The 141,926-nt window shown below is 37.9% G+C and overlaps 2 protein-coding genes and 1 pseudogene across 7 annotated transcripts in view; 1 reads left to right on the forward strand and 2 right to left on the reverse strand.

Moving 5' to 3' along the window:
• Positions 1-18,917: 18,917 nt before the first annotated feature.
• MOCOS (molybdenum cofactor sulfurase) lies at positions 18,918-111,481 on the reverse strand. Its single transcript, XM_044664991.1, has 15 exons — positions 111,316-111,481; positions 93,921-94,010; positions 92,181-92,247; positions 86,564-87,205; positions 82,826-82,902; positions 82,478-82,677; positions 79,248-79,364; positions 77,572-78,027; positions 76,945-77,107; positions 66,613-66,694; positions 61,963-62,087; positions 51,999-52,104; positions 47,702-47,840; positions 37,604-37,708; positions 18,918-19,446 (listed from the first exon to the last, which is right to left on the reverse strand). The coding sequence occupies exons 1-15, from the start codon at positions 111,479-111,481 to the stop codon at positions 19,321-19,323; spliced, it is 2,661 nt and encodes an 886-aa protein (XP_044520926.1). The 3' UTR covers positions 18,918-19,320.
• On the forward strand, positions 90,534-91,155 carry LOC123237835 (annotated as a pseudogene).
• A 22,108-nt stretch (positions 111,482-133,589) lies between the features above and the next one.
• ELP2 (elongator acetyltransferase complex subunit 2) overlaps positions 133,590-141,926 on the reverse strand; it is a 70,142-nt gene continuing 61,805 nt past the window's right edge. For all 6 annotated transcript variants that reach the window (XM_044657851.1, XM_044657852.1, XM_044657848.1 and 3 more), the window contains 3 exons: positions 135,158-135,300; positions 134,312-134,425; positions 133,590-133,939 (listed from right to left, as the gene is read on the reverse strand). In XM_044657851.1, coding sequence (XP_044513786.1) covers positions 133,780-133,939; positions 134,312-134,425; positions 135,158-135,300 — 417 coding nt within the window. In that variant the 3' untranslated portion in view covers positions 133,590-133,779. The remainder of the gene's footprint in view (positions 133,940-134,311; positions 134,426-135,157; positions 135,301-141,926) is intronic.

Raw genomic sequence — 141,926 nt, forward strand, 5'->3', positions numbered from 1 at the left:
GGAAGAGGAGGGAAAATCAATTTCACAGAATATTTGGCAAGAATGCCAATTAAACCATATCATGCTGAGAGCATTGAAGAATAAAAATGGAAAGGACAACACATAGGTGAAAAATGAAAAAGATCTGTTGAGAGAACTATAACAAGTCATTTTCCTTTTTATGTTCAATTTTATTTTATTTTCAGCACTAAATTACCTCCCTTCCTCCACTCCTCTATAACCACTGAGAAGGCAAGAAATCCAATAGACATTTTATATATATAATTATATGCTTATAATTATATATATATATATTATATATATATATAAAGTCGGGCAAAACATATTTTTGAATTATACCATGTGCTGAAAAACAAATATAAGGAAACGAAAGAAAAAATATGCTTCCCTGTACTCCAGTCCAAGCAAATTATCTTCTATACCACATTTGGACTATAACATCACAAACATCAATATACTACATGAGGAATCAGGAAAGACATTTTTAAAAAAGGATTAAAAGAGCAGCTATATTAGCATGAATATACAAAGAGGAGGTAAAAGGAAAAAATATAAAACACTTGGAAAAAGTTCTAAACATTATTGATGCCCTGCCCCCAGTTAATTAAGGAACTTTTGTATCTACTTTTCTATTTCTATAATCTTATGAGAAGTAAGATGATTTCAGAAAAAGCTAAAAAGATCTGCATGAAACCGATGCGGAGTGAAATAAGCAGAACCAAGAGAACACTATACATAGTAACAGCAATAGTGTATGATGATCAGTTGTGAAAACTTGGCTACTCTCAGCAATGCTGACAATCCTAAAAGACTTATGATGGAGGATGTTATCCACCCCCAGAGAAAGAACTATTGGAGTCAAATGGAAGTAGATAAAAAATATATTATTTTTCAAATTAGTATATTTATAATAATAAAAATTAAATTTTAAAAAGAATGACCAGATCCAGAGAAAGAGCTAATAAACAGAAATAAGTAAGACATAATTTTATATATACATATATCTTTTTTTTTTAATTTTAAACCCTTAACTTCTGTGTATTGACTTATAGGTGGAAGAATGGTAAGGGTAGGCAAGTGGGTCAAGTGACTTGCCCAGGGTCACACAGCTGGGAAGTGTCTGAGGCTGGATTTGAACCTAGGACCTCCTGTCTCTAGGCCTGGCTCTCAATCCACTGAGCTACCCAGCTGCTCCCTATACATATATCTTTTTGTCAAATGATGCCTTCTTTAATGGGGAAGGGAAGGAGGGAGGGATTTAACTGAGTATTTTAATGTAACAAACTAATTAATTAATTTTTAAAAATTTTTAAAAGAACAAAATCTGAGCTATTACCTGCCACCCACCAACATGGCAAATTAAATAAAAATAATGAAATTCAACTGATTGGTTTATGGAAAAAATACCTAAAAAATTTTATGTGCAACCCGACTATATGCAATTAGAGTTACAAAAACAAATCTTTTCATCCAATAATTCCATTGTTAGGAATATACTCTGAAAGCACTATCAAAAACAAAAAAAGAACTATTAGTTCAAAGTTTTCCATTGGAGATATATACTTGCAAAAAATTAATATATAAGTTTAGATAAACAATATTAGGGAAAAGGTTAAATAAATTGTGATACAGTGACATATGCATTAACTAGGAGTATTTTAAGTGAAAAGTGAATGAGAATTAGTAGATAACCAAAGAATCTTGGTGGATTAGAGGAAGGTTTAAATTGTTTATATTTTAAATGCTGAAATCAGTATTATTAGTTGTTAACAATCTCCATAAAGTCTTACACATGCTGTGGAAGTGACCCTTCTTTCTCAAATGCATCACAAATAAACAACTACTTGATCACATGGGTCAATGAGGATATGATAGGGGATGTAGACTCTAAACCAGGGTTTGGCAACATATGGCTCTCGAGCCACATCTGGCTCTTTTGAGGGCCAGATATGGCTCTTTCTGCAGGAGCCATAAAGTCAATTTTTTTTCAGACACTGTTACAGGAGCACGCACTGTGAGCACTGTACGGCTCTCACAAAATTACATTTTAAAAAATGTGGCGTTTATGGATCTCACAGCTAAAAAGGTTGCCGACCCCTGCTCTAAACGATCACCCTAGTACAAATATCAATAATATGGAAATAGGTCTTGATCATTGACACACATAAAACCCAGTGGAGTTGCTCATTGGCTATGAGAGGAGGATGGGAGGAGGGGAGAGAAAGAACATGAAACATGTAACCATGGAAAAATGTTCTCAATTAATCAATTTTAATAATAAAAAAGAAAATTATCAAATGCATCACAAATAAAGCAAATCCTACTAGTCAGCAGGCTCCCTCTGGGTAAGGTATTTTTTTTTGCTTTGTTAACTCACAAAATAAATTCAGCAACAACTTGACTTACTTGCCACCTTGGTATTGTTCCATTTGCAGGCACTATGTAGGGGAATTCAGTCATCTACTGTCACTGCATGATCATCCAGCCTTTGGGCAATCAGCTCTCTAACAATATCTAAGTGTCCACAATATGAAGCTCTATGGAGAGGTATGTATTCATCTTCATCTCTGGGGTTTTCTTGAATGCCCTTTTCAGAAAGCAGCCAATTTTTTTGGCAGCCCAAAGAAGTAATTGTTTGGTTCCTTTTTCATTTTTTTGTTCTTGCATCTGATACCACTATTCAGTTTCTTCTATGTTCTCAAAAAAATGTGTTCCTTTCTACCCAGACCTCCTCTATTTATATTTGGTGCAATCTGATTGTTTTTTCCACTTTTCTTGTTCATGCAATACTGTTCGTAATTTTTTGTCATAATTTTATTTTATGAATTCATGTTCTCAAATGGTGTTTTCTATGCCATCATATCTATACCCTTGGCAATTGAGTTGTATACCTTTAAAATGGTCTTCTTTTTCTCAACCTATTCTCTCCATTATAAGTGTAATGGGGCTCTGGCACATACCCAGACTACCTAAAATGTTGTCATCCTCTTGGAGGTCTCTAAGGGACTACTTCCAAGCAATAGAACTGGAGGATACATGGACATTCTATACTCATCTATCATGTTGCTGGGAGGAATCTCTTTCCCTTAGCTGCATAGCCAAAACTGTCAGTATCTTCAGAAGGCTTGAGTTAACAACAGCTTTGACTTTTGTAGCATTTACATCTGAGGATAGGAATGATTCCTTAGTTCACATCATGTGATAAAGTCGGGTGGGGGGGGTGTACCTGTAGTTCTTGTCCCTCCCCCAACAGCCATATTGTCCCTTCTCCTCCCAGGAATGGACTTTGGTCTCTGGACTTGTCATTTGTTCTTTTTTGTTCTAGGTGCAAATCCCAATCTTGTCCTCTAAACACAGGGAACCAGAAGTCCACAAATCTAGGCCAAGTGTTGTGGCCAACTCAGGAGCAAAAAACTGAAGAAAAATGGATGCCTGAACTCCAACCAGATTTATATCTGAACCTGCCAGGAATAATCCTATGTAGTGGGAAGTATGCTACCAAAATGTTAGGGGAAATATTTATTTATTTGCTGCATCTTTGAAATAAATATTCCTTTATAAAAGCTAATCTCATATTAAGTGATTAAATGGAATTGGGGTTCTAGTCACTGAATTTCAAGTGAGGAAATGGAGCTGGTAGAGACTTGACCCAGTTGCAAAAAAAAAAAAAAAAAAAAAAAAAGCAAAACTCCCAGACCCCTCAGGATCTACAAAAAGTACAGGGGTTGAAAGTAACTACCTAGGCTCTTGGAAAGTGAGACCAGAACAACCATGTTAAATAAGTTAAATGATAACATTTAAATATGAAGGTGAATATTATTTCCCTAATAATTAAGTTTGAATTGTCACAAATCCATCTGTCTAAGTGTTTCATGGTTTTCAGAGGAGGCCCTTAAGCTTAGTCTTGTCCTTTCTTCCGAGAGCCCTCCTTTCTCACTACCAATGACTAGTCAGTCCCCCATACACTATAGCAGGCTGGAGAGCTCTCCCTTCCTGCTTACTCTAGCTTCTGCCTTTTATAGTGAAAGTATGTGATGACAATCTGCCTCAACTGTTTTCAATTAGGATCCCCATAAGCTTTGTCTAAATAAATGATTCAGCATGATTCAGCAATCTAACTTTTTTAAGGGGGCTAATTTGAACCAAGACTGATATATTTAAAAAGACTAAATAATTTAATTAAGAAATAAATATCAGTAAAAGCAGAGAGGGGAGTGGCTATTGGGGGTAGATTTTTGGTCTCTTTGTGTGTTCTTGATATTGTTCTTTTTGGGGGGAGGGGAGGATACACTACTCATCTAGGATTCCAGGTATATTTACACTTCATGTTCTTTCCTTTCATCCTCTCCTCTCCAATCTTCCCCTTTGAAACTGTGTCTCTATGTTGCCCAGTCACACACCAGCCTGATCCCAATACTGTTCAACACAGAATCTTTAACCTGTTCTGTTTTTCTGGCCTGGCTGGTTTGCCCCTCTTTAGGTAACATGGAGGAGACCTCCTCTCCTGGAGGTTCACCATATTGGTGCTGAACACACAAAAAGCTTTAAACTCTATTCTACCTCAGAATTCCTGAACTCAAGCAATCCATCAATCTCAGCCTTCTGAGCAATAGACTGGAAGGGTGCACCACCACATCTAGCTGACTTTATCTTTCTTAAATGATTCAGATTACCCATATTGAGTCCAAGATGGAAAGTAAGGGTTTATTTTTTTTTAATGGGGGCGGGAGGCAACTGGGTAGCTCAGTGGATTGAGAGCCAGGCCTAGAGACTGGATGTCCTAGATTCAAATCTGGCCTCAGACTGATATATTTAAAAAGACTAAATAATTTAATTAAGAAATAAATATCAGTAAAACATAAGCAGAGTGACCTGGGCAAGTCAGTTGACCCCCCATTGCCTAACCCTTACCACTTTTATGCCTTGGAGCCAATGCCCAGTATTGATTCCGAGATGGAAGATAAGGGTTTAAAAAAATTCAAATTTATCCCTCCTCTACTTTGAACATTTTGAGTACATTTGAACAGAATAGAAACTAGGTGGAAGCAATCTTTGGTTTGGGTTTGGGGGGGTTGAAGGTGCTTCTTGTTTTTTTGGTTTTTACCCTTACAAAATGTCCTTGGACATTGCATCAGAAAGCAAAGCTTTATAAATAAATTATTTTTTCCATGGGAGTAAGTAACTTCCAGATATGACCAACAATATGCCATAAGAACAAATATAATAATTAGAAACATCTATAAGCATTTAAAGAGCAACATTGTACTGGAAGTCATAGAATTTTAGAGCTGGAAAGAATCTTAGAGATATATCCCAAATTTTCCCAAAGGAATATGACCACAGAGGATTTTTGTCCTTTTGATATATTAGAATGTGTCTGTAGCAACAGATGGCAGCTCTCAACTTACATGTGAGCCTTACAAAACAAGCTATACCAGATTCAAGACACTTTTGGGTCCAAAACCATTTTTAAGAAATATTTTACGAGCCCCCACCAACATATTTCCTTTTAGTGGCAAGCCTTAGGATATAATTAATTTAAAGCAAAGGCATTTAATGATATAAAGTAGTAAGAAAAGTAGCAATTAAATTTTTACCTCTTGAGTGTGGGACATACTCTCCCACAAAAATACACATAACAAGTGGGAAAAGTGAACATACCTGAGGATCACTGTGGAGGAAAAAACAAGCGGAGTATATTTGTGCCAAGGGAACCTGTATAAAGGACAACTTATACCTCTGACATTTTACTTCTTCACTGTCTTCTGGTATTATCATTGAATTTCTCTCACTGGACCTGAACCTTTCTGGTCTAGAATGACACATATTCTTTCTGGGACTTTGCTCCATGCTGATCTTGAATAGCAGCTGCCAAAAGGTGCTCTGCTGGTCTTGTGATCACTGTCAGGTATGACTCCACTGAGTATGAGTATGAGAGTTCCTCTCAACTTCTAGCTTCTAATTTCAGCTGGCTTCCTGACATGGGATGTATTGTGTGCAGATGCAAAGCATGGAATCCCTGCAAAGGTACAGGGAGAGCCTCACCCAGAATTCCAGGGGAACCCCCTGGAGAACTTTGGGTGAGGGGCAGTTGAGAAGGGTTGAAGACAGTTAATTGGTGGGATTGGATGTGAGCAGATACTCCGCTTATTTCTCCTGACTTGGGGTTTCTCCTGAGAAACCATTATAGCATAAGCTAGTGATTTCTACTCACAGGATTAGCCTATTTGTCATTACTATTCTTCATTAATATAATTATATAATTACTTAGCAATTAGAGAGTAAAATATTTATCAATAGCAAGAGAGCCAGTTTTAGTTAAGTGCTTCATCCCTCCAGATGCTACCTCTTTTCTGCCTCACTCCCCCGACCAAAAAAATATCAGTAATGGGCTACACACAAACCAAAAATTCAACCTCAACACCCCCTTCCTCCCAAACCACCTATTTATATTTTCTTGTGTTAAAAGAATGGGCTCTACCATATCTCTTTTAGCTAAAAAAAAGGAAACTTAAGGTACAGCTCTTTTGGAAAAGCAAGGATCTCACAATCTAGACATGAGAAAAAGAAAAATTTTTTAAAGATAGTTATGTTTTTCCCTACATTTATATTGAACCCAGATACCAAGGGTACTCCAAATGATAGGAAATTGTTTACATCTATGGGAATAAGAAACTTGGAAAACCTGGAAAAGGCTGAGAAATACCCATCAGCAATCATGGAAAATATAATTGAATAGGAACTATAGTTTAGCATGCCCCTGCTACACATATGTGCAGATCCCAACTTCTTACGAATCTTCCCCTTTCGGAAGCAAAATAAAACATGCTTAGCATATGCCAGTTTGTAGCTAAAGAATGTAAATAACCCTTGCAACAGAGGACAATATAAGACAAAAAGAACCAGGATACAATTCTAGGATTTCTCTCATCTTTGGTTCCATGTTCTCACCCAGAAGATATAGGAAACATGCTATATGACATCATACTATTATGATCCATATTTGGGTCACCAAAGTTTACAAAAAAATAAGAATAATAACTTTTCATGTGCCTGGCTGGTCTATGGAGAAGCATTGTCTTTTATCCCAAGCTAAAGTGGAAAGGCGTGATTGAAAATAATAAAAAGGAAGACCCAATACCTTCAAGCTTCTATCAATGAATTAATTTTGAGAAATTGAAACTGAGAAGAAATTAAGGAATTGAAATCCCCACCATTCCATTCTTGATTTATATGAGTCAAGGTGGGCCAGGAATTTCTTAGATCAGAAGATGGAAGATGAGAGCATAGGACTTCCCACTGTCTCTCAATTCATGCCTAGAGATCTGGGATGGGAGTTTCTTAGTCATTCTTCTCTGCCCTGGCTCCATGTAGGACTTGGGTCAGGTTGGGTGCCTAATATAAATAAACATTCCATCTAGCCCTTTATCCATTTGTTGATAAGAACATTGACTAATAGCAAAGGGAAACCAAAGATCCCTGGAACACTCCATCAGACACTTCATGATAATTATTAATAATGAAGAAACTTCACATTTAAGCCACTTAATAAATTTCTGCTGAGTTCTAGTCCATGTCCTACCAGCAACATGGTATAGCAAAAACAAACAACAAAACAGAAAATATTAGACTTATACAGAAGGAGATACTTCTATTTTAATTCCCACACTGCTGGGAACTGCAATCTAAAATATTTAATCTTTCCAAATGTGTCTGTAAATTGCATATAATCATGCTTACATGATTGATTCCATAGGATTACTTTGTAAATCTTAAAATATATACAGCATATTAGGGAGTAATGGTAATAACTAGCACTATAAACTCAAACGGTATAAAATAAATTAATCACTGTCACCTACAAACCTATCCCTTCTCCCAGGTTTTTACCTATGTGTCTGACATACATTTAGTAAGCATATCAGGTAGCCTTTTGCCTATTCATTGATAAGAATATTGAATAGCAGCAGAGATGAAGCACACATGCCTGGAGGACTCCACTAGAGACTTCCCTCCATGCTGACATTGATGCATTAACAAAGACGCTTTGTGTTGAGAGTACCACCATCGTGATAGCCATTCGGATTTTTAAATTACAGAATTGTCTTTTATTTTATAATGTCCTTCATTCCCTATATCCAGCCATTTTGAAAGTCCTAGAAATTTCACTCCAGCAACATTTCTCCTAGGTATCCCCCTACCTCCAGTCACACAATCCTTAACCTAGTTCAAAGCCTCTTGCGCAAACTATTTTGATAATTTCTTCATTATCTCCCTGCTTCCAAGATTCCGACTCTCCAGTTTATCCTTCTCGAAGCTACCAGAATAATTTTCCTAATACACAGATCTGTTCATGTCGCATCCCTGCTCAAAAAGTGTCAAAGTGCTTATTATTGTTCAGAGGCTACAACAGGAACTCTTTAGTCCCTCTGCCAACTACATCCAACCCAACTATCTAGCTTCATTCCAATGAGCCCATTCTATGTTCCAACCAAACTACTGATTTTGTTCTGCACTCTCTCACCTCAGGGTTTGCACAGGACATCCTCCACACCTGGAACTCACATCTTCCTCATCCCTGACTAAGAAATCTTTCTCTCTCTTCTTTCAAGGCTCAACTCAGTTGCCATCACCTCCATTGAAGTCTTTCCAATCTACCTTCACCTCTAGTTGAAAATGTTCTATTTGTTGGTCACAGCTGGTCATCTCAACTATGTTGGCTTCAAAATTACTGAGGGGGTGCTGAGGAGCTGGTGGTACAGGCCTTGAAGGCCAGGGTCTGGGCTCTGGTAGCCACCTGCACCATGGTGACCATGAGCAGGCTTGGAGAGAGGGACTATAATGGCTGCAAAGAATGATTTAGAAGATCTATTCAATATTTTATTCTCCAAAGGCAACTCCAGAGACTAAGGAGGAGCCTGACCCGGTCTCTTCCATCACTGACAAATGAATAGTGGACTGTATCTATGGACAGAACATCATTTGGTTCTGGATTCACAAAGGCAAGACACAGCATTGCCCTAACTGTGGAACCCATTACAAATTGGTACCTCACCAGTTGAGTCGTTGAGCCACTGAGCCCCTGGATTACTTTGTTTGAGATGTGTTGTAATGTTTTCTTCCCTTCAATAAAAGATTAGCCATGGTTCTTGCTCTCCCATTAAAGATGGGAAGGGAAAGAGGAAGGGAAGGAAAGGGAAGAGAAGGAAGGAATAACTCATATTAATATCAAATTGGGAAGACTGGAGTTCAAATACGGCCTTAGTCACTTATTATGGCCATAAGTCCATGTAACCTGGGCAAGTCACTTTAACCTCTGTTTGCTTCCATTTCCATATCTGTAAATATGGGAATAATAATATTATCCATTGCTTCTGTTATTGTTGTGAGGTTCAAATGAGATAATAACATAAAGTGCTTAGCAGAGTCCCTAGCATATTAGTAAACATTCTCTAAATGTTAAATTATTATTCTTGTTGTTGTTGTTATGGAGCTTGAAGTCTGCCAAAACCTCCCATTTCTTTCACACAGCTATTAAGCAATGGTATGTTCCTCACATTGTTCTTGTGAAGTTAAAAAAATTTTTAACTCAAATTTAGGACTTGATGCTAATCTCTTTTAAATTTCCTTCTATTGGATTCAGTCCATTCTTTTAATGTGTTGAGATCTTTTTGGATGCTGATTCCATCACCCAAAATATTAGCTATCCACTCTCTGAGTTTCATGTCATCTACAAACAGGATAACATGCCATCTGTAACCTGTGGGCTCAACTGAGGCTCTAAGTTTTCATGGGCCATGTTCAATTTTTTAAATTTCTCATTAATCATCTCTTTTGGCTTGTGCAACAGCCTATGGTAAATAACTCATGGCTCAGAACAGAAATTCTAAGTTTACACAAAGGGGGTTCAATCTTTGGTGCTTTGTACTCGTCATCTTTTTTGGCTCATGCTCTGACCCAAGGTTTCCCCTAGGAACATCAGAATTTGGTTCATTTTGCCTCCACCCAAGTTCTTCCACGACTCAAGGAACACTAAAATTTGGCTCATGTCTAGGTCCCTAGAGAAAAGAAAAAATATTGTCATAGAATACATAGAATAGAGGCCATTTCATCCAACAAAAACAATGCAAGGACTTACATAAAATTCCATAAAACAGTCAATCCTGCTTCCTTTCCCAATGAGCCTTACTTCTACCAGGGCCTTACATAGTTCTGTAGACTTATAACACTGCCTTTGGGTTGACTCTTTCCTGAACCAAATAAAATGTTTTTAGGGTTTTTAGAGAGTTATAAACCTCCCTCATGTTGAAACTTACCTACCTTCCACTGGTGCCCCGATAGCCCTATTCACTATCTAATGATCAATCTAATAGATCAATTGATCAGGCATACTACCAACTACTGTCTTGTAAGGAGAAATCACTTTGGGTTGCAAAAAAGTCTAGAAATCCCCTTCCTCCAGTGAGTTGCACCTCCTCCAAGAGACCTTTACAATACTACAAATTTATTGTATTATCCCCGGGTTAACTTTCCCTTCCCAGGAAAAATGTTCTTTGAATTGTTAGATAGTCAAGCAATTCCTATCCCCAAGAGCATCATTATTCACATAACTCACAAAACAAGGATAATGCAAGGTCTATGTTTACAATGCTATTTTCTTTCTTATTCTCTCTCTCTCTCTCTCTCTCTCTCTCTCTCTCTCATCCTTTCTGTCTCTGACTCTGACTCTCTGTCTCTGTCTTTGTCTCTGTCTCTGTCTCTGTGTTTCTGTCTCTCTGGCTGGCTGTCTTTCTCTATCTGCCTGTCTCCTTTCCTGATCCTCATCAAGTTATACCAGAAGGCAAAAAATGAAACGACAAAGGAAATACAAGAAAATACAAGGCAAAATCAGGAAGACCTTACACTCTGTATGTGTGTGTTTTCTTTCATCTAATTAATCAATAAACAAACATTTCTTAAGAATCTTCTATGTACCAGGTGGGTAGCTAGATGGAGCAGTAGATAGAGCTCCATGAGTTCAAATCCAGCCTCAGATATTTAGTAGGTCTGTGAGCTTGGGCAAGTCATTTAATCCTGTTTGTTTTAGTTTCCTCATCTGTAAACTGAAAACTGGAAATGGAAATGGCAAGCTACTCCAGGATTTTTGCCAAGAAAATCCCAAAAGGGATCATGAAGAGTTGACGCAACTGAAAAAATTTAACCAACAACATGTACCTTCACCAAATTAGGCTAGGTTTTGGGAATACAAAGACAAAAATAAGATAGTCTCTTCCCTCAAGGAACATGCAATCTATTGGAAGGTACATAAATAATCATGTATTTTAAAAACACAAGATAAATTTATAGAAAGCTAAGAGAATGCATTTTTAAAAATAATTTATATCAATTTTGACTCTCACAAGCATTAAGTACCTACTATATGTGCTATATGCTAGGGAAATACAAAATTAAGTGCGACTTAAAGCTTTCTCTTGTGGAGCTTATAACCTATTAGGTCCCTAGAGAAAAGTTATATCTCTTTGCCTTCTGGGTCCAAGGAATAATTCTGAGAAAATATGGTGCCTTCTAATAGTATCATCTTTTTTAAAAAAACCTTACCATATGTCTTAGTAACAAATCTAAGACAGAAAGGCAATGGCTAGGCAAATGGAGTTAAGCAACTTGCCCAGGGTCAAATAGTTAGGAAGTGCTGAATCCAAATTTTAACCCAGGTACTCCTGATTCCAGGCCTGGATCTCTATCCACTGAGCCACCTAACTGCCCTTACTATTATTCGTAAGCCCCCATCTAATGTATTTGCCTCAATATCAGTCACCAGTTAATGTCCTCCCAATATCATCCAGCTGCTGCTTACTGCCTCAGTATCATTCTGATCAGTTTCCATCTCTTTAATATGGCTGATAAATAAAAGCAGATTTTATAAAAGAATATATACTGAAAAGATATAGCAAAGACCAAAGTAAATTTAGGAAAACTTTTATGAACTGATAAAGCATGAAGTGAGGAAAATTAAGAAAAATTGAGAACAATAAAAATATCTTTGAAAGACTTAAGAATTTGGGTCAACATAATGACCAACCATGATTCCAGAGGACTGAAGTTGAAGTATACTAACCACTTACAGAGAGAAGGGATGTTAGCCATGATGCCTACCAAATGTAGTCAATGGAAAAACTTGCTTCACCTGAATTCTGCTTTCTTTTTTTTCCAGTGGAGGATGAGAGATAGGGAATAGGGATTTGTTGTTCTTCAGTCATTTTTCATTTGTGGCTGACTTTTTGTAATCCCATTTGGGGGTTTTCATGGCAAAGATACTGGAGTGGTTTGCTCTTTCCTTTTTGAGCTCATTTTATGGATGAGCAAACTGAGGCAAACAGCATTAAATGACTTGCCCAGCTACTAAGTTACACAGTTACTAAGTATATTAGGCCAGATTTGAACTCAGGAAGATGAGTCTTCCTGAATTCAAGTTTGGCATTCTATCCACTGACCACCTAGCTGCCCCAGAGATAGGGATAGAATAGAGGAAATAAGGAAAAAAGATCATGAAAGCATCATTTTTTAAATGCACAAAACATAAGGAAGGCCAGAAAGAACCATAAACGAGTAGGATATTTTTTATAATTATATAGTGAATTTGTTATATATTTAAAAGAAAAGTAAGCCAAGCCACACAGACAGAAATCCTCTTCCTCTGTCATTTGTGCATCCTGAAATGCCCATTTTGTTTGTTGTTTGTAAAGTTCAGAATAAAAAAGTTAACCTAAATTGTAAAAATGTCTGAAACCAAAAACCCACTTTCTTTTAAGAATACCTTACTCTCTGGGGAGAATAGGCTCAAACTCAAAGAGCACAAGGATACAAAATACTGAGTGTGTTTGTAGGCATCAGGAAAGGAACTAAGTTGATTGAGATTGAATTTTAGAATGAGAGAGATAACTGAGGAAGCAATCTGCTGGAGAAGACAGGAAGTCTGGGTCAAGAGATTGGCCTTTTCATCAGAGACTGAAAGTAAAAATAGTATGGGGCAGTAGAAGGGAGAGGGGAGTGTGATAGCAAGTATTTAAGTTGACTTGCTCTGCCTGAGACCAGAGGAAATAATTAGCTGTGAATGAGAAATGCAAAAAAGCACATTTGGGGGCAGCTGGGTAGCTCAGTGGAGTGAGAGTCAGGCCTAGAGACAGGAGGTCCTAGGTTCAAACCCGGCCTCAGCCACTTCCCAGCTTGTGTGACCCTGGGCAGGTCACTTGACCCCCATTGCCCACCCTTACCACTCTTCCACCTATGAGACAATACACCGAAAGTACAAGGGTTTAAAAAAAAATTAAAAAAAAAAAAAAGCACATTTGGATTTGACGTCAGAAAAAAAAAAAACTTCCAAATAATCATAGCACTCAAAAACTGGACTTGGCTTACTTGGAAGGCAGTGGGTTACCTCTTGTTAAAAGTCTTAAAGCAAAAAGCCCCTTATCGATGTTGTACTGAGGATTTTTTTTTTCAGATGTAGCCATGGAACTTTTTAAGTGCTTTCCAGCTCTGATTGTGTAATCTGTGACACACCTTAGGGCTAATGGCTGCTGCACATCTTTCCTTGTTCTGAATTATAGGAATGAATTGCTTCCTTAACTCAGCAATGGACCACTGGCCATGGTTCTGTCCCTCTTTCATCAAGATAGATCTCTAAGATCATTTGTTTTTATAATCTACAAAGAAAAATTGTTTGCATAATCTATCAATGAAAACTATGTGTTTATACTGATATTTTTTAATTGTCTGTCCTTGCTGCCATAACCTTGTCAACAGCTGGGCTAGGTCTTTTTTTTTTTTAAAACCCTTACCTTCGATCTTAAAGTCAATACTGTGTATTGGCTCCAAGGCAGAAGAGTGGTAAGGGTAAGCAATGGGGGTCAAGTGACTTGCCCAGGGTCACACACCTGGGAAGTGTCTAAGGCCAGATTTGAACCTAGGACCTCCCGTCTCAGGCCTGGCTCTCAATCCACTGAGCTACCCAGCTGCCCCCGGGCCAGGTCTTAACATTAAAGACTTGAATGGCAAGAGTGAGCTCATCACATATAAAAAATGATTCTCCATGTCTTAAAATGTTGGTTATTCAGATGACGCTGGATTTAATTTGTACCAATCAGAATTTGCCTAGGCTTTGAAATTGTAAACTTCTCCCTAGGAAATCTTATTAACAAAAATATTAACTGAATGGTAAATTGGAAAGAATTATAACTTCAGTCTTCTAATTCAGGTATGGTAAGAGACTTCCAAGTCAAAAGACCTAAATTTGAATCATATCTCCAATACTTATTGGCAGCTTGACTGTGAGTAAGGCTTAATTTTTCTGTATCTCAGTTTCCTCATCTGTAAAATTGGAGTGATAATGTTTACACTGCCTACTCTATGGCATTTCTATGAGAAAACCACTTTGCAGGCTATAGAGATTACAATTATGTGCTGTTATTATTATTTTGAATCTGTTTTATAAAACAGACCAAGATGAGAAACATTCATCTTAAATCCTCTTGAAAAGAACAATGAAAAGGCATCTGGGTAGCTCAGTAGATTGAGAGCCAGGCCTAGAGATGGGAGGTCCTAGGTTCAAATCTGGCCTCAGATACTTCCTAGCTATGTGATCCTGGGCAAGTCACTTGACCCCCATTGCCTACCCTTACCACTCTTCTGTCTTGGAGCCAATACACAGTATTCATTCTAAGATGGAACATATGGGTTTAAAAAAAAAAAGAAAAGAACAATGAAAACATAAGCCTGCTTTATAGGCAAAAAGGATATTTTCGGGGAAACAGTGTCTTCATAATGCAACATTACACCAAACTAAGCTTTTAGGGAGTAAGATAAGAAAAAAGTGACTATTGAAATATCTGTAACAGATATGAGGAAAAGTACAAATTTTCCATCCTTAATGTATAAAACTGCTGACCCACTTTTTATAAGATAAGTCATTATCAGTTGGTCTCCCTTGTATCAACTAAAGGAATACATTTGTAAGAAAGCTGCTCAAGGAAAAGCATGTATTATATAACTAAGAAACCATTTTCCTTTGGTTGTAGTATAAGCAGTGGCCACACCCTGGTAAAACTGTCTTTGCACAATTCTGCCTCATTTAAACTCATGTAGAAATCAAGACATCACCTTAATGATGTCACTGTTCCTCTTTGAAACAAAGGAGAACAATGAATGGGGTAATGATTAAATCAATGGCTTTGGCCTCAATGGGCAAAGCCAACTAGCTAATGCAGGTATACCCATATTAATTGCACTAAAATCAATCAACAAGGATGTTATTAAGTTCTTAGTCTATGCCAGGCACTGTGTTAAACAATGAGGATACTTTTTAAAAGGTAGAAACAATCCCTACCTTCAAGGAACTTCTATTGTAAAGGGGAGAGACTATATATATATATATATATAAATATATATATATATATATATATGTAGATATATGTATATATTTATCAACTAGTTAATTTCTCAGGTTGATGACAGCTGTGATGGCATAATTTCCTTGTGATTTTGTGTTGTTGTTGATGGCTGAAGATGAATGTGATGGATTTTACACTTGGGCATCAAATGCCCTGAAATACGTTATGCCAGAGAGTTGCTTCCACTCTGGTTTCCTCCTTCCTTCCATCTTCCTTGTCTTTTCCCTCTTTATGTTTTTCCTTTTTCAATCAATTCATTCTCCCACCCAAAACTGGATATNCAACAAGGATGTTATTAAGTTCTTAGTCTATGCCAGGCACTGTGTTAAACAATGAGGATACTTTTTAAAAGGTAGAAACAATCCCTACCTTCAAGGAACTTCTATTGTAAAGGGGAGAGACTATATATATATATATATATAAATATATATATATATATATGTAGATATATGTAGGTAGATAGATACAAGATGCACAAAAAGGCTGAAGAAAATCTTAAAGGAGAATGATTTATATTGACAAGATTTTGTCTGTTGAATATATAATTGCAATTTGTAAAAGGCAATCAAGTGATTCTGGTTATGAAGGGTCTTTAAAACCAAAAAAGTAGAGGAGTTTGCCCTTGGCATGACAGCTGAGAGCCATTAGTTCTTGAGCAAGGGAGTAACATACTGAAAATAGTCTTTGGAATATCTATCTAGCACGTATTAGATGGTTTTTTAAAATAAATTTATTGATTGGTTTAGAATATTTTTCCATAGCTACATGATTCATGTTCTCTCCCTACCCTCTTCCGACCCCACTTCTGGAGCTGACAAGTAATTCCACTGGGTTATACAAGTATTATTGCTCAATACCTATTTCCATATTATTCATATTTGCAATAGAGTGATCTTTAAAAACCAAAACCCCCAATCATATACCCTTAGAACCAACCATGTGATAAGTCATATGTTTTTCTTTTGCATTTCTACTCCCACAGTTCTTTCTCTGGATGTGGATAGTGTTCTTTCTCCCAAGTCCCTCGGGATTATCCTGGAGCATTGCATTGGTATTAGTAGCAAAATCTATTACATTTGATCATTCCACAATGTTTCACTTGCTGTGTACAATGTTCTCCTGGTTCTGCTCATTTCATTCTGCCTCAGTTCATGGAGGTCTTTCCAGTTCATATAAAAAACCTCCAATTCATCATTCCTTACAGCACAATAGTATCCCATCACCATCATATACTATAATTTGTTCAGTCATTCCCCAATCAAGGGACACCCCCTCATTTTGGATGGGTTTTTTAAGCAGTTAGGTAGCATAGTGGATAGAACACTGGGCTTAGAACACTGGGCTTGGAATCAGGAAGATTCATCTTCCTGAGTTCAAACCTAGCCTCAGATACTTACTTGCTGAATGATTCCAGGCAAGTTATTTAACCCTGTTTCCTCCATTCTTAACCTGTTAAAAATGACCTCGAGAAGGAAATGGCAATCTTCTCCAATATTTTTGCCAAGAAAACCCCAAAATGAGGTCATAAAGAGTTGGACACAATTGAAACAACTCAATAACAATAAAAATGATGGTTTAGAAATGGGAAAGTCTAGAGTGTATAAGTTTTGTTCATCTCTGGTCAATATAAGTCAAAGAAGAAGTTGCCTTGGGCTATTTCCTTTAAGAAGTCAGAACTAAGGTTAATGAGAAGGAATTATAAAAAGACATTCCAACTCACCATAAGAATTTTCTAACAATTAATCCTAACCATGGAATAAGCTTCTCTCCTTGCAAAATATGAACATTTAAACATAGATTATCTGGCCATTTGCCAGAAATAGCATAGAAGGGATTACTAAACTGGAGGAGGTTTTTGGACCAGATGACTATCCACAGTTCCCTTCCATTCCAATATTCTATGAATAACTCTTTAATCAGTAGATTCAGTCTGTATGTCAATGTACAGGAGATTAAAATGGTTATTCTTCCTTTTGGCAGGATCTACAGCCCTCTGTGAAACTGCAACAGGTGCATAGCCATAAAAAGGAATGTAACTTAGGTTTGGAATATGATTTTAAAAAAAGCCACGGAAACTAATTTTTAAGTCCTTCCTTAGCTGGGTGGTTCAGTGAATTGAGAGTCAAACCTAGAGATGGGAGGTCCTGGGTGAAAATTTGGCCTCAGACACTTTCTAGCTATGGGACCCTGGACCCACTTAACCCCCATTGCCTTAGCACAGTGATGGTGAACCTATGCCAAAGATGGCACACAGAGCATTCTCTGTGGACACATAAACTGCCCCCCATATTTACTAGAAAGGCAGAGGGACTCAGGCAAAGCTGCTCCCCTCCCCCTCTCCACCGTGCCTACAGACATTCCTTACTTCACCCGCCCCTCTTCCTAGCAACCCAATGGAAGCTCACAGGGGCTAAGGAGAGAAGCTCATAGGTGGCATAGATGGAGGGGAAAGGAGAGCTCAGGCCACTCCCCTCCCCCTCTTCACCTGTGCTGAGGACATTTTTCACTTTATCCATCCCTCTGCCCAGTAGCCCAATGGGAGCACTTCCTTCCCTCCTCTGTCTAGGGCAAGGAGTAGCCAGGGAGTGAGATGGGGATGGGGAGCAGGCATGGCACTTTGTCTCTAAAAGGTTCGCCATCATTGCCCTAGCTCTCATCACTCTTCTGCCTTGGAATCAATACACAATATTGATTCTGAGGTAGAAGGTAAAGATTTTTTTAAGTCCTTCTTTGATTTGTTTATTGGCTCCATTGGAAGACTATACAAAAAAAATTCTGAGTTAGACTTCTCTGATTGTTGCTGTGAAGTTAAAAATTTAGCTAATGATCATTCCCTGGTATATTGGACATACTTCTGCCTGCAATGGAAAAATTGATGCAATCTTCCCATTCTCTAAGTCTAGTGTGAGAAGGGAATTTGTATTTTTATTTGATCAATCAGAGATTTAGACTTCCCTTCCATTTGTTTTGAATTTGGGTCAATCAGCAACCAGGGAATTTATCCCACAGGCACTGCCCTCCAGGGTGGTGCCAGGCTAATTGAGGAATTGTGATTTGTTCTTGGGGAATGATGTAAGAGAGCTAGTGGGTATAGTAAGGATTTATAAGATTAGACCCAGCAGGAAGCTGAGGGAAGGTTGTATTTTCTGAGGCTGAGTTTTGGAGAAACTGAGTTGTTAGACTCTGGATTACTAGGCTAGGAAAGTTTTCACCTCCTTTCTATAGTTCTCTCTTATTTTCTTTTTCTTATTAATAAATCTAGCTATTAATAGTCTTGTGACTTAAGGGTTAATTACAATATTTTGGCGACCACCCATTCTAACCATTACACTAGGTAAACACTTAGCACTCTCCTTGATAGCAAGGAGACAGTGGTAAGGAAGGAACCCCAAAATTCTTTATAATACACAAAAATAGTACAATGTGCAAAAATAGTATTATATCAACAAAAATGTAAATTAAAATTTCCCAAGTACTTTAATAAACTTCTGCTTATTTCAAAATATTATATGATGAAATACATATTTGTATTCAAACAAGTAACTTTTGAATAACCTCAAATTACATGAGATATTTATTCTAATTCTTTTCTCCATCTCATTTCCCTCCTCTACAAGTATAAATCTATTCTGGATATCATTGGGGTATCATTCAGGAGAAGAAAGGGGAGAAATATCCTCTCTAGCTCCCAATCTTTGAAGAATCAGGCTAGTCCATTTTCTTAAGAACATTTTTGAAATAACTAAGTTGACAGGATGCTTTTGGGGGCAATTTGTAACTTATAATAAGGATTATAGAGTCAGCTGGGAAAAAAGATTTGATTTGTTCCTAAAATGTTTCACTGAATGTTAGCATCCTTAAGTCCATTCCTTCCTCAAGAACTTTGTAAAGAGTAGTTTTCTGTATCTTTCAACACAGGAAGCAACTGTGATCCCACTGAGATGAAACATGATGAAGACAAGTCTGAAGGCTCATGCATCAGGTATATCCCAAAGTTAACCTGGAAAACAAACAAACAAAAAAGACAGACTTATTTTAATGCTATTATTAACAACAATAATAAACTTCAAAGAAAGTAAAGTTGAATCTTTAATAACATATGCTCAAATTTTTCTATAACTCTTTCTGGTGCAAAGTAGAATTTAATGTAAAGAAAAAAAAGATTCACTTCCTCATTGCCAGAAGGACTTCATTATGTGATGCCCCTCCCTAACAGCCATCTAGAATCATAGAACCACAGAAACTAAAAGGACTTTACAGCTCACTTAGTCTAGCCCATATCTGAATAGGAATCCCCCTATAGACCTCTGGGAAGAGAAGCCCAATTTGTAGCTCTTACTTTGCTCTTAAAGTAGACCTCTTTGAACATCACTATTGGTTCTCCCTCTTTTGATGCCCACCCAAGCACACTCCATTCTGTCTTGCCTGGCCTTAGAATCAAAGACTTAGAGCTTATATAATCCAATTCCCTCATTTTATAGTAAAAGAAACTGAGGCTAGTAGTAGTAAATGGCAGAGACAGGATTTGAGACCAGGTCTTCTCTGTTCACCTCCAAAACCTTCTTCTGAACCACAGTTTCTTTGCAACCTTTAAACCAACTCTGGTACTCCCCTAGACCTCTTACCTATGTGGTTCCATTTGAATAAGACCTATCCTTCCAGGGCCATATTCCAGCCAAGAGTTCCATTTCACAAAATTTCAATAATTACTTTAAGGACAAATTTGATTTTTTTAAATTGGGATCCATAGGATGCCTTGTATTAGCTACATATTATATATTTATATATAAATATCGAAGGCCATAAGTTTTAGTGTTGCTTCTTGTCTTTGGATACTATCTCTTGTGAATTACTAGCCCTCTCGTCAGCCATTATTCTTCTCATGTTTTACCTTTTACTTTCCCTGGTATCAGGCTTAATAAATCTAAATGTACTTATTTTCTCCCTTCAATTTTTTCCCTTTCAATTTTATAGAACTCTTTTTTTTAAACCTTTACCTTCCATCTTAGAACCAATACTGTGAATGGGTTCCAAGGCAGAAGAGTGGCAAGGGCTAGGTAACAGGGGTTAAGTGACTTGCCCAGGGTCACACAGTTAGGAAGTGGTCTGAGGCCAGATTTGAGCCCAGGATCCCCACCTCTGGGCCTGGCTCTCAATCCACTGGAGCCACCTAGCCTCCCCTAATTTATAGAATACTTGATTGGCTATATCATTCCTCTTCTTTATCTGATATATTCTTTTTGCTTCTGTATACCTAACCTCATCTCCTGGTCCTCTCACATCTATCATAATTCATTTTCTTTCTTTCTCATCTAAGAAGTTTTTCCTGTTTGAATTGCTATACCATGTCTAGAAATGAAAACCATTCTGTGGAGAGCAAAATACTCTAAGTCCCTAGGGAATTGTGTATGTATGTTGCACTCTGACTTTTTGTGGGAGAGGAGGAAATGATAGACTTAAATAAAATGAGAAAAAATCCAGTCAGAATTTTCCATAAATTATAAGAATGGATCACCAAAAAATAAAGGATTACTAATGGAAACTTAGAGGGAATAACTTTTAAAAATGTATGTATTAAAATGGATTTAAACTTAAGTAGTGATGTGAGCAATAAGATGGAGGACCAGGCATTTTCTCTGATCCTCATGACCTCTCAAAGCTCTCCAAAACAGAAATCATAGGCCAAAGTTTGCAGTAACCATAACCCTATAGCCAGTGCTGCAAAACTCTGAATTGGTGGTACCAGGCCACAGAACTAAAAAAGAGAGAAACAGACAGACAGAGACAGAGAGAAACAGAGAGAATGAGAGACAGAGACAGAGAGACTGTGCAGCACCCCACCATACCAAGACTGAAAGAAAGAGCACAATATCCAGCAGGGGGCCAGTTCTGACTATTCAAAAGACACTTGCAGCCAAAGCCTAGGATGGTGAACTATTTACTGCCCAGCATGGGAGGGCCAAGATGCCTTAAGATCCAGCCCCAAGGAAACCACAGTCATAGGGAAGGGAATCAGAAAGAGAGCAACTGGGAAAATAAGGGGGTACAGGGACTGAAATTACCAAAAATTTCTGGAAGAAAACTCAAAGGCCTTGAACATAAACAGATAAATCAATAGAAAAAAAAATAGTAACAACAAAAGAAAATATGGCCTCCAGATGTAGTAAACAAGTTCAAGAATCTATGAATAAATATAAGTAGTTACCAAGAGAGTTTAATTAATTGCATTGATTTTCAAGATTGTTTTAATGTATCACTTCATTAAATAACAATTATGTTGTATTTTATTACTTTCAAAAACTCTTTTAGATAATATGTTGAAAGAATTTGTAACAATCACTTCTATAATGGGATCTCTCTTTCCCACAAAGTTACAAGGCCAAGTAATTTTACATTAGGAAGAAAAGGTAACTCATCTACTGTCTACATATAGACAGACATATACAAGTGTGTGTATGTATAATATGTGTGTGAAATTGTGATGGGAAGATAAATCAAAGATGACTCCAAAATGTCAAAGCCGGATGATTAGAATGAGGCCATTGACAAAAGAAGGAGCTGGTTTGGGGGAAAGTTATTGAATTTTCCCAAATTACTTTCCTAATTGCCTCCAAATTTTCTTTACTGTTATTAACAGGATTCTTTGACTTGTCAGCAGCATTAAAAACATTCTCTTATTCGTGCATCACTAGCCCTGTGGATCAAATTAACTTTACTGTCAGCTTCACCTCATTCTTCTTGTACCTATATATTTTATATTTATGTTCTTGTATCTTGAATATATATGATATCCTAATTTCCCTCCCCAGGTAGTAATGGTTCCCCCAAACCAAAACTCCCCTATAATAACATTACAAATGTGTTGTATTTACTTATTCCTGTTTTTTCCAATGATTGAGTTCTTCAGGACAAGAATTAATTTTTCAGTCTTTAGACCCACACAGCTAGCACAGTACCTGGTACACAGCAGATGTTTAATAAATGCTTGTTAATTAATTGAAATTTGTCTTAGCTAGGTAGATACTTTACTGGATAATATGCTGGTCCAAAATCTGGCTTGGGAACTTTCTGACTAATGCTTGAGCAAGTCACTTTACCTCTGTCTACATCAGTTTCTTCATTTGTAAAATGAGGATAAAAGTACCCCCCTTACAGATTGTTGTGAGAATTAAATAAGATAATATGTGTAAAGCTCTCTGCAAACCTTAAAGTGCTATATAAATGTAATCTATCATTTTTATATGGTTAAACCTTTTTGCAAAATATAAGCCACCATATAAATGTGAACTATTGTTATTTTTACATCAAGAATCTGAGCTAGTTTGTTTTGAAGAGGACTTACTCCAGAGCCATAATTTTTTTTTTATCACCATCATCATAAGAACATTTTTCTGCAAGAATAACACCAGGCTACAGTTTCCTGAGAATCCTCCTTAATATTGGATATTTAATAGAATTTTAAGAACAAATAGCATTAAATATTGATACTTAATGTTTATAAAGGAGTTGAGAAGATGGATCAAATTTCTCATGAAATCTCTTCTCTCTCTTTTCTTTTCGAGGTAAACACCACTTTATTACTTTTTTTATTTTTATTGTCATGGAAAGCACACTTCCATATTGGTCATTGTTGTAAGAGCAAACTCATACATAATCAAAACCCCAAAATAAAACCATAAATACCCTGATATGAAAGATGACTCCAACAGTTCTTTTTCTGGAAACTCTATTCTCTAATAACATTTTGTAGTCTGAAATAATATCCTTGTCCACAGATAGAGGTAATACTAGTAGACAGGAAGATGGCAATAATATTCCCAGATACCAATCTTCAAGTCTTCTCTGTGATTTTTTAGTGTGTAATGACATTTGCAATGCAATATGAAAAGCAAAATGATTGACAGTTAACTGTTTAGAACTTGGAATGAGCCGAGTTTGGCAGAGTCTAGCAGGAGTAAATTCAGTTGATGGGTGAGTATAAAAGGAGGATTTGAACTGAAACAGAGATCTCAGTTTTGAGAGAGGGATTGGTGGGAGGTCTCGGTTGGGCTTGGGTGGGCCAAAGGTCAACTTGAGATACCAGCAAGAAGCACTGGTCACTTCCATAGTCTCAAATCCTGTGTTATCCTATACTGAACATACTGATTCTAATTCACTCATCGAGAAGAAGCATCATCATTTACCATCAACTAACCTGAGTCAGGTTGAAGCAGTCTGGCTCTGCCAGGATGGTAACTGGCAAACTAACCATTGACAACTGACAAGCCTGAATATCCTGATTACCTTCAATTCATATATCATTTTTGTCATCAATAGCTTAGGCCAAGGATCTTTTATACCCCTCTTCTCCATCATTTCCCTGCTTCCCTCCCCAAGCCTGTTATTATTAAATCTTCATATTCACCTAAAGTGAAGGTCATCTTTACCTTAGAAATTAGTGAATATATCCTTGGGTATTTGAGGAAAGAGGAGATTTATTTCAACTATAGAAAGGTTTGAATTGTAATCAACCAGTGTTATCCATATTGAGCCGGGATAGACAGTTAGAAGTAGCTGTGTATTCTTAACCAAAGATTTTTCACTTGACTATCTAACCTGGGACACTGTTATACTGAAGTTGGGTGCAACAGATTCACTACAAATATTACTGTGGAGTCCTTTGTGTTTCACTACCACAACTTGTGTGTTACACTCAGGAATCTTCCACACTCCCTCAGCTTCAGCCCTCATAACACCAGGATACATATAACAAGTGTTGTAATGGTTTTGCAATCCTAAGGAAATCCTAACATTTAAAATATTCTTTTGTTAAAGGTAAAGATATAATTTATATTAGGTACATTCTACAAATAGTACATAAATTTAGATTATTACCGTTTCCAGTAACTAAAGATTTATTTTATAAGTCTAAAATATTAACAAACTCAAGATCAATCAGCTTTTATTTAGCTCAAACATTGCATCATTATGCACCTATGTTAAAACAGAACTTTGCAAGTATCAAATTAGGGAACCAAATCCCAAAGTTCAACTAAGTCTTCAGGGAGATGGGAAGAAATAACATGTCTAAAGCTCAAGTTTTAGAAGAGTAGAAGGAAGTCATTAAGGCAGATACTACAAAAGGCAACTAGGAGGCTACAGAGGCACAACTAGAGATGGAAGAAGCTGGGTTCAAATGTGGCCTCAGACACTTCCTAGCTGTGTGACCCTAGGCAAGTCACTTAATCTCACTTGCCTAGCCCTTACCACTCTTCTGCCTTAGAACTGATACTTAGTATTTATTCTAAGGCAGAAGGAAAGGATTGGTTATTTTTTGTTTGTTTTTTTAAGATGGCTATTATAGATTTTTGGTGGTAGGGTCCAATATTAGGATAAACATTAATGACCCGAAAACAGCAAAGACAAGGGGATGACAGTAACATCACTTGGGAGGAACAGTCTTACAGAAGCAACTTGCTCCTGATTAATATAGGGAGAGGGGAATGAGCAGCCTTGGAAAATAAAGAGTCCCTTCTCATCTAAAATCTTCAAAGAAAGATTTATAGTTGCTTGTCAGGCATGTTGTAGATTTAAAAAATCTTTATCACTGTCATTTCATTTCTTCCATTACCTCATTTCCCCTAAATCTATTATTTGTCCTCATCACAACCTCTAGTCTTTCTACCCCTCCTTTTCTGTGATGCCTGTTCTGGCTTCACTTTTCTTCCTTGATACCTTTGATGGCATAGTTAACCAGCTCAACTAATACACTGATTTCTATCCCTCAATCACTTTCCACTTTGACCTTCTGCTTTTCCCACCAGGCTTATCTTCAATCCTTGGGTCATTTCAGCCATCTGCTTTCCTTGGCCTTCTTCCGGGCTGCTAAATGCCACTGACTAAAGGAAATCTCACAACCATTCTGACTAGTTCTACTACAAATGTATGCTCTCTTATGAAAAGTTGCTACATTTACAATCTTGGGACCCATATCTGACTATTGGAGACATCTGACTATCTTACTTACGCTGGAGATAAGTGATAGAAGGAAGCAACCCACATGTAAAAAAAATCATAGCAGCATTATTTGTGATAAAAAGCTTGAAACCTTGAAAGCAGGACCATTTTTTCCTCATTGTATCCTAATTTCCTAACACAGTGTCTACAATATAATAAGTACTTAATAATGCTTGTTGATTAATATGCAAAATGATAGGAATGGTTAAACAACTTGTGGATTAGGAATATAATTGTATCTGACAATGCTGGAAATATTGACAAAAATAATTCAGAAAGCATGGGGAAACGTATAAAGTGATAGATTCACAATAACAACAAAAGAATAACAAGCAGTTACTCCATTTCTCCAAAAGATCTATAACCTCATTGATGTAGATATTCCTTCCAATGGAGTGGAGTGCAATTTGTACATGCCTGCCAATTATATATGACTTTCATCCAGGTCTTCCAATCAGTTTTCACTGGGACCCCACTAGATCTGCTGAGAGTGGCAGCACTTTCTCTATGTTCTTTTGGCAATGCTGAATACCAACAGTCTTCACAAGGGTACCAACAGTGCTCACAGATTCATTGTTTTTAGCTCTCACTATGTGACCAGCAAATATTTCTTTTCACTACTTTGAGAGTATCCTTCTCCTCACTTCTCTTGTGTAATTCCTTTTTTGTAATGTGTTGACATCTGTTCATGCTCACTGAGCACCTTTCCACTTGTTATTTTTGTTCAGTCTTATCTGACTCTTTGTGACCCTACTTGGAGTTTTCCTGGCAAAGAAAACAAAGGAACAAAGATACTTGAGTGGTTTGCCATTTCCTTCTCCAGCTCATCTTGGAGATGGGGAAACTGAGGCAAATAGGGTAAAGTGACTCACTCAGGTTCATATATCTAGTGGCTTGGGCCAAATTTGAACTCAGGAAGATGAGTGTTCCTGACTCCAGAACAGGCACTACTTCTCCACTGCCTTTGGGCAATTCTCAATTTCACTTCCTTAGAGTCTAAGGTTTCTTATTACTTGTCATCCATTACTACCAGAAGAATGATAGTATTGAAATATGGGCTTTTCCAAAAAGAACCAGAGATCAATCAGCAAGAAGGTTTTGAAAGCTACTTGTTGAACTTAATATATGGTTAAAAAGAAAAGCAAGCTGTAGACAATATGGATCTTCTGTATTATGCATAATCCTTTTTTCTGTTTTTTTTATGGAAATAGCTATTTTTCTTTTCTTTGTTAAATTCACACTAAACTTTTCCCTCTCTGTGTCATTGTTTTCAACAAGTCACCTAATCAGAAAAGAGCCTTTGAGGTGGCATTTTGTTCTAAAAAATCAAAGTTGGTTTTTATAGTTAATACACTATAATATAGCAGGATTTTGCACTCTCCATACCTTTCAATTAACTAATTGTAAAGATGGGGTGGAAATTATGTGGAATATCACCTGCAAAAGCTTTTTCTCTTTTGTTCTAATCCTAACATCAAGATTTTCCTGAGCACGTGCATAATTTAAGCATGGGAAGTGGGGCAGATAGAAGGTAGTGGTATAGATTTTTTGTTTCATTGGTGTAAGATACTCCCAGTGCAGCTCAGCAACACCTGTGTCACTTCTCTTCTTGGGCAGTTATCTAGGGTTCCAAGAGGCGAAGTCCTACGAGTCCAAAAATTGTCCTAGGCACCACTTGAACCTAGGTTTTCCCAAATCCAAGGCTATCCTATCCAATACCATTATGACACTTCTCATGAAAATTTTGCACAAATGAGAAAGCAGGCATCCACATAATAATAGAATGGGGGACAGCTAGGTGGCACCATGGTGCATAGAGTGCTGGACTTGGAGTCAGGAAGACTCATTTTCCTGAGTTTGAAATTGGTCTAATATCCTTGCTAGCTATGTGACCCTGAGTAAGTCATTTAACCCTTTTTGCCTCAGTTTCCTCATCTGTCAAATGAGCTGGTGAAACAAATCATTCCAGCATCTTTGCCAAGAAAACCCTAAATGAGGTCACAAAGAGTCAGGCAACTGAAAATGACCGAACACACAAAACAAATTCAACAATACGAATAAAGAGAACAGGAAAAGACAACAAAAAGCAAATCAGAAAAAACATAAACATTATTAGTCCTCACTATCAGAGTTAAAGTACACACCCTTCTTTTTCTGCCAATAGCTGGTAAACTACAAAAGTGGAACATAATGTCTTATCAACCTCAATCACACTTCTAGAAGATTTTGTTTTGCTGTTTTCAGGGAACGTACTTTGTGGGGATCAGATACATTGAGAATTATCTGTTGTGTCTGATAACTGAAAGTTCATGTTATCTAATCTCAACTGAGCCTTCATGATAGAGGAATCCTTTTATTCTTCCTCAATTGGCTCATTATCATGCTCTGTATAGTAGTTGCTCCTAATCTTCCCCTGCCTTTCTCCACAAGCCCCCTACATCATTGCCTACTCCAACATTTCAGATCTTGCTTCTTGCATTACTGAGAAAATGAAGATCATTGTTCATGAGTTCTTTCTTTTGCCCTATTCTTCACCTCAAGTCTCTATATATTTCTTCAACTGGAAATACAAGTAAGAAAAAGAAAGATAGTCCCTATCCTCAAGGAGTTTACAGTTTAATAGGAAAAGATAACAGGTAAAAGGAAGCAGAAAAATTGGAGTAGGGAGACAGGGAGGAGACATCATACCCACCATGGGGGTATGATGATGGTGGAATTGAATCCACAGAATTAAGTTATTGGGAAATGGTTGGGTTCTGAGCCTGCTAAATGGTAGCTTTGGGAAGAGATTTTTATTCTGTACTCCAGTCCTCCAATCAGAGGGGCAGAAGTTACTGAGAGTACTGATGAGGTGTGAGTACTAAAGTTGTTGCCATCTCCAGCTTTTGGTATAAGAACTCACTATTTAACAAAAACTGCTGGGAAAATTGGAAAACAATATGGCAGAAATTAGGTTTAGATCAATATCTTATACCCTATATCAGTGATGGTGAACCTTTTAGAGACTGTGTGCCATGCCCCATCCCTTGCCTCCCCAGACCATGTGCTGTGCCCTGCCCTCCCCAAACTGAGTGCCACATGTGCCCCACCCCCCTTACCCCACACAGGGGAGGAAGAAAGTGATCCCAATGGGCTGCTGGGCAGAGGGGTGGTTGATAGGGGAAAATGTCATCAGGCACAGTGGATAGAGGGAAGGGAGCAGCTCTGCCTGAGTCCCTCTGCTTTTCTGGTAACAAATTCTGGAGGGTGACAGCACTCCATGCCCACAGAGAGTGCTCTGCATGTCCTCTTTTGCATGCTGCCAGAGGTTCACCATCACAGCCCTATACCAAGATAAGTTCAAAATGAGTATATGACTTAAACAGAAAGAGTGACATTAGGAGCAAATTAGGTGAAACTAGAATCGTTTACCTGTCAGATTTATGGAGAAGAGAAGAATTTAAGACCAAACAAGAAATAAAGAACATAACAAGATATAAAAGGAATAATTTTGATTAAAAATTAAAAAGGTTTTGTACAAACAAAACCAATGCAACCAAGATTAGAAGGGAAGCAATAAACTAGGGAGAAATTATTATAACAAATTTCTCTGATAAAGACTTAATTTCTCAAATATATAAAGAACTAAGTCAAATTTATAAGAAACCAAGCCATTCTCCAATTGACAAAAGGGCAAGAGATATGAATAGGCAGTTTTTAGAGGAAGAAATCAGAGCTGTCAATAATCATGAAAAACTGTTCTAAATCCCTCCAGAATAGAGAAATGCAAATCAAAACAACTCTGAGGCACCACCTAACAGATTAGTCAATATGACAGTAAAGGAAAATAATAAACATTGGGATATGGCAAAATTGGGACACTAATGCATTGCTGGTGGAGTTGTAAATTGATCCAACCATTCTTTTTTTAATATAAAGTTTATTTTTTATTGATTAAGAAAATTTTTCATGGTTACATGATTCATATTCTTTCCCTCCCCTCCTCCCACCCCCCTCCCATAGCCAATGCACAATTCCACTGGGTTTTACATGTGTTACTTATCTAGACCTATTTCCATATTATTGATATTTGCACTAGGGTGATCATTTAGAGACTACATTCCCAATCATATCCCCATCAAACCATGTGATCAAGCAGCTATTTTTCTTGTGTGTTTCTGCATAGTTCTTCCTCTGAATGTGGATAGCGTTCTTTCTCATGATTCCCTCAGAAATGTCCTGGATCAGGAGAACATTGTACACAGAGACTGATACTTTGTGGTACAATTGAACATAATGGGCTTCTCTACTAGCAGCAATGCAAGGATCCAGAGCAAGACTGAGGGACTTATGAGAAAGAAAACTAGCCACATTCAGAGGAAGAACTGTGGGAATAGAAACACAGAAGAAAAACAACTGCTTGAACACATGGGCTGATGGGGATATTATTGGGGATATAGATACTAAATGATAACTCCAGTCCAACTATCAATAATATGGAATTAGGTTTTGATCAATGATACATGTAAAAACCAGTGTAATTGTGCATTAGCTAAGGAGGGTTAAGGGGGCTTGTGGGAGAGGGAAAGAACATGAAATATGTAACTATGGGAAAATATTCAAAATAAATTTTTTTTTTAAAAATCCTGGATCAAGGGGCAGCTGGGTAGCTCAGTGGAGTGAGAGTCAGGCCTAGAGAAAGGAGGTCCTAGGTTCAAACCCGGCCTCAGCCACTTCCCAGCTGTGTGACCCTGGGCAAGTCACTTGACCCCCATTGCCCACCCTTACCAATCTTCCACCTATGAGACAATATACCGAAGTACAAGGGTTTAAAAAAAAAAATCCTGGATCATTGCATTGCTGCTAATAGAGAAGTCTATTACATTCTATTGTGCCACAATGTATCCGTCTCTGTGTATAAGGTTCTCCTGGTTCTGCATCAATTCCTGGAGGTTGTTCCAGTTCACATGGAATTCCTTCAGTTAATTATTCCTTTTAGCACAATAGTATTCCATCACCAACAGATAACACAGTTTGTTTAGCCATTCCCCAATCGAAGGGCATCCTCTTATTTCCATTTTTTTGCCACCACAAAGAGTGTGGGAGTAGAAATGCAGATGAAAAATATGATTTATCATTTGTTTATTTGGGTATTATTTGGAGTTTTGGTCTCATAAGATTACTCTCTTACAAAAATGAATAATATGGAAATAGGTTTTGAGTGACAATACAAGTGTAAACCAATGGAATCGCTTGTTAAATCCAGGAGGGGAGAGGGAAGAGGACAGGGAGAAAGCATTAATCGTATAACCTTGGAAAACCTTTGTGTAAATTTGTCACTGGAATAAAATAAAGAAAAAATACATATAAATAATAATTTGTTACAAGAAATAAATGGAATTATTGTGTTATTTCTCCTAAATGTCTATCTGTCTACTATACAGACTGACTATAAGCTTGCTTCCAGGAATTTGTTACAAGAAAAGTTCACCACAGCAAGTGCAAAACCAGAATACTTCTTCCTGAAAGGAATGGTTTCTTGTGTTATTTTGATAGATTTATGATTTTGCTAGTCCCTCCACCACTACAGATCAATGACTCATCTCATTTTGTCCAGTCCTTGCTCTGGTCTTATCAAAAATTCTTCACAAAGGATCCACCCACTGAATGAAGAAATAACTGTTAGTTTTTAAGAATTTGATTTTTCTCAAACGTAACTATGTAAATAAGATTTCAACATTTCAGATCATAGAGTCTGGTTTGGTTACAAAAGTAATTATTTTCCCTCTCTCAGCAGCTACTTTATTTGAATTTCAAGGGCATTTTATTCTTCATCAAGTCACTACAATAAATAAATAAAATTGACATTTTAGTACTAGTAGGCTACAAACTAGGCAGCTTTTCTGTGTTGTGCTTTTAATATCAACAGGTAAATTACTTCCTCTCTGTTTCTATGTTATCATCATGGATGGGAAGAAAAGGGATGAGGCAGGGAGAGGAAGGGAGAAGGAGGGGGACAGGGGAGAAAGAGAGGGAGAGAAAGAGAGAGAAAAAGAAAAAGATAAGGAGACAGAGAGAGACAGAGAGACAGAGACAGAGAGAGACAGGGAGACAGAGGGAGAAATATAAGCACTCTTTGAGTGAAGGTTCCAATACAAATTAGGAAAGTAATGGCATCCCACTTGTACTCACATGCTTACAGAATAGAGCCCTCATTTAACAGTCTATTTCTTATTATGAGAGATGGTGACTTTTTTCTTCCAATATCACAATGTGTTGTGCTTAATGCAGCTTCCACAGAAAGTATATCCTTTTTGAAATGCCTTTAATTAAAGCACATTTTGCAGAATATTCTTCATAGAGTTGCTTAGAAAAGATTAGCAGGAATAAAAGATCAGAATGGGTAGAAATAAATATATCATATTCTCTGAGATCTCTTTCTCTCTCTTAGTTTCTTCTTATAGTACTAGGGGAAGTCTTTTCTGAAACCTAATTGGGGTTATCTTGACTCAAATTCACATCTAGCCATCTGTGGAGCGAATAAACCACATTTGAGGTCCCTACCTGATTCCCACTGATGGTTCTCACTCATCACCCTCCTCCCAGTCCTTTGTTCCCTGACTTCTAGTGGCAATAGCCTGGGAAATGAAAGTTAGCTATTTCTATTTCCAAAGAAAAGATTGGAGACCCTTATCTGAGAAAGTATAAGCCTCAAGATAACTTGTTATATGCACATGTATGTTTATGATTATGCGACTATGTACACAATTTATGGTTATAGCAAATATTTAGGTTTTATAGATAGGTTTGGATAGGTTAAAATGAAATCCTGATTTTCACCCAGAAAAGGAAGTAGATATTGCTAAATTTGGCTTATGTCATTCATTTGGCATCTAATCATATATGGACTTATATAGTTAATTACATTTCTATGTATGTATATCTTTAAGGGCTGCCATGATACATTCCAAACATTACAAATATATGTGATAGAAGTTCACAGCTTCCAAAATAATCCTTTTTCTCATTCCTCTGAGTATAATAAAATGTTATTGTTTGCTAATTATTAAGTTCATAATAAAAGGATTTTACAAAAAAAGAATGGTTAAAGAAAAATGGGGCAAAAAAATGCCTTCAGAGAGATATATGACCAGAGAGGAATGGTAAGGAGGGAAAAGAGAGAAGCTGAGTGAGTCCCATAGTAAGAGAGAGGGATTGCTCCAGCAGTGCCATACATCTAAAAAAAGCCTGCCCCTATCTCCCCTCAGCATGGTTAGTGAATGACTATGGAAGACAGAAGAGAAGCACCACAAGATAGACAGACGGGCAAGGATAGGCTGTGATCTGAACCAATCAGCAGATCCATAGATATAGGTCCATAGAATCAATCAATCAATAATCATTTACTTGTGCTTACATTACAAACACTTACCATGCACTGTGCTAAACACTAGAGAAACAAAGACAAAGGTGAAACAATATTTGCCCTCAAGGAGCTTACATTCTAATGTAGAAGGTAATAGTATGTAGATAAGTTATATGTAATATGTACAAAGAAGATTTCGGGTAGTTTGGTGAGATGGGGCATAAGAAGCAACAGGGATCTGGGAAAGTCTCTATGTAGAAAGTGGTACTTTGTCTGAATCTTACAGGAAATAAGGGACTCTAAAAGGGAGAATTAAGGAAGGAATGCATTCTAAGTATGTAGGATAGAAAGTGGAGTTTAGTGTCTGTAAAACATCAAGTTCCACAGGAATGGGCGCACTAAGGTATATTTCATATACTCAATAAGACTATAAACTTCTTGAGTACAGGGCCATCTATTTCTTGCTCCAACTTTTATCCCTCTAAATACCTAACCCAATACTGTAGCATCTTTACACATGGAGGATATTTGTTGAATGGAGGGATCACACATGTGGAAAAGCTGACTGGCCTTGACATCACAAACTGATGTTAAGCACAATCACTGAGCTCTAGTTTGGATGTTTGTTAGTCATATGAGGAGAGACAACTCACCTTGATGAGTTCAATTTGTTTATTTGTCAATTGAAATATTAATACCTACATTATTATCTGACAGTATTGTTATAAAGAAAGAACTTTGGAAACCAGAGAATACTTTATAAATGTGAGTTACTGTTATCAACTAAAAAAAATTTAGCCAAAGACCTCATTTCCAAAGTAATTCCCATCAATACAGATGTTTTACATTTTTAAAATCTTACCCCACACTGATCTCTCCTTTACTTTGCATTCCTCACTGTGGATAAGTCCCACATTTACCAGCATAATTTCTCTTCCCCCCCACAGGGGATATCTTTTTTCAGGTGGAATAAAGGAGAATCTCTTTTCCTTTCATCAAAAGTATTAATTTAAACCTGCCAGCTCTATGTTCACTTGCTTAAAAAAAGAAGTTGCATCCTGTGAAGATGTGAACTGGAACAGGGTAAGAAAGGAGCATTTCCCAATGGGTAGCCAATATGAGCACTTTGACTTAAGTAGCAGCAGATGGAAAGTGAAGTCAGTAGACAGTAAGAAGTTGGCAGATGCTTATCTTTCTTTTCCTTCCATTCTTTTCTTTTCCATTCATTCATATATTCCACAGACATTTACTGAGTGCCCACCAGATACATAAGTATACTGCCAGAGATACAAAAATGAAGATGACAAAACCCCTGCAATCAAGATGCTTGCAACTTCTGGCCTCAGACATTTCTTCCATGTGTGACCTGGGCAGGGGGAGGAGGTGAATAAAGAAAGGAGAAGAAAATGAGGAAGAAGAGAAGGAGGAGGTTGAGAAGGAAGAAGAGGGGAGGAGGAGGAGAAGGAGAAAGAGGAAAAGGAGGACAAAGGAGGAGGAGGACAAAGAGATGGAAGAGGAGGATGAGGAAGAAGAGGAGGAGGAGGAGGAAAAGGAGAAGGTGACAACCTAGTATGGAAAATAATGCATGTTCACAAATAAGCATGAGATAATTAGACGAGAAATAGAAAGTGACATGAGAGTTCAAGGATAGCTTTGTGGAGGAAGTGTCCTAGAAGGCTGGACAGGATTTCAGGAGGAGAGATATTACAGGGAAGGAATGACACTAGTAAAGATGCACAAGTAGGAAGGCTCAGAACATAGGAAATAATGAGTCATTGTGAGTGAAGAGACTGGCATGAGATGGTTAGAAAGGCCAATTAGAGACAGAATATGGTGAGCCTTGAATATCATGCTAAAGATTTTGGAATCATATTCAATTGCTGGATTTGATCAGAGTTCTTTGAAACCGATGGGATCATTTTGTGAAAGCACAGGTCATATGTACTCAAAGTTTTACAAATAGGTAACAAATGGTCAGAAGTTTGTCTGATAGTCATTTGGGGAGAAAGAACTTGTCTTCCAAGAGAAAGGCATGACCAAAATTTAGACACAGCTCAGATACATGATTCTTTTTATTCTTAAAGGAAGTCAAAGATGAAGTTTTGAAAACTTGTAAGATCAAACAAAATAAGGCCACTTTAAATGCAATAAAAAAAATCAGAGGGGCAGCTAAGTAGCTCAGTAACCAGAGAGCCAGGTTTGGAGATGAAGGGTCCTGAGTTCAAATGTGACCTCAGACACTTCCTAACTGAGTGGCCCAGGGCAAGTCACTTAACCCCAATAGCCTAGCCCTTACCATTCTTCTGCCTTAGAACTGATGCTTATTATCAACTCTCAGAGAAAAAATAAGGATCTTAAAAAAATCATAGATTGCTGTCTTTTCCCTTGGTTAGTGATAACCACCTTCTAGGTTCAGGACTTGTTGAGGATATAGAAATGATCTCTTTAAACAAAATTATATTTCTCCTGTCCTCAGTTTAGTTTCCAAAATAATTTTCTTTCATCTACTATGCTTTTCAGGCCTTCTCATTTATGAATCATATTCCTCGAACTAAGCATTTCCATAATGTCTAGAGTCATTTAGAACTAACTAGCTGCATGACTTTACACAAGTCATTGACTAACAGAGGCCAGAGATTTTCCACCTATAAAATGAAGAGGCTGGACTAGATGATAACTGCTATTTGTAGAACACTAAAATGCATGAATCATTTTCCTCACAACAACCCTAAGGGGGTTGTTGGTATATTATCTCCATTTTACATATGAAACCAAAGATCCAAGAGAGTCTAAATGGCTTGCCCATTGTCCCACAACTTCTGTCAGACCTGGGTCTTCAGACTCTAAATCCAATCCTCTTTCCATAGTACAACACTGATTAAATTATTTCTAAGGTGTTTCCCATCCCTAAAATTCTTTGACTCTGACAAACCTCAGTCCACATTGTTTATTCCCTTGCTCTTTGCTCTCTGTACTTATATCTACACCATACTTACTAGCAAAAATTCCCCTTTTTCTCACGTGATATTTTTGCCATAAAATAAGAGTAGGGAAAAACAAATGGAGAAAAAGGTGAGCACTAAGGCCATAGTCTCCCTCCATCCTCATTTTTTTTTTTATCCTGGGACTCCATTCTAGGAGCATAGGGCCACAACCAGTAGGCAATGGGTCACACTGTCACTCAGGGTCACCCAGCTGGGAAGTGTCTGAGCCCGGATTTGAACCTAGGACCTTTTGTCTCTAGGCCTGGCTCTCAATCCACTGAGCTAGCCCAGCTGCCCCTACTTAAAATTGCAGTTTCTTTAGCAGATGTAGTTTTTACAGGGTGGGGTTGCTAGCCCCACGCCCAACCCTCCTCCTTTTTCATCCCCTAGGGACCGTCCTTGGCCCAGGAGTGGTAAGGCTCAATCCACTGATCCACCCAGCTGCCCCTCTGCCTCCATCCTCATTAAGATGTGAGAATCCCACTCTCATTTACCATGTCATTTAAAAAATTATTCTGAGCCCTGGGAGACTATGTCTCCCAGGACTCTCTGCTACAACTTCCTCTGACACCTCCCACTTCCTTTGTAAGAGGTGTCAGAGAAAGTATAAAAGAGAGAGTTTTGGTGCCTTTTTGGGGCTCTCTACCCTGGATCCTGCAGAGTGATCTCTCTTGGCTCTCTCTACCCTGGAGGCTGTCTCAAACCGGAAGCTCTCTCGAGAAATGCCTACTGGAGGAGACCCTCTGTCCCTACCTAACCTTTCCCTTTCCTAATCTAGATGAAACCTAGCTATTCTATAAACCCTAAGTTGTTTTCTAATCTTTTATTTGAGCCCCAAGGGCTCTGGTCAATTTCCCCCTGCCCCTACCTTCCTTTCCCTTCCTCTACCTTCCTCTCTCCTTTCTCGCATCCATCCTTCCTCCTACCTTCCTTCCTTTTCACCCTCACATTACTAAAGTAGCTAAATAAAATATAAATAAATAGCAATTGGCAATAATGTTAATGAAAATGTAGCTCTCTCCTAACTTTTCTTTTTCAGAAATTCCCCATTGCTAAGCATAGAGGGCTACTTTAATCTAGGCTCCATAGATTTAATTATCTTTAATTTTGATCTTGATAAATACCAACAAACATGAATAATTCCATAAACAAATGAGAAAAAGGAAGACTATAGGAAAACACAAATCTCAATTATGTACCTCTTGTTTTTTAAGTACATAATTAATTTAACATGTGAGTTCCAAAGCTAACTTGCTCATCTATATCTCCTTCTGAATTTCCTTCCATTCTCCTCTGTGAGTTTTAAAAATGCTTTATGCAAACTCCTACACTGGCATGGCTGCTTCTTTAACTTATATCTGCCAGTCCAGGAGTCACTGAGAATAGTCTCTGTTAGCAGTCAGGCTGATGTTCAAATAATAAGAACGTGGTAGAGGAAAATTATGTGTGAAAAACACTTGGAAAATGTATATGTGGACAGCTAGGTGGTTCAGTAGATTGAGAGCCAAGGCTAGAGACAGGAGGTCCTGGGTTCAAATATGGCTTCAAACACTTCCTAGCTATGTGACCCTGGGAAAGTCCAATCATCTAGCCCTTGTCCTTCTGTCTTAGAGTTGTTAGTAGGACAAAAAGTAAAGATATAGATATGTATATATGTATGTGTATATATATATATATTTATATGGATATGTACAAATGTATATGTGTATATATGTATATATGTGTATATATGTATATATGTGTGTATATGTGTGTATGTATGTATATATATATGTGTGTGTGTATATATATATATATATATAATACACAGTATATATTGCATTTCCACTTACCTTCCTCTCTCGAGAAGCAGAAAGTGTTTGGAAAACATCTTGGTTTCTTTGTCCAGTTTTTTGGTCAATGCAAATCATTTGGCACCTGTGACATGGTCCCAATACCTGAAAAAGCAGCAAAGACAAGAGGTAGAAGGAAAGACCTTCATGTAGTACAGGACTGCAATAAAACAGGTCTGTGACTCTTGCAATGGATAATTTTCTTCATAGAGGTAGCTGTTGTGGACCAAGCGAGTCTAAATGGCTTGCCCATTGTCCCACAGCTTCTGTCAGACATGGGTCTTCAGACTCTAAATCCAATCCTCTTTCCATAGTACAACACTGATTAAATTATTTCTAAGGTATTTGCCATCTCTAACCTGTATACATTGCTAACTTTAAACCTTCCCATAACAATAAATAGCCAGAAAGTATCATCACTAAAAGGACACCAAGTCTCAGGCCCTCCATACTCACAATACACCATGTACCTATGAATCATCCATGGCTTATAGCAAATGATATATTTATTACTTATGTTTCTGGCACACAGTAGGCATTTAACAATTGCTTGTTCTTTTCTCCTATTATCAATTAAGGTGTTTATGGCCTCACAATTGTGTGTGTATTAAACATTTCTTGCAAAGAAGAAAAGAGAGAGGACTTTGAACGGCAAGTACTTCTCTTGGAACAATAGGGGAGATAAGGAAATATGAGCAGAGCCATAACTAGAAATTGTTGTACCTGAGGCAGCAGTCAGGAAAAGTGTCTACAGCTAAGGGAATGGAGGGGATGGGGAGGGAACAGAGGAGATCCCTGGACAGGAGACAAGGAACTGAGTCCTGCAGATAATGTGGTAGCTTACAACCCAACCTAATGAGCATTTGCTATATGTATGGCCCTCTGGTAGGCAGTGGGGCATAGAAACAAAGTGAAAATGAAGTCCTCTACTCAAGGGGCAGGGGTTGGAAAGGGGGAAAATACCCTATGTCAACTATACCCAAAGGGCTATAAAACTGTGCATACCCTTTGATCCGGTAATGTTACTACTGGGTCTGTATCTCAAAGAGATAATAAAAAAGGAGAAAGGACCTACTTCTATGAAAGTATTCATAGCTGCTCTTTTTGTGGTGGCAAAGAATTGGAAATTTGAGGGGATGTTCATCAATTGGGGAATGGCTGAAGAAGTCGTGTTACATGTTGGTAATGGAATATTACTATGCTAAAAATTACTATGCTAAAAGAAATGATAAGCAGGATAATTTCAAAAATAGCTAGAAAGATCTGCAGGAATAGATGCAGAGCAAAATAAGCAGAACCTGGAGTACAGTAACAGCAATATTGGATGATGATTATCTGTGAAAACTTGGCTGCTCTCAGAAAACTTGGCTGCTCTTGGACAATCCCAAAAGGCTTATGACTGGGAATACTATCCACCTCCAGAGAAAGGACTATTGGAATCATCTTTCACATCAGTGTATTTATGGTTTTATTTTGGAGTTTGGGTTATGTATGAGTTTTTACTTACAACAGTGACCAATATAGAGTGTTTTGCATGACAATAAAAATGAAATTTTTAAAGACAATACCACATATCAATAGATAAATATATATGTGATCATTTGAGCAGGGAAAGAACATGGTGTTGTTTTAAGGGAATCAGGAAGGCTTCCTGTTGGAGGTAACACAAAAGTTAAGAAGAGTTTCAAGAAGCTGCTTCTAAGAAGCAAAGATGAGGAAGTCAATCCCCCTTCAATCATGGAGGGTAGCTTGTGCAAAGTCACAAAGATAGGAGAAGGAATGTCAAGACCATTAAATAGAATATAGGTCAAATTGGCTGGACTAAAGAGTTTGTGAAAGAAATAATATGCAATAGTCTAGAACAGTGATGGGCAAACTTTTCAAAGAGGGGGCCAAAGGAAAGGAAATGCTCATCTGTCATTCTGTTTCTAAAGCAACTCTTTCGAAGTTTCATTGTATTGTATCCTATTCATTGTATTCTTCAGATTAGGAATAATGTTGTGTTGGGGGATAGAACATTTCAGGGGGCTGCATCTGGCCCACAGGCCATAGTTTGACCATCACTTGTCTAGAAAGATAGGCTGGAGCCAGATAATCAAGGGCTGAGATGCCCAGCTGGGGATTTTCTATTTTGCCCTCAGAGCAACAAGGAGTTATTGAAGCTTCTTGTGGCAGGTCAACTTGCCCTTTAGGAAGATCATTTTTGGTAGCTTATATGGAGGCAGGATTTGAAAGGAAAGAGCCAAAGTCAAGAGTCTCAATTAAGTAACTATTACAATAGTCCAGATGAGAAGTGATGAATAGCTGAACAAGGGTTATCTATATAGTGAAAAGAGAGTGGGGGCAGTAGAATAAACAAGACTTGGTAACTCACTGGTTAGGGATATGGGGTGAGAAGGGAAGAATCAAGGATGATGCTGAGGTCACAAACCTTGGTGACTGGTAGAATAGTGCTATCCTTCATAGAAACAAGGAGTTTTATTCACAACATGGGCTTTTTACATGTCAAATTTGAAGTGCCTATAATATATTCAAGAAATAATCGGAAATAAGGGGCTGGCACCTGGGAAATAAATTAGTGATGGATAGCTAGATCTTAGAGGCCTATGCAAAGAAATAACCATTGAGTTCATAGAAACTAATGAAGTCACCAAATTAGAGACAAAGGAAAAGAAAAACTTGGCCCCTGCTCAGCAGAAGCATTACAACAGGAGACTCAACATATATATAGAAATATTATAGATAGGAGGTAGCTAGGTAGCTCAGTGGATTGTGAGCCAGGACCAGATACAGGAGGTCCTAGGTTCAAACCTGGCCTCAGACACTTCCTAGCTGTGTGACCCTGGGCAAGTCACTTAACTTCCATTGCCTATCCCTTACCTATCCATACACAGTATTGATTCTAAGCCAGAAAGTAAGAGTTAAAAAAAAAGAAATATATAGATATATATGTAGGTATCTATGTATGTGTATACATATATGTATATGTATGTACTAGGATATTCAAGATACAGAAGAAATGAGATATGGCTTTAGAGGATAAGACACTAAGAAACTGAAAGACCAGAAAAGGATTCTTGCATATAGCAGTGCTTGAACTGAGTCTTAAAAGAAGTCAGGAATCTATCTTGTCCCTAGTTCAAAGGTTTAAGAATTGGAGACTACCCACCCTCCCCAGTCCCATCCCTCCATCCTAGCCTTGGCTTGGATGTAGATAGAGAGGAGGGGAGGGAGAGAGAGAGAGGGAGGGAGGGAGGGAGAGAGAGAGAGAGAGAGAGAGGGAGAGAGAGAGAGAGAGATGTTGTTTCCCCCTAATTATAAAATATAAGCTTCTTTTTAAAAAAAATTCCCAAATTACACGTAGGCACAATTTTCATAATCATTTTCTGACATTTTGTGATCCATGTTCTCTCCCTCCCTCATCCCTGAAAAATATAAACTTCTTAAGGGCACATATTATTTTACTTTTCCCTTATCCCCTCAGTGCTTAGAACATAATGGGTACTTAATAAATTTTTATTACATTAAGTTGAATTGAAGCCTTGACCTGAGGGAAGAGGAAATACCTGCCTCCGACTTTCCCACACATCCTAGTGGAAGGGTAAGATAGAGTTTGCATGAAGAGCCCCAAGTATTGGTGATCTTACCCCTTCCAAATAACCCTCCCATTATGAACCCTTAGTTACACACTCCCACACATATGGCATCAATTTGGCACCCTTTAAATTTGTCTGTGCTTGGACAAAGTCCTGATCATCCCATCCTGGTTATATTTATGAAGAAGATTCCTAAACATGCCCTAGAATGGAATTTCATCTTTGGAGAGTGGTAAATATGATGACGGATGGCAGTAGAGTTGGGAGGGAAGTGAGGTATAGCTTTAAGCAACTGCCTTTAGAAAATAGTACATCACTCCAGAGATGAGATGTGATGCACATATTGTACATATGAAAGATATAAAGGCTAAACACCAGCTTGCTTTCTCCTCAGTCACTCATTCATAGAGTAAAATAAATCACTGGTATCTGATACTATAAATTAAGCCTGGTCACATGCTGCCATCTTGGGATAAAAACTATTCTGATCATCACCCAAATCTCCCAGGTGAGAGGTGTTTCTAAATGAAAATAGAAAGACCCTAGCTGTGTGACCCTGAGCAAATCATTTAACCCCCACTGCCTAGCCCGGACCACTCTTCTGCCTTGGAACCAACACACAGCATTGATTCTAAGACAGAAGGTGAGGGCTTAAAAGAAAAAGAAAAATACTATACAGGCTCATCCTGTTGGGCTATTACAAGTGGACAACAAACTGGAATGCTAGAAAAAGTCTTCACTCATAAAAGTGAAGAAAACAACAGAACCAAAGCTATAGTGCAGGGGTCGGCAACATATGGCTCTCGAGCCATATCTGGCTCTTTTGAGGACCAGATATGGCTCTTTCTGCAGGAGCCATAAAGTCAATTTTTTTTCAGGCGCTGTTACAGGAGCAGCACTGTGAGCACTGTACGGCTCTCAAGAAATTACATTTTAAAAAATGTGGCGTTTATGGCTCTCACGGCCAAAAAGGTTGCCAACCCCTGCTATAGTGCCTGACATCTCCTGATCTGGAGAAAGCTGTGAATGGACCTTCCTGACTGAGGTTGTCTCTAGGGTAAAATCACCCTGAGGCAACAACTTATCAAGAGAACATTTGCCTTGCCTCAACTGTGTTATTCTAAGCATAAAGGATTTTCCAGATGTCATCAACCCCACAAAAACAAAAACAAAAAATAAGCTGAAGCAAATAGCACTGCAGAACAACTCTGCCCCAGGACCCATCACTCCCTCTCCATCTCCTGGTCTTTCTAATGAAATCATAAATAGTAGGTCCCAGACACAAAAAGAATAATGAAATGCCTCTGCTAGTTCGTAGACTAAGAATTATTATTATCATCATCATCATTATCAATAGCATTTTTAGTGTTTGTCTGTGACACTTGACAGTGATTTACACAGAGAATATGTTCAATAAATACTGGATGATTAGTCTTTTAGTTGGTCTATCTGCCTCCAACGTCTCTCCATTCCAAGTCATCCTTTACAAACTGCTAAAGTCCAAGGATAACTATGTGACAGTCCTTAATAAAGTCTAGTGGCTCCCTATTGCCCCTAGGATCAAATGTAAACCCTTCTATTTCACTTTCTCAAGTCCTAGACAGCTTGTACCCAACTGACCTTTGCTACCTATACATTATAATAATATATTATAAATTACTGTATATATGTGTATATGCATGTGGCCCACACATAGTTATATAACATTTTTCTCTTTCCCTCATTCTATGGTATCACTTTCTTTCTGTCCCTCGCTTCTGGCATATCTCTCATCTCCCATGCCTGAAATTTCCTTCCTCTTCAACACCACCTCTTAGAATCCCTCATTTCTCACATACCACCTTCTACATATAACTAAACCTTATATCTTTGGTTTTTTATTTTATTTTTTATATCTTTAGTTAATAGTGCCTTCCTCTCAAAATTACCTTGTATTTTTAAAATCTATTTACATTTATATATCTTGTCTCCTTTTACAAAGTAAGTTCCTTGAGAATAGGTAGTTTAATTTTTTTTAACTCTTACCTTCTGTCTTAGAATCAATAATAAGTATTAGTTCCAAGGCAGAAGAGCAGAGAGGACTGGCAATGGAGGTTAAGTGACTTGCCTTGGGTTATGCAACTAGAAAGTGTTTAAGGTCTAGGACCTCCCATATCTAGGCTTGGCTTTCTATCCACTGAACCTAGTACTGTTTCATTTTTGTCTTTACATCTCCAATACTTAACACATAGTAAGTACTTTAAAATGCTTCTTGATGGAATGGATATTAATTGATTATTAATCATTAACAATTAATGATCATTAATTTTTAATTATTAACTCAAGTTCCATCCTGGACATATGTGCTGGGCCAAATTCTTTGATTTCCATCATGTTCATCCTAATTAAATCCAAATCCTAAAAAGAAGGTGCTAAGGTGCTGCCGTTACACTTTAACCACAGCCACAATCAGAGGGTGCCTACTATCACAGTATGATTCATTATTTTCTTATGCATACCTCAAGGCCTTCTGCCAACCACATGCAGAAGGAAAATAAAATTGGCCAAAGGGCCCTAGGAGAAAATTCACTTTTGCTTTTTGATTGCTCATTATATCTGGTTCTTCTCATCATCCTGAATGCCAGTGCCATTCTTCCCTTGAATATCAAGGTTGGCATATCCTTTCGGCATTTCTGTTTTTGTCCTCCTGGTTCCAACATGGTTGATTGATTTCTGGCAATTGAAAACTTTGATTACTTCACTTTTATCTTGACCTCTGTTTCTAGACTTCAAGCTAGCCCTTTTTCATGGGTTCCATAATTCACCAGGTACTACCTTAACCTTCTCTTGCCTTTGATCCCTAGCAGCAGTGGGAACCTTAACCATCTCTCTTAGAGGTACAAGGCCTGAATCTCTGCTCAATCATTTCTTAGGAAAAACACTATTACCATTTCTCAGAGAACTTTAATCAATATGAGACAATTAATAAAAGGAGGATGCTAAAAGACCACACACACTCCCACCCACCGCTAAAATCTCAAGGAAACAGTTAATGTCCTTGTCAAGTGGAGAAATGTGACCACGAAGGACAACAGGAAATCAGATAGCAAGCTCTTTTGCAAAACATTGCAGATGAGAGGGATGGGAAAATTAGGAATTGTTTCACCTCAGGAAAAAAAAAACAGTGGAGGAGTTGAAGAGAAAACAAGTTCTAAACCATAAGTAGATAAAAATTCCCCAGCTGAAGCAAAGCGTTGGCATAGTATCAAGGTCTTTGCTGCTGGTCTTCTGAATTCATTGCCCAGATTCTTTGCTTAGCTTCTGACTCTTCTTGCTCAGAATGTTGGCTTAGGTTCTGAGTGCTCATAACCAAGCTGTTGCTTTGGCTTCCAGATTAGATTGTCTGTTTTGACCTTTAAGAACTGTGTGATCCTTTGATCCTGCCCTAATTCTTACCTACTGCTCGGCACTGACCTTTGATACTTGTACATTTTCTCATTTCTGATAATCTCTTTGGCTCCTAACCCAAGATGCTGGTCACCAGTTTCCTGGTCCTTCTCTGAAGTAAGCCCATTCTCAGGCCTACACCCTCTCTACTAACCCTAATATTAGCTTAAATTCACTGATCCTGGCTCCTTAGCCTGAGCCTATGACTCATTGCCTCCCATATTCCTAACAATGATACAATCTCAATGTAAAACTTATAACCAGACAATTGGGAATATGGAGACTTAGTACAAGTGGCAAGATAAGGTTCTCACAGCAAATTTTGGAGTCATTCTCAAGAGGTAACAGCTAAAATTGTGAGTCTGAATGGGTTTCTGAAGGAAAGTAGACAAATACACACAAAAAAAGGACTAAGGCAGAATTTTGGATGAAATCCCAGTTTGGGGCATAGGAAGAATGGAAACCATCAGAAGAGATGGTAAAGATTTGATCAAAAAGGAAGGAGGAGAGCCAGAAATTGGGGAGAAATTAGGGGGTTGGGGAGAATGAATAAAGAAGAGGCAAAAGGCTTATGAGATTAAAAATTAAATAGTAAGGAGATATCTGGGTGGCTCAGTAGATTGAGAGCTAGGCCTAGAGGCAGGAGGTCCTGGGTTCAAATCTGATCTCAGACACTTCCTAATTATATGACCCTGGACAAGTAACTTAACTCCCATTGCCTAGCCCTTACCATTCTCCACCTTGGAACCAATAAATACATAGTATTGATTCTAAGACAAGAGGAAAGGGTTTAGAAAAAAATTAACTAGCAACTAGCACATAGTAAGCACTAAATAAATGCTTTTTTATTTATTTTTATAATTTAATTATTATTTATTTATTAATCTAATGTTAATTATTTAGGTAGCTAGAGAATCGAAATTGGAATCATTAACTATCTATCCTTTTAATATATCCTTTCAATTACTGACCACTTTCAGGAGAACTTTTTCCATCAAGAAATGGAAGATGGAAGATGCTCTTTGTTCTCCCTTAGTTGTCAAACCATTCTCCTTACTTCCCCTACTTCTCCTACAACCCTTATTTCTCCATGACTGTCTTGAAGCCCAAAGCAACATAAAAATGTAAAGTGAAGAATGGTTGGAATTGGTAAGAACTCCATCCAAAATTCTGACTCCAACCCTCAAGTGCTGATTGCTGTGCTGGCAATGAAAGAGAACTTACTGGTAACTAACTAGTCTTTGGTTTCAGGTCATTGACAAAGATTTGATGACTTGCAATTCTGGGAATTTTCCAGGACAGAAGACTATCTCATACTTTAGAATATAGGTATCTCTTCCACATCACAGGGAATTAGGGACATGGTCCACCTATGATCTAGAAAATCTGCATGAATATTTTGTCCCTCCCTTGATAACAGAGAAATATGAATTGTTTCTTTTTCTTTTATGATGTTTATAGAAACTTATTGTGATATTTAGATTAAGTATTTAGTCATAGGCTATATAGTTTCTAAACTTTTTTCTGTGTCATCCACTGGCCTTCACATGACATCAGAGGCTTCTGCAAAACTTCCTCCAAATCCCCACTTAATTTCCTATGCCAACCCACAATACATCAAAACTACAGGAAAAGGAAAAAAAGAAAAAGAAACCGCGATGGGGAAAGTCATGATGGGGAAGGGATACCTGTACTTCTATTTTTATCACTGTTCTAGTGAATAGTTTCGCAAACATTTTATTGAGGTAAGAGGTAGAATGTAACAGACTTGTGCATTGCCTGGTTAAGGAAATCCTTGGTGAGGAAACTCCTTCTGCCAATGCAGACTGGCATTTGCTCTACAGTATAGTCTTGGAAATTTCCCTGTGGCATAGAGATAGTTAAGTGACTTTTTTAAGGTCACACAGTATGTGGCAGAGGTTGGCACTCTATTCACGATGCCAGGCTGCCTCTCTCTGCAAGATTATTTCTTTTAAAAATAATGTTCTATATTTAGGAGTTTGCTGTTCACTTGTTCAGTCATGTCCAACTCTTTACAACCCTAGGGACCATAGAGTCCCAGTACTGTCCATAATGTTTTTCTTGGCAAAGATAATGGAATGCTTTGCCATTTCCTTCTCCAGTGAATTGAGAGCGAGATTAAGTGACCTACACAACTAGTAAAGTGTCTGAGGCCAGATTTGACGTCAAGTCTTTCTAATGCCAGTTCCAGACCCATTACACTATACACTGAGCCACGTAACTGACACATGTTAAGGACAGAGACAGGTAATTAAAATTTTGTGAGGACCAATTACTCTATTCCAACTTGAATCCTCAAAATTGACCAATCTTAGAGAGATGTTGATAAACTGGGAAGGAATTTCAACCAACCAGACTTCTCAGAATCTCTGAATCCTCACAGTTGGTCAATAGTCACTTCAATCAATCAAGCCCAATCAATCAAAACTCACTTCAATCAATCAAGCCCAAAATATACCTAAATGGAAGGAATCTCTTACATGACAGGTAACAATGAGTCATCTAAATCTTTGCCTAAAGACTTCTAACTTCCCATCATTAGGAAGTTTTTTGTTTACTTGTTTGTTTTCTGACATTAAGCATAAATTTGCATCCACAGCATTCATTTATTCATTGCTCCTGGTTTTTGCCTTCAAGAGCCAAGCAGAAAAAGTCTAATCTCTTTTCCATAAAAGAGCCCTTCAAATACCTGAAGAAATCAAGTCATCCAAACACTAAACTTCCTATCATATGTCAACAGCATTTAAGCTAGCAAGACTAGAGATCTACTATGTAGGGTTAAAAGAAGCATGGTAACGATTTCACTGGATACCATCCCCTTAATTTGACTGGAAATGTTGATAAGAGAAAAGTGGCATAGGATCCTTACACTTAAGGAAACTTTGTAAGGGTTAAGGGAAGTTAAGTAGGTTTCCCAAGGTCACACAGGGAGTAAACATCAGAGGCAAAATTTGAACACAGGTCCTCTGAGGTCAGTGTTCTTTCCATAGTACTAAGTAAGGCTTCACTTATGTGGAAACCTCTGGGTAAGACTAATAGAACTTTTTCTACTTACCAGAAAATTCAAGGTGCCAATGGAAATCTCCTCCCATTTCTCTTCTTCAAAAGCTTGGGTTCCATTGATAACTATGTTGGCACGGAAACGTTCGATTAACTCTTTCATTGGCAATAACTCTTTTGTTCCATTTTCATCACTGTCAACACACTCCCCCCAAAAAAATGGGAGTAATGCATTAATTGTACTGTAAGACCACTATTTGTCTGGCTAGATAACTACTAATATTCATGTATCTACCTTGCTTATACTTGGGGGCATAGTAGTTAGGAAAGGAATGTTTATAAGACTTCATTGCCAAGATTTTGGGAAAGAGCCATTAATCTATAAGTGAAAGAAGCTGACCCATCTGCACAGTATGCATTCCTGGAAGAAAGCAAAGAAGTTGAAAAGTTTGGATAGTTCTTAAATTACTGGTTCCTAAAGCCATGAAAGGCTTGGTAAACTTGGGAGAAAGATCATCTACACTTAACAAATAGCTGTTGATTAATTGACATGAGCTGAAAACTGAAAAGAACTAATCTCGAAACAGAAAATAGAAGAAAGCTTTTAAATAATAATACCAAACCCCAGTTATCGAAGTATAACCAAATCACGCTAGAACCATTTACCTTATAAAGCACACAAAATGTCACCAGAATGACACAAATGACACAAAAATGTCACCAGAAGTCACAATTTGGATCTCAGTGACTTTGTATATTATCCTGTAGAAAAACATCAGAAATCAACAGCACGACAAAAATCTTGGAAGACTATAGAATGAAGTTGTGAGTCTGCAACTGTGTCTCATGAAGATAGGATGAATTCTCAGCAGCGTACAGTGAAAAACAGTGAACTGCATGTCGGGAGACCTTGGCCCTTCCTGGTCCCACCACCCAATAGTTGTCAAGAGTGGGTATCAGTAGTGCTTCTTCATCTCTGGAAACATTTAATTCTTTCCTCTCTCAAGTAGGGAGAGTGGCATCTTTTTCCTCACTGGATGGCCCTATACTGTGGGGAAATATCACCATCTAGTGGTCTATTAGGACACAGCTATAACAAGCTTCTAAAGCCAGAGATCAGAAGACCAACTCTACAAGGTAGGTTGGTTACCTTATAAGTTTCACAGAGTGATGATGGCCTCATCAAAAGATGTGAAAATGTAGGGCAGCTTTAAAAAGTTCCAAGGGACTATAGTTACAGGATGTTATTGTAACCTAAGCTGCCTTTCACCAACCCAAAGGAGAAGTATGAGAGGGAAGGGGTGGAGGTAAATCATCTCTAAAGTCAGCTCAGAACCCTCTGCAGCACCCCTTGGAGGCTGAAGACTTCACTATTCATCTGCCGCTTGCTGCTATTTCTATAGTTAATGATCTCCTCCTGGACCTCTCCCTATCACTGTGTTAATTAGTTGAGCAAGCCTTACCTTCCATTCACCTCCATCTCCACTCAAGTCCTACTCTATCTCCTCCTCCTCATTCCATTATACCCTCCAAAATTCCTTAATTCTGATTCTTCTTCTCTTGTGTTTCCTAGTCCTTACTGAATCTTATCTCCCCCATGACACTCCATCCATGGCTCTTCTCTTGAACCTTCCTCTCTGGCAGCTTCTCTCACACCCTGTTCCACCAACTCTCCTAGAAGGAGAGTCAGAATACTCTTTGCTCCCCAATGAAGCTTCTCCTCTCTCCCTTTGCCTCCATTACTCAGCAGCCTCCCCTCCTCTGAAGTTCAATCACAATCTTCTACCCAATCGAAATCATGATGGCTACTATTCACTGGTCCTCAGGTCATTCACCCTGCTTTTTCAAGGAGTTCAGCACCTTTCTCACATTCTTCCTCTTTCCCAATCCTGCTCTTACTCTAGGGAATTTCAACATTCACACTGATGATCCTATCCCCTTTACCTATCCTCCCAGTTCTTTAACCTCTCATGACCTCCTTCAATTCAATTTAACTAGACAGAGAAGGTCACATAGAGGATCTTTGCATTGTTCACAAATTTTCCACTTCTCTGATTAAAAATTAACATTAAACTATTATTCCATCTCTCCCTCTCCCTCACTCCTTCATCCTCATTAAGACTTTCATTCCCCCTCTCCCATTCAGGGTTTTTAAAAAAGACATTATCCCTATTCTGAATTCACTTTTTTCACTTTCCAACTTATAGTTGGCCATTTCAACTCAAGGCACCTAGGTGGCTCCGTGGATAGAGTACTCAGCCTGGAGTCAGGAAGAGATGAATTCAAATCCAGCCTCAGGCATTTACTAGAGTTTGAGCAAGTCACTTAACCTCTGTTTGCCTTAATCCACTGAAGGAGGCAAATTATTCCAGTATCTCTACTAAGAAAACCTCAAGTAGGGCCACAAACAGTCAGACACAACTGAAGCCACTGAACAACAACAAAAATAATATCTTCAGCAGCTCTATCACACAACAAGTTTAAAATGCCTTTACAATATGAACAAACTTAACAAAATAAGAACTGTAAATTATTAACATTCTTGTCAAGAAATGCTTCAAATCCCTAACCATAAAAGAAATGCAAACCCAAAAATTTTGTCTTGGACCCAGCAAATTAGCAAAATGACAACAAATGGGAATAGTGAATACTGAGGTGATGTAGAAAGATGGATATATGAATGCATTATAGACGGAGCTATGAATCAGTACAAGCCAAACTAGAAAGAAACATGGACTAAAAGAAAGTGACTAAAATGTCCATAACTCTCTGATTCAAAGATTCCACAGTTAAGAATAAACCCAAAAGAGGTCAATGACAAGTTATCAAAATATTTGTTTATCTCTGCTACAATATATTTAGAGTAATGCTTTATAGCTGCATTCCAGTCTATCTTTTAAAGTCTAATGCAAAAATCATCTAAACATAGGATCATGGGTCAGCAGCTGAAAGTGAGCTTAGAAATCAGCCAGTCCATTTTACAGTTGAGAAAACCAAGACTCAGTGAAAGGACATGACTCATTCTAGGATGAAACAGGTAGTTAAGATTTAGAACCAAAATCGAAACCCTAGTCCTCTGGGTTCCAAATCCCTAAAGGCTTTCCTGATCTCCTCTTCATTCATGATTACCTCAGATCTTACATACATTTTGCTTTACACCTGGAGAATCAACTTGCAATTTAACACTGTGTATTCTATTTGTGTCTAATCCTCTCAAAATACTCTAAGTTCTTCTGGAAAAGGAACTGTATCTTATCTAACCTTTAAATCTCTCCTACCTCAAGAATCTAACACAGTGTTTTCTATTTTGTACATACTTAAAAATGCTTGTTGGATTGAACTAGATTTGGTTTCTTATTCCTCATTGGCCTTTAATTCCTACACTTGATCTGGCCCTTGCCTCTACTGTTGGAAAAAGCTACGGATTTATCTGAAACACCTATGCCCCATCCTAGGACTATGCATAGATATGAATGTTCCTTCACAGAGCTAGTTTCGAGTATGGCCATGAAATTATGTTTGGTCTCTCACCTCATGAGCCCAGTCTAAGTGATCTCCAGGGCACAGATCTTGGAAGAAGGGAACCTGCTAAGAACCTCATAGCACAAGCAAGGAAATGCCACCCATGTGCCATCCCTGTGCAATAGCCCAAAGTCTCCAGGAACTTTGTCTCAGCTGTTAGTACTTACATTCATGAAATTGGGGCAAGCCTGAAGCCAGAGACCCCAACACATCTGAAGGAACATGTTATACCTGAAAAAGCTCCAAGGGCCTATATTTCAACATGGATGTTCTCCACCTCCATGTGTGATCGAGCACCAACTAATCTCCCAAACTTCATCTAAATTTGGCTTCTGAGGTGCACGTTTTATGAGATGTGAGGGATATCTTTCATTTCTCTGATGTAGACACTGATTTACCACAAAAGTCACCTACTTCAAGAAGATCTACTACTATGTGTTTGGGAAAACAATAAACTTTCAAGCTGCTAATTCACTAGCACAGTGTACATAATAGGCATTTAATAAATATTTGTCGAATATAATGAGTACCAATAAGGGTGAGCCACATTTTGAAAGAAACAAGAGGATCACTCCAGAAAGCAGCAGAAGCTGCTAATAAACAGTTGTCTAAGGGGAAACTAGTTGGCTCAGTGGATAGAGAATCAGTTCTGGAGATGGAAGATCCTGGGTTCAAATTTGACCCCAGAAATGTCCTAGCTATATGATTCTAGGCAAGTCACTTAACCTCCATTACGTAGCCCTTCCCACTCTTCTGTCTTTGAACCAACACAAAGAATTGATTCTAAGGGTAAGAGGAAGAGAGAGAGAGAGAGAGAGAGAATTTTTTACCTTTCATTTAACAGCTGATGAAGCTCCAGAATACTAGCTCTATTTATCAGGAGATACTGTGCTTCATTTACCAGAGAAAGGGAGGTTGTTGTGACATGAGATGGATCTAAAAAGAAAAAAAATCAGCATTTTTACATTACAGTTAAAAGCAACAATATGCTTTTTTTTTATTAAAAAACCCTTACCTTCTATCTTAGAATCAATAACCATATATTGGTTCTAAGACAGAGGAATGGTAAGGACTAGGCAATGGGGGTTAAATGACTTGGCCAGGGTCACTCAGCAAGGAAGTGTCTGAGATCAAATTTGAACCCAGGACCTCACTAGGCCTGGCTCTTCATCCACTGAGCCACTCAGCTGCCCCCTATGCTAAGGCTTGCTTAGCAAAATCTAATCATTCCTACAAGGTCTACTTAAAATCAGTTTTTTTTGCAGATGAATCCCATTTTCCATTATTTTACATTCCAAAGAGAGAGATACATTCATCTAGGAAAAATTGGGAGGCTTGGTCATAAAGATCCTATGAAAATTCTCCTGAAATGAATCAGATATATATCTCAAACCACTGAAGGGCAAAACAATTATGAAGGTAAGAAGGTAAAATAATATGATTTTGTCATTAAAAGAATGTCTAAAATATTAACAATTCCTACAATACTACTCAGAAATTTTCCCAAAAAAATTTTTTTGAAGAGGAAAATAAATCAAAGAACCAGAAACTCCAGCCATCTCTACCCTGTGCCTCACATGATATTCTCACCACAGGAATAACTCTACCTCTAGCTACAGAGATTTGGGCTGGTCTTAGACCAACTTAACCTGCAACTCTCCAACCATGGTGATTGTTCCCCCTCCACCCCTTTTCCAATCACCTGAATTTGCTGATCTCTTTCCACATACCTTTTCCAAATGTAAGGATGGGATTTGTACAAAGGGGATGGGACAAAAGGAGCCAGAAAAAGCAGGTGCTGACAGTTGCTGACAGTTGAGACCAGAGGGAATGCTGGGAAAGGGGACTTGGAAGAGGAAAAAAGGAGAGGTCTTTGGGCAGAGGACTGGGAGGAGAGAAGAGGAGGACATCCCAGCTCAGATCCAGTCCTGAAGGCTTCCTGAGGATCTTCCCTGATCAAAGGCATTCCATCGCATCTCACCCATTAAGACTTCAATAATAAAGTCAGCGAAATTTTTGGACTCCATTTTGGGAGCAATCTCTTAGTCTCCTTCTCCCATTACCCAACCTTGCTTGAGAGACCCCTTTCAGTCAAAACTTACAATTATAGAGAAGGATAGAAACAGAAGGAGAAGGGGCGGAGGAAGAAGCTTAGGAGTGAGAACCCCAAAGGTTCCCACCCAAGTGACAGACCCCATAGAAATAGAGAACAGGGCGCCCCAAAATCCCTCTGCCCCTCACCCCTTTCCCCAATCCTTGAATTGTGAATAATAAAAGCCATTCATCAGTCAGATAGCATTCCAGAGTGCCTGAGAGACAACAAGGGAGAGGGGAACCACAGCTTGGTCTGGCTGCCTCCATCTTGAAGTCAGACCACCCGCTGTGAAATTAACTGATGGGGGGAAGTTTGTGTGAACCCCATCCTTATTCAGAATCAGATTGGGGTACCACATACCTTATCTTATAGGGAAGCCTCGCCCCCAACTCCTGTGGTGTGGCACGACCATCCAGGTCACCCAGTTTAAGGGTGACACCCCCTTAAAGTCTCCCAGTGTATATTTGGCCCCAGGGGAGAACTGGAAGAGAAACTCACCACATAGACACACTCTCTCTCTTTCTTTCTCTCTCTCTCTCTTTCTTTCTCTCTCTCTCTCTCTCTACTCCCTCCCCCTTAGATCAAACATTGGTTAAAGGCTCTCTTTATTATTACACAAGTCATACTTATTTGTGTAACCCCTTGTAAAACTTAGACTTAGTCTGAATATCATTTATGGAGCTCCCAAAAGGAAGATGCAGTATCTCTAAATATGCTTTGCAATGGAGGGTCATGCCTAAGTGTTTTTGGTATAAGTGAGTTTCTGGCTAATAATAACAATTCGCATTTAACATAGCACTTGGAAATTTACAAAATGCTTTCCTCCATATATGTCTTTATCCCCATTTTTTCAGATGAAGAAATTAAGGCTCAGAGACAATAAATAACTCTTTCCACAGGTAGTAAGCCTCAGAGGCCAGGATTCAAATCCAAAGGGCTTGACTGGAGTTAGTTTGTGAACAGACAACAATCACCTGTAGATATAGTAAACTCTAATGAGATTATTTCTGTTTGCAGAGAAGTCTGGTGCAGAGCCTCAGGCTTCAGTAAGAGCTCTTGACTCATCAGACTGACTTTATTACAACCAGAGCTTGGCAACACACTGGATGTTAGCTGGTTGCCATGGTTCCACTTGGGATACTATTAGAAAGCTGGACAGACCAGTTGGGAGCAGACAGTGGTAAGATGGTAGCTATGAAACAGTGCCACATGACTCCTGTATTCAGTAAGTTCAGGGCATGCTAAAGTGAACTGTATTTTTATGTATTCCTTAAAATCATTTGTATATTCAATCAAATTTCAGTTAGGAAAAAGCACGTTTGTATAAAACAATAATGGGCTGTTAGGTGGGGTAGTAGATAGCATGCTGGCCCTGAAGTCAGGAGGACCTAAAGTCAAATCCAGTCTCAGACATTTAGCTGTGTGATCCTGAACAAGCCACTTAAAATTGTTTGCCTCATTTTCCTTATCTATAAAGTGAGCTAAAGAAGGAAATGGAAAACCATTCTAGTATCTTTGCCAAGAAAACTCCAAATAGGGTCATGAAGAGACCCTCTCACTTCATCTATTTGTATTTCCAGCATACATAATGGTTGGGACATAGTAATTGTCTAATAAATGTTTTTAAAGGGGCAGTGGATAGAGAGCCAAGACTGGAGATGGGAGGTCCCAGGTTCAAATCTGGCCTTAGACACTTGCTGTGTATACCTGGGCAAGACATCTGACTCCAATTGTCATGCCCTAACTGCTCTTCTTCCTTCAAACTGACACTTCATATCAATATTAAGAGAAAAGGAAAAGGGTTTTTAAAGATAAATAAAACAAAATGCTTTTTAATTCTTCCATTTATAATTATTCAAGGTATATGCCTCATGTTTTTAAAAAATGGCAGTTTTCCACAACTGTTTTTCTTAACATCAAGGGAGAGTTTTTTATTATTTGAAGAGGAGGGAGAGAAATAAGAAGGGGAAATGTTTCAGGAAATACAAAACAAATGGTGATGATACCTTAAGAAAAAATGAAGGCTGAAGACAAAAAGAACTGGCTAAGTAGAAGTTAGATTAGCAGGTTCTTAAGAGCTGGTTTCAGCACAAATCAAAAGACAAAAATAAAGATTTCATAAGAAATTTGATCCTTTTGTCTTGCAGGGTTTCATGATAATCAATTTCCAAAAAGAAAACAACTATAAAAATAATTGCAAGCTTATGTAATGGTATCTTTTGGAGAGTATGAAAAAGTAGAGAAATTCTAAGAACCTGATAATACCATCAAATTATGCAACCCAACCTATATACACACAGTGAAATGACTCTTTGATTTCAATGCAAAGGTGGAAATAAAGGAAGGATAGGAAAGATATGCTGGAAAACATAGGCTCAAAGATCTAGAATTAGAGCAGATCTCAGAGGCTATTTCCCTTCCCTCATTTAAGGAACCTAGTCCCAGAAAAGTTAAAAGACTTTACTTGGGTCTCACAAGAAGTATCAGAATCAGGATATAATTCTAGGCTCTCTGTCTCCAGAACCAAGAATCTTCAAGGAAATTAATGGTTACCAATGTGGGAATAATGTCTGGATTATTATTTATCAATATTAACAATTAAATTATGTTATTCTAATTATTAATTATTAATGTGCTCGGTGTACAGTCAGAACATCAACTTGTAGGAGCAAAGGTCAACATCACATTAGATGATTAAATAAAAATCAAAGGATAGGGTATAAGCAACTATAAGCCTAACTTAATTGATCGAGCTGCTAATGCTAAAAGATTAGAAATAAAAGATCAACACAGACTATCATTTCCTAAGAAAGTTTAATCAGCATAAATTGTCACAATCTAAAGACCAGAAAAGTGTAGAATCACTCTGCCTGTAATCCATATTAGTTGTACAACCCTGTGCAAGTCACTTAGCCACTCTGTGCCTCAGTTTCTTCATTAGTAAAATGAGAGATCTGGCTTCAATGGTGTTTCTAAGATCCAATCCATCTCTAAGTCTATCATGCTATGATCCTTGCTTAGATAGCTATGCCAACAGTGGTTGCTGGTTTAAAATGTAAAACTTAATTAAATATTAAAGAAGAGGATAGCAAAAGGATATGAGATATAAATAAACAATAAAACAATAAACAGCAAGAAGCAAGAGGGAGGGGGAATAGATTTATAGAAAGCCAGTGTTTATAGATAAAATGGGAAAGGTAATGGAAAAAACTGGAAAATTTATGCTAAGATTTCTCTAGCAAATTCTTTTATCAATGACTATCCATAGCCCTAGTATGATACATGAAGAAGAAGCAGAAATGACAGTGAAGGTGGGGAAAGGTAGAAATAGCATGCAACAAATCAAGTATACACAGAGGAGATGCATGCTGGAAATAACACAATTTTAGGGGGATTTTTAGGGATTGAAATTCAAGATACACATATTTGAATTTATATATATGTATAAATATATATATATCATATATATATATATATACATAAACCCTTACCTTCCATCTTAGAATTGATACTGTTATATTACAGTATTAGTTCCAAGGCAGAAAAGTGGTAAGGGCTAGGAAATGGGGGTTAAGTGACTTAGCCAGTATCACACAACTAGGAAATAATTCAAGATATATTAAAGAAGAATATTAAAGTGTTGGGGGAAAGCATGGATTTTATTAATACTCTCCAAAAAAGTAACAGAAAGTATCAATAACTGACTCATATTTCTACTTTCTAATCTCTCCACAATCTTCATGAGACATCTTCATTTATATAAAAGGTATCCTTAATGGACAACATAAAGAGGAAAGAAGCAAATTTTTACAAATGCTACTCTATAGAGCATCACATCTTTATAGTCAGTCACATAATTGATGAAAGCTGTAGACAATAAAAAAAATGCTACTAGACATTGTTTAGTAACTATTTTTAAAAAGCATTCAGTTCTGTGGAATAAAATGCTGCTTCACTTTGCAAGTTCTCAACCAAAAAGGTGTCCTCATAAGCATATGTAAAAATCATATAAGATTCCTTGATGTCACAACAAGCTTGTTTGATTTTTTAAAAACTCACCCACATGCTTATTAATACCAAGTAAATCAAAAAATAAGGAAACATGGTTTCCACAGGTGTTTTCCCCTTGTCAAGGACTTCTAGTGCAAAGAGCAAATTGGAAGATGAAGTCCCTCCTGATATTCCCACCTGTGGATAGCATCTTACTAGTTCCATCTAGTCCCAGACCATTACAGAACCTCCTATATGAGATCTATAATCACACAAAAGAATGTGGCTCAATTATACACATGATGGGGAAGGGGAAAGAGTAAAGATTATAGATTAAAATGAAAATTAACTATATTCTCCATTGTGATATGTAACTAAATGGAGGTCTATTTATAAAACTGGTCTAACAGTACATGTATCTTGGGACAGTGGATAAATTAATGAGGCACCAACTTGAATATGAGGAGAAAGGCCTGATTTATCAATGGAAAATTCTCACCATGCTTCTAACAACACAAAGACAACCTAGCCTGCTTTCCTTTTGCTGCTCAGTTCTGGGTCCAATTTATTGTCCATCCTCAGTGTGTCTCCACAATATGTATCTAATGAATCGTCTCCATAAATTGTCCTCACCACTGCAAATAAGCGTCTGGACAACAGGCATTCTTCATCAAGTGAGATAATAATTCTAAATAAACACAGTGCCTGGCACATAGCGAGTGTGCTAAAAATATTAGTTATTGTTAATTCATTTTCTTTTCCTGTGTAGATAGTTATACCAACTTCTTTAAAATGATTAGGCATATATTTTAAAAGGATTTGCACTGTTCTGGGGCTTTCTACAATCAATACATCATCTGCAACCACGAACATATGGAGGATCTCACCATCTAGAGGAAATCTCTTCTAAACTTAGGCTCTGCACTAGCTTTCTTCCACAACAGTAGCAAATGCCTTTGAATTTAAGGAGCTTATGTTTCCTTGCCTTATATCAATAGTCAGATGACCGAACAAAATTATCTGTTACTTCTGTCAGAGAATCATTTATGATGTTGACATAGGCATGAGAGAGTTGTTGTTGGACAAGAGTCTTTAAGGTAGCATTTGGCTTTACAAAATCAGAGCCTTTTTTTTACAGTCAACCAACAAAAAAAAAAAACGAGACGTCTTTTGGTCTTTACATCTTTCAGTCAATTGTGAGATGGTAGAGATGTGATCTACTATGGAATATCACTCTCAAAAGCTTGACTACAAGACCTCAAACAATATATGTGTGTAAATTATTCTCATTAACATTTTATGTAAATGGGAAAACAAACTATGAACTAGAAGTGATTAGTGTTGTTTCAGTTGTTTCCTGGGGGACTGTAAAGAGCTGAGATCTTTTTATATGTTTTTAGTATCTTCCCTTCCTTCAGATACTCCAATGATCTCTTAATTATGTTGTCTCTAGAACTACTTCTGCATAAACTTAGTCTAGCTGCTTTTCCCAAATTTGTTTTCCTCAGGGACATTTCCATTTCCTTCACAAATATGTCCAGAACTGTGATGTTGAAGTGGCTCTACCAAACTTAGTAGTAAGAATTTTGAAGAAAAATGTTTGCAGTTCTTTTCCATTTTTCATATTGATTGTCCTCCTTCCTTTTTCATTCTTAAATCCCTTCAGTTTAACTTAGCTTATTTAGGTCTAGTGCCAAGTCTTCTTTAAACTTGTTTTTCATTTTGCCATTTCTTACTGTTTTATGAGGTGATTCTGCTCATAATTTTCTACTATATTTCTCCATAAAATTTAAAATGAGTATATTTTAAAATGGGGTTGCCCTTGGCTCTTCTGTCTACGTCCTTCAAGAAGAGAAAATATTTACTGGCAAATATGCTTCTTATGATTTTCATTTCTTTTTATGGCAATTTATTTATATCAGTTAATCTACTGTATAAAATTGCTATCATCCATGTCAATGTCCTTTCCTATAACTATTTTCTACTTTAGTCATCAAGGATTTATTTCAATGTGTCATTTGGAGTTGTTTCAATTGCATGTTATATCTTTTTTCTCATTTTCTTTCTTTTGCTAGTTCTATATGTTATATTTGCCCTAAAAAGTTGATTGTTTCACCATACCAATTACTACCACAACAGTACCAAGTCATTTCCTATATGTTAAAACACTCTCAATTTCATTTTTTGTGCATGTGATGTTATTTAATGCTTGCTGTATCTAGGACTTCTCAATTCTTTTCTTTGAAAAAATTTTAGTAATTTACAGGCAAAAATCTGAGTGGTCTACAAACCTGGGTGCCCTCATGATCTTAATTACCAATATATTATATATATGTATATATGTGTGTATTTACATATACATATTTTTTAAACCCTTACCTTCCGTCTTGGAGTCAATACTGTGTATTGGCTCCAAGGCAGAAGAGTGGTAAGAGCTAGGCAATGAGGGTTAAGTGACTTGCCCAGGGTCACACAGTTAGGAAGTGGCTGAAGTCAGATTTGAACCTAGGACCTCCTGTCTCTAGGCCTGGCTCTCAATCCACTGAGCCATCCAGCTGCCCCCTCCAATATATTTTTGACATCTTTGAATGAGTTACTATCAGAACCAATGTTAATGCAATTTTGGAGAGTCTTTGATTGATCTTTGTAAAATCTGTCTATCTCAGCAATAGATGTTGGTATATAAACTGTAATTATTTTCAAGATGATCTTTTTGAAAATAATTACCGAGTCCTATAAGTTATTATAAACAAAGTCCTCCATGAAATGATGTTCCTTTTTTCTCTTTGAGCCCATTATAAAAACCAAATTTTTTATACTTTTTATAAAAATAAATATTAAGAAAGCATAATGTTTGACATTCTTAGTGACCTGAATGAATGATAAATTAGCTAGCATTCTGGTTGATAGATTAGATTGGGGTTTATAGTAACATTTGGTTACTATAAATCAATTCACCAGGGTCTGATCACTCCATTGAATATTGATACTTACTTCAATATTTAAAGGAGCAATAATTTTAATGGTTGTAGCTTGCTTTCTACTAATTAAGATTGAAGCACTTATATGTCTTAGAAGATGATCTTCATGAATCACGTGGTTCGATAGGGACATGATTAGGGTTTTGATGTTAAAAGGTCACTCTTCTGCAGGTATTAATAACATGGAAATAGATTTTGAACAATGATACACGTATAACCCAGTGAAACTGCTTGTTGGATGGAGGGGAGGAAAGAGTGGGGGGGGGGGATCATGACTCATTTAACCATGGAAAATATTCTAAATAAAAAAGAGGTGGGGGAATCACAACAGCTAAAAAAGTAAATATATCTATTGGTTGGTGCCATATTTCTCTTGATGAATGTCTTTGAACATAATTATAGGCTAGTGTTCAAATGAGAAACAACATAGACCATCACTAAGGCCAGCATTCCTCATCTTTTAAGTCTTTAAGAACTCCCCATACCCCAACTTGCTCAGAGCTATGTTGGCTGTCTTTGTTCATACCGTGCAAATGATTATCACATACATGACAATATTCTTAAAGAACACATGATATTTGGACCTTAATTATTTCCCTACCACCACGGCCACCTATCTGAGCCTTCTCTGCTTTGAGACATCTCAATCGATGAATAAATAACATGTGATGGGCACATGGATGAAGATGGCAGAAGGCTCTGGTAAAAACTGAGAATCCCAACATAAACATAGGCATGCCCAACCAATGGATTCCAATTCATCCTATAATCTACCAGAAGAAGAAAGAGATGTTTTCTTGACTAATTTGCATTCATCTCTCTTAACAAACCAGCTGCAACTTTCATCATGGCTTCATTTTGTAGAATAAAATAAATTTTTTGAGTATTTAAAAAATATCTGGAAGAACATCAGCTTGATGAATAATGAAAAAAAGAACCAAGGTTACTTCCACCTTTCCATGAAGCAAAGGAGGCTCACTTTCAGGTAAGCTCATTGAACAAGGTTTAATGCCTCATATTTGAATGATAGTTTTTATTTTTAAAGAGGTTTCCCCTACACTTCCACTTAAAGATGAAGATTAAGCAATTTGGGAATAGCTAAGTGTCTCCTAGAATAGAGAGCCAGGCCTAAACACAGGAGGTCCTGTATTCAAATCTGGCCTCAGGTACTTGCTAGGTATGTGACCCTGGTCACATCACTTAACCCCAATTGCCTAGCCCCCTTATACCTCTTTTCTATCTTGGAACCAATAGTTAGTATTGACTCTGAAATAGAAGCTAAAGATTTTAGGGGGGGCGAAGATTACGCAATTTGCCATGGGACAGAGCCAAGAGCAGAGCCCATATCTTCTGATGGGAACCTGGGTTTGATAACTTATTAGGTGAACAAGAAAACTGCTGAATTACATTTTTTAAAACTTCTTTATGTAAGCTGTCCTTAAACTTAGAACAAAGGGGTTAAAGTCAACCCTTGAAGTCTTCTTAAGTAGCCTATCTACAATACACAGTCACTAACCAATAAATAAATCATCTTGCCTGACATAGGGTCAGCAATTTCCCCTTTCTAATATGAAAGATGGCACTGACTCAATTTTATGCATAAAAATGAGTCTTCCCATAAATTAACTTCACATGGAATTCTGATGTGCACAAAGACCAACATGGAATAGTTTCACACTAGATAAGCCTAGACTTTAATTTTCCAAAGGCCAGGCTAAATTGCTTTACCTTTTGTATGTTTCTTATTTGCCCTTCTTTTGAAATTTGAACTCTGTTTGATCAAACGACAATGACGACCAAAAAATTTTGACAACCAGTCTGAAATTTTTTCCCCACAATCATACGTATTTACCCTGGAAAGAAAAGATAGAGATACCGTTAGTCTTTCTTTAGGCAATAACATATAACTGCTCTCATTTTTTTTTTTAATTTTCAAATCCAAGGACAACAAAATCTTGGTTAAGCAACATTCAGGTTAAGTGGAAGCTCTAAATAACACTCAAAGGCACATGGGGATGTGGGGTGGGAATTAAAGTTTTTAAAGGCAGACAGAATTGAAAATTTTGATATGTCACTTAAAAGCTGCTGCTTGCTTGAACCCTTCAGGGGAGAATAAAGCTTTAGAAATCATTTTGAAAGGCATTATATATGTAATTATAGCCATCAAGAACCACAAAGCTCAGAATTTCACACTTTTTAAGAATTACACCCTTGCTATTTGAAAAAGCCCTAAGGTCATAGTTTTGACTTGTTCCTTGATCCTGTATATTTTTTTTTGAGGAGGAGGAGAGGGAGAGAGGAACAGACAGATGCAAGTCTGAAAAATAAGTAAAGGCTGCCAGGTTTTGTTATATAATGTCTTTAAAAATGTGATTTGGGAGGGACAAACACAGGTGTTATTAAAATCCTCTTTACTCATTTTTCTACTAAGAAAAAAAACACCTTACATCTTCCTCTGGAAAGGTAAGATAAATATGAAATCTTATTATGTAGCTTTCCTCTTCTTGTGAGCTTTTAGGAGATTGCCTATAAAGGCTATTTTTTTTTAATTTTTAACTTATTTATTTTTAAGTATTTTTCCCTGGTTCCATGATTCATTTTTTCCCTCTCTTTTTCCCTCCCCCCTCCTGGAGCTAACAAGCAATTCCCACTGGGTTATACATGTACTATCACTCAATACCTACTTCCATATTATTCATTTTTGTGATAGAGTAATCTTACGAAGGCTATTTTTGACAAGTAATTGTGTCACAAATACAAGCTAACACCCAACTAACTGGAACTTTTTATGCAGAATGTCTTATTCCTCTCCCATCCATGTGGTTATCCAAGGTGTTATTAAACAACTTCTGAAAACACTTAGTCCAATAATTTCTTTGTGCAGTGCCCAGAATTGCCACTGTTAGAACATAGATACATAAAATAATGAAAAAATATTTTCACGTTAATTGTATTCCAATGCTTCAATGGTTCTGTGAGCTACTCCTAATGGTACAGATTTCCATCCATACATCTGTTTCCTGCCCTTCTGCTAGGATACCACAAAGGATGGGCTCAGCATGATGGAGACATTTCTCTAGGTCTGTCAACATTCCATAAGTAATAGGGTTATACTTGGGCTGCCTGTCTATCATCGTCTCCTCTTCCAATCATACATTTCCTACAAGATACTTTTAATGCTATTTCCAGCTCACAAGTAATCTTCAGTAATATGGTTCAGCCTACTTATATCCATTGTCCAGCTTTCAAGTGTCCTTGGATTGCCCATGATTTTGATTCCCTAGAGATTTTAATATACATGATTTGCAGCCATTTGGCATCATTGGGAGAATGCTGGCATTAAAAAATGGCTTACTGAGTCATAGCTTGTGGCAAAGAAGTACACAGATCAATTTCCCTAATGCAATCTAGTCTGAATTCTTCCAGTCCCTTAGCCATCTGCAGTATTTGTCTAAGACATATAAATATAGAGAGATACATACAAATATGCATACAATGGATTATCTAAATGGATTGCCCATCCAACTAGATATGGTAGTCATTTATTTATATATTATCATGTAAATAATAAAGTATATTCAAGAATTATACAGAGTAGATAGAAAGTAATCTTGGAAGGCAAAGTACAATAAGCTTCCATAGAACACAGGAGCTGGGTCGGAAATTAAGATATGGAAATGAAAAGGGAGAGCATTCCAAGCATGAGGGACAGCCAGCGCAAAGTTATAGAGGAAGGAGATGAAATATCATGTTTGAGGAACTAGTAGATCAATGTAGGAAGATCATAGAAAGTATGGAGGGAACAAAGTATAAAACTAGAGGACAGGTTATAAAGAGCTCTAAGTGCCCAACAAAGAGCTTTACATTTCATCCTGGAGGTAATACATAGCACCTAGAGTTTACTGAGCAAGGAATTACATTGACAAATCTAGGCTTTGTAGCTAAGCAGAGATTGGAGACAGGAGAGACTTGAGGTAAAGAGACCATTTAAAAGGCTAATGCAGTAATCTAGTCAAGAGGTAAGGTGGCTCATTGGGTTGAGATATAGGTCTAGAAATGGGAGGTCTTAGAAATCTAGTCTCAGACACTTCCTAGCTGTGTGACCCTAGGCAAGTCACTTACCTTCCATTGCCTAGCCCTTACTGCTCTTCTGCCTTGGAATTGTCTATCCTTGCCACTCTTCTGCTTTGGAACCAATACACAGTATTGATTACAAGATGGAAGGTAAGGGTTTTTAAAATTTTTTAAAAAGAGGTGATGAGAGTCTGAACTAGAGAGTGGTGGCTATGTAAATAGAAAGAAGGAGTTAGAAATGAAAAATGTTGTAAAGGTAGAAACAAGATTTGGCCATGCGATGGATATGCAGGTCAAGGAAGAGCCAGGAGTGAAGGAGGGCAGGGACTCTGCAAACTTGAGGATTTGGGAAGATGGCACTATTCTCTCCAAAAGCAGAAATGTTCAGGTGATGGGGGATGTTTGGAGAAAAGACAAGTTCTGTTTCAGATATGTGGAGTTTGAGATGTCTATGGGGCAATTTGTTGAAAAAGCTTATAATGACTAAAGACTGGAGCTCAAGAGAGTAACTAACCAGGAAAAAAAGGACTTTCTTGCACCTGTTTGTATTTTCCTTTGTGACCCAATCTCACTTTAATAGTAGTAGGTGTCCAAAGAAAGAGGAAAAGGATATATATGTGCAAAAATAATTATAACAGCTCTTTTTTAGTGACAAAGAATCAGAAAGTGAGAGAGACAATTATGGACCATCAATTATGGAATGGCAGAACAAATCCTAGCATATGAAATACTTTTGTTCCATAACAATGATGAAAGAGATGGTATCAAAGAAAAATGGGAAGACTTGCATGAGTTGAAGTAGAGTAAAGTGAGTAGAATTAGAAAAATAATTTGTATAATAACAACAATATTTAGGGGAGGGAAAGAACATGAATCATGTAGCCATGATTCTAAATTAATTAATTAAATGAAATTTTCAGATAAAAACAATATTATAAAAACTAACAACTTTGGAAGATTTTGGAAAAAACAATATTATAAAAACTAACAACTTTGGAAGATTTTGGAACTCTAATCAATACAATGACCAACCAGAATTCCAGAAAACTCATGATAAAATATGCTACCCACCTTCTGACAGAGAGGTAATGAGCTTTAGGGAGCAGATTGAGACTTTTTTTTAATATGGGCTATTGTGTGACTATAGCATGTTTATAACAGGGTATGTTTTTCTTGCTTTCTCAGTAGAGGGGCAGGGGTTAGAGATGTGGGAAAACAAAAATTCAAATCTTTATGAAAATAAGATAAAAATGAATTTTAAGAAATGCTTGTAGATCTCATTGAGTTGATGTTAGTCTAGAATTTGTTAAAAATAGATATGATGTTAGCCAGCATAGCACAGTGGAGAAAACCTTGAATTTAGAGTCAGTGGACCCAGATTTGAATCTTCCTTTAGCCAGTTATTATCATCTGTGGTATCTTAGGGCAAATCATTTCCCATCTCTAAGCTTCAGTTTCCTGATCTATAAAATAAGAGAGTTGATCCAGATTATCTGTACGGTCCCTTCTAAATCTAAATTTATGGCAATAACAAGGTATTATTTGAGGAGGGAGTTAGAAGTTCTTTCAAGCTCTAAAAATATGATTCTATGATCCATCAAAAAGAATATCAGGAAGGCTTCATTATATACAAGAATCTCTCTTTGATTTAGACTCTACAGAGGACTTTATGATGATGTCTTTGGGGCTGTGGAGGGCAACATAGTTCCCTGTTTTATTCCTCTTTTGATGCTGATGATCAAAAGATTGCTGGACAAAGTAACCTCTGTAGTTGAATCTATCAAAGAACCTTGTACAATTATAACATATACATAGACGATAGTTTGTTAGAGAGGAATCCTTAAAGCTACATTCTGCTCTACTGAATAAAATTTTTTTTGTAATCCACAAATAATAAATACCTTTTAGTAAATTTTGTATCTGTGAAGATATGGTCTGCTCAAGAACATAATTTGTAAAAGCATATCTATCCCTTCCTCATATTCTCATAAAGGTTCATAATCTTTAGAGCATCATCATAAACATTACACAGAAATAAGAGAGTTCGCATATGTCCAATGTTGTTGATGTCATTTCCTTAAGGGGTTTTGCTAGCAGCTGATTTTTTTCCCCAAACATTTAGTGTCATTTCCTCTTTGACATATCTTGAAGATCAGAATTAAGTTCATTGTATATCCTTCTTTCCTAGAAATTTACTTTGTGCTTTTCCCTCTATGTGGTAAAACACGTTTTGCCCCAAAACTACTACATGCTTATAATACACTATGAAATCAAAATTAGAGATTTGCATATTAAAATTCTTACCTATCTGCACAGACTTTGCTCTGACAAATCTGATACTCTTTTTCATTATTTTCATCTAGAGGCACATCTATAGGTTCCATCCCTACATGAATAAAAATTAAAGATAGTTATAATACCCCAAAAATATAACTGAGCAATTGCAAAATTCTGTAGTTGAAATGAAAGTTGCTTGTATCAAGTACATTTCTGGACTTCGTTGATATTTTTTACATAAAGAGATTTTTGTTCATCATTTATTCAACAAAGCTTTTGACACCACAGGCTGCAGATGTAGACACCCATCCTGGGTTCAGATTCACAACTGCTGTTGTCATAAATGAGTACTCATCCTCAGTTTCCTTATCTACAAAATGGGGATAACAATGTTTAAATACCCTACTTTAAAGAGATATTGTTAAGAAAGTTTGTGAACCTCAATGAATTTATGGAGATAGGGCCTAAAACTGTGATTTCATTAGCGTAACAGACTCCTAGATGAGGAAATAACTTCTATCAATGTTGATCAGTACATTCTTTGAAACTTAGATCCTATAGTACTAAGAAATTAAATGATTTATCCAAAGTCATACAAACAGGATGTTGTTTTGGACTTAAACACAAGTCTTCCTGGCTTTGAGATTGGTTCTCTACCCATTACACCATGCTGCCTCTTCAACACATTATTTATATTTATACATATATTATATATACATACACATATGAATCATTATTATTCTCAGTGGATAAGCTCTCCATATTGCTATTAATAAGAAGCTTCACATTACAATAGTAAGTACATTAAAAAAGAGAAGGAGGTGGGAGGGAGAGAATTTGCAACTGAAAATGAAATTCCTTTTCTAAAAGAGGATGCTAGTTTTGAAGTCAGAGGACTTTGGTTTAAATCTTAGCCCTACCACTTATGACCTAAGCAAAATACTTTGCTTTTTGTCTCAGTTTTCTTATCTGATAAAATGAGAAGATTAGAGTGCTGACCTCAGTGGTCCTTCTCAAGTCTAAATCTGTGATCCTGTGACCCTTCTAACACCAAGCTTGAAACTCACCAAGCAACGACATCTGTTTTATTCCTCTGAGAGCCACATGCTTCTTAAGAGGCAAAACTATCAGTCAGTAGAAATAGTAGAATTAAGTAGTTCTTGAGAAAAGTTGTAGGCTTTACCTCCTTCTTTAAAAAAGGAAATTCTATGAGTAGAGATTCCAGGAAATATCACCAAACATAAATCCCACTCTTGCTTGGTTCAGGTGGCCAGAAGGATAACTCTGTCCTTCGTGTTGCATACATGAAGGGAAACATAATTCCTGATTGACTGAGAGAATGATGAATGTGATGTTGTGTGCCTATGAAAGGGACAGACTGTTGGGGAGGGGAGAATTGGGGAGACGGGCAGGGAGTAAAGTAGAAGAAAGAAAGAAAAAGAAGAGAGGAGAGAGAAGATGGAAGAAGAAGAGAAAGAGAGTAGAAAAAATAGAAAAAGGGAGACAATCAAGGCAGAGAAGAAAGGGAGAAAAGAGGAAAATGAGTACAGGATGGATGAAAGGAAGGAAAAGAATGTACTTTGGCTTTTTCCTTTTTTTCTTCAAAGATATTTTATTTTCCCAATTACATGTAATAACAATTTTCAACATGTTTTCTGAAATTATAAAATCCGAATTGTCTCCTTCCCTCCCTTCTCTCCCCCTTCTTAGAGATGACAAGCAATTTGATCTGGGTTATACATGTATTTTCTTGCAAAACATACTTCCCTATTAGTCATTTTTATAAGAGAATAATCATATAAAACCAAAACCTCAAAATAAAACCATAGATAAACTGTGAAAAAGCATGTGCTTTGATCTGCATCTGATTCCCAACAGTTCTTTCTCTAGAAGTAGATAGCATTCTTTGTCATAAGATCTGAAGAATTGTCCTGGATCATTGTATTGTTGAGAGTACCTAAGTCTTTCTCAGTTCACCATCCTACAATATTGAGCTTACTACGTACAATATTCCCCCAGTTTTGCTTATTTTGCTCTGCATCAATTCATGTAAATCTTTCCAGAAAAGCATGTACTTTGAATGGCAGACGAGAGCCTTAAGGCTACAGATGGATAGGGAAGACAACCCCCATTATGTCCTGGGATTTCTGGTACCTATAACCTGTAATAACCTTAGAAAATAGACTCCCTTTAGTGAAACTATTTCCTTTTCCTTGTTTGAGCTGAGATTTTATCTCACTCTGGCATATTCTAATCTGTAGAACTCCAATTTCTATTTGTTGTTTTGCTTGGATAAATAGCTTTACTTGCTCTTTACTATTCACAATGGTCTTTTGTGTAACCAGTGTTTGGTGGAAAAGCTAATGAGTATAAGCTAATGGCTACTCTCCCCTTGAGAGATGAGGAAAATGACTTTCACTCTGAACCCAGACTTGTCTCATACTATTGATTCATACTGAGTTAGCAGTTCATTAGACTACGCCCCGGCCCAAAGAGTTTTAAAGCAATGCCACACACATCACTCCCTCCTCACCCCCTGAGGTCTTTTTTTTAAACAACTTCTTATCTTACAGTGCCTTCTACATCTCATACTTGAAAATCAATATTTTTAACCCAAGTCAACTTCACATTTATTCCTTTTCAATGCTGTCTTACTAAAATAAGCCCCATTTTCAAAGTTGACACAATTTTGTTAGATGCCAATTGTGTCATCTATTGTGTTAACTATCCCTCCATCTAAAAATCTGTTAAGCATGACAAATCAGTGATAAAGATGTTACATAGCCCAGAGTCAACCATGGATCACTGAGACCCTTCAAAGGAAATCCCAACTGCTTTATGCTTCAGTATTAATTTCTCCAAGAGACTTACAGGTCACAAAGACCAGCAAGATGGCAGATGAAACATTGTCTTCAAAACTTTTAACTCTCAAAAACCTTCCCAAAAAAGAGGAATAATATACCATATGTAGAACAATTACAGTTGAATCCACAGATCAAAGAGAATCCCTAAAAGGTAAAATCCTTATGAATTAATACCAGAGAAAAATAATCCTTCAAATGCTCACTCAGTTCCCCTTGCCCAGAAGATATTATGCACCCAGCAAAAGAAAAAAAGCAAACTCAGTACCTGAAGCCCATCTTGAGATGTTTCCAGATGCAGAGACCTTACTGGCACACTCCTTACCTTCTCCTCCCATACAATATAACAAGCAGCAGTCACTGGTTATACCCAGTTGTTTGAGGAGCAGGAGAGAGGAGCCAAAAGCATGCTGCCTTCTGACTGGACCCAGACTTAGTTTAGAAACTCCCTAAAGCTACAGAGACTACACAAAACATACTACCTGCTTTCTTCCCACCCTGTAGAAAGTGGCAGAAAAGGATAAAATCCAAAAAAGAGCCAAAGGAGGAATTGGGATACAGAGAGAGGAACGAGTTTGTGTTGTTGTACTGGGCCTGAAGGAAAGGGGACTGAAACACAGCCAGACCAATCCTGTCTCCCTAGAGCTGTGCTGGCGAACCTATTGACATGTGTGCTGGAGGGGGTTGCTCCCCTCCCCCCCTCCACATTCACCTGAGGACATTCCTCACTTTACCTGCCCCTCTGCCCAGTAGCCCAATAGGAGTGCTTCCTCCTTCCCCTGCCTCGGGTAAGGTGGGGAGGGCTCACATGCAGCATGAGGGTTGCAGTTTGGGCACTCAGTCTCTAAAAGGTTTGCCATCACTACAGTGTGAAATCTATACCCCAAAACAGGTTCATCAGGTTCAGCTGCTGTAGTACAGAGAGAGGGAGACAACTGAAACTTTCTCCCAAGATTCTAAACTCCTAACTGACATCAGAACTCAGCCAAAGCCTGCAAAACTGCTATGTCCCCCTCTCTCTGTACTACACTGCTCATCTGCCTTTAGTATCCACCTGTCACCCTGCTCTCACCTATGGCTTCAAGAAGCTGTAGCATGGGGGACAGCTAGGTGGCTCAGTGAATTGAGAGCCAGGCCCAGAGACGGGAGGTCCTGAGTTCAAATCTGGCCTCAGACACTGCCTAGCTGTGTGGCCCTGGGCAAGTCAGTTAACCCCCATTACCTAGTCCTTACCACTCTTCTGCCTTGGAGCCAATCAAGACAGAAAGTAAGCGTTTTTTAAAAAATCACTCCCTGATGTCACTGATCCCCTTCGAAAATGAAGGGTGAACAACATCTGTTTCCCCTTCGTGAAGTAACTTAACTTCCCTGGGCTTCAACCATAAAATGAGAGTTGGACTAGAACTCTCCTAAGACTCCTCCAGATCTCAATCTTCTTAGGTGAACCCATGACTTTACAAAAGAACAGAGAATTAATTGGAAAATAACAGCATAAAACCAGGTCCTCTGGAAAAAAAGAATTCTCTTAGGTCCTCAAAGAATCAGTTCATGAGGCAGCCCTGTGGCTGTCCAAGGCTTAAGTTGTATCTGGGTCCAAGTACAAAGTCCCAAGTCATTCACAAGAAGATACACAGACCATGGCCAAAGAACAAGATTACTGAGCTTCATTACCTTTAGTGCCATGCTTTCCTCAGTTTCTAGCAGTCCAAGTTGCTCTCACTGGACTTCTTAGTCATGATCACATCAACTTGAATAGAGGAAACTATTGGTATATTTCTTGTTTTGTTTTTCTGATTTTTTTAAAAACTATGCTCCCTTCCCTCCCCAGACCATTCAACACTACTACACTAGTATTGCAACAGTATTGTTTGCTATTCTTTTTCCATAGTAATTGAAATGTAGCCACTTAAAACATTTGTTTTCTATGGTAAATGTGTTACAAGTTCCAAATGCCCTAAGAGGTTTTGGAAGGCAACTTATTTCTCAGCCCGGGATTTACTCTAAAATTGGCATGAACTTAGGAGAACATACTTATGGCTAACTGTCAAATGATATTTTAAACAATTTGTTTTATTTTTATCTTTTGTCCCTATAGCACAATCGTTTCCCATCCCACACCCAGAAATGAACTCTCACTTTTGACAAAAAAAAAGTCAATCAGAAAGAATGTCTGCTAGAGAAACTTTGTATTATAGTAGATATTTTTATTCTAGTAGTCCCCCTATTCTCTACCATGAGGGAGAAGAGATATGTTGTTATTTCTTCTTCAAAACTTTCATTATCTAATGGGGGCAGCTAGGTGGTTCAGTGAATAGAGAGAAAGGCATAGAAATAGGAAGTCCTGGGTTCAAATTTGCCTCAGACACTTCCTGTGTGACCCTAAGGGCAAGTTACTTAACCTCCATTGCCTAGCCCTTACCAGTCTTCTGCCTTGAAACCATATTTCTAAGAAGGTAAGATTTATTTTTAAAAAATCTTTTCTATCTTCTCTATTTTTCAGAATTCAACTTCCTTTTAGAGGTCTTTTCATTTACAAAGTTGTAGTTATTTTATATATATATATATATAGTTTTCTTGATTCTGCTTATTTTATTCTGTATCACTTCATACAAATCATCTCACATTTCTCAAGTTTCACATATTCATTTTTTCTTACTTTATATTCTACAATATTCACATATTGCATAATTTTTTCAGTTATTCTTCAATAGTCCTCTCCCTGCATTTTGTTTCTAGTTCTCTGCTACCACCAAGAATGCAACCATAATGATTTTGGCACACATTGGATGTTTCTGCCTTAAATTTACTTCTTTGAAATATGTTTCCTGTAGTAGGATTTTGGGGTCAAAGGTATAGACAGTTTGACTGCTTTTCTTACAACTCTAAACTGAAATCCAAAATTGATGGACCATTTCCCAGTTTCATCAACAATGTATCCTATCATGTGGTCCTATAATCATCTGTCAGCTCCTTAATCCCCCAAACCTTATCTTCTTTCCTTGCTACTCTATTGAAACTGTTTTCTCAAAGGTTGCCAATGACCTCCTAAGAGCCAAATCCTGGGGCTTTTCTTGGTCTCTCTATATTTTAACCTTCCATTTCCCTACAGCACTTGAAACACTCTCTTGACTTTCACAACTACACAGTCTCTTGATTCTTTTCTTTTTTCTTTTAAACATTCACCTTTGCCTTAGAAGCAAAATCAGTTCCCAGGCAGAAAAGTGGTTATGTGACTTGCCTAGGGTCCCATAGCAAGGAAGTATCCAAGTTTTGAACCCAGAACCTCCCATTTCTAGGCCTGGCTCTCTATTTACTGAGCCTCATAGCTGACCCCTGGTTCTTTTTCTACTTCTCTGATTCCCTTTGTTGGCTCCTGACCCCACATGTTCACTAAGGACAAGCAGCATCAGCTCTCTCCTCTTGTCTTTCTCTACTACCATTCCATAGAAAATGCATATCTCTTATGAATATGACTTCCAATTCTCAAGCTTCTCCCACTGACTTTGCTCCCAAGCTCTAGTCTCCCATCTCCAACTGCTGTCACTTCAAATAGAACATTTCAAAAGCCAACCCATTATCTTCTTCTTCAGACTTCCTCATTTCTGACAATAGCATCATCAATTCATTCATCACTTAGATTCTAAATCCCAGTGTCACCTATGACTTCCCTTCCCTCCTCACTTTCCATATCCAATCACCAAATCCTGCCATCACCATCATCACTTCTGCATTTGAACGGGAATAGTAATAATTGCAACCTATCTCACCAAATTGTTGTGAGGACCAATGTGTTGGTCTATATATAAAACACTATATATAAAACACTCAGCAAACTTTAAAGCAATTTCAAACTTTCAATTATCATAAACTTGTCATGATCATTTCTACTCATTCAACAAGTACACTATTTTGGGTCTTTCTAGCTGGTTTCCTTGTCCCTAATCTCTCCTTTGCCTGACCACCTTATACATCATTGGACAGCTCTCTTTTATACAACCACTTGTTCAATCCTTCATTCAGAACTATCCTCGCAACATACAAATATAACCAGAATCAATGATCTTGTGCTCAGTTTTCCTAAAACCCTCCTTTTATTGTGTTGCTCTTCTCAGAAAACATCAGAGGGCTTCACGTGACTGTAGGAAAAACCCAGATGCTGAAGTTTGATATTCAAATCTGACCCCAATCTACCTTTCCAATTATCTGCCACTTCTCCCTAGTAGACAGATGAACTAACCCTACCCCCTATCCTCCAACACACTTTTTTCTTTCCTGCCTCAGTGCCTTCTTTCAGATCCCTACGTTGTTTTCTTCCCTTTTCTCTGCAATATATATAAATATTCCTGCCTACCCATCCAAATTCTACTTAGCTTTGAAGGTCCAGTTCGAATCCTACCTGGAAACATTCCTCTATCATTCTAGTGTATAGTGATCACTTTCTCCTCAGAAATCCTCTGACATTTTTGTGTATACCAATCCAATATTTTGACAATTATATGTTGCCTTTTATTATGTAACTAATTCTATGTGTGTTTATCTCTCCAATTGGTTTATAAAATCATGTCATTTGTTTTTCCTGCATGACAACACAGAGTATGTTCATCCAATTAATACTCGTGCTGTGTTGGTGGTGGGAGTTGGGGAGGATGGTGGAAACACAAAGATAACAAAATTGTTTTGTTTTGTTTTTTAAACCTCTACCTTCCATCAGAATCAATACTGTGTATTGGCTCCAAGGCAGAAGAGTGGTAAGGGCTAGGCAATGGGGGTCAAGTGACTCGCCCAGGATCACACAACTAGGAAATGTCTGAGGCCAGATTTGAAACCAGGACCTCCTATCTCTAGGCCTGACTCTCAATCCACTGAGCTACCCAGATGCCCCCAACAAAGTTATTATCATCTCACCAAACTTATGAGATTTGGTATTTGGAAAAATCTTATATTATCCTCTTAGAGTAAATGATACTCATCAAAATAAGAAATATTTAAGTGCAGGAAGGCACTAAACATGCCCTAGTTCCAATAAGAAGGGAATTAAGCCTTCTTTTCTTCCCTTTTGCTTTCTTTCATTCAAGAAATGGGTGGGAGGGGAATGAGAATTAGAAATGAAGATGTAGCATTAATATTATGTGTCTACTTTTTTTTCTAGGCCTAAATTGTTAATAGTAAAAAAAAAAAAAAAAAAAGGGCGAAAACAAAGGATTGTCAGATGCCCGAGAAGAAAATGTTCAGAAATCTGTGGCTTATGTTGTGTTATGTAATAGCAACACCCACTGGCCACATGGAGAACATCTCAACACATTCTTTTCCTTGTGGAAATAGTTCTTATTAAGGCCTGCCACACTTAGTAGAAAGATAGAACCACTTAATACTCTTTTTTGGAGTCCACATTATTGTGCTTCCCTGGGATGTCCAGAGAAGGAATGAGAGCTAACACTGCCAAATATAGACCCTGGGATAAGATTTACATTTAAAATTATATCAAAAAAATTAAAGCTGAATGTCCACAGCACAGGATCGTGGCAGGTTGGCAAATCAAAGGAGTTCATTAAACCCACCAAATGGAAGTGCCATTGTGGAATTCTAATATAAAGTTCCTTGCATTTCTTTCCAGAAGCCCCAAGTTCTCACCAGTTTTCTGGACAGAGACTTTATGAGCTGACCATATGTGAGGTGAAACTGAATCTTGTCTCTTTTCCTTTTGCATGTTTCAGATTATTTCCATAAACTGTAGGAGTTAAAGCTATCAGTTTACTTTCATAGAATTACAAAAACACCTTCTAGTTGCTTGGAAAAAATGCTCATTTGTCTATTCATTAAAACATAAGCAATTCCCAACAACTGCTCAACTCAAATAACAATAGTATATGCTGTAGATATATAGCATTTTATACTTTATGAAGTCAATCAAGAAATTATCAAGGGGGCAACTGGGTAGCTCAGTGGATTGAGAGCCAGGCCTAGAGATGGAAGGTTCTAGGTTCAAATCTGGCCTCAGACACTTCCCAGCTATGTGACCCTGGGCAAGTCACTTGACCCCCATTGCCTACCCTTACCGCTCTTCTGCCTTGGAGCCAATACACAGTATTGACTCTAAAATGGAAGGTAAGGGTTTAAAAAAATTGGAAAAAAAAAAGAAAATTTAAAAAAAAAAGAAATTATCAAGTGCCATGCATTGTACTAGGCACTGGGGATGCAAAGATAAAAATTAATTTCTGCCCTCAAAAAGCTTACAATCTAATGGGAAAAACAACATGTACCATGAACAATAGTATGCAATATATATGAGAGAGATTAAATACAAGGTGATTTGGTTTGGGGGGGTGGGGACAACACCAGCAACTAGGGGAATCAAGAAAGGCCTCAGCTTTGAAGGAAATCATAGATTCTAGGAAACAGAGAGACATCAAGAGAAAATAGATTCCAAGCATGAGAGGTAATGTATACAAAGGCACAGTGACCAGAGAGTGGAATAGTACATGTGAAGAACAGAAAGATCAGTTTAGCTAAACAGAAGAGTATATGTGGCCAGTTAGGTGGCTCAGGGGATAAAGAGCCAGGCCCAGAGATAGGAGGTCCTAGGTTTAAATCTAGCCTCAGAAACGTCCTAGCTGTATGACCCTGGACAAGTCACTTAATCCCAGTTGCCTACCCCTCACCATTTTTCTTATTTAATATCAGTTCTAAGTCAGAAGGTAAGGATTATTTTTAAGCATGTGAAGGAGAGTAACATATATGACCCACAGTCCACATGTGAACTTTTTATCAGTCACTCTCTCCCTTTTGGGACCAGAAAAAAAATCTGGAACCAAATTCCTTCTCTACAAAAGTTGGAAGGCAAAATGACTTAGATGTCTCTCAAGCTCTCACCATTTCTCCTTTCACACAGGAGGAGATCGTTGAATAATCAATCTCCACTAATGAAGAGAATCTTATGAAAATAGGCTTTGGGGCCCTCCCAGTTACATTTACAATAAGGCTGGAAGAGTAATTTTGAGCCAGGTGTGAAGGGCTTTAAAAACCAAACTGAGAGAATAAATCAAGTAACCATGGGAAAATTTTCTTAATTAATCAATTAAATAAAATTTTAAAAAGAAAATAAATTTTAAAAAACAGAGGAGTTTTGTATTTGATCCTAGAAATAACTGGGAGCCACTGGATTGTATGGAATAGGAGAGTGATATGGTTAGATCTGTGCTTTCCACTTTCATCATTTCATTGTTGTCTTCAAGGCTTGGCAGGTGCTATTATCCCCATTTTACAGAAAAGGAAACTGAGGATCAAAGAAATGAAATATTCAGCGTTTTTATTCTACTCATGCTGTTTCTAGATCTGTCACTTTGACCCACAAGACCTAATAAACTCAATACAATGCAACCAGCTAGAAAGTGGTCCAACTAAGGTGGGGCCTTGTGCCCTAGAGCCCATTTTCTCCATTAAACTATACTGCTTCTGACAAAGGAGAGAATGTGAACATGAGCTAGTGTTTGCTTATTACCTTCAGCTGTGATAACCAGAGTCTTTCGATGCAGGTCAATTAAAGGTTTAATTAAGCAGAGTCGAGGCTCCTGCTTCTGACTAAGGCAAACTCCATTGTGATTTACAATCATCCAATTTCGGTCATACAACAATCCTTGATTTCCAATTGGCCATTTGGTAACCTGAGAGACAATCAAAATAAAAGTTAAAACAAAATATGGGCATGCTTTAAGCAGGAACTCATTATGTAGATTATTGCATAAATATTTTCGCATACTTTGCAAACTAGCTTTTCAAAAGCAAGAATATTATAGTTTAATTACATGATATAATTACAATTAATTAATTATCATTTAAGAGCAGCTAGGTGACACAATGGATAGAGTACCAATCTGGATTCAAAAGGATTCCTCTTCCTCATTTTAAATCTAGCCTCAGATAGTTACTAGCTATGTGACCCTGGGCAAATTGTTTAACTCCCACTGCCTAGCACTTACAGCTTTTCTGCCTTGAAAATAATACTCAGCATTGAATCTAAGACAAAAAGTAAAAGCTTAAGAAAAAAAAAATAAGGCTACAGTATGGAAATTTTTTTTAAACTGTGCTAAAAAAGGAGTACTCCCAAGGCCAGATTTAAAATGCATACCTCCAAAGAAGCACAAGATTTGATAGGATAAATATAGATATTGGTGATGATGAACTTTGGGAGTTGTCCATCTAGTGCTGTTGCAGAGGTCAGTGAAGGAATCTGTAGGCCACCTCCTGGCTTAGTCTCAAGGGGATGAAAGTCCACATCTTTCATGGTCATAGAGGATTTGTTCAGCTCAACCTGTAGGAGGATATCTTCCTGGGACAATTTCCCAGTTTCATGCTTGTTGACCCACACATCTTGTACCACAGATTCTCCTGTTACAGCAGCAGTTTCCCCAGGAGTTACCTGAAAGGGGAGTTTACTGTCTGCCTTACCTAACCTGGTTGTTATGATGAATTTCAGAAAAGTCTGTGCATCTTCAAAAGTGGACATGTAGCCAAACGATATTCTCACTGAGCCTGTAGGGTGGCCATCGATAAGATCTATGTCATCCCCACAGATATGGCCAGCCTAGAAATAAAAAGAAAATAATAAGTCCATAGTGATGTTTTTTCTTCATTGTTTTATTTCCCATAGATAATACTCAAGAGTCAAATCAAAAAACCAAATTCACATAGGAAAATAGAATTGCCAAGCTAATGAGTATTTGTTAATTATCTATCATTCCATTCAGTTCAGGAAAAGGAGAAATCCAAGACTCAGGTGTGCAATTTGAAAGATATGTCATCTTATGATCCAACAAGGAATTCTAGTACCTAATGATTCCTATTAATGCCCTCTATTCCTAGTCCCATGTTTTATGAGAGGTTTTGCTAGTGCCTCCAGACAACCCAAGCAAGGCCTGGAATATATATTTTGGTTAAAATATTAAATAAGTTGTAAAACTCTTATTAGAGACAACCAGAAATTACATTAGGTTAAAGAGATTTTTACCATTTAATGGAGACTTTCTTCCAGATATAATCTGAAAAATCGAAGGAATAATGTCAAAAAAAAAGAAAGCTTTGATTAGAAAGGTGGGAAGCACTAATATGTTTCCATTCCAGGGACCAATCCTGGCACATGTCTCATTTAACAGACTCACTAGAACCTGTTCCCCTTAGATTGGGAGGGCGATCCATATTTATTAAGTATCCTCAGTGTTCACAACAGCCCCAAGAATAGGGCTGGAGGGGGGCAGCTTGAGAAAGTATAAAGATAAAATAAGACACATTCCCTGCCATAAAGGAGTTCAGAATTTCAATGGAAATGAAAGGGATTTCCCCTTATAATTAGAAATCAGAGAGTTTCATGAGTACTTTCAAACTGGGTATGTGAGATGATAAAATCTAAAGTAAAGTAAGAAGAAAGTTATTAGGGAAGACTTCTATAGTAGATGAGATTTGATACAGACTATGAAGAATGAATGGCATTTGTATCAGGAGGAATCGGTGCTAAGCATTCTAGGCAATGAGAACAGCATGAGTAAGGTGAGAATCAGCATGGCATGTGTGGTAGGTAGGAGGGTCAAGGTTCCTGCTATTCAAAGGTTCTGCAAATTGCCAAAGCAAAATTAACCAATAAAGACAGAGCCCACACATACACACTCTCAGAAAGGGACCTAGATAGAATGAATCTGTCCACAACAGTGGTAATCCAATGGCCTGTGTCTCTGTATGGTTTTCTTATCTTGCTTCTGGCACAATTTATCTTTAGGATCTGGGACAGTATTAGATGGGCTCAGGACTAACCTGAAGATTTTTTTTGATGGTCTCATTGCTGATGTTCAGGTGCCTCTGGCATGCCCCTGTATTACAGAAACAGCCCGTCCGAACATGTATATTGTGAAGACTGGCCATTTTTTCTACCTGTGGATTAAATAAAATATGAAAATAGCACAGAGAAACAAGTACATCATTTTAACATGCACCTTTGAATTGCCTAATATCACATATCTGCCTCAAGATATTTCATCTCTCTGGCCTTGTTTTCCTCATCTGTAAATTGAACTGGATGATTTCTAAGATCCCTTCCAACTCTAAAGTTCTAAGAATCTATGATTCTACCTCTAACCTATAGATCCTTGGTAAAAAAAATTACAAACTTTCTGGGTCTCTATTTTCCAGTCTTTGAAATGAATGGATTAGTGAATATAATGGACTTCTTTATGAGTATCGATGCAATGACCCAGGACAATCCAGAGAAATTTATGAGAAAGAACACTATCCACATCCAGAGAAAGAACTGTGGGAATAGAAACACAGAAGAAAAACATATGATCGATCACGTGGTTCAATGGGTATATGATTGGAGATTTTGACTTTAAATGATCACTCTATTATAAATATTAATAATATGGAAATACGTTTTGAACAATGATACACATATGACCCAGTAGAATTGCTCATTAGCTCAGGGAGCAGGGAGGGAAAAGAGAAGGGAAACAACATGAATGATGTATCCATGGGAAAATATTCTAAATTAATCAGTCAATTAATTAATTAATTAATGGATTAGATTAGATTATTTTTTAGTCCCTTTCTAGCTCTTACATTCCCAGCCCTGCTTCTAACCCTAACTCTGCCTCTAAATCCATATTATGAATTCATTGTATTTGTTTTATTAAATGTAAATAAACTAAATAATGTCTGTATATTATATGTTATTCACTATCTGGTTTACATAAGCTTATGTTTATTTATAAAAATGCTCTTCTCTACTCCTTCTACCACTACCACCACCACCACCACCACTTATCCAGAATGAGACATATAGATCTTGGATGGGGTCAGCATGGAAATTTGTTTTGTTTTATTATACATACATATTTGTTATAAGAATCTGTTTTCTTTTTATAGAGGTGCAGAAAGAAAATTTTTGTTCATTTAAAAAGTTAATTTAATTCTCAAAAGAAAAAACATCAGCGGCAGCTGGGTTGCTCAGTGGATTGAGAGCCAGGCCTAGGAATGGAAGGTCCTACATACAAATCTGGCTTCAGACACTTCCTAGCTGTGTGACCCTGGGCAAGTCACTTGACCCCCATTGCCTAGCCCTTACTGCTCTTCTGCCTTGGAACCAATATATAGTATTAATTCCAAGGGTTTAAAAAAAAGAAAAGAAAGAACATCAATGAATTATGATTTTATTTTTTTATTTTATGATTCAAACTATTGTGAATAGCCAAAATGACCATAAAAATATATTTAGTCACAAAGTCTAGTTCCACAGTTCAAATCCATCATTATAGTCTAATCTTTCCCATTCTTGCCTTCCTATTACTTCCTCTCAATCATGTTTTGCTGTCACTTCCAATCAAGGCTTTTATTCCTCAAAACCAAACTAATATTTGTAAAGCTTCTATGTGCAAGGGACTTGCATCATCAGTCCCCCTTTTCTTGTCTCTGCTTTTCTAGTTAATAGGCAGGTAATAACTTGGGATACATATGACTCCACAGTTCTTAGAGTCCCATTAAAGGAAAGTGCTACCAAATAGCCTCCTCTCTAAAACTTCTGAATTATTTAGCTTCACACCCAAACTTTGTGGCATTAAAAAACCAGTTTGGCAGCATCAGGGTTGTTTTTATCAAGAGCCACTGGACAAAAGAGTAGGTCAGAATGACCTCTAAAAAGCAGGACTTCCTATAAGTGGCCAAAGTTTCATAAATCAAGAGCTGTAGGAACTATAGATTTATTTGGGGGTCATTAGTTTAATTTTAATAGTAGAAAACCAGAGTGTTTGACCATCAGAGTGTTTGTATTAGCTGATGGACAAAGAGGAAAGCATAGAATTAAATGGGAGGAGAAGAGGAAGCTGGATTGCCTTCAGACTAAGTCTTTGACATATCTAGGACAATTTGTTCCTGCACTGAAGCGTTTTTATCATTTTCCTTCCCCTTGCCTTTTTCCTTGCTATCAGCTCTAACTTCTTACAGCTGTAAGAATATATGCCTCATAGAATCATAGATTTAGGGCTGGAAAGGATCTTAGAGATCATCAAGTCTAACCCCCTCATTTTACAGATAAAGAATTGATATTTAAAAGAACCTATAAACTGATCCAACCCTTACTGAAAGAAATTTAGAATTATGTTTTTTAAAAAGCAAAGCTATTCATACTGTCAGACACAGAGGTTCCACTTATAGGCATGTGTCCTAATGAGTATAATTATGGGGTTTTTTAAGTTTTTAAAAAATTTATATATAAAAATATTCATAGAAGAACTTTTAGTGGTACAAAAGATAGAAAAATGACTGAGAGATGTATAATCAAATTGTAGGATACGAATATGATGGATTGTTATTGTTTCATAAGAAATGGTGAATATGAGGAATTTTATGACCTGATGCAGAATGAAGTGTGTAGAACCAAGAAAATGATATATATAACTCTAGCAGCGAAAGTGGAAATTATAATTAAATTAAATTGATGTCTATCTAAATATAATGAGAGAGCTTGGCTTCAGAAAAACCTGAGAAATACCTCCTCTTCATTACAGAGCTGAGGACGCTATGGGTAAGTAATATTACATATATCATTCTTCTGAGTGAATTTTGTTCTTATTTCTTTTGTTTCATAATTTTGATTGCTGTAGAAGTGAACAAGTGAATCTTTACTACAAGGGATTGTTTACTGAGCAGGCAGAGGAAAGAGATAATACAATACCATAATTGATACACACGCAAAGAGCAATATAAAATCAAAAAGTATCAATAGAAAATATTTAACATTTTTAACACAAATAGAAACCAAGTTGGGAGGAGAGGGCTTACTACACCGTACATTGTGTGGGTTTTAGTGAATGAGTTTTGTGAGCATGCCTTCAGCAGCTCAAAGGTTTTGAGTTTACTAAAGGACTTGGGGGCTGTTCTCTGAATGGTTTGAAATTACCATCTAATAATAGCCTTCTAGATTTGGAGCCAGGAGAAGGTATGTGTTATAATCATCAAGGTGAACCCCCACCCCCACCCACCCACCCCACTACCTGGGAATAACCAACGATGTCTCCACTGTCATCCAACACATTAAAGTTAATGATGGGACCCTGGGTCTCCGGACTGTTGAACTCTGTATCACTGTAAACCTGAATCACAGGTGCTCCATTTGGGTATTGGAGAGCAACCAGCACTGTGTAGGTGTACTGAGCCAAGGCAAAAGTATGTTGTTTTATATTTTCCATTCCACCTGGCAAATAAAATGTTTGTAAGTAAGTTACGCTTTTGTTATTAGAAAAAAATTGAACACATACAAAATTGAAAAATACAATTTCTAAGGAGCAAAACACACAGAGCAAAAGTGAATCCACATTATAGAAAATAAAATTTCCACTGACCTGTTAGTCTTTCTAGAATATCAAATCCATGTTTTAATGCTATAATGTCAAGGAAAGAAATTGTGCCATCTTCAAACCTACAAAAGTCAAACAAAATTAAAAACCTAAGAGAATAAATTGTTTCATGTGTAGTTTATTGGCTGGGATCTCAGTGAATACTTTCTATCTTTCTTCATAATCTAGATTAGAGATTTAATCCTAATTCAGTCACTGACTTCTCACCCTTTCCCCTCCCCAAAAAAAAGTTGATGATGGCAAAAGACTAAAATATTAAAATTGTTGAGTTGATACTCTTTCAACCTACCAGAACAAAACTCTGTCCTTATAGAATCAAAAAAGCAATTTTGTTTTAAAAATGTTGCTTTTGTAAGAAACTTCCTAGTAAGAGGTTCCCTCCACCAGTGCAAATCAGCAACTGCTCCAGAATTTATCATCTGAGAGAATTACCCAGAGTACTGAGAGCTGACCTTTAATCAAGAAGATCTAGTCTCACCTCAAATACACACTGGCTGAGTGACTCTGGGAAAGGCACCTCTCCTGACATTTAGAAATTTTCTTGGTACCATTCAGGATATCAACATTTCAAATAAATCAAGCAAGTTCTGCCACAGAACTTTTTACAAAGGAAATATAATTTACAAAGGGGATACATATCGAATGTATTTACAAATACAAATTATGAAGGAAATGCAATTTCCTTAATATGCATTTTGTATTTATAGTTGTGCATGTTGGTTTCCCACAAGGTTCTTTGGGGACAAAAATAAGTTCATTTTCATTTCTATCTCCAGGCACCTGATGTAGTACCTGGAACATTCGAGACACTTAACAAGGCTTGTCAAATGAAATCATTTGTGAGGTACCTGAGGTATTTCCAGGGAGCTCTGAAACAAATCATTCACATCTCAGCTCCACCATTACAAATAGGTAAATGTCTGTTCCTTTTAACTGCTGTAACTCCTGGACCCTGAAGCTTGACCAGGAAAACCGTGCTCAGCACCCAGGATCCTGCTAGACTATCAGATGACCTTCCATCTGCCTGGGCTATAGCATCCAAAACTAGAGTCTCACACAATGTACACAGGGCAGCTATAGCCACAATCAACTTCCTAAAAATGATGTGGAAGGCTACTCCTGGATTTAATCACGTGATGGGGAAAATTAGGTAGTAGTCTGGGTATCACATTAGCAAACACTTCACTTAATGCCCTCTACAAACAACTTTTGACAAAGAAAATTATTTACTTGGCCTTCCTTAGTACCTTTTAGGTCACAAACCCTACTTCTCTTTCCATTTTGAAAGACTTTCTTAGACCTTCAAGATCTCCTTTTCGAATATAAGATATTACACCCCCTTAAGTCACTCATCTTAGACACTTACTAGTTGTATGACCCTCACTGTGGCATTTAATTTCTCCCAAACTGAGTTTTTCAACCTGTAAAATGGAGATAATAATAACACCTGCTAAGGTTGTTGTGAGGATCAGATGAGATAATGTCCAGAAAAGGCTTTGGAACTATATAATATCAGTTCTTATTGTCACTGTGATTATGATTACCTGTAAGAAGCTATTCATCACCTTTTGCTTTTATATAGTGGCTAGACCAATAGAGTAAACCATGAGGATCTCGGTGCTTCCTAAGTTACCAGAAGAATGAGTAAGTGACTTCCAGTTAAGTCAACAAGCATTTATTAAGTTCCTACTATATTATAGGTACTGTGGTAAATCTTGCAATTCAAAGAAAGGCAAAAACAGTCAATGCCCTCAAAAAGGTTCATAATCTAATGTAGGAAGAAAAATATGCAAACTGTGTACAAACAAGATTTGTACAGGATAAATTGGAAATAATCTCAGAGAGGAGATTTCCCTGTTTGATCTTCATAAAGTTCCTAAGAAGAATGTAGAATAAAGAGGCAGTGGAATTGAAGTCAGAAGACCTAAATTCATACTCTACCTCTTACCTTAACTGATCATATCAACTTAGATAGATCACTTAACCTTTTGGGGTCTGTTATTTCATTTATAAAATGAAGATAATATTTATTCTGCCTACATTGTAGCATTGCTCTGAGACTTATCTGTGATCATATATTGGAAGTGCTTTGCATCCTCTATAGCAGAAGTGTCAGCCACAAGTAGTCTTCTTCCCAGTGTAATCCCAACCAGATTAAAAGGTGATTGGAAGATATTAAGTAAAATACCAAAAATGTTCAACAGAAATCCAACATAAAAAGCTCTAATTTGTGGTTTTCTTAGTCATTATGCAACCAATGGAGGATCCAATTGCTATCTGAATTTGACCTCCCTTCAGTTTAAAGCACCTATGCCAGTCATTTCATCCCCTCCTCAATGAACCCCTTGTTAGTCTCTACTATTACCAGGAAGAGTGACCAGCTTGCATGTAACGCACTCATATTATGACCAGGCAGTTTGAGGTATTCAAGGATAATATCACTTATGAGCAACATCCCTATTTTTGTGAAGGATCAATTTGGCTTGATCCTTGAGCCCTCCCCTTTAGGTTTTTTTTAAAAAAATCTTAGTGTTGGGGTAGATAGATGGCTCAGTAGATTGAGAGCCAGGCCTGGAGATGGGAGTTCCTAGGTTCAAATCTGGCCTTGGACACTTCCTAGCTGTGTGACCCTAGGCAAGTCACTTAACCCCCAATGCCTAGCCCTTTACCACTCTTCTGCCATGGAACCAATACACAGTATTGATTCTAAGATGGAAGGTGAGGTTTTTTTTTTAATTAGAATAGCCCAGTGATTCCCAAAGTGGGCACCACCACCCCCTGGTGGGTGCTGCAGCAATCCAGGAGGAGTGGTGATGGCCATGGATGCATTTATCTTTCCTATTAATTGCTATTAAAAATTTTTAAAAATTAATTTCCAGAGGCACTGGTAATATTTTTTCTGGAAAGGGGGTGGTAGGCCAAAAAAGTTTGGGAACCACTGGAATAGCCAAACCTCAGTCACATTTTCATCCTCCAGCCAATTTCTCCCAGTTCTTTCTAGTCTAATTTCATTGACTCTCTTAAGATTCATCCTGTTACACCTCTCTCTTCCTCTTTAAATCTTTCTAGAAAAAACATTTTCCTTGTCTAAATAAGTCCCATTTCTCCTACATTGGCTAATTTTATCTAGTTGAGCCTCAAGTACAGGTAGACTAATATATGTATGTGTATGTATGTATGTATTTATATTTATATAGATATATATCTTTTATCAAATAGACTAGAAAATATATGATCTGGAAAATTTAACCTGACACCCAATAGATCAAGTGCATAATCCTAATGGAGTGGGGATGGGTAAGAGAAAAAATAAAGGATCTACCTTCATAACTCTCCTAACACACTGAGGCCCTGAGAAAGATAAGGACACCCTGGTGGAAGGAAAAGTTTTATGAGACATCTCTGTCAATGGTGAAATCAGAACTGGGGTTTAGGGATTCCCTGAAGATGTTTATGCCTTTCCAGCTGAAGTCAATGTTTAGTGAGACCTTAATAAATGCTTGGAACTATAATTCTTGCTCATTCCTCCTTGCTTTTAGCCCAAGTTTAGCCAAAGGACTGGACAGCTCCTTGCTTCTTTTTTTTTTTTTTTTTTAACATTTACCTTCTGTCTTAGAATCAATACTGTGTATTGGCTCCAAGGCAGAAGAGTGGTAGGCTCCCAACCTTGGCTCCCAGTCTAGGCTTGTCCCTTGCTTCATGTCCTCTGGAGTAAACTATTACCTTTCAGATATAGATTTTCTGGGGACATAGAAATCTTCTCCAGCAAGGTATGCAGCAGCTGTTCCTCCTCCAAAGTAAGTTTTCTGGAGAAAGTGAGTAACTCGGTTGTTGACCAACAGTGCTCCGAGGCCAGTGGGGAATCCAAAGATTTTGTAAAATGAAATAACAATAAAGTCTGCCGGATGAATTGTCAGATCTAAAGGAGAGGTACTGACATAGGAGGCTGCATCAAGCAACACAAACCATTCCCCTGGGGTGGTCATGGGGCTCAAACGTCCAGACTTCAGCATTTCTATCCAAGAAAGGGGGTACTTAGTTCCTGAAAAATTACTCTGAGCTGGGTAACAAAAGAGATGAGGGGTCTTGCAGTCTGGTTCATAAACTGCTCCATTGCTTTTCTCTGACAGTAAAATGTCCTCTGGCTTCACAAAAACTGATGACACTTGCATTGCCTCAGCTATCTTCCTGATGCCCACCACGGAAGTGTGGCTGTCTGAGAGGTAACAAAACCTGCTTCCCCCATTCTCTGAGCTTGCTGAGCTCCAGGGGAAGGCCTCTGCTACCAGTTTGAGTGCAGCTGTGCTTCCTGAGGTAAAAATGACACTGTAGTCTTCAGAAGTAGTATTGAAGTGTTCTAAGACCCTAAAAGAAAAGCAGAAGAAGGTTGGCTGATTTCTTGTTTTGACTTTAAATATATTAACTGCATCTCCTTGCCACAAGTCATCTAATCCTAAAATGTCTACCTTAGTTTGAAAAAGAATTATCATTTGTATTAGCTATGATTTGAGGACTAGGACCCAAACAGATTGGGAGTGGGCATTGCAATGTAAAAATGACAGTACCCTCACCAATTTTCAATTTTCCTAGCCTTAAAATACAGGCAGTTAAGTGGCTGAGTAGATAAAGCGCTGAGCCTTGAGTCAGGAAGACCAGAGTTCAAATCCAGCCTCAGACACTTTACTATCTCTATGACTGTGGGCAAGTCATTTAAACTCTGCATACCTTAATCCACTGGAGAAAGAATTGGGAAACCATTCCAATATCTTTGCCAGGGAAACCCCATGGACAGTATTGGTGTACTGTGGTCCACAGGGTCCTGAAGAGTCAAACACAACTGAACAACGACTCCAAGCCTTAAAATTTTCTACATGAATCTGAGGTAGACAGAACAAGTTTTGATTAAATGCAACTATATGGTTATAAATTTAAGTACAGCCTAACAGTAAGCATTTGATAAGTGCCTATTTGCTGAAATATATTAAAAGTAATCATATTCTTTCCCCCATCATCCTGCAAGGCCAATACCTGGGCTTCATTTTGTTCTTTTGTTCATTTGTTCTTTCAGGTTGGACACGAGGTAAAATTTAAATGTCTTAAAATGATCAGCCTATGACTTAATTCCTTCCTCACTCTTGCTCCTAAATTATATTGAATTTACTTTGCACATATTTATCTGTGAAAATTGCTTCTCCTGCAACTCCCAGTAGAATGTAAATGCTTGAAAGCAGGAATTTTATTATTTTTCCTTTTCATCCCCAACATCTCACATAGAGTGGGTATTAACTAAATGTTTTGTAATGATTTTGACATCACTTAATAATAGATAATTATCATGGCATGTTCTCCTTCTCTCTTACTCTCATAAATGTCTGCTTACTATGTCCCGTAATGTGTGTAAAACTCATTGCAATTGATCTGTGTTAAAGAGCTGGAATTTTTGGAAAAGCTTGATTAAAAAAATGAAAATGAGATTCGTTGTGAGAAATTAACATTGATTAATTTGTCCAAAGTTAATAGAATCACTCAAAATTTCAAACACAGAATAATCAGTTCCTAGTGTCTAATACTTCATTGCACACTTTTTCTCTTAGACTGGCAAAAAATTCTCCTCTTGTGGGATGACTATATTTCTGCAGGTCTGTATTTTATTGTTGGGTTAGGTTTGATTTTTTTTCCAGCTTCTCTCCTCTATCTACTTTTGCTTGAAGACTGGCTGTATGTCTGTTCCTATTGTTGCAAGTTTTGTGTATACTAGATATCCTGGAACTTTCTTACCCATTGGTCTTAGATCAACGTTTTAAAAGAGAAGAGCTCTTCTTGTTTTTGATTGGGGTGTCTTATCTCTGGATGCCAGGCTGGCCTGAATAGATGGTTTTCTACTCTGAATGCTTTAAGTACAATTGTTGGGTCTACTGGGTCAGCCATATGCTGCTGAAGTTTTTCAATGACCCTTGATCGAGCTGTCATCTTTCCTTGTTAGTATTTTAACTTTTTTTGTAAGTAGAATTTGGAATTTTCTGTGCAGACACTGCAAATCTAGTCTTGATAAATGGCTTTTCTAGTTCACCTTCACTGTCATATAGCCAAGCTGGTCTGTTATCTTGTACTTTCTCTGCAGTTTTTTTTTCCAATTCCTTTGCTTTTCAGCTCTGAAGGGTTTCAGAAATATCATCTTCATTATAAAGACAAGCAATTTGGAAATCAACTATAAAATTCTGATAAACTCAATGACTAACCATGACTCCAGAGACCTGATGATGAAGCATGCTACTCATGTCCTGACAGAGAGGTGATGACCTCATGGTGTAGACATATTTTTCTTGAACATAACCAATTCAAAAATTTGTTTTTCTTGACTATACATATTTGTTATAAGAATTTTGACTTTCCTTTTGCAAGAGGAGGTAGGAAGTTAGAGAGAAATCAAATATTTTTTAATTTTATTTTTTTCTAAAACCCTTACCTTCCATCTTGGAGTCAATACTGTGTATTGGCTCCAAGGCAGAAGAGTGGTAAGGGCTAGGCAATGTGGGTCAAGTGACTTGCCCAGGGTCACACAGCTGGGAAGTGTCTGAGGCTACATTTCAACCTAGGACCTCCTGTCACTAGGTCTGGTTCTCAATCCACTGAGCTACCCAGCTGCACCCTGTTTTTTTTTTAATTTTAAAATTAATGTCATATAGCAGTTTTCCTTGTGGTCTAATAAATATAGAAATGTTTTATTCAACATTTCCCAAATTAAATATAAAGAAATGGAATTAATATTTGGTTTAGGTGAAGATAAATTGGTAAATCCAGATAAATTAAATAGATTCATAAGCTACAAAAGAAAGTTGAAAGGACAAAATAAACCACGAAGGAGAGGTGGAAATACACTGCTATCTAGATCCTTTCTTCCAGACTTCTCTGGTCAATGATCTTATTGGCACATGAGGCTACTTGACATTTGTTTCAGCCTCTGAATATTATTCTGTTGGCATGTTAACTGAGCATAACATTGGTTTAATGGCTAAGGTGAACTTGTGGGATTTTAACACTGATGAATATGATGACACACTATATGTGCCTGTGATGAAATAGAGAATAGAGACCAGATGTATGATTTCATTTGTATATAGGAAAGTCTCAGGTGAGGAAACACTCTCAACAGATTCAAATTGGCACCTTCTCTACAACTCAGAGTCCTGGAGAGTTGTCTAGAGTACTGAAAAATTGGGACTTGCACAGAATCTACAGCAAGTATGTCTGAGAAAGATTTGAGCCGAGATCTTCTTAGCTTCAAGGCCAGATCTCTATCCACTATTCCTTTCTAGGAAAAGTTGTTATTGTTGTTGAGTTGTGTTTCAGTTGTGTCTCACTCTTCATGACTCCATTGGGATTTTCTTGGCAGAGATACTGAAGTGATTTCTCATTCCTTTCTGAAGTTCATTTTACAATTGAGGAGACTGAGGCAAACAGGGTGATATGACTAACCCAGAATCACATACAACTAGTAAGTATCTGAGGCAGATTTGAACTAGGAATCTTTCTGACTTCAGACCTGGCACTCCATACTCTTGGCACCACCTAACTGCCTTCTTCTAGGTGGAGAGTCTATAGTAAATTGGAGATAATAACCTGGCATCAAAACTTGAAAAATATTGGCATCAAAATCAAATTGCTAACCTACAGTGGCCACAGGAGAAAAAAGATGGTGGTGGCCGCTACTTCTGAGGCGGTCCAGCAGATACCCTGCTTTACCACTTCAGTGACCAGACCATTTGCCAAACTCGTCAGGCCTCCAATTCAATTGTATGGGCTAGAAGGTCAATATGCCAATGCTCTTTATTCTGCTGCATCCAAGCAGAATAAGCTGGATGCTGTTAATCAGAGTAACAAAAAATTTTGAAGGAACCCAAAATAGTTGCCTCTTTTATGAATCCCCATATCAAGCATATCATTAAGATGGCAGCCCTAAATGACTTAATAGCAAAAGAAAAGTTTTCCCCCATCACAACCAACTTCGTGAAATTGCTTGCTGAAAATGGTCATTTAAACAACACCCCAGGAATTATTTCAACATTTTCTACTATAATGAATGTGCATCGTGGAGAAGTACCATGTTCAGTTACTACTGCATCTGCTTTAGATAGCTCAACTCTTTCAGAATTAGAAGCAGTTTTGAACGTAAGGGTCAAGTCCTGAAAATGGAAGCCAAGATTGATCCTTCAATCATGGGAGGAATGCTTGTTCGTATAGGAGAGAAATATGTGGCTATGTCTGCAAGAACCAAGATCCAGAAGCTAAGCAGGATTATGAAAGAAGTTGTTTAAAAGTAATGTCTTTTCCACAGTTCATTGGTGAAACTTCTAAAATTTGTGGAAGCAATAAAGTACTTAAAAATTTTTTTTAAATCAAATTGATTCTTTAGCTGATTGATTTGTCCTTACTATTTTTCTTTCTCCTTTTCATAAGCATTCTCCCACCACCATCCAACCCTAAAGATTTTCTTGCCATCTCATACTAACCTTTTGTTGCTTAATTTCATCTATGGGATGTTGTTGTTTTGTTGTTCAGTTGTGACTGACTCTTAGTGACCCCATGGACCATAACATATCCCTAATAGGCAATCAGAGATTAAGTGAGTTGACAAGAGTCACTCGGGAAGTATCTGAAGCTGGACTTGAATTCAGATCTTCCTGGCTCCAGGCCCAATGCTTTTAACCACTGAACCACAGCTGCCTCTGAACAGGATAGTAGATGGTAACCTCATATATGATAGGCAGTGTTGCATAATGGATAAAGAGGTAACTTCAAAATCATAAAGGCTGGGGCAGCTGGGTAGCTCAGTGGATTGAGAGCCAGGCCTAGAGACAGGAGGTCCTAGGTTCAAATCCGGCCTCAGACACTTCCCAGTTGTGTGACCCTGGGCAAGTCACTTGACCCCCATTGCCTACCCTTACCAATCTTCCACCTATAAGTCAATACACAGAAGTTAAGGGTTTAAAAAAAATTAAAAACAAAAACAAAAACAAAAAATCGTAAAGGCTTGAGTTCAAGTCCCATCTCTGTCAGGTTGTGACCCTAGATTGATCATTTAATCCCTCTGTGTTCCAGACAACTCTTCAAAACTTCAATGTACAATCTTAGTTGGTGAAATAACCGATTAAGACAAACTATCAGACGGTATCTAACGTATGGTCAAAGTGCTTCAGACCTCAGAATAACAAGAGAAAACATGGACACACTTCACATAAACGATAAAACAAGTCAAGGTCAAAAATATCATAACCAGAGAAACAGGGAGATCAAATACCAAATAGTAACATGCATGCAACCTGTACAAAGTTTCTTTTACCTATACCGCACATGTTCGGTAGTGTCATAAGTAAGTTTGCTGCTGATATGCTGGCTGTGAGGATTACCTAGGAGAAAATCAAAAAGGCATAGCTGTCAAATCACACAGATATACTCTCTTTTTGTACTTTATCAAAATATAATTCCTTAGTAGTCTAGAGAGAAGGAAAATATAGAAACATAGACTCCCAGGATTAGAGGAGATTTCCCAAGTCATCCAGTTCAATCTTTATCCAATCCAAGATTCTCTCCTGTAGCATCTTCAGGAGATATTTTTCCGCTATTCCACTACCCCTAGGAAAAGAGCATTATTTCATAAGGCAGCCTGCTCCTTATTGGGCAGCTCTACCTACTGATTAAGTTCTTTTTTTTTTAACCCTTAACTTCTGTGTATTGGCTCCTAGTTAGAAGAGTGGTAAGGGTAGGCAATGGGGCTCAAGTGACTTGCCCAGGGTCACACAGTCGGGAAGTGCTGATTAAGTTCTTTGTCAAGTTGAATTGAAATTTGCCTCTCTGTCATTTAGACATTTCTATCTGAACGTTAGACATCTTAAACTTGATATATTCAAAATGGAACTCATTATCTTCCGCCCATATTCTTCCACTCTTTCCTACCTTCCCTAGAAATATCCTCTATTACTATAAAGAACAACATCATCCTCAAGGTTGCAACCTAAGAGTCATCCTGGATTCATCACTATCTCTTCCTCTGCCCCAATATCCAATCTATTACAGAAACCTGATTGTTTCACCTTTGCAACACCTCTCAGACCTCTCCCCACTCCAAGCCATCCTCTATTCAGCCACCAAAGTGATTTTCTTAAAACTCAGGTATAATCATGACCTCCCTACTGAATAAATTCCAACTTCCTATTGCTTCTAAGATCAAATATAAATTTCCATTTGGCATTCAAAGCTCTTCATAAGCCAGTCCCACCACACAGACACACTTTTCCAGTCTTTATATACCTTACTCCACAACATGTACTCTTCAGTCTAGTGGCACTGGTATCCTGAGTAACCCCTAAACCAGACACTCCATCTCTCAGCTCAAAGCAGCCCCTCTGTCTCCCATGACTAAAAAGCTTTTTCTCCCCAATTGCAATTATTGACCTTCTTAGTTCCTTTTAAGTGTCAAATAAAATCCTAATTTCTGATTCACTAACCTCCCCCCCTTAATTCCAGTATCTTCCCCTTGTTAACTATCTCCTATTTGTAGCTTGTTTTGTATATATTTGTTTGGGTGTTGTCCCTTCCATTAGAGTGTAAGCTTCTTGAGGGTAGGGATTGTCTTTTGCCTGTACCCCTATTGGTTAATACAGTGCCTGGCACAGAGTAAACATTTAATAAATGTTTATTGATTGATTGATTTCTTGAGTAATAGCTCCCTAGTTATTGAAGACAACAATTATGATCCCCTATAATCTCTGATTTTTCTTAAGACCCATATTGAGACATATGACCTATATTGAGTTTTACTTGTAAAAGTAGCAGTTACTTAATAAATAGATAAAAAGTATTCACCTTCTGACTCAAATATTTGGCATGCAGGCATCAATCCCAATGCTCTTCCAGACATTTATATAAATCCCACTGAAAAGCTAAGCCCTCTTCAATCCCATCAATTCACTAAATATGCAATGAGTGCCTACTATGTTCTCAACACTGTGTTAAAGCCCTGTGACAATTAATTTGGCTTAGTTTTAAGGAAAAGAACATAAGAAAGTTTCTTGGTCTTTACCATAGATATTTTTTGTTAGATCATCCATAAACCTTGTAAGTTGACTTTGTGGATACAGAGTTGTGCCCGCATGGTCAAGGTATGTAATTCCTAAAAGAAAACATATAACAAAAGTTATATTTCTGGATATCAAATTCAGAGTTTAGCAACCCAGCACATTTCCTTTCACCATGTATCTTCTTGATCTTTCTACATTCGATTTCACAGTCACTGGAATTCCATTCCTCACATTAATTTTCTTTGAAACTGGAACCAAGTCCTATATATTTAATTTCACAGAAGGGTGGAGCCAGAAGGGACCTTAGAGCATTTATTTGCAAGGTTCCATTTTTCTAGATAATTTTAAAATGTTGGTGTCAAAAGCAACATTGTACATTAAAGTATTTTTAAAGTAATGAGGTTTCCTTAATGCTCTCTTGGGTTTTAAAACTGGAAATGTCATGATACCTGTTAAAGGATGAATGTCACAAATCCCTTTTTCTTAGAGAAATAATGACTTTTTTATAGTCTGACAGTTTCAAAAGCTGGAAAAGAAGGCCTCCCCACCCGGTTGCCATATCTGGAGAAGAGAAGGAATAATAGAAATACTTCCTCGGCCAATTTGCTAGTAGAGAAGGAGGTCGAAGGGAAGTTATTCATCATTTTTCCTCCTCCTTGGTCCCTAAGCTACCTCTTTTATAGCTAGCTGGGGAGAAGAAAGAAAGAAGACTAAAAGTAAGTTTCAAACATACTTCAAGTTCCTTTGCCTGACATTCAAGGTCTTCCTCAGACTGATGCCACCTTACCTCTAGCCTCATTTTGTCCTCCTCTCCACATAGTCTATGCATCAGTAAGACTAGAATATTGCTCACTCACTCTCTTCCATCCAGAATATTTTAACCCTCGAACAGACTACTTCACTATTTAACTTCCACTCATCTTTTAAAGGTCAACTCAAATGCTACTTCTTCCAAGCAGCCTTCTTGGATCTTAGCAGTCAATAATAACCTTTCCTTGCTTCAGGCTTCACAATGGCACATTGCTCCCCGTTGGCAAACTTTTCTTGTAATATTTTTGTACAATAGGCATTTATGTGTCTACCACAGTGGGAAAAGCCTTGGGTCCTCAGATACTTTCTAGCAATGTGACCAGCAGCAAGTCATTTAACTCCCACTGCCTAGCCCTTGCCAATCTTTTGCCTTAAAACCAGTGCACAGTATTGATTCTAAGATGGAAGGTAAGGGTTTAAAAATTTTTTTTAAAGACTTAGGGTCAAATCCTGCCTCTGCTTCTTACAAGGGGATAGCTAGGTAGTGCAGTGGATAAAGAGTCGGTTAGTCAAGAGGACCTCAGTTCAAATATGACCTCAGACATTTACTAGCTATGTGACCTGGACAAGTCACTTAATCCTGCTGGCCTTAATTTCCTCATCTGTAAAATGAGCTGAAGATAAAAATGGCAAACCACTCCAGGATCTCTACCAAGAAAAGCCCAAATGAGGTTACAAAGAGTTGGACACCACTAAACAACAAAGCCATTTACAACATAAATGACCTTGGGTAAGTCATTTAATTTTTGTGAGCCTTGGTCTTCTCCTCTGTAAAGTGAGGAAGTTGGACCAGATGGCACCTGTGCTAAAGGAGGTAGTGCAGTACAGTGGAAAGAATGCTGAAAGCTAAGATCAAAACCCATCTCAGCCATTTGATGCCAGTGTAACCTTTGGTGACTCGATCTCTGGGCCTCAGTTTCTTCAGCTATAAAATGGGGGAGGAGGCACATGTAAAATCTATATTAGATGGCTTACTGTCTTGAAGGGGTAAGAAGGGAGAGAATTTGGAACTCAAAATTTTTTAAACAAATATTAAAAAATTGGTTTTATATGTAATTAGGGGGAAAATATTTTAATAAAATAAAATGAGGGTTTCAGTGTGTTTGACCTCACAGGTATCTTACAGCTGTACATCTGTGATCTTGTCATTTGGTTCTATGATCTTCTTATTATACTTTAAATTCCTTTGAAGAAGAACATTGGGGCAAAGCAGGTTGATGGCCTGATAGAAACCAATCACAGGATGGTGAGAGCGGGGAACAAGGAGAGGGGCAGGCTCCATCCAGCCAGACCCTCAGGAGAGCAGCTCAGCTACAGCTCTGGCTTTGTCTCAAAGGGTACCCCAGGCAAGGAAAGGAGGAAACAAGTGGTAAAGACAGTGTAGCAGGATCTGAGTTCAAGTCCAGCCTAGAAACTGTGAGAGAAGTCCTATCCTGGTCCTGGTGGGCCTGTCTTTTCAGGGCCAATAACAGGTGCTAAAAGACAAGCCCTGGCCAGGTAGAAGCAGAGGATGAGCTGACAAAGACACCCCAGAACAGATGCTTGAGGTAGCAGCAGATGCTCTGTTTTGCCCCATCATCACATCTGGTACAAGTAAGCTGGGAAAATGAACTAATCCAGCAAAAAAAATCAAGCTACTGGGTGACATTGGGCATTGTTGTTGTTGAGTTGCTTTAGTTATGTCCAGTTCTTCACGATCCCATTTTGGGGTTTTCTTGGCAAAGCTACTGGAGTGGTTTGCCATTTCCTTCTCCAGCTCATTTTGCAAAGAAAGAAACTGAGACAAAAATGACTTGCCCAAGATCACACAGCTAATATGTGTCTGAGACCAGATTTGAACTCAGGAAAAGGAATCTTCCTAACCCTGGGCACAGCACTCTCTTCACTGTACCATCTAGCATTGGGCTAATGACACAGAAACACTGGCCACATTTTCATGTTATCAGTGTCCCCTGCCTCGTTAATAACAGGGAAAAACATTTTCTGTAGTCCTTGAAAGCTACCAAACTCCAGAGAAGAACTGTGGAATCAGATGGATGTGGATCAAGGCATACTTTCACATCAGTGTATTTATACTTTTATTTCAGAGTTTTGGTTTTGTATGAATGTGCTGCTACAACAATGACCAATATGGAAGTGTTTTGTATGATAATAAAAATAAAATTAAAAAAGGGGGGGGGGGGCAGTCAGATGGCTCAGTGAATTGAGAACCAGGTCTAGAGACAGGAGATCCTGGGTTCAAACCTAGCCTCAGATACTTCCTAGTTGTGTGGCCCTGGGCAAGTCACTTAACCCCCATTGCTTAGCCTTTACCACTCTTCTGCCTTGGTACCATTACATAGTATTGATTCCAAAACAGAAAGTGAGGGTTAAAAAAAGAAAAAAGAGAAGGAAAGAAAACCACCAGAGTGGTGATGACTTTAGCTTTTAATTATCTAATAAATTTTATAGAATGATAGTCATGTGATTGTGCCCTGGAGGTAATATAGTCCTAGGGCCCTGCTGCGCTGAATGGTCATTGTCTCCATCACTCTCTCTATAGATCTAGTCCTCTCACTCAGTCACACTTGATTACTCCCTCCAGACTTTTCACCAGGCTCCATGCCACCATCTTTCCTCCTCTTTGCCTTTCTAGTTATCTAACCATAATCAAGTCCACTGTTATTTCTCCTGAGAAGGATGTGTCAATCTATTCCCTTATGGCTCAACTCACCATCTTTGTAATTTTCAAATCAAAATGGCCCTTCATCCCCCACAACTACCCTGTATGTGTTGTCCTCCCTACCTAGAATATAAACTCCTTGGGAAGAGCACTTTCATATCCCTGGCATTTGGCATATGGCTTATAATAAATGCTTATTTATTTTTTCATGTATTCATTTTTGCCTACACATCTGCATGCTTTACTTTTGTGTGCAAGATGCAAATGAACACAAAGGCAAGCTGTCTTCAGGTACTTAAAAAAGAGGGGGGGGCAGAATCATGACAAAAAAAACTATTCATTGCCATAGAAGGAACCGATGGAGTATAGATGTGGATCGAAGCACACCATTCTTCCCTTTATTTCATCCATGGACTTTTCTCTAGGGTAAGCAATATTTTCTTCTTTCTGACAACCAGATGAACATGGAAATATATATGATAACCTATGTACCACCTATACCATATTACTTATTATATTGGGGAAGTGGGGAAGAGGAAGGGAGAAAAGGAGAAAACAATGATTGCAAAATAACAAAAATGATTATTAAAATATATAGCCATGTAACCTGGAAAAAATAAATAAAAACAAAAGGTCTAGGTTATCTCTGGGGCTCAGAATTCATTTTGTTTCATGTTCTACATCAAAGGTTACCAATTTGTAAACCCTGGACCCATTTTTGTATTTAAATGTTTCCCCTAAGTGTGTTTTACATGATAATATGTGCATGACCTAGATCATACTGCTTATCATCTCTGAGTGGAGGGAGGGAAGGGAAGGAGGATGATTGTTTGGATCTTACAATTTTGGAAAACATATGTTGAAAATTATCATTACATATAATTGAGAAAATAAAAATATCTTTGAATAAAAAAGTTTCCCTCGGTTTCTGGTTTTTTTGTAACAGAAAATTTGTGTATGCTTTCAAATGAGGAAATCAGAGAACATTTGTTCAGTCATTTCCCATTTGATGGACATCCCCTCAAATTCCAATTCTTTGCCACTACAAAAAGATCTACTAGAAACACAGAAGAAAAACAACTGCTTGAACACATGGGTCAATGGGAATATGATTGGGGATGTAGAGTCTAAACCAGTGATTCCCAAAGTGGGCACTACCACCCCCTGGTGGGTGCTGCAGCAATCCAGGGAGACGGTGATGGACACAGGTGCATTCATCTTTCTATTAATTGCTATTAAAACTTAAAAGACAATTAATTTCCAGGGGGCTAAGTAATATTTTTTCTGGAAAGGGGGGTGGGAGACCAAAAAAGTTTGGGAACCACTGGTCTAAATGATCACCCTAGTGCAAATATCAATAATATGGAAATAAGTCTTGATCAATGACACATGTAAAATCCAGTGGAATTGCACATTGGTTATGGGAGGGGGTGGGAGTAGGGGAGGGAAAGAACATGAATCATGTAACCATGAAAAAATTTTCTTAATCAATTAAAAAAATTTTAAGAGCTGCTATAAATATTTTTGTACAAACAGATCCATCCTCATTTTTTATATCCTTTGACCATTTGCCAACTGGGGAATGGTTTGTATTTTTATAAATTTGACTTAGTTCTCTATATATTTAAGAAATGGGACCTTTATCAAAGACATTTGTTATAAAAAAATTTTCCCAGTTTGTTGTTTCCATTCTAATCTTGGTTATATTAGTTTTGTTTGTACAATAGCTTTTTAACTTAATATAATCAAAATTATTGATTTTACACCTTATAATGCTATCTATCTCATAAATTTTTTTCAGAAAGGAGATTTTTTTATAAAGAGGGCAACTGCTTCCTTATTATAATACAATCTAGAGTGACAATTAGAGTATCAGCCTTTTAAAAGACTAGCTTAGCTTGTGGGTAGTGAAGTGTTACCACATTCAAAACTTCTCAGTTTTATGGCCAAAGGTTGTATACCCTGCTTGAGAGTAAGGAAAGACTTTAATATGAGAATACCTATCAGTAAGGGCTGTCAAGCCAAAATAATCAGAATCTCCAAGAGTGCATGTCCCAAGCTACTAAACTCATAGCACAAGCAAAAATATTAAAAGTTACAAAATCCTAGCATTTCAGATTTGAATGGGACTTCAAAGATCATCTAGTCTTGAAGCAGGAAGGTCTTCACGGCATCTCTAGCAGACAGGTAGGAGCATTTATAGATGGTTCATAGGCTTAGCATTGATGGATGAGACAATAAACAGTTGGCTGAATATCTGTAAAATCAGGATATTGCTTTAGAGATCTCTAAAGTCCCATTCAGCTCTAACATTGTGATTCTAATGTCATTCCCATCCCCACAAATCACTTTGAAAATCCTTAGATGGCCTAGTTACTGCCATCAATGGACCATGTAGTTTGGGATTTCCCCTATTGAGAGAGCAATCAGAAAGCTGAGAGCTTTGTAATTTAATCAGCTTTCTAGGAGAAATGTGAGAAACCAAACTACAATAATCCTATTTTAAAACATTATTTTTCTACTAGAAAAAAATCCTAATACCACATAACTAACTTCCTGCTTTTGAAAGTCAAAGGAATGACATTTCATCTTGATGGTCTATATTCTTGATTTTCATATGAAAAAACAGCTCTACATTGAGATACTTTGGCATATTACAATTAAAGGTCATTATGCTATATAGCTTTTCTTTTTTGCAATTACAAATATAAATAATTTTACATACTTTTTCTGATGTCTTTTTAAAAAAACTATTTCCATGTTTCTTATAAAGTATCAATGTGGAATATACCTAGTTCATCAATTGTAGGCATTACTCTATAGCAGTGATAGCAAACCTTTCAGAGACCATGTGCTGTGCCCCACCCCTAGAGAATCCATGCCATGCACCCCTCTTCCCTTACACCAGACAGGGGAGGAAGGACTCCCATTGAGCTGCCGGGCAGAGGGGCTGGTGAAGTGAAGATATTGGTGGAGGGGGGAGGGAAATGGCCCAAGTACTCTGCTCCTCTCCCAGCTCTGCTGCATGTAAAGTGCTCACATTGGGCTTCAGGGCAGAGGGGTTAGTGAAGTGAAAAAATATCCTTAGTTGAGGGCAGCTGGATGGCTCAGTGGATTGTGAGACAGGCCTAGAGACAGGAGGTCCTGTGTTCAAATCTGGCCTCAGACACTTCATAGCTGTGTGACCCTGGGCAAGTCACTTAACCCCCATTGCCTAGCCCCGTAACAAATAAAATTAATGTAGAAGGATATATATAAAAAAGATATTGGGGTTTTAAAAAAAGGAAAAAAAAGAAAAAGAAAGAAAAAATATCCTTAGTGTGGTAGATGGGGAGAAGCAGCTCCCCCCCAAGTCCTTCGGCCTTTCTAGTAACTCTGGCAGGTAAAGGCTCACATGCCTACAGAGAGGGCTCTGCATGCCCTTTTTGGCACATTACCTTAAGTTCACCATAAAAGCTCTTTAGCCAACTTGCCAATTACCTATAGCTAGATTATCAATATTATTAATTATTCACATTTTAATGTTAAAATAGTTGCCTTCTATTGAATATAATTGAGTGAATACCAAAATTGTCCTTTTCCAGGAAGTCCACTGTAGAATATCAGATTAGAATGAGCAATGTACAATTTTACCTTGTGTATGTGACCTTTCCACTCCCAAACATGGAAAATTAACTGCATAATATGGGCTTTTTTTATTTGTTTTTCAAATATGAGGTTTTAGCCCCTATCTGCTACATCTAAAACCTCCATTTCTAAGGAGAACTCTAAAAGATAAACCCAGCTGGCCACATGAAAGGGCTTACCAAAACATTTCAAGACTAGTGAAATTCCTGAATTTTTTATGTGCCACCATCTTCAATAGCCTCCTCCCATAGACATTATTGATACTATTACTGTAAAAGTCAATAACATGTCAAAGAGCTATCTATAAGGACTTTGTGAAGGGAATAGTAGCTTAATAGTCATTCTGGATAGACTGTTAACTATTTAGTTTGAACCAAGAGTTAAAGGACAAAGGGAAATGCAAGACAAATAAGGTCTCTTGTGTTGAGAAGAAATATTATGTGGAGAATTCTTTTTTTTTAAACCCTTACCTTCCATCTTAGAATCAATACTGGGTATTGGTTCTAAGGCAGAAGAGTGGTAAGGGCTAGGCAATGGGAGTTAAGTGACTTACCCAGAGTCACACAGCTAGGAAGTGTCTGAGGCCAGATTTGAACCCAGGACCTCCCATCTCTGGACCTGACTCTCAATCCACTGAGTCGCTCAGCTGCCCCCTATGGAGAATTTTTTTTTATTTTATTTTTTAGAAAAAACTGCTTCCATGGTCACATGATTCATGTTCTTACTCTCCCCTCCAACCCCCCAAACTCTCCCCACCCCGTAGCTGATGCTCATTTCCACTGGCTTCTTCAAGTGTCATCAATCAAGACCTATTTCCATACTATTGTTAGTTGCACTAGGGTGGTTGTTTAGAGTCTACATCTATATGGAGAATTCTTAATAAGAATCTTTGTCATGCTGAAAGAGCTAACTGCTTGGACAACAGCCTGTGAACTTTCTCATTGTGACTCATTTTTAAAATATTTAAATGTCTTCATATGGTTTGTTACACTGTTAATAAGTTGTATAACCAGTAACACTGATGTTATTTAAGCCTATGCAGTTAGTGGATTTAAGAAAGAGAATAGAGATAGTTTTGGGGGAAGTTTTCTTTGGCTCAAACCAAAAACTGGGATGGGGGCTCAAAGTTAATTATTCATGATACAAATTATAGTATAAATATGAGAACATACATCTTTATTTCCTTAGAACCAAGAATGAGAATTAATGAGGAAAATAAGATGGTAGCAGATAAAAAGAGGGATAACTACCCAAACTAGGCTCCATGTGGGGCTTATTGGCACATATATAAGAGATTATTGAGGTCTAGTTAAATAACTTGCTTAATGATACATGCCTTGTTAGTACCATAACCTCAGAAAGTGATCACAAACCTTTTAGAAACTGAGTTCCCAAACTGTAACCCTTACACTGCATGTGAGCCACCCCCTTACCCCAGATGGGGAACGGGGAAGCACTCCCACTGGGCTGCTGGGCATGGGGTGGGTCATGTGAGAAATGTCCTCAGGTGTGCGTGGAGAAGGGGAGGGGAGGAACCCTCTCTGGCACACGAACCATAGGTTTGCCAACACAGAGCTAAGACATAAAACCTACTCTCTTGACTCTAGGCTTGTGTTCCTTTCACTACATCATGATGACTTATACACAGTGACCTCATAGAGTTCAGGAGGCATGAAGAAGCTGAAATGTAACTAGGAATTTTTGTGCTCAGGGCAAGTACAATAAACTGCATCTACCGCACAGGTTTGGAGTTCATCAGTCTTCCAGTTGACAGTTTTCTACATTAGTTTTTATTATTAACTAGGTAACTCTTTATTCAATGCAAGAGTCACCAGTGCCCTTTAAATTTATTGTATTGGGGTTACTTGGTGCTAATCAGAATTCTGGAAGGAAGCACAGGCTTTTTGTCTTAAATAAACAGAAAGGTGATCAGTAACCTTTAGAACTCAAGGATGAGTGCATTTTTACATACATTTACATGTATTCTCACAAGAAAGAAAGCAAACCTCTTTATTGCTGTTGTTACATCTAAGAATAAGTCTTCATCACTTCACCTAAAAGCAATAGCCTCCTATCTGGTTTTTATATCTCAAGTTCATCCCAACTTTGAAATACTATCAATGCCAGATGAATTTCATCACATCACTCCACTGTTCAAAAATCTTTATGGGCCTATATTAGTTACATCCTAATATTTTCAAATATTTTCTACTATAAATCCTAGATATAGTCAAAGTGGTTTATTCATTTACCCCCAGAAAATACTTAGAATAACTAAACTATTTTCATAAAACCTTTTAAGTGTAAAAGAACAGGGGAAAATTAGGGAACAGCAAGTAGTGACAGACCTGTAAGAATCCAGACCTTTCAAATTCCCAGATCATTAATCAGGTCATTAACCCATGTTGTGAGGGAATGGAAGGCACTATTTATGACTATGAGATATTGTGTAAGAAGACAGTCGTTGGATAGCTCAAGTCCAAAGGTAGTGAGGGAATTATGGAAATTAAGTGAACCACACTGACTCCATCTTGTGATTCAATTCTGGATACAGCTCAGTTCCTTTTCTATTCAATTATGAGACTAGTGCAATCCTATCTTGTGATGAAACTATTCAATTGTGAGAATTGTGGAAAAAATATTATTGCATTGTTTGGATGTAGCCTTGGATGGCTGGGATGCTGGAACACCCCAACCTGTTGCTTAGAGATCCTTTGAACATGGAAACAATAGCTGATTGACCAGTTCATGACTAGTTTTCAGATAAGACATATGAGTTGCTTGAAATGATTGTGACTCTAATTGGGAGAAAACTCTGCATCAGTCTTCAGATCTGTCTGGATTTCTGGTCAGCATAACTGATCTTTAGTTAAGGATCTCTAAGCAATAGGTTGGGGTGTTCCAGCATCCCAGAACTGTGACACTTCTTTTTCTGATTTCACAGAATTGCAACTGTTTGTTCTCTCTCCCTCAACCTGGAAATCTCTACTCTTTCCCCCAATTAGAAATCAGATCACCTAATTTCATGCCCTGTTTTGTATTCTGCTGATTGTTTCCTTTTAATTAACTGATCTTATTTGATTAATTGTTTTTAATAAATTAAAAATCTTTCTTCCCCTGCATTCAGGGTCCAGTGCCCAAACTGAGGAGACATGGTAACAATCTATCATGCAATTAGTGTGCATTGCTTAATAAATCAAATTACTCAGAAGCCCAAATCTTTGTTTCCTCAATCATTTCAGATTTCACCTGTTACTGTAGCAAAGTCCCCGCAGGTCATCTATTCCTACCTCTTCATTTTGCAAATGAGGAAAGGGACGCCCAGGGTGGTAGCATGGCTTGAACAAAGTCTCACAAGTAGCAAGTTACAGAGTCATGCTTTGAACCCAAATGTTCTAATTCGTGGAATTTTAGAGAGTGAAAACTAACCTCTTCATCTCATAGATGGGAAAAACTCAGGCCCAAGAAATTAGGTGATCTACCCAAGGTCATACAACTAGGAAATGGGACACTTTAAGAAAGATATAGTAAGTACCTTCTATTTACAAGGTCTTTACTAAAATGCAAATTCCAATGACCCTGTCTTCTCAGAGGCAAAAGTCCCTGGAATGGAAGTTGTGGCAGGACCAGTCAAGCAGGAAAGGTTTCTATTCTTGGTCCAAATGCAAAATGTATCTTTCATCTGAAAACCAGCCTAAGTGTGTGGTAACTCATCTATATTCTTTATTTTCATATAGGGAAATGGCACTCTACATTGGAAAAATTTGGCATATTACCACTAAAGATCATTTTGCTATACTGTGTATATTTTTTTTTTGCAATTACAAGCAAGAATCCCCTCCTTGAGGGCAAGGGCTATCCTTTGTACCTTCATATCTCTGCTATCTAGTGCAGTGCCTTGTACTTAAGATGCTTAGTAAAGGCTGAATTGGTTACCAGATAATATCCCATTTTTTTACAAGAGCAATTCATAAAATGAAGAAGACAGTGACCTGCATTGGTAGAGAGAGCTTCTGCATGGATGAAGTTACATATCTTTTTGGAGAGAATTAAGGATTTGATTAAGAAAACATAATGAAAAAACATTGCAGACATAGGGATACCTAGGCAAAGTCATAGAGATATGAGATGGCAAGAACCTCTATTCCAGGCACAAGGGGATGACATATGCCAAAGTACTGCAGGCAGGGAGAAATTAGAGCACAGCAAGCACTGATAGTACTATAAGAATCCAGACCTTTTAAATTCCCAGCTTAGTGGTTCTGTCACTAACTCATGCTGCCACAAACTATGTGACTATCTGAGACACAGCATAAGAAGACAACAGTCTGTTCAACAGCCGGCCAACTCAAGTCTGGAGGACCAGAGATTTAGAGATCCCCTGATTTAGGGTCCTCAGAGGTCATCCATTCCAAACTCCTCATTTTACAAATGAAGAAAGTGACATGACTTGTCCAAGTCTTCAAAGGCAGCATAACACAGTCATGCTTTGAACCCAAATGCTCTGATTTCCAATCCAGTACTCTTTCCAGTATGTTACAATGCCTAGTTGTGTTATTAAGATCTTTATATTGGTCTCAAATCTGACTCCAGCTCTTGCTCACTGATCCCCAGTCAACCCCTAGGAGCAACACATAGTAAACGTACTCTCTCTTCCACATAAAAGTCCTTCAGATACTTGTATGTCGGAGCTAAATTGTTGGACACTTAGCTGTGAACTTTCTCACTGTGATATGTTGTTGAAATATCTAAACATCTGTATGAGCAGAAAGGGATGCTGAGGAAGTAAAGCTGACAAGATCTGGCCACTGTGAGCTGTGTGGGATGAGTGAAAGTGAGAAAATAAGGATGACTTCCAGATTGTAAACTCAGAAGACTAGAAGAATGGTAATACCCTTAAAAGAAATAGGGAAATTTGGAGAATGGGTACATTTGGTCAGGAAAAAGTCAATTCATTCTTGGACATATTAAGATTGAGATTTCTACAGAATAACCAGTTTGAAGTAGTCAATAGGTAGTTGGTGTTTGGAAGCTGGAACACAGGAAATAAATAAGGGCTGAATATGTCTTGGTTATATATCTTCATTGAGATGATAGCTGAACCCAGAGGAGTTGATAAAAAAAAAATTTAAAGCCTTACTTTCCATCTTGGATACTATATATTGATTCCAAGGCAGAAGTGTGGTAAGCATTAGGCAATGAGGATTAAGTGACTTGCCCAAGAAGTGTCTGAGGTTAGATTTGAACCCAGGGCCACCTAGCTACTCCTAGGAGTTGATAAAATTAAAGACAACGGGTAGAGAGAAAGAGCAAAAGACCCAGAACAGAAGTTTGGGGATGCATCCACCTTTAGGGGGTGGGACATGGATGATATCCAGTAAATGAGAATGAGGAGTGGCCTGAGATGTAGAAACACCTGCAATTTAACCTTTGGCTCTGATTTCTACACATAGGACTGTCAAGAGACCTTATATATGGCTGCTGGTATCACCTTGGGTAAGAATGTCAGACTGATATTGCTTCCAAAGGATTAATTTAGTTAAGCAACAGTTCATCTACAAGCATTTATTGAGTGCTTAATATGTGCCCGAAATTGTGCTAAATACTGAGGGTACAAAGAAAGAAAAAAACATAGTCCCTGCCTTCAAGGAGCTTACATTTTAATGAGGGAAACAATGTGCAAAAAAGTTTTGCATACAAGAGCTATGTGATAGAAAGGGAAGGAATTTGTTAACGTGTGACTATGCTATACATCACATATCAGAAATAGGCATTCTAATGGGGTGAGAATTTAAAGAAGAGTTACTAGATCAGCATTGGCAAATGTTTTCAAGATCACATACCCAAACTGCAACTTCAAGGGGCCTATGAGCCCCCTGAATTATCCCAGGCAGCGGAGGGAGGAAGTGCTCACATTGGGTGGCTGGACAGAGGGGCAGAACATGCAAAAAACGTCTTCAGGCATGTTTAAGAGGAGGAATGGAGCAGCTCCCTCTGTACCTCCTTGGCACCTGTGCCACACTTTCACCAACAAAGTACTAGATCATCAACTTCCCTAACATATCTTTGTTCTATTATGAAAAAGAAAACAAAAAATAAATTAAGCTTTATCACTGCAAAGACTGCTGGAATCTGCTTATCACTATCCAAAAGCAATATCCTCTCCCTACTTATCCCTGGCCTATGTAAGCAACTTTCTCCTACCAGAAGCTATATTCCTATTCTTATGGGGGAAACCAGGGGAGTTAACTTAAATATTATATGTGGGTTCAAAAGGGTGAGTAGGAGACAGGAATGGACAATAGGTAGGACCAAACAAATTAGGGAAACTGGGTTTAACTGTTAAGGGAAATGACTGATGACAGAAGTGACAGTTAGTTCCTCACTGTCACCCTGCCCCACCTGGACAAGGGGTCTGTGAAAACCAGCAAGCAAATGACAAGAGGATTTGCAACAAATTTAATTAAGGGAACTATGGTCTAAAGGATGGAATAGGGGTTTCTATACTTCCAGAGTATGGGCAAACCACAGGGTCAGGGGAGGGACTTATCTACACTGAACTGAGACCTAAGCAAGATAGGGCCCAAAGAATAACAGGACTGAAGTGAGTATCCTCACAGCAGAGTCCTGACACACTCCAGCGATGTTGCAGCTCTTCCAGGACCACTATCTGTACTCCTTCAGGTGGGTAGATCTGGGAGCTAACCCAGCCCAAGTTAACCTGCAACTCAGGTCGGGATTAATAGCCTCTACCAAAAATCTCCTATGAGTAGATGACAGTCTTTCTTCTGGATATCAGGAAATCTGGGTGCAAACTCCACTTCCTCTGAGGTCTCCCAGGATCAGTTATAACTTGTCCCAAACACCATGGAGTCCATCTCAGAAAGAGAGAGAGGCCACACTTCCTGCTTCCCCATTCCATTTAGAATTCTCCAGCCCTGCTTGCTAGGTCTCCTAAATAATAATTTAGTAAACTTCCTCACAACACTATCTGAGAGATAATAATTTAGTCTACCTCACAGAGCATGGATGAAAAGAACACCTTCCTTGCTCCTCAGGAGAATTTTGAATGCAGTAGAATATTTCTAAGTAGCTGTAAATCTCTTCCACCCTCCACCACATTTCCTTAGTCTTCTAACACTAAATGATAAATGTATTTTAAGATTTCCTAGAACAGAAGCATCAGTCATGTGATTAGCAGCCAAACATCACCAAATTAGATTAAAATACAATTGGGAAGTATTCAGCAAAAATAAATAAAAATACAATACAAAATGGATGATGTTAATTTATGGTTTTCTACATTGTTCTGTGAGCCCTAGGATCATTTCTATCTGAGTTTGGTCCAATTATCCTAGAGCCGTGATTGTGAACCTTTTAGAGACTGAGTGCCCAAAGTGCAACCCTCATGCTGCATATGATCCCCTCCTCCCACACATACCCTTTACCCCAGACAGGAAGGGGAGGAAGTGCTCTCATTGGGTTGCTGGCCAGAGGGGCGGGTCATGTGAAAAATGTCCTCAGCTCTGCATGGAGAGGGAGAAGAGAGCAACCCCCTCCAGCACACATGTCATAGGTTCATCAACATAGCCATGTTGGTCCCAACTGTGTTTCAATCCCCTTTCCTTCAGGCCCAGTACAACAACACAAAGTTGCTCCTCCTTCTGTAATATCTTTATCACTGACTTGGCATGCTTAACAAATTTTTAGATGGACCAGATCTTATGTTAGATTGTCATCTAACAAAATCCTGACAACTTGGAAAATGCAGTTTCTTTTAGTAAGACAGAATTAAAAAAGGAATAAAGTGCATAAAAATGGTTTTTTAAATGTAATTTAATTATAGGGGTGTATATGGATCCTGGGGTAACCCTACAGAGAAAAGACCACATGAGTACAAGGAGCATTTCTTAATTTCCATGGCTGGGGGCAAAAGAGGCAGTTGCCATTGTTTCCTTCCATGTGAGAGTAATAAATTTATTATCCGATAAGTCAGGGAGCATGTAGATTGGGCAGGACTCAGAGCAGCCCACCTAGAAAGTTCAGGAGACTGAGATGGTGCCATTATTGGCATAGGCAAAAAAGAAAGTCCTATTTCCAACAACTTATTAATGTATAAATGGAGATTTTGAACCTTGGACTTCATCCCCCAAAAGTCCCTTAGTATTTCTCAAAATTCCCTTTAATCTCTCCTGTACCTCCATGTTTGCATGGTCACGTTATTGTTTTATAAGTTCTGTAGCTCCTCCCTCTTTCTCTTTTGCTCTCACAAGTGGGCTGGGTTAGTACCTTTTTAGTTAGCTTTTTATGTTAGTTTATTACTAATTAAAATTTTATAAAATATAATACTTAGTTATTGAACATTAATTTTAAAATCCACTCTATAATCGTGGCATAGACTCCCAACTAAACTGTAACTAATTCTGAATTCCATTTTAATTAGACTACTATATCACAGAAAACCTTTCCTTGTAAAAAGTCAAAAGTAATGAGTGAGTCAGAAATCTTAAGTTTCTGTGCTTAACCACTTTTAATTCAGGCACATTGGAAGCATGGACTCAGTTTGGACTTAGAACTCATATTTCACTGGTTAATCAGTCCTCCAAACTTTCACACTGAGTTACCTAACTAGAAAACATTAAAAAAATTTAACAAATGAGAATCAAGGTTGAAAAACTATGACATACATCACATAGTGTCTAGATGAGATTAGACAAGATTTCAGAATCCTTCAGTCTAATTCATTTAACATTCACTTTCCTTCTCATTTTCTAGAACTTGCTCTCTCAGTAGCTATTAATAAGGTATCTATCCTAAGGCACAAGGGACATTAAGAAGTCATTATCACAGGGTCACATAATTTGAGATTGCATTTCCAATCTGTTCATAAGTAGCTTATCATATTCTCTCCTAGTCCTCTGAGAACTGGTGAAATGGGCAGGCCATGGTTAGAGGTGCAGAGATTTTCCATGAGAAGTTAATTGGCCTCATTAGAGCTACCTAAGCTAACTAGACCAAGCTATTAATTGCTGACATAGAAAATTTCTGCATTTCACTAGTTAATCAAACCAGAAAGTCCTGCCTTTGAGGCTCATGGTGCTCAGTAAAAAAGAGAATGGCAAAAATACACAATAGTACAGGTTGAAGCATGATATAAACCCTCAGGAGAATAGGATAAGACTGACTTAGTTTAGGTTACCTTGATTCTGTGTCATAAGATCTCAGATTCACTAGCCTAAGCACATCATTCTGACCTTTCTAAAGAACTACAGGTACAAAGAATTACTGATGTACTCTGTTTAAAGGAACAAAAACAAGGCAACAAGATGTCTTTGAGTCCAATAAGCTTTAGACAGCCAGCCTTCTTACACTATTCTCCTCCAGACAGCAGTGATAGATTCAGGATGCAGACTGAGATATATATTTTCTGAAATGTCCAGTGAGAGAATTTTTTATGCTTGGCTATGCATATCTGTTACAATATTTTGTTCTTCTTTCTTTTTTTTCCAGTAGGGGTGAGAGAGGAAAAAATTAATTATGTATTTTTTAAAACTAGCTTCCACAGGGGGGGGTGAAGGGGAAAGGAGGAGCATAAATCATGTAACCATGTTAAAAATGAATATTAATAAATGTTTGAAAAAAAAGTTAAAAAAAAAACTAGTTTCCATTGAAATGAAGGGCCTTCAGGGCTTACTAATGTTTTTCTTATTGGAAAAAAGATCACCACAAGGATTTAAAGGTTTATAGGATCTTTTTAAAAGAAAAAAATTTAAACCTTACCTTCCATCTTAGAATCAATATTGTGTATTGGTTCCAAGGCAGAAGAGTGGTAAGGGATAGGCAATGGAGGTTAAGTGATTTGCCCAGGGTCACAAGGCTAGGAAGTGTTTGAGGCCAAATTTCTAGGCCTGGCTCTCAATCCACTGAGCTGCATAGATGCCCCATCATAGAATTTGAAAGATAAGTGAGTCCAGCCTTCTAATTTTACAGATGAGCAACCCAGTCTGAAAGACTTCCCCAAGGACACACAGATAATAAAAAGTAGAGGCTGACTTCAAACTCAGTTCCTCTGACTTCAGATCCAATAAATCACTATCTAGCCAAGATCATAATTTGAAAGAGTTAAATTCTATAAAATATTTCATCTTAAAATTTAAATACATGAATGCCACTGGCCAAAAAAAAAAAAAAAACACAAGCCTACTCACCATCTCTCCTCCCCATCTTCTTCCTGACTCTGCACTCACCTCCTCCTAACCTCATGCACCCACAGAATCTCTTTGCTCTGTGTTAATTACCTCTCAATCTGCTGAATTCACTCTCAGTTAGTGTTCTCATGCTGCCTTGGGCATAACCGTAGTTGTGCCTTGAGAGAGAAGTTTTCTGGAAATGCTGGAAAGTGAGCAGTTCCTCCCATTGCTGCTCCGGTGGTGGCTTGGGCCTTCCTCCAGGCTTACTAGCCATAGGAAAGGGTCTGACTCTGTAGACAGTGAGGGACTCTGATACTTAAATCCTCATTAAGTGAGTTAACAAGAAGGGCTATCCAGCAGGAAGTGTATTCACTAGTCAGCAGGTCCATCTGACTCCACCCACCGTGAGAAAATCAGAACCTATTAGCCCTCACTTTATACAAACTACTTTCTCTTTCAGCTGTCTCCAGAGGGACTGACCAGAGGCTCTGCATTTCTATTATTGGGATTAAGAGGCTAGATTTCTTGGTGGAGAATCCTACGAAAGAAAGAAAAGCAACTGGTCACCAAAAGTATGGGAGAAAATGTCGTTTGCCTTTCATCTTCTTGCCTTCATTCTCTCTCTACTGAACTGGCTTTTCTACATTTTCTTTCTTCCTCAACTACTCAGAAATCCATCCTGACTCATACTCCGGGAGTAGATTTTCCTGCAACACAGGGCCGGAGAGGAGTAAGGACCCACTTGATTTTTAAAGCATTAACAAACTGGAAACTCTTCAGAAGTGAAAGAAAACAATGATAGAACATCCTGTCCTGTTTTATCTAATTACTCCAGAGTGGGAAGGATGGAATAGGAAGGAATAAAGGGATCAAGTTATTTTTCTCATTCGCTCAGAAAAAAACTGAAACTTTTTTTTTAAGTGGTGGACTCCCAGAAAGCACCCCAGCGCTGCTAACAGCTGCTACAGATGCTAACCGCTGGAAGTAAAAGATTAATAGAGGTTAAAACTAGTAGGCAAGACGATTAATCTATAGTGCTGTCTTTTTAAGGATCTCCCTTATTTATGAAATGAGCGGTTGCAGCGGCTACTTCTGAGAACCGATTGAGCAAGAGCGTCCAAGAAACAGAAAGATATATTGGGAAACCTCGGAGTTGGCAAACAGGGTCTGAAGCTACCAAGCGCCGCCCTAAGCAGGGACCCAGAGCGCAACTGAAGGGCAGGGACCCTAAGCCCCGCCCACAGAGAACTCTCCCTCTTATTGGCCGAGCACCAGGTGCACCCGTCACCTCTGGAGCTATTGCTCAAGGTTCGAAGAGGAGCCGGGGCTCTTGTCGAGGCTATTTACCGAAAGGGATTAGGATTATTATATTACCTCCCAATTATTCCGCGAGGACCTGAAGAGAGCAAAGCCTTTGTTGAGCACAGGTACTATTTCTGCAGGTGAGACAAGGTTGTCGTGCTAGGGACCTGTATAAGTTACAACATACACCTGTCATCTATCACCACCTGCCAGCTGCCTGCTGGTCCTGCCTGCTGGTCTCTTTTTTGCTCTCAGAGGTTGCGGCCAGAGAGGACCTTCGGCCTCAGTTTTTACATCAAAATGACGAGTTTGGATCTCTTTGGAAGGGGTCAGGAGATGTATACCGCGGTACATTTTAGAAAAAAATATCCAAGATAATACATGAATAACCCAGTGGAATTGATTGACAGCTCTGGGAAGGGGGAGGGAAAATGGGGAGGGAAAGAACATGAATTATGTAACCTTGGAAAACTACTCAAAAGAAAAAAAAGGAAAAAAATCCTAAAAGAAAAGCATCCTAGAAAACCACTAAAAACAAAAAGATGGAAGCATTTAAGGTGCTAACCATCAACTACCAGGTTCTAAACAATTGAGAATAAGCTGTTAATAGGACCTTGCTATGTGGCATGCACTGTGCCAGTTGCTGGAGATATAGGGACAAAAAAGAAACATCCCCTGTCCACAAGGGGCTTATATCTATTTTGATGTTATGTGAACTGTTTCCCCAAATAGTTTATAATTCTCTCAAAGGATGAAACTATTGTTTAGCCTTTTTGTATTGGAAATGCCTAGGATAGTACCATCTATCTTTTTTTTTTTCATTTTTTAAAAGATAGTTTATTTTCCAAATTACATGTTGTAACAGTTTTCCACGTACATTTTCTGAAGTTATAAGATCCAAATTGTCTCCCTGTCCCCTCCTGGAGGTGGTAAGCAATTTGATCTGGGTTATAATGTATTATCAGAGCATTTAATTTTTTAAAAAGTAAAAGAAGTTTTATCATCCAACAATGTAAAAAACACTTATTATAATAACTAGAAAATTGTTTTAATCAATTGTATGCACATTTAGATTTGGGAGTCATCTATATAGAGGTGGTAAAAGAAATCAAGGCATATATCGTAAAGAGTAAAAGGCCCTATATATTAAATATTCATAGTTAGATTTTTATGTCAACAACAAAAACTAGAAGCAAAAGGGATGCCAGTAATTGGGGAACAGCTAAACAAAGGTTGCAATACCATCTATCTTGAAAACATACCATCCTTCAATTGCTTATTTTGGTTTATGTTTTGGGATTTTGGTTTTGTAAGATGTCTTACTTAAGAAAATGAACAATATGAAAATGTTTTACATGATAATACATGTATAACCCACATCGAATTGCCTGCCAGCATCAGGAGGGGGAAGGGAAAGAGGGAGATAAGTTTGATCATATAACTTAGGAAAACTTGTTTGAAAATTTGTTATTATATAATTGATTTAAAAATTCTAAGAGTATATTAATCTATTTCTATCAATATTTATTATTATAACATAATAATTTCTATGATTTAAACTTGTCTAAATGTATGGACTTCTTTATTTTATTTTAATATCAAATTTCCACAAAAGTTTTTCAAAGTTATATGATTCATGTTGTCTCTCTCCCTTCTTCCCACCCCACTTCTGGAATTGACATGCAATTCAGTCTGGGTTAAAATGTATGGACTTTCAGAAAAAGAAAAAGCAGCTTTGGAAAAATAAGAACTCTTTTAATAATGAAAAAGACAGTGAACTTTCTTCTTACTAGAGTTGAGCAGTGTTGGTTTGTAGGCCCTCAGTGGTGGCCCTCAGTGCCACCAAGGGTTTTGAGATGTAGGCGTGGTAATTCTTCCTTGCTTTTCTTCATTTTAGCCTCTTTTGTCTCCTTGTGAAGATTTTCTCACATTTCCTTAATGTGGTTACTCCCTCCATAGCTTCAGATAATAGTCCTTCTATAGTTTAGTTCTTTTGACTAAAAGAAAAAAAAATCAATTAACACATAATCTTCTGGTGATAAGCTTCCATGAACTCAGCTAGGCTGGTCCTCAGGTAACAGGCACATAGTTTGTCACCAAGTTTATATGAGCTGTCTTGCAACTTCATAGGACCCTACAGCATTAGCTAACAAAATGCAAATAATAATAATCGCTCACACTTATATAGCACTTTAAGGTTCAAAAGTTGTATATATACAATATTTCATTTGAGCCTCACAATAACCCTGTTAGGTGGATACTAAAGGTATTGTTAGGGCAGATAGGTGACAGAGTAGATAGAATACCAGGCCTGGAATCAGGAAAATTCATCTTCCTGAGTTCAAATCTGGCCTCAGACATTTACTAGCTATGTTGATCCTGGGCAAAGCACTTAACTCTTTTTGCCTCAGTTTCTTCATCTGTAAAAACAGCACTGGAGAACGATCCAGTATCTTCGCCAAGAATACCCAAAATATGGTTATGAAGAGTCAGACACAACTAAAACAAACAAACAAAAACAAAAGGTATCATTATCCCTACTTTACAAGCAAAGAAATCAAGGCTCTGAGAGATTTGCTTATGGGTAACTAGCCGGGCAACATCAAAGACAGGATTTGAACTCTGAGGTTGAATTCCAAACTCTCTTTATGAGGATATACTGCTCTTCATAAGGATGTATGAGGGTTTGTTTTGTGTGACTGTGTATATGTGTGAGTTTTGGATTTAGGTACATGAATTCACATATGTAAAGTGCTTTGCAAACATTAACATGCCATTTAAATGCTGGTTTTCATTAATTGCAATAATGAAAAACATCCCGTGTTTAAACTCATGTCAGCTTGATTTGTGGCAGAAAGGTAGTTTATTTAGGCATAATGAGATTTGAAAACAAATATTTGGGTCAATTGAATCAACTGGAAAGCAATTCGTGAATATCCAGGTTGCTATACCCAAAGAAGAGGAAAAAAAGAGGAACTGGATCCAATCATACAAAAATGCTTATGTTGGCTTTTTTAGTGATTGCAAAGAATTAAAAACTAAGAGGGTGCCTATCAAATGAGAAATGATGAAAAGGAGGCAGCTAGGTGGCTCAGTGGATTGAGAGCCAGCTCTAGGAATAGGAGTCCCTGAGTTCAAATGTGAAGACAATTCCTAGTTGTGTGATCCTGGGCAAATCATTTAAACCCCATTGCCTAGCCCTCACTGCTCTTCTGCTTTGGAATCAGTACATAATATCAATTATAAGATGAAAGAGAAGGATTTTTTTAAAGAAAGAAATGATGAAAGGCTTTCAGAGAAACTTTGAAAGATGTGTATGAACTAATATAAAATGAAGTGAGTAGAATCATACGAACAATCTGTAAAGCAACAACATTGTAAAAAGAAATTGCAAAAGAAACAGAAAGATGCAAATAAAAACAACTCAGGTACCATCTCACATCTATTAGATTGGCTAAGACTACAAAAAAAGGAAAATAATAAATATTTGAGGGGGTGAGGTAAAATTGGGACACTGCTGGTGGAGTTGTGAATTGATCCAACCATTCTAGAAAGTAATTTGGAACTATGCTCAAAGGGATATAAAACAATGCATACTCTTTGATCTAGCAATACCACTACTAGGTCTGTATCCTGAAAAGATTATAAAAAGGGGAAAAGCCCTATTTGTATAAAAATATTTATAACAGCTCTTTCTGTGGTGGAAAAGAATTAGAAATTCCAAAGGAAAACTGGAAATTATGTCCATCAATTGGGGAATGACTCAACATGTTGTGGTGTCTGGTCATGATGGAATGTTATTATGTTATAAGAAAATGATGAGTGTATGGAGGTATTGATGGTAGGGGGTTGGGTATTTAGACTCCCCCTTTGTTAGCTTTCAGTGGGCCAGATCAGCTAATCACTCACCCCCACCCCAGGGAAGACCTATGGGGGAATAAACTCAAAGAGGTTCCCAAACTGGCAAAGCTATAGTGGGGATGTTGGAGGAAGGTGTTGGGGTTCAGTTGTGACCCTAATGGATGGGATTCCACACCCAGAGCCAGCCCTGTTGAGACAAGCCTCCCCCCAGTTCCTAAGTACAAGTAGCTTTACCCTCTCAAGATGGAGTCAGGTAATGGTCTTCCCCTCAGCCACAAGATTCGTCACCCCCCTCAATGTAACTGCTCTAGACTTTAAGTATCAAACTAACAGGAGTTTATTAAAGGATAACTTAATTTCAGGGTACAGGGGAAAAAGGTATAGGGGTATCAAGGAAGGAGGGAAAGGATGAACTACTCTATCAACTATATCTTCTTCCCAAGAGAGCAGCTCTAGACTTCTTCTATGGCTTGGTCACAGTAGCTAACCCCCTCTTCCCCCTACACTCTCCTATCAAATATTTCTAAACTAATATAAAAGGAAAGTAACAGGATCAATGGAATCAGGCAGGATCAAGGAAGGGACCCCCCCCCTCATTCAAGCCCACTCCCCCAGGAGTTCAGACTCTCTGACCAAAATGGGAGAACTGCTGTTCAATGTCTTCTTTGTTGGTATTTATGATCTCCCAATAGACACACATAAAAGTACAGAGGAGCCCAATTGACTCAGGATCCACCCCACCATCCAAACCTCCCAACCAAAGAACCAACCCCCCAGCTCCTCATCTAGTCAGGACAGAAGTGACAATTAGGACCTTCAGAATTCTCTCGGAGGGAGTTCCATGGGGTCGGCTTCCAGTCCCCTTCCAAGATGAGTGCTTAGTTATCCTTGATTTACCCCAAATCCATACTTACCAGAGAAGGATACCTTCAGAAAAACCTGAAAAGACATATCAATTGATGCAGAGTGAAGTAAGTGGGAGCAGGAAAACATTGTACACAGTAACAGCAATATTATACAATGAACACTTGGGAATGACTTTGCTGTCCTTAGCAGTACACTGATCCAAGGCAGTCCCCAAGGACCCATGATAAAAAATACCATCTGCCTCCATAGAAAGAACTCATGGAATCTGAATGCAGATGGCAACTTCTTATATTTGGCTTTCTTCGTTTTTTTGCTTGAGTTCTCTTCCACAAAATGACTAATATTTTTAAATGTTTTACATTTTGCATATGTAAAATCTATATCAGATTGCTTTTTGTTTCAGGAAGGGGGAGAGGAGAGAAGAGAGAGAATTTGACTCAAACTTTTTTTAAAAGCTTAAAAAAATTGTATATAATTGAAGAAAAAAGTAAAATATTTTTTTGATATTATTTGTCTATGCCTCAATGCCTGATAGCCTACTGAGTTCTTTGGAAGAGAAATGAAGGCAAAACTTACCTGAAATGGACTAAGTTTAAAAGAAAGACTAACAGCAAATGGGCACCTAAGAGTAGCTTGGGAGGCAGCTAGGTGACTCAGTGGTTTTCGAGATAGGCCCAGAGATGGATAGTCCTAAATTCAAATATAACCTCAGACACTTCCTACCTGTATGACCCTGGACCAGTCATAACTCCCAGCCTTTACTGATCCTCTGCGTTGGAACCAATACACAGTACTGATTCTAAGACAGAAGATAAGGGTTTTAAAAAGAAAAAAAAAAGAGCATCCTGGCATCTACTGGTCAATCTATCCTATCCTGTCATGGGGCTTAGCTTACCAGATCAAAAATCTCTCAAGCACAGCTTTTATTTGCTTTTGTAGTGCAACACAAACAGTACTGACCTTTGACAAAATTGTGAAGTAAGTGAAGTTTGCAACCAAGGTCCTCTTTCTTTTTCTATCTTTCCTTTCAGTGTTGGCTCTTCCCCTACTTAAATTATTCACTGCTCCTCTGCTCTTTAATCCTCTTCCTAATCACATAGGGTAAAGAATGCAGTCAGAAGATGTAGGTCTGGGGACAGCTGGGTAACTCAGTGGATTGAGAGCGAGGGTAGAGACAGGAGGTCCTAGGTTCAAATCTGGCCTCAGACACTTCCCAGCTGTGTGACCCTGGGCAAGTCACTTGACCCCCACTGCCTACCCTTACCACTCTTCTGCCTTGGAGCCAATACACAGTATTAACTCTAAGACGGAAGGTCAGGGTTTAAAAAAAAAGAAGAAGAAGATGTAGGTCTGAGTTCCATCTCTGCCACTTAGCCCTGAACCTCTAATAATCTCAATGTCAAAGTTCCCTCTGTCCTTTGATCCCCTGAATTAGTCAAAAAAATGGATCCACTTGGAAGACACCATTGGCAGAGGCCTTCTTTACACCAACATGTTAATTAGTACCTTGGCAATGATTTAATCTTTAAAAATCCCCATACTTGGTGTTCCTCTGCCTTTTATTTAGCAAATTCCTACCCTTCATTCTTCTAATCCCTATAATTCAGAACAATTCTGACATAGTCAGCATACTCTGAGAGCCTCTCTACCACATCTTCCTTCTGGGACCATCACTCAGTATCATCTCCTCTAAAGTATGTCATGTCTTCCTACTATATTATTTTGTCCTTGTAGCATATATGTTCTCCGATAATACTTTTGTCAATTCTTATGCTCACATATAAGTCTCAGCTCTTGCAACAAAGCTACATCTTTTGCTCAGGTCCTAGAAGTACCCCTGAAAAGTTGATGATGATTCTTTAATTCCATTAGTTCAAGTCCCCACCAGTATATTTCTACCCAAAATTAATTTAATCAGACAGCCTTAAATAACTTTGAGAAAGGGATGTTTCCTAAGATAATGCAGTCGCTCAGGTTATAAAGTAAAAACAGTTTATTCAAAACATCACCTCCCCTACAAGTTGGTAACATTCTCTCCTGAAAGTACAAAGAGAGTTCAGGGAAAAGTGGTATATGCTTATAATGAAAAATTATTGTGCCATAAGAAATGACAAACAAGATGATTACAAAAAAATCTGGAAAGACTAATATGAAGTGATGCAAAGTGAAGTGAGCAGAACCAGGAGAACTTTGTACACAGTAATAATAATAATGTATGATGATCAACTGTGAATGACTTAACTATTATCAATAAGCCAAGATCCAGGACAATTCCAAAGGACTCAAGATAAAATGGATATCCACCACCATAGAAGAAATAGACCAAGTCTGCATGCAGATTGAAACATAGCATTTTTCATTTTATTTCCTCCATGAATTTTTCTCTAATATAAGTAATATGTGTCTTGCTTCTCAACATGAGGAACAGGGAATTATGTGTTATATGATAATATATGTATAAACTATATCATATTAAGTGCTTTCTTGGAGAGGAGAAGGAGGAGGAGGAAGGAATGGGAGGGAGTAAAAAAAATGAGAGATTTTTGAACATAGCTAATGTGAGAACTTGTTTTTCTTGGATAAGTATATTTATTATAATTTGTTATATATTTATAATAAGTCATATTTGTTATATTATTGTTTTGTTATATGTAAAAAATAAAAACAAATGCTAACAAAAAAGTAGGTTCAAACTTAAAAAGCACATGTAACAAGGAGGCAATTCATGGTTCCTGATTTCTGGAAGTCTTTTTTTTCCTATCTGAGGAGTTCTAAAGAAGTTCCTCTTAGAGATAATAAGGAAAAAGATTTGTACAAAAATATTCATAGCCATAACTCTTTGTGATGGCAAAAAATTGGGAAATGAGTGGGGGTGTTCATTGATTGGGGAATGGCTGAATAAATTGGGATATATGTTGGTGATAGAATATTATTGCGCTGAAAGGAATAAAAAAATGGAGGGATTCCATGTGAACTGGTACAACCTCCAGGAATTGATGCAGAGTGAAAGCAGCAGAACCAAGAGAACATTGTACACAGAGACTGATACATTATGGCACAATCAAATGAAATGGACTTTTCTACCAGTAGCAATGCAATGATCCAGGACAATCCAGCGGAACTTAGGAGAAAGAATGCTATCCACATCCAGAGAAAGAACTGTGGAACCAGAAATGCATTAGAAAAATACATGATCGACCATATAGTGCGATAAGGATATGATTAGGATTTTGATGTTAAAGTATCACACTACTGCAAATATGAATAATATGGAAATGGGTTTTGAACAATGATACATGTATAACCCAGTGGAATTGCTTGTTGGCTTTCAGAGGGAGTAAGGAAAAAGTGGGAGGGAGGGGATCATGAATCATGTGACCATGGAAAAATATTCTAAATAAAAATAAAAAATAAAAAGAAGTTCCTCTTAGACTTGATTGTAGCTTCTTGGCTGATCTCCTTGTAATGTCATAAGTCTATGTCCCATCTGGTCCTGGTTACCAATGCAGATACTGCTGTCAATTTATCTAGGAATGCTGCTAGGGCCATGGTGGCAAACCTATGCCAGAGGAGGCACTCAGAGCCCTCTCTGTGGACATGCATGCCATCACCCTCACCCCAGCACAGAGTTTGCCAGAGTTCGTAACTAGAATGCCAGAGGGATACGGGGCCAGTTTGCTCCCCTCCTCCTTTCCACACATGCCTGAGGATATTTCTCATATCTCTGAAAGGTTCACCATCACTGCCTTGAATATCAATGAGATGAGCAGTCTAACATCCTTCAGACCCTTTGAAGCTTGCAAGAATCTCCTCTGATCAAAGAGGATATGCAGTAGATCCAAGGCTGAATCTAAGACCTTCCCCCTACCCACCATTAGGCAGGTCTAATTTTTCTAGAATACTATTAATTGCTCAAATGGAATAACTCAGGTTCTAACTAGCAAGTATAGCAATCTTCACTATGCATAGCAATACTTTTATTCATTCCTAATTTATTCCTATCACATTCCCCACAGTGGTAATTACAAGATTCTTCATCTCTGCTAAAGCTTCCAGTGCTTCCCCAACCCCTAATTCTTAGCAAATGATTTGCTTTCTGACAATGAGATTAAGACTGTATGTTACCAAAATTAGAAGGAAAACAACAACTGGGAAAACATTTTTATAACAAAATTTCTCTGACAAAGATTTAATTTCCCAAACATATATGGAACTAAGTCAAATTTACAAAAAAATCAAGCCATTCCTCAATCAACAAATGGTCAAGGGACATGAATAGGCAGTTTTCAGGTAAAGAAATCAAAACTATCAGTAAGCACATGAAAAAATGTTCTAAATCCCTCCTGATTAGAGAAATGCAAGTCAAAACAACTCTGAGGTGCCACCTCACACTTAGCAGATTGGCGTATATGACAGCAAAGGAAGATCTTAAATGTTTGGAGGGTTGTGGCAAAATTGGGACATTAATACACTGCTAGTGGAGTTGTGATTTGATCCAACCATTCTGGAATTTCAAATTATGCCCAAAGAGCCTTAAAAGACTGCCTGCCCTTTGATCCAGCCATACCTCTGCTGGGTTTGTTCCCCAAGGAGATAAAAATACTTGCACAAAAATATTTATTACTGTACTTTTTTATATAGTGACAAAAAATTGGAAAATGTGGGGGTGTCCCTCAGTTGGGAAATGGCTGAATAAATTGTGGAATCTGTTGGTGATGGAATCCTATTGTGCTGAAAGGCATGATGAACTGGATGATTTCTATGTGAACTAGAATGACCTCCAGGAAGTGATGCAAAGCGAAAGGAGCAGAACCTGGAGAACATTGTACACAGAAACTGATACTGGCACAATTGAATTTAATAAACTATTCTACTAGCTTCAATGCAATGATTCAGGACAATCCAGAGGAACTTATAAGAAAGAACACTATCCACATACAGAGAAAGTACTGTAGGAATAGAAATGCAGAAGAGGGGCAGCTGGGTAGCTCAGTGGAGTGAGAGCCAGGCCTAGAGAAGGGAGGTCCTAGGTTCAAACCCGGCCTCAGCCACTTCCCAGCTGTGTGACCCTGGGCAAGTCACTTGACCCCCATTGCCCACCCTTACCAATCTTCTACCTATGAGACAATACACCGAAGTACAAGGGTTTAAAAAAAAAGTGAAAAGTGAGAAATGCAGAAGAAAAATATATGATTGATTATGTGGTTCAGTGGATATATGACTGGGGTTTTGGCTTTAGAAAAACACTATTGGGAACAGATGGGTGTCTCAGTAGATTGAGAGCCAGGCCTAGAGACAGGAGGTCCTAGATTCAAATCTGGCCTCAGACACTTCCCAGCTGTGTGACCCGGGGCAAGTCCCTTGATCCCCATTGCCTAGCCCTTACCACTCTTCCGCCTTGGAGCCAATACACAGTGTTGACTCCAAGATGGAAGGTAAGGGTTTTAAAAAACAAAAAAAAAACACTATTACAAGTATAAATAATATAGAAATAGGTTTTGAAACAATGGCATATGATAACCCAGTGGAATTGTGTGTCAGCTCCAGGAAGGGGGAGGGAAGAGGGGTGGGCAAGAACACGAATCTTGTAACCATGGGAAAATATTCTAAACAAAATTTAAAAAAAAGAAAATTACAAACATAATTAGTTATATTAATGACAGAAACAACAAGAATCACCTAATTACTTCAACAGATGCTGAAAAAAGCTTTTGAAGAAATAGAACATTTCTATTATTTAAAAAATTAGAAGATAAAAAAATATTTTAAAAGTCTGTATTGTAAGTTCCCTTGCTTCCCCTATGCTATACCTCAAATGTTCTCTACTTATTTACCTACCCTCTCCTCTTTTGCTCTAGTCTCAGAGAATAAAATAGACTACTGCTAAAATAAAATGCAAATGAAATAAAATAAACCAATGTTAAAATAAAATACAAGAATAAAGGGAAGACGAGATTTGGAGCATGAGGTTGGCACTAGAGGTTCTGCATCCGGGAAGCACTTAATCTTCCTTGCATTTTTGTTGTGTCCAATAAACCTTGTGGCTATAGGGAATTGAATGTAAGTATCGTTATAATATATGGAGGTCATTGGCCCATAAGAGGAGAATCAGACATGGGGAGAGGAAGAGCCATAGATTTTATAATAATAATACTGAATGGTTCATTTTTCATTAATAATATTGAATATCTCATTTTTCATTATGTAGTTTAAATCAAAACCCAATCATGGCCACCTCCAGAAGGCTAGCAGTGTTGGGAAGAGTACAGTGTTGGGTCAGGAGCCCTCTGGCGATCAGTGGGAGGTACTACAACTTTTTAGAAAGGGTAAGGGCAATGGGGTGTTGCAATGAATAGAATTCTGGACCTAGAATCAGGAAGACTCATCTTCCTGCATTCAGATCTAACCTCAGATACTTACAGTTTACTAGCTGGACAAAGAAATGGCAAACCATTCCAGTGTCTCTGCCAAGAAACTCCAGATGAGGTTACGAAGAGTTGGACGGCACTGAAAAATGACCGAATAATAACAACCAGAGCATCTCTGAAAGGACCAGTTGGCCAGGAACTTGAGCACATTACCACCTAGTGGTCATCTCAGATATTGCACTCCCTCTCTGGATAATGAATATGCTGTAGAGTGACGCCCTATTTTGCTGGAGATTTAAGGAAAGCAGAGCACACTGACCTAGGTAGCTTTAACTTCTTGGATATCCTTATATCACATAATCTTGGATCTCATGAGCATTTATTGAATATCCACTAGGAGTCGGACACTGGAAACAGAAAGACTGAAATTCACCGGTCCCAGCCTTCAAAGATTTTCTTTCCTAAACGGAGAAAAAGCAATTCGGACACTGACATGTACAATAAATATAATATCATTCCCACAAGGAGCACTAATAATTAGGGATATCAAGAAAGACTTCTCTGGTAGAATGTAGCACCTAGGAAATGCAGATGAAAATATGATTTATCACTTATTTATTTGTGCATATGATTTGGGGTTTTAGTTGTATAAGATTAGTCTTACAAAAATGAATAATATGGAAATAGGTTTTGAATGATGATACATGTATAACTCAGTGGAATTACTTGTCAGCTCCCAGAGTGGGAAGGGACAAATGGAGGGAGACAACATGAATAGTGTAAGTTTGGAAAACTTATGTGTAAAGTTGTTATTGGAATAAAATAAAGATAAAAATCAAGGTGGTGACTGTCAAAGTAGAAAAAAGGGGGTCTAGAATCAAAAAACACTTGGCAACCGATTGGCTCTGCTGGGTGAAAGAGAGTGAGATTCTGAGGTTAGGAACCTAGAGGACAAGAAAGATGGTAGTACCATTGATGGAAATAGTGGTTAGAGAAAGAGGCGGGGTTTGAAAGGACAATAATGAGTTTTGTTTTGGAAATGTTGAACTTGAGATGACTATGGGATATCCAGGTAGAAATGTCCAACAAACAGCAGTGTGGGGATATGGGCTGAGGAGTTAGATAAGGGTTGGATATGTATTTTTGAGAACTCTCTATTCCCATAATGTCATGGATATCATTCATTGGGGAATGGAAGGCAGGCTTTTTTTTTTCCTGCCCTTCTCTGGTTTGTTATCAATCCCCCCTCAACCCTACAGTAACTTCAGAAAATCTTCTAAACAAAGCTTAGCTGTGGCTCATGTCTAGTGCCTCCCCAAAATGTGGACAACAGTGCCCCTTCTAGAAAAAGAAGTCAGTGTACAATATGGATATCAGGTATAGGAGAGTGATTTATTTTCTTTACCAAAGAAAATGCTAGGGGTAGCTGGGTAGCTCAGTGGAGTGAGAGTCAGGCCTAGAGACAAGAGGTCCTGGGTTCAAATTTGGCCTCAGCCACTTCCCAGCTGTGTGACCCTGGGCAAGTCACTTGACCCCCATTGCCCACCCTTACCACTCTTCCACCTATGAGACAATACACCGAAGTTAAGGGTCTAAAAAAAAAAAAAAGGAAAAAAAAAAGAAAATGCTTAATATGCAAAGGCACATGTGAGTATACTGGCATGAACAGAAAATCTAAAACATCTCAATTAGTCCATTATACTCCCTCCAAAAGGTAAAGATACTTTGTGCAACTGACTTCAGAGCAGATACTTCCATTTCACTTCGGATCTTCACTAAGCAGTTCATGAGATCCAGATCTCTTGGCCAGCAAAGACCTAGCTTGGGCTTCCCTCTCCAGACTAGACTTTCTGTACCATTTTGCAGAAGCTCCTTCACCCTGGAAGCTCACTCCACCCCAGGACTTAACACTTTGGAAGTACACTCCACCACCTTTGTGGCTTCTCTTCTGACTGACTGATTCCTCCTGAACTTCCATTTTCAAAAAGTGCCTGCTGCATTCCTGATTCTGCCAGACTTTCTCTAAAACAACCCTCATCTCTTCCCTCCCCTTTTCAGCTTTCTTTTGTGTGATATCTCCCCCATTATAATATAAGTTCCTAAAGACCAAGCACTGTCTTTTTTTTATTAAGTTCATTTAATTAATTAATTAATTTTGAATATTTTTCCATTTTTACGTGATTTCTGTTCTTTCCTTCCCCTCCTCCCACCCCCTCCAATAGCCAATGAACAATTCCACTGGGTTTTACATGTATCATTGATCAAAACCTATTTCCATTTTATTAATATTTGCACTGGGGTGATTGTTTAGAGTCTACATCCCCAATCATATCCCCATCAATCCATGTGATCAAGAAAATGTTTTTCTTCTGTGTTTCTACTCCCACAGTTCTTTCTCTTGAGTCCCTCAGAATTGTCCTGGATCATTGCGTTGCTGCTAGTAGAAAAGTCTATTACATTACATTGTGTCACAGTGTATCAGTGACTTCCTAACTGTGTGACTCTAGGCAAGTCACTTAACCTCTATTTCCCTCACTTTTCTCATCTGTAAAGTGGGGAGAATAATAGCACCTCCCTCCCTGGGTCATTGTGAGAGTTAATAATTGAAAAGTGTTTAACACAATACCTGGCACATAGTTGGCACTACATAAATGTTAGTTATTATTTTTTTTATTTTTATTATTATTATTATCAGGGAAGGAGCCTGTAGAAAGGGAGAATTCAAAAATAAACCAGATTAGAATGACAAGCTTCTAGAGGAGATGGGAAGAGATGGGCATAAGAGGGAGTTAATCTTGACAATAACCATCTATCACTGAATAATTCCTAGAAAAAGCTATCTACACTCATTGCCTCCATCTCCTCTCCTCTCAATCATTCAATCCTGAGTCACTTGAGCTACATGACCTCATCATTCAAATGAAATGCACAATCCGGTTCCATCTTGCCTTTCCAGGGTTGGTACACTTTACTGGTCTTCACACATACATTATGATCTAATCTAAATGGTCTTTTTATTATTTCTCACAAATATTTCATGTCTGATCTCACTACTCATTCTCTGCCACTATCTTTTTCTGATGGCCAGAACGGAGATTCTTTTGCTCCTTCTTCTCCAACTCCATGCCAAAGGAGGCAACATTTCTCTTTGAAACTCAAATAGCCTTGTGTCGAGTGAGATAATAATTTAATTTTCAACTTTTTTGTAGGAACACTTATATGTTTGTGACTCAAAATTATATTCTCAATTTGCAAAATTAATTTTTATTTATTTGAATGTTTAAGTGAGAAACTTTCCTGAAAGAACATGTATGTGCAAATCCTCATTAAATAATCCTCCATCCTCTATCTCTGTTTTGTCTAATGAAATTCAGCCACTTGTTAAAGATCTTGGAAAATGAGTTTGCTAGTAGTTTGGGAGTGGCCGGGGCTGGGGAGAGGGGAGGGAGGAGGTTAATTGGAGAGACTATTTAATGGGCCTTCCTAAAAAGAAAATTAACTTGTTCCTAGGAAGCAATGTTCACATAGAGAATCTGTCCATGAAACATTTAGGAGAAAGGGGTGATACAGCAGTCAGTCATTAGGATGTGTACAGACTATAAGTGCATTGTCAAAATGAAGAGGGTGGGCTGGGGTAGTGGCACTTGGGGAACAGGGAAAAGATGTAAGCCTAGATAACTTGGCCAATGGCACTGAAACTCAGAGTAAATTATTTGCTCTTGATCAAAAGAACAAAGAACCAGTGGGTGGTATCACTGGAGGACCGTGAGAATATTTTCTCTGGCCACCTGGTATTAAGTCAGCTTTTGGACTTAATAATAGGGATTTAAACTGAAGAGAAAAGAAAAATTAGTAAAGTAAATAGACTGAAAATGTCTAAAACATAAGGCTCAAGAATGATGATTATTATTATGCTGGAGAATAGGGAATGTTAATCCCAACAATCCAATTCAGCCTTTCTAAAAAAAAATAAAATAAAATAATAAAATAAAAAAAACCTTTACCTTCTGTCTTAAAATCAATACTGTATATTGGTTCCAAGGCAGAAAAGTGGTAAGGGCTAGGCAATGGGGGTCAAGTGACTTGCCCAGAGTCACACAGCAAGGAAGTGTCTGAGGTCAGATTTGAACCCATGACCTCCATCCACTGAGCCACCCAAATGCCCCTGAGATTGAGACTTTGGTGGAGGTAATAACTTTTTTTTTTCTTTTTTTTATAACAATACTCATATTCTTCCACTAACACTGCCTACAATGCTTCATCATGGCATGGAGGTGGGATACTGGCTTCTGTTGTGTGCAGATGCAAAGCATGGAATCCCTGCAAAGGTACAGGGAGAGCCTCACCCAGAATTCCAGGGGACCCCCCTGGAGAACTTTGGGTGAGGGGCAGTTGAGAAGGGTTGAAGACAGTTAATTTGTGGGATTGGATGTACGCAGATACTCTGCTTGTTTCTCCTGACTTGGGGTTTCTCCTGAGAAACCATTGCAGCTTAAGCTAGTGATTTCTACTCATAGGGTTAGCCTTTTGTCATTTCTATTCTTCATTAATATAATTATATAATTATTTAGTAATTAGAGAGTAATATATTTATCTATAGTAAGAGAGCCAGTTTTAGTTAAGTGCTTCATCCCTCCAGGGAGGAGGGGGAAGGGGGCATCAATTTAACAGTTTAGGGTCACCTTTCATTTATCCTAAACCCTTCATGGATTTATATAATTTTCCTTGTTAATTCCTAATATAACTTTTTATCTTCAAATCTGTGCCTGATAATTATTTGGAAGAGACTTATAATTCAGTCTGTATATTTAGTTTGAATCCTATTGGCTGCCAGTTTAAGATCTCTGTCCTCAACAGTTAGATAAATAATTTCTATATATCTCCTCTAACTGACCTGAGAGGAATATAAATTTAAGAAAGGAACATTATTGGGGTTTCAGCCATAAGAGAAACTTACCAAAAGAATCCTATTCCTGTCTTCATTACCAACTGAAGCAGAAGCAGTTAGAGGGGGAGGGGTTTGAGAGCCAGGAGTGTTTTACCCCCTCCTTTCCTCACTGTAGCCTGTCAATCTCTGGCTCTTAAAGCGCTATTTGGCCCTGAAACATTTATCTGCTTCTCCAAACTATCTGTTATTATCATCATAACACTTCCCACGGGCTCAGCCACTGGACCACAAGCTATGGTGGGGTCTACCACACTGTAAAAGCTCCAAGTCTGGGTTTGTGGTTTGACTATCACCTACATCAGACATATCACCAGCAGGTTGGTTAACAGGTGATGGTTTTTTTCCTTTAAAGAGTATCCTGAGAGAAAGCTAGGAGGTTCAGTGGAAAGAGTGCCAGGCCTGGAGTTGGGAGGACTTGGGTTCAAATCTGCCCTCAGACACTTCTAGGCAAATCACTTAACACTTAACAACACTGCTTAGCCCAGCCTTTGCCTTTCTGTCAGAAAAGGGGTCTGCATACTAGACAATATAAAATATTTAGGAGCCTACACCAAGATAAATTCAGAATGGGTGAATGACCTGAATATAAAGAGGGAAACTATAAATAAGTTGTGAACATAGAGTAGTTTACTTGTCAGATCTCTGGGAAAGGAAAGATTTTAAAACCAAGCAAGAGTTAGAGAAAATTACAAAATGTAAAATAAATGATTTTGATTATATCAAACTAAAAAGCTTTTGTACAAACAAAAACAATGCAGCCAAAATCAGAAGGGAAACAACAAATTAGGAAAAAATCTTTATAACAAAAATCTCTGACAGGGGTCTAATTACTCAAATATACAAGGAGTTAAATCAATTGTATAAAAAATCAAGCCATTCCCCAATTGATAAATGGGCAAGAGACTATGAATAGGCAATTTTAGATAAAGAAATCAAAAGTATCAATAAGCACATGAAAAAGTGCTCTAAATCTCTAATATATAGAGAAATGCAAATCAAAACAACTCTGAGGTATCACCTCACACCTAGCAGATTGGCTAAAATGAAAGAAGGGGAGAGTAATGAATGCTGGAGGGGATGTGGCCAAATTGGGACATTAATGCATTGCTGGTGGAGTTGTGAACTGATCCAACCATTCTGGAGGGCAATTTGGAACTATGCCCAAAGGGCTATAAAAAATGCCTGCCTTTTGATTCAGCCATACCATTGTTGGATTTGTACCCGAAAGAGATCATAGATAAACAGACTTGCCCGAAAATATTTATAGCTGCGTTTTTTTGTGGTGGCAAAAAACTGGAAAAGGAGGGTATGCCCTTCAATTGGAGAAAGGCTGAACAAATTGTGGTATATGCTGGTGATGGAATACTATTGCGCTCAAAGGAATAATAAACTGGAGGAATTCCATGTGAACTGGAAAGAACTCCAGGAATTGATGCAGAGCGAAAGGAGCAGTCAGAAGAATATTGTACATAGAGACCAATACACTGTGGTAAAATAGAATGTGGTGGACTTCTGTACTGGCATTAATGCAGTGACCCAGGACAATTCTGAGGGATTTATGGAAAAGAACACTACCCACATTCAGAGGAAGAACTGCAGGAGTGGAAACACAGAAGAGGGGCAACTGCTTGAACAGATGAGTTGAGGCGGACATGATTGGAGATGTAGACTCGAAACTACCACACCAATGCAACTATCAACAATTTGGAAATGGGTCTTGATCAATGACACATGTTAAAACCAGTGGAAATATGCAGCAACTATGGTGGGGGGGAGTTCAGGGAGATGGAAGGGAAAGTAAGAGCATGAATCATGTAACCATGTTAACTTTTCTAAAAAATAAACATTTTTTAAAAAAGAATTGTTATTCTAAGTGTTTAAAAAATAAAAACTTAATAAAATTTTTAATTTATTAATAATTGTTTATTGCTATAATAGAATGTTTTGTTATATTGTATATTTATTGTTGTTAATACAGCATTATATCAATTATTATATTTAATATCATTAATGTGTTTTATTATTATGCATAATAATAAAATAAATAAAATTTTAAAATTTTTTAAATTTTAAGTCTACTAAGCCTCTGTGTCAGTAGTACTGTTCCAGCTTTGCCTTGTGTTACTTTCCTTCACTCTATACTCTAGCTAAACTGGACAGCAAACAAATCATGGACTTTCCCACCTCCATGCCTGTTCTCATGTATTCCCCAAGATGTCAAAGGTCCTCCCTCCTCCTCTTCCCCTGTCAAACTTGCCCTTTATCCTCCAACTTGAATGTCCCCTCCTCCGTGAAGCCTTTTCTGATAGTTCTCTAATAGTTCTCATTAGTAATATTTTTTCCTCCAGAAGGAGCTGTGGTATGATGGAAAGATCAGTATCCTTTAAGTCTGAAGACCTGGAATCAAATACTGACTCTGGTACTTACTGCCTGTGCCACTTTGTTAGGTCACTTAATTTTTGTGGACCTCCAGTTTCTCATCTATAAAGCAAAGGGTGGTCTCTTCCAGCTCTAAATCTGATACCAAGTTCCAAACTGAGCCCAGAAAAGCCATCCAACACAGTTTGTAATTCCTGGGCTTGGAAAAACACAATCCTCACAAATATTTCTCCTCTTTCTTCCTTCTCATTCATTTTCTCTCTCCTCTTCTCTCTCTCCCCTTCTTCTCTAGCAAGTTAGGCTTATTTTTCAGGAAGATACCTAAGTACTCTAAAATGATCTTTTTTTCAGGTATCCAAATTGCATATCTAGAGAAAACTCAAATATTAGCTAGTCTAGACTGAACATAGAAATACGGTGGCCCAAAGAATGCAAACAAATCTTTATCATGGAGAAATGTGTCACCAACTGCCCAAAATCTAGATACATATATATAAAGAGAAGAAACATTTACTAAGTGTGCTAGGTGCTGTACTAAGTGTTTTTATCATCATTAATCCTCACAATCACCATTATTATTTTTTAAACCCTTAGCTTCCATCTGAGAATCAGTATTTTGTATTGGTTCCAAGGCAGAAGAGCTTTAAGAACTAGGCCAGTGATGGCAAATCTTTTAGAAATGGAGTGCCGGACTCTGTACCAACCCCAAAGCCCAGACTAAGTGCTGTGCCCCATCAGACCCTGTACCATGCCTGGCCCCCCCATGCTGAGTACTCCACACCACCCCCTTACCACACACAGAGAAAGTGCCCAAGCTTGCTCCCCTCCCCTCCAGCTCTGCCACCTGTGAGCCACCCACCCCACCCCGTGCACTCCTATTGGCTATTGGGCAGAGGGCAGGTGATGTGAAAAAATGTCCTCGGGTACAGTGGAGAGGGGAAGGGAGCAGCTCTGCCCAAGTGGAGAGTGCTCTGCATGCCATCTTTGGCACCCATGCCATAGGTTTGACATCATTGGGCTAGGCAATGTGGGTTAAGCAATTTGCCCAGGGTCATACGTATAGCTAGTGTATCTGAGACTGAATTTGAACCTAGGACCTCATGTCTCTAGGCCTGGCTCTCAATCCACTAAGCCATCCAGCTGCCCCCCATTAGTTCCATTTTGTAAGTTTTTCCAAAAGCTTGGATCTTTGGGTTTGTTGAACACTAGGTTACTATAATCATTCTATCCCATTGGTCTTCCACTTAATTTTTTAACCAATACTAAATTTTGATAGTTGTCATTTATGATGTAGTTTGAGATCTGGTACAGCAATATCACTTTCCTTTATATTTTTAATTCCCTTAATATTTTAGGTCTTTTGTTCTTCCAGATGAACTGTTATTTCTTCTAGATCTACAAGGTGATTTTGGGATAGCTCGATTGGTAAGGCACAGAACAAGTAAATTAATTTGGGAAGAATTGTCATTTTTATATTGATTCAGCCTACCCAAGCAATTAATATTTTTCTAATTGTTTAGATCTGAGGAAAAAAAACAGGAAAATTATGAATAAAATCCTGGGGAAGAAGTAGTTAACCGGGGGGTGGGGGGGGTGACATGACTGACAGTGTCAAAAAAGTGCAAAGTGGTCAAGGAGGATGAGGGATTGTAAAGATGTCCTTGTTGTTCAGTCATTTCAGTAATATCCAACACTTCATGATCCCATTTGGGGTTTTCTTGACAAAGACACTGGAGTAATTTGCCATTTCCTTCTCCAGCGCTTTTCACAGATGACGAAACTGAGGAAGAGTGAAGTGACTTGCCCAGGATCACATAGCTAGTGTCTAAGGCTGGATTTGAACTCAGGGAGGGAGAGAAAAAGAGAGAGGGAGGGAGGAAGAGGAAAAAAAGGGAAAGAGAGGGGGAGGGAGAGGGACTAAAGATAAAAGAGTGGAGATGAGAAAAGGAGAAAACTATTGACATGCTGGGGAAGAGTTGAAGCAACTGTAATACTGTGGTGATGACCCCATAGAGATTAAATCACAAAAATTTGTGGTAGACCCACTCAGCAGGCTTCCTGATCTCTCCTAGATCTGCTTAGTAGCAGTACATGAATAGAAGCGAAGGAAAAGGATGGCAGGAGTAATCTGGGGCTGGATATTTGGCAAGGTGAGATCAGAGAGCAAGAAGCCAAGGGATCTGAGGGGAGAGGAGAAGGTAGAGCTATACATCAAAAAGTTGAGAAAGGAAAGGGAAGAGACTATAGCTACTAGCAAAAAGGGTGTCAAGGGAAGCAGTGTCATCAGGAGGGAGACTGCAGTAGATAGGAGTGAAAAAAGTAGAGATTTAAAATGAAACAGGTTGAGACAGGAAGAACAAATGGATCTGAATAATCCCCCCAAAAAAACTTTATATACAGTAACAGAAATATTGTTTGAAGAATGACTCGTGTATGTCCAAACTCCAGAGAAAGAACTGACCAACAGAAACAAGTAAGACATAGTTAAATATATACACATATCTTTTTGTCAAATAATGCCTTCTCCAATGGTGGGAGGGGAGGAAGGGAGAGTTACCTGGGTATTTTAATGTAACAAATAAATTTTAATTTTAAAAAATACAATAATTAGTCCCTACATAAAGTGTTAAGACATAAAAATTAAATTCAAATTAAAATGTGATGTAAAGGAAATTTATTTGTTTACAAATAAATATTTAGACAACACTGATTACATTCTCAAAGCTCTTTTTAGATATTACAAAAACATAATTATCTTTTTAAAATAATATCAAAATTTTCAAAATTGGAAACTCAAGTAGGTGATGGAGATTTTTACATTTTTTAAATGTAAATTTTCCACTTCATTTAAAGTGTACATCTATTAACATTGAATATCTTGACACAATTATCCTCTCCACAGCTTGCCAACTGTAACCATTCACAACTGTCAGGATCATCATCATGTCCAGCTCTTCCAGCAGAATTCCTCCAGCATAATTTTTTGACTGTGAGTGTATGACACTGGCTGTAACAAAGATAGAAAAGTCACAACACAAAGATATATCCTTGCAAAATCTACTTACAAAACAAATTTAGATTTCACCTAAATATGTGCCATATATTCTAAGGAGGTAAAATCAATCTCTCTCACTGTTATCAATGGATTGAATGATGGGGGAAAGAAAGCATTTTGGGAACAAACTGTGTCATTATTTTCTTTTAGAGTAAAGAGTTTCAATCATCTCTGTCCTTGGGTCTCCACATGTGTCTCTCCATGTGAAATCTGGATATAGTTTAATGCACAAACCATACTAATTGTGGTTCAACTAAACACACTCACTCACTCTCTCTGTCTCTCTCTCTTTCAGAGTTTTTGGGGAGTGGGACATAGAAATACCTATGATTTGTTTCTATGCATTTGGACCAATCTGACGATGCTGGTTTCTGGTAACTTTTCTCCCATGTATACAAACAGATCTTTCCACATTCCAATCCTAATGCAACAATATATCTAAAAAAAAATAAACAGTTATTAAAATTATTTCTATTATCACCAATGTTACTTCCTAAGTATATACTCCTAAACTTAAGGTGTAGGTTGAATATTAAATCTCAACAACAGCAGGACTGCATAACCAATTTACAAGCATTTTCTTATCAGAACCTAAAGGAAATAATCATCTCTAAAAGAAAATACACCAATTTTTGATCCTCAGCCTCTGGTGGGTGGGTTAATAAGTCAATCCAAGGTCTACCAATATTTTCTGTTGAAATTGCTTTGTTACAGAAAGATTCCAAGTCAACATCCTGGTCCCTTTTTTTTTTTTTTTTTAAACCCTTACCTTCCATCCTGGAGTCAATACTGTGTATTGGCTCCAAGGCAGAAGAGTGGTAAGGGTAGGCAATGGGGGTCAAGTGACTTGCCCAGGGTCACACAGCCGGGAAGTGACTGAGGCCAGATATGAACCTAAGACCTCCCGTCTCTAGGCCTGACTCTCAATCCACTGAGCTACCCAGCTGCCCCCTCCTGGTCCCTTTTTTATCTAGTTTCAATTAATGTGAACTAGCTGGGGGACAACTCTGAAAGGCCAGCAGTCTTCCCAGAAGGAGTTAGAAGAGGAACAAATACTCAGGAGGTAAGCAACAATGCTGCTCAATTCAGAATTTGGCCTTACAATAAAAGTGAGAACTAAATTTTTTTCCTCTTTAAAGTAAAATTAAAATATTTCAAATGCAGCCATACCTTCTGGCAAGGGTAAGCACAGAACTAACACTGATGGCAGTGACAGCATCTCCTACATCCAGAACTGAAGAGCAAGGACCAATCTCACAGATGCGGCTCTCTTCAGTTGCACTGGCAGAGTCGCACTCACCCCAGACGACAACCTAAGCCAGACACATAGTAAAGCAAATGAAAAAGTTGTGTTTGGTGAAACATTAATCCTTGACATCTGAAGTCATGGACAGATTGACAAGGAAAATGTCTTTCTTCTACCCTGGGATGCTCTGTGCAGGCTTCCTTCTGGAATATATATTCCATACATACGTCTATCCTTTGAGTAATTCTGAGTAACAGATGATACAGGGATATGAATGATAAAAAATATATATCTGACATTTTTTATATTTAAATTTGTATATGCAATGGCTAATGTTCTGAAAATTCACTTTACGCTCAACAAAATTAAGTTCTGCAACAGAAAATTGAAAGAGAGGAAATTCTCCTTACTCTACTTCTCACTCACTTTACCTTCTAAAGAGTAAGGATGTTAACTGGTGCTACTAAAAATATGTGGGTGTCACTTTTCTAAACTCTGGAAAAGTCTTTTATTCCAGTAAAATGATGTAAGACAGGATGATCTAACCAAGGAAAAGTTTGCATACCTGCTCTCTTGGAAATGTACATGAATCCATTTTCTAATTCTGATTCTACTTGACAAGTAGCTAAAGAAGTAAAGTTATTAAAGTGGAACTGGATGGGAATTCCCAAGTGGTGAGAAGAGCAAGAATCTGTAACCATCACTATATATGTCCCTTTAAGGATTAGGGCCTGGGAATAAAATGGAACCTCTCCCACCATATCAATGAATTGTCCCTGTCAGCCGGTATTACAGCCAGGCCACAGATGAAGAGGGAAATCAAGTCAAGAATGATGGCAAGAACAAAGCAAAATTCCCTTTCAGTCAGTGCCGTGTAAACAGAAGCATTTTCATCCAGGTGTACAGGAACAGACAAGCAATTAGTCTGATGACTCCTGGCAAAGATGTCCAATCTTATAGCTACAGCATCTGGTCTGTTATTACAGTTACTATTATCTGCCAGAAGCTCTCTGAGGCCAGGGGCCCTCTCTTTCTCTGCTGTATCCCCCAGAAATTCTTGCATAAGGCAGACACTAAGTATGTTATCTGTTGAATGAAAAACAATGTGACATAGTGGAAAGAGCGCTGGGCTTAGAATTAGAAATAGCGGTTCAAGTCATGGCTCCAATGCCGAGGTAGGGCAAATCTTTTCACTTTGCTAAGTTTCCTCATCTACAAAATGGGAATAGTAATGCCCACGTTACCTGTTCATATTATAGAGGTTATTGTGATAAAGAGTATTTTGCAAACTAAAACAACATATAAATATGAGTTATTATTGTTATAATAAATGCATGGTTTTGGACACCTGGTCCTAACACTTTCTTTTTTGAATCTATCAGTATCATAAATACAACCTATAAATCCAAAATTTTGCCCTTTCCTTTCTTTTCTTCATTAGAAATATGAATCAAACAGAATTTTAGATGAAGGCTTTGGCTATAAGATAGAAATGCTAAAAGCTGGAAATTGGAGAAACTTTAACTAAATGTCAAACAATGAGATGATCTCTACATCTGAACAAAAGAAAAAACTAACCATAAATCATCAGAAAAAAAAACCTCAATATCCTGGTAATCAAAGGACAAAATAGGTAAAAAAATAAAAGCCCAGAGTCAAAGGATATAATCACGTAGTTTTCAGAAGAAATCAAAGCTATCAATAGTCACATGAAAAAATAAATTGCTATTGATTAGTAAAATGAAAATTAAAATAACACAGAACACTTATCACATTGGCTAATATTACAGAAAAAGAGAAATGAATGGCAAATATTGAAGGGGGCTCTTTTGAAGACTAATGCACTTTTGGTGGAGTTGTGAACTGGTCCAACCATTCTGTAGAACGGTTTAGAACTATGTGCAAAGAGCTATAAAACTGCATACCTTTGATCCAGCCATACTGCTATTAGATCTATATCCCAAAGAAATCAAAGAATAGGAAAATACAGATTAAAAAAAAGATGGAGAGGTTCCGGGTTAAGATGGCGGCAGAGTAAAAAGCAGCGGCTTAACCTCTCCTAACCGAAACATATAGGACTCCTCAAGGGGACATAAAAACAAATCCAGACGAACGGAGGGACCCCACAACAGGGCGCAGCATGGAAGGTACATGGAATCGGGGCATTTCCATGCTATAAAGGGGTGAAACAGCTCTCACTAAATCGCGGGCTGAGCAAGCCCCTCCCCACACATACCACCTACATTGCCAAAGCCAGTGCAAAAGAAGTAGGGCAAGTTTGGGGCACCCATTGAGTCATTGGCGGCTCCAGGGCCTGCTCCTGAGAGCAGCAAGACTTAAGACCCCAAAAGGCTAAAATACGCGGGGCGGACTTTGAGCGCTGACACTGAGTGCAGGTGCGGGTGGAGGCGGACGCAAGTGCAAGCGAAGGCTCTGAAACCTTGAGTGGGGAACCAGGGCACCTGGGTATACGACTGTGGAAGCAGCGCCCTGAGACTTGTAAAGGAGCCTCTTGCAGAGGATCAAGCAAGGGGGACAACCAGGAGGCTTGACCTTGAGAATAACCAGACCTGAGACATCAGGAACCTAAAGAGCGCAGACAGACCTGAGCATGAGGATAAAGCTGAGAAGGTGCTGGGCTTAAAATGGCAACCCAGAATCAGGAAGCCCAGAAGAGAAAGATTAACAACAAATAGGAGAAATCTTTAACACTTGACAACTTTTACACAGAGAAAATCCAGACAACAGAGCAAACAGAAGAAGAGAACAAAAAAGCAATCACATCCAAACCCTCCCAAAATAATGAATACTGGTCACAAGCTCTTGAAGAGTTCAAATCTGAGATGACAAGAAAGTTGGAAAAGATTTGGCTAGAGAAATGGGAAATAGCTCAAAAGGAAATCAAGCAAGAAAATAACAGTTTAAAAGGCAGAATTCTGCAATTGGAAAGTCAGGCTCAGAAATCAAATGAACTGATAAGCAAACTGAACACCAGAAATGACCAGATTGAAAAGGAAAACCAAAAGATTATAGCCAAAAACCAGTCCCTAAAGGCTAGACTTGAGCAATTAGGAGCCAATGATCTCAAGACAGCAAGAACAAATAAAACAAAGTCAAAAGACTGATAAAATAGAAGTAAAGATGAAATATCTCAATGATAAAGTGACACACCAAGAAAACCAGTCTAGAAGAGACAATCTGAGAATCATTGGTCTTCCTGAAAAAGCAGAAATTAATAGAAATTTGAACTCCATACTAAAAGAAATTATTCAGCAAAATTGCCCTGAAGTTCTACAACAAGAGGGCAATATAGACATTGAAAAGATCCATAAATCAGCCTCTATGCTAGACCCAGAAAAGACAACCCCCAGGAATATAATAGCCAAATTCAAGAGCTTCAAAGTAAAAGAAAAAAAAATTTTACAAGAAGCCAGAAAGAGACAATTCAGATATCAAGGAGCACCAATCAGGATCACACAGGATCTGGCAGCCTCCACGCTAAAAGACGGCAAGGCTTGGAATATGATATTCAGAAAGGCAAGAGAACTTGGTCTTCAACCATGGATCAACTACCCATCAAAACTGACTATATACTTCCAGGGAAAAGTATGGGCTTTCAACAAGATAGAAGATTTCCAAGTATTTGCACAGAAAAGAGCAGGACTAAATGGAAAGTTTCATATCCAACCACAAAAATCAAGAGAAATATGAAAAGGTAAATAAGAAACAAAGGGGAAAGAAAGAAAACTCATATTTTTTTAAATTTGCCTCTTTAAGGGCTTCAATAAGATCTAATTATCTGTATTCCTATGTGGAGAAATGCTATGTATAATTCTCTGTAGTGAACTCTATTCACTATTATAGTATTCACTATTATAGTAATCAGAAAAATAATTCATAGGGAGAGGGTTGAATACTAAATGGTCTAAGATTATATAGGGGTGGCAAAGAGGGGGATGAATAGTAGGGGACACCAAGAGAAACTTGAGTGAATAAGAAAAATAGGATATTCTATTACACACAAAGAGGGCATGGGAAGGAGAGGGGACAAATACTATTATAAGAAGGAGAGGAAGAGAGCGTTAAGAGGTAATATTTAAACCTTACTCTCAGTGAAATGCCTGCCCTTTGATCCAGCCATACCATTGCTGGGTTTGTATCCCAAAGAGATCATAGATAAACAGACTTGTACAAAAATATTTATAGCTGCGCTTTTTGTGGTGGCATCAAATTGGAAAAGGAGGGGATGTCCTTCAATTGGAGAATGGCTGAACAAACTGTGGGATATGCGGGTGATAGAATACTATTGTGCTAAAAGGAATAATAAACTGGAGGAGTTCCAGGCGAACTGGAGAGACCTCCGGGAACAGATGCAGAGCGAAAGGAGCAGAGCCAGAAGAACATTGTACACAGAGACTGATATACTGTGGTAAAATTGAATGTAATGGACCTCTGTACCATCAGCAATACATTGACCCAGGACAATTCAGAGGGATTTATGGTAAAGAACGCTGCCCACATTCAGAGAAAGGACTGCAAGAGAGGAAACATATAAGAAAAACAACTGCTTGAACGCATGGGTCGGGGTGGACATGATTGAGGGTGTGGACTCAAAACTACCACACCAATGCAACTACCAACAATTTGGAAATAGGTCTTGATCAAGGACACATGATAAAAAACCAGTGGAAATGTGCATAGGCCATGGGTGGGGGGAGTGCGGGGGGTGAAGGGGAAAGTAGGAACATGAATCATGTAACCATGTTAAAAATGAATATTAATAAATGTTTAAAAAAAAATTAAAAAGTGGGAGAGGGGTAGAACTAGTAGTTGGAAAGATTAGGAAAAGTTTCATATAGAAGGTGGCAAATGAGTCTAGAAGAAAATCTAAAATTCTAAGACATGAAGGACAAGACACAGAACCTCTCTGGGCCACATCTTTCTTATGTATAAAACAAGACTTTGGACCAGATGACCTCTAGATTTAAATTAACAATTGTTTGAAAACTCAGAAGAAACCACTCCTGGATACTGAGCTAGAACTCCACTACCAAAAGAGGTGGACATTTGGAAAGGGACAACCTCCAGCAGTACTTATGATTTTCCTGGAAAAAAAATAAAAAGGCCAATGGCCTGCCATCATATCTGAGAATATGGGCTATAGTATAGCCAGTGTTATCAATATATCATCTAATATGGTGCCCCAGGGATCTCTGCTTGGTCTAATGATATTTAACATTTTTATCAATTACTTAAAGGCCTTAGAAGTGCCAATGACAGCAACTTGAAAAAAATAGCTGACACACTGGGTGAGTCAGGATCCAAGAATATCCTGAAAGGCTAGAACATTGAAGGAATCTAAAGCAGTGGTTCCCAAACATTTTTGGCCTACCACCCCCTTTCCAGAAAAAATATTACCTAGTGCCCCTGGAAATTAATTTTTTTTTAATTTTAATAGCAATTAATAGGAAAGATAAATGCACCTGTGGCCATCACCGCCCCACTGGATCGCTGTAGCACCCACCAGGGGGCAGTGGCACCCACTTTGGGAATCACTGATCTAAAGTAAGAAATTCAACAAAGAGAAATGTAAAGTTTTATATCTGGCATGAGAAAATCAACTTCCTAAGCATAAGACAAGGGTGTATGGAGAGCTACAAAGTTAGACAGCAGGTTCTCTGAAAAAGATCTAGAGATTTCTGAGATCTGAGAATATGACTCAGCAGGATGATACGCCAACCCGACAAAAGCTAATGGCATGTTGGGTAGTATCAAGAAGATACTGCTCAATTACATGTAAACAAATTTAACAATGTAAATGAAATGGAAGGATACTTGAAAGAAAAAAATTGCCCAGACTATCAGAAGGAAATAGAATATCAAAATAAACCTATTATAGAAAAATAAATTAAACAGTCCATAAATAAACTTCCTAAGGAAAAAGCATCAGAACCAGATGGAGTTACAAGCAAATTCTACCCACAGACTTAAAGATCAACTAATTCCAATATCAAATAAGTTATGTGAAATAACAGATAAAGGAAACAAATATGAAGATAATACCTAAACCAGGAAGGGCAAAAATACAGAAAGAAAACTACAGGCCAATTCCATTAATGAACATGAATACAAAAATCCTAAATAAAATGCTAGTTAGGAGACTACAACAATGTATCACAAAGATTACACATTGTGACCAAATAGGATTTATGCTAGGAAAACTATCAACATAATTAAAGTAATAAAAATCACATGAATGTATCAATAAATGCAGAAGAGGTATTTGAAAAAAACTCATTCCTGTTAAAAAAAAAAAACCACGAGAAAGAATAGTATAAATGGATTTTTCCTTAAAATAATATGAAGCGGGGGCAGCTGGGTAGCTCAGTGGATTGAGAGCCAGGCCTAGAGATGGGAGGTCCTAGGTTCAAATCTGACCTCAGACACTTCCCAGCTGTGTGACCCTTGGCAAGTCACTTGACTCCCACTGCCTACCCTTACCACTCTTCTACCTTGGAGCCAATACATAGTATTGACTCCAAGACGGAAGGTAACGGTTTAAAAAAATAAAATTAAAATTAAATTAAAATTAAATTAAATTAAAATTAAATTAAAATAAAATTAAAATAAAATTAAAATAAAATAAAATAAAATAAAAATAAAAATAAAATAAAATAAAATAAAATAATAAAA

Source organism: Gracilinanus agilis, chromosome 1 (genome assembly GCF_016433145.1).
Source record: "Gracilinanus agilis isolate LMUSP501 chromosome 1, AgileGrace, whole genome shotgun sequence".
Classification (NCBI taxonomy): Eukaryota; Metazoa; Chordata; class Mammalia; order Didelphimorphia; family Didelphidae; genus Gracilinanus; species Gracilinanus agilis.

What these genes read in the sequence shown, in the direction of transcription:
- MOCOS (XM_044664991.1), bottom strand. Translation starts at nt 111,481, where the DNA reads ATGGCTAGTAAGCCTGGAGGAAGGCCCAAGCCACCACCGGAGCAGCAA. An exon ending in ACATCGTTGGTTATTCCCAG is followed by an intron (nt 79,365 to 82,477) that starts GTAGTGGGGTGG and finishes TTTAATCCACAG; the next exon opens with GTAGAAAAAATGGCCAGTCT. An exon ending in AAATAAGAAACATACAAAAG is followed by an intron (nt 52,105 to 61,962) that starts GTAAAGCAATTT and finishes TTTTCTTTTTAG; the next exon opens with ATCCATCTCATGTCACAACA.